Source organism: Haliotis asinina, chromosome 11 (assembly GCF_037392515.1).
Source record: "Haliotis asinina isolate JCU_RB_2024 chromosome 11, JCU_Hal_asi_v2, whole genome shotgun sequence".
Classification (NCBI taxonomy): domain Eukaryota; kingdom Metazoa; phylum Mollusca; class Gastropoda; order Lepetellida; family Haliotidae; genus Haliotis; species Haliotis asinina.
The window spans coordinates 26,709,025-26,853,203 of record NC_090290.1 but is presented as its reverse complement, the minus strand read 5'-3'; the positions used below and the strand labels follow the sequence as shown (position 1 = coordinate 26,853,203).

Genomic DNA, 144,179 nt, shown 5'->3' with positions numbered 1-144,179 from the left:
TGTTTAACATGTCACTAAGCACACAGAGTCGTTTCTTTATCGCCTTTGCCAAGGCTGAGGGCAAGGCATGCTTTGTCCCTAGAACGCGTAGACACGCTAACAAAGGCAGGGGGTCATGTCAGTGTGTTTCTTTCTCGCCATAACATCTCCCTAAACACTGAAGGTGGTAAACCTACAGGACATCATTTACATTAGATATAACCAAGCAAGCTACAGAAGCCCATACATCGGAAGAGTGCTCGTAGCTACAACACAAGGTGGCATTTAATTAAGTTCATAACATTTTACATTGTATCATATTAAAGCATACCATCCACACCACGTACAAAGTATCTGGAGACAGCACGCTGTGTACAGCTGGCTGTGTAAATATACAAATGATGAGAAAAATAAATACACTAAAATCTTTGAGACTGCCACCCCGCTTCGTTGCGGGTGACTGACTATTCATTCTTCTCGCGTGGAGGGAGAATGGTCGATATTTTTCATAGGGGTCGCTGCAGGCGATCGCCATTTAATGACAAGTCTAGAAGCAGAAGTCAGGGGTTATTTCATACTCCATGAATGTGGCTTTAATACAGCAACGTAACACTCTCAACCCGCAAGGGTCATTGTGGGTCAAATTCAAGGTGCTAGATGCCGGATATCCAGCAACTGGCCACATGTACCTGTGTGTGTCACACCACCAGCACGTGTAACGTATTGTATAATTCACCGTGCCATAGCGTCAAGCACGGCCGTCTGCAGTACCAGCTATACTGACGAGAAACATTGCCTTCACGTGGCACAGGTCAAAGTAGCTGCCGTCCAGTCATCATCAAGAAAGCTTTCATGGTTGAAATTCAAATCCTGAATAATCTTCAAAAGACAATAGTTTGAGTTCCTTTTTGATGAGAATTCAATAAAATTTGCCTGTTTGACTGCTTGAGATAATCATGACTTGCAAATGTATATTAATATGGATTAAACAGACCCCGTCAGTGAAAAGGACATACAGAATATACATAGTGTATAAAACATACAGAGGCTGTTTCTATGAATAATGAACAGGGCATACAGTGTATATGGCATACAGAAGGTGTGAATGTCTGTATACAAAGTGAATAGAACAAACATGGTACATAAAACATACAGAGGATGTCTGTATAAAGAGTAAACAGTACAAACATGATATATATAACACGGGGACTGAAAGTATGAAGTATAAGAACATGATATATATAACACAAGGACTGAAAGTGGGAAGTATACGAACATTTAAATTTGTGTATAAAACACACAGGGGCTGCCAATATGACGTATACGAACATGATATGTAAACGTGCAGGGGCTGCCAGTATGAAGTATACGAACATGGTGTATAAAAGCTGAAGGGCTGGCAATATGAAGTATACGAACATGATATACACACGTAGTCTATCTGGAAAAAACGAGTGTTCAGAAGGTACATTATTTGAGAGTAACTTGTCCTCTCATCGGTAAGGAGAAGTTAACCATAATTTGTGTTCATACCATAATTTGAGACCAGTAGAACGTACAAGCCATGCTTTTCTGACATGGCTAAGGTTATAAATCGTATACATGTTATATATGATACAGCGTGTGGCAATATGAATCGCGTGCGCGGTACATATGATAGACAATGTGGCAGTATTAAGCATGGAGAATGGTGAACGAGCTGTCCAATGCATCGGGTGAGTGATCCAGCGAGCTAAAGGTGCCAGGTTCGAGTCCGCCAGTGATCGGGGTATAAAAGCCTGAGAGTCAGCTTGTGTGCTCTTTCGGTGTTGTCACAATCCTTAGTTTACAGTACACAGCGATGTTCACGAATCCCTTGGTATATGACTACATGGTGGCCACATGAAAGTGTGCAAACACCTAGGTGCAAGTACGGCAACGTGCAGTACACTTGGGCAAAGTACTGTCCACCCAACTGTTTATGTACCTCGTAATAGTTGTCATTTCCTCAGGTTAAAATTGAAAATACGATGCGATTTTGAGACTGACAACCAAAACATTTTGAGCCACTGAGCTGCCTATTAGCGGGACACAAATATTAGTAGTAGATGCTTACACCTCATATATGCTGCACATGGTGCCAGGGTAAAGCACACACATGGTTTATATGATAGGGAATATGCCTGTACGTGGCATTCATACGCACGTACATGGTTTATACATTCAGCATACAGTGCATATGCGTACATTGTACATATGGTCTAATGCGCGTGTATAATGCACGTGCGTGAAATGTATGGAAGGGAATGTGGAAGTATGCGTACTACTACCATGTACGAGTAAACAGTCAACACAGCGGTATAACATACTGCCATATACCTCGTGTACAAGGTATATACATAGTCTAATACATTACCTCCCCGATTCATATGATGTGACTGCTGAAGGGAATAAATAAGCGTAAATATTCCGTGACAGTAATTAATTAATATAGACAATTAACCCGATATACCACTGCGTGCAGCGGTTCATCCAATGAGGATTATCATGATGCGTTGGGTAAACCTTTTCACGTGGCTTTGATAATCGGGAAATCTTGACGGAAGCTACAAAGTATCCCCGCTTTATATGTACACGCCTCGCACGTGCAGACATGCAGTTTGGGGGAAGTAACTCCGTTTTGTGGCAATCATTTGTCAACAAACTACCCACTAATCCGTCACCAGGAAATCAAAAATGCGTGTCATCTTTCAAGAGATTTGTGCCGAACGTCGCTTTCATTAATTCAAAATTCAAAGGCCTTTTTGCCTTGAAAACCAATATAGCGTCAAGTCCCCTGGAAGATGTTTGTCGTGAGCCTGCCAAAGGGTCCATGTCAATTTATTATGCATATATTGTTAACAAACTTAAAATGAACAATCCACGGATTGGCCTATGTTCATTTCGTGAAAATCAACATCAGCTTACAACTTCTGATCCACTCAACTCACTTTACACTTCTGTCCTCCTCACACTATGTTCTGACAATTAACAATGTACCAGTCATATAAATTATTGTAATATGTGGACGGAAAGTTTACGAGATCGCCCCCATGCACATGGTCCCCGGAGAAGAAATTGAAGAAATTCTGTCACTAGGAAGCTAGGGCGGCCAAGCTTGTCACTTTGTTTCCGAAATCACCGTCAACAGGACGGTATGGGTTCTCTAGAAGTAGCAGTGTGCGGGGTGGTGTGTACCATGTTCTGTTTAACATTTAGCTACTAGGATCTTTTTGCTGTCAAATGGCTGCATCAACTGGAAGCATCTCAATCAATACCAAGTCCATCGCTCTCCGGACACTCTGCTGGCAAAAGGAACTGCCCAAGTGAACATGCATGCAGGCAATCTTGCTATACATTGCTCTAGTGTCCAGATCCGTGTCTCCGAGTGAGGTGTACGAACTGAGTCTGAAAACAGACTACACGACGCAATGATTAAACTTCGATAAGTAGAGCGATTTCAAACTAGAAAGGACCACCTATGTCTCGAAGTAATTTGTTTTTTGTTATTACGAAATGCAATTTCTGTTCATATACGTAGGGACCGGAATGCCAGATGACTGATATGAACATCGTGCCACGAATTTTGTCATATGCATTGCAAACCCATATTTTATTTCATCGAGCCTGACCGCTCGTAACTTGCATCTTACGATTCTGGCCGTTTTGAACTTAAAATTCTACCTTGGAATCCTCGAGAATGAAAACAACTGACTACGCGTGCAAGATTGAAAGAGGAGTGTTAGGGTATTTTCCACTAAGTGTACGATTGAATCATTATCAGCTTAGGATATGCAGTTGTTTTATATCCAGGTTTATGGCCATGGAAGGAAAGTGCCTTTAGTGCATGGTTCAAGTGACAATAATAATAAATAAACTTTGTGTCATATATTTATCATTTATTGATAGAGAAACCGACTGTTGTTTTTCAATATCAAAAGTGACTGATGTTTAATCCCATGTAGGAAAAACGTATTAGTTCTGAATTAAATGTTTACAGCAACTAGTGCGGATGCAGCCGCAACTATACTCCTCATAGCCTTAACTTTGCGTTAGTACGTTAGAAACACAATATCGAGCAAATCGTTTGGACAACAATGTCTCGGGAGAGACTGTTGAAGCAACGTGAAGCAGGGACCACGACGGTACAACAATTTCTATCAAAACGTAGCACTCGCGGAAGAGAACACGTTGTTATCCATAAAGTTTGGTTGGTATTGTACTTCTAAAATGCCACTCAAACAAATTATTCGAAACGGTTTTTGTTTTTTGCTTTGTTTTTTTTTTCAAATACTTTTTATTCATTTCACTTCAGAAGGTGTTCAGAAAATTCAATTTTTACATAATAGCATTCAGTGTACAGCATTTAAAAATGAAGAGCTCATAGAATGGACATGAAAGTGTATGTATACGTTATAACACGTTGTTCAGCTGTTTCCAGTTCGAATGAAATTTAGGCATGACATTGTTTTTAGATGGAATAATTATTTCTACCCTGTACACCACCTTGACGATATCAACAAGATAATCAATGGACAATTCATTCTGTTTCATACTTGAAATATGTATATAGTTTTTGGCCAGGAGGATGATGTGTGTTATCAGTAGACTAACTGCATTGTTGCAAAAGAGAATGTCTGATCAGAAATGGGAACATCACATTGTTTATGATTAATAAAGTTTTCAACCTTTCTTCAAGATTCCTGTACAAGATAACATTTTATGAATACATGTTGGAGGCTTTCTGGGTCTGATTGACAAAAAAAAAAAAAAAAGCAAATATTTATAATATCAATTCTCTTCATTTACACACACGCTTCTCTAGTATCAATTACTCTTTCTATAAATCTATACTGAAAGTCTAAAACCTTTACATCCTTAGTACACGTTTTTTAAACACTATGTTTCATGAAATGTCTGTTTTTATTTCATTCTGCCATTTCCAACACCTTGTAGGTAGAGTATCATTTGCTATAAGTGTGTCATAGAAAATTCTACATCCTTAAACTTGAGTGAGTTGGTCTAAAAATGTTGAGTTTAGTGCGAGGTTTTGAGTACCTACATGATGAGAAAGAAGAATATTTTCCCAAGATTTTGGAATGTTTAAAATGACTTTTCAGCAGTAAATATTTTTATATCATTAAAAGACAGAAAACCATTTTCACCCCATATATCTATTACTGTATGGCTACCTCTGTTAAACCAACCTTCCATCAAGACAGTACTATTAATCAATTGGTGATACAACCACAAAGATTCAGCCAAGATCTCAAGATATTGACAAATATTTATCTTATGATGCTATTTATAGTACATAAAACATCGCAACAAAAAGGGGTTATCAATGCTTACATGCCTGTGAATATATACACCAAGAAGAAATATTATGTTGAATGGAAATAAACTGGGATTGCGAGTTGATGTTCTATTTACATACCTTAAGAGGCAGGATAACGTAAGGGCATTTATAAAGGATTTAATATCTGTCATTCTTAACCGACACTTTCTACATATAGTATCCTTCTTGCCATCCGACATGAAATTATATACAACAGTGTTCAGTTGATTGAGGAATTCCTTTGGGGGTGATGGTAGCACAGAAAACATATGTACTAAAGTTGATATTGCTAAAGTTTTCAAGACTGTGATTTTCTTGTGTAAGGTTAGTTTTCTCTTTTTCCAACTAGCAAGAAATCTGTAAATTGATTCGAGTCTTTTTCTTGTATTGATTGCCTATAGATCTTCCAAATTGGGGTTAGGATATATACCAACGATGTTAAAATTACCATCATACCAGACATCGAACCTATCCAGACAGCTTTTCTTTTCATAATGTCAATCTTAAGCTCTGATATTTTATAGAATATATGTAACGTTTCTAAACCTGATTTAAGGCCATATTCAGATCCATCGAAATATAATTGAGTATAATCGGTATATTGTCCTAACTTATATTCTTCCTTATTGAGGTTAATACCTTTGATATATTTATTGTCTTTTATCATAGTTCCTAGAATTTCTGCAACATAATATAAAGCTATGGTAATGCTGGACCCCCCTGCCTGCAACCCCGATCGTTAGGAAAAAAGAGGAGAGATATCCATTTTGAGTAACACATGAAGACACGTTGTGTATTACTATATTTATTCGTTTAATCATGTTGGACCCAAACTCAAATTTAACTTCAATTTAATTTTTGAAATAAATGTTTTTGAGACAGTATCGAAAGCTTTCTAAAAATCGATCAGCATCAGGAGGCCTGGTTTATTATTCCTTTTCAGTTCATACATGATATCATACATTAGTCTGACATTATCACTTATACATCTGCCCGGTATAAAACCTGTCTGATCAGAATGTATCAGTACATCTAATGTCTTTTTCAGTCGATTTGGCCTATTTGCAATGCAGGAGCTTATAATTTTGTACAAAGTATTTAAGAGAGAAATAGGTCGCCAGTTTTTTCATGTATCTTCTGTCTTTGTCTTCTTCGGGAATACAAGTTATGACACCTCTGTTGATAGTAAAAGATAGTTGATTTTTATCAACAACATGAACATATATGTAGATCCAATACTTAAGGTCCGTCCAAAACCATTTAAAAACTTCCACAGCAAAGCCATCTAGGCCTGGACTCCTGTTGTTTTTCATAGCTTTAACTGTTTCAGATACTTCCGTTATTTCAATTGGTTTGTCAAGATCATCTACAAAAGAGGTCTCAAGTGAAGGAAGTGGAGTGTTGATGGTATCTAAACCTTACTGTTATTCATAATCAATGTCCGATCCAGCATATAGTTTGTGATAGAATGTTTTTTGTTCATTGAGCGTATCCCTTTCATCAGTCAAAAGTTCTCTCTCTACATTAAAGAGAGAATTGATAGTTTTACTTGTGTCATTTCTGTTTTCTAAATGACAAAAGTAATTTTTGGTTTTCCCCTACTCATGCCATTGAATTCTGCTTCTTATTTGTCTGCCTTTTTCTTCATCTTCCTTTATTATTTCAAGTTCTCTCATGTTTTTGGTTAATTTTGCAATCTTTTCCTCGTATACGCCTTGAATGTTTTCTCTAATTTCATCTTCTAACATTTGGAATTCCTTCTCTAAATCATTTAATTTGACCGTTTTTTGTTTTCTTTATATATGATAAATATGAGATTGATTTTCCTCTTACTTTCATTAGAGAGGTTTCAAGAAAACGTTCAGCGGAGATGCTTAACTTGAGATCGAGATCATCATCGATTCGTGTATTAATATTACCCAAAGAATAGTCTTCTTAGTTTCTCCCAACATTTCTTTCACTAGTTTGTTGTAATCTGTATCATAAAGCAGAGAAGTATGTAACTTCCACTGTCCTTTACCATTTACCTTACAGTGAATATTGGAAAAGGAAAGTGAAATAGCTGAGTGATTTGACTATCCTGCCAGTATTGCTGTTACTGCTGTTAGATCTGAAATATCTTTACACACTAGAAAAAAAATCTAATCTGGCTTGTTGTCTTGGGACGTTTTAGAAATGTTACTACATTACTACATTCGTTTTTGAGATGCGCATTGATAGGTGGGATGAAGGGCCTTACTGACGTGAATATGTTCTTTGTGTAGTTGTAGCGAGCTCTAAGATCTGTTTCAATTTGACTGAATGAATATATACTCCTCTCTGGATTGCATACAACCATTTAACACAATGCTTCATCATCAAGCCAACATACCACAGAGAGCACTGTTCTAACGACTTAACATGGCAATTAGAAAAAATGTCAGTATTCCACATACGGTTGATCTCAGGCAGGAAGAACGGGGCAGGCATAATGGGCGGAAGGATGTATAATCGAGAAACCACAATCACGGTGATGGGGAAGTCTTTTCAGAAGTAGCCGACTGCTTTTTCTTATATGTCCATTTTCCGCTTGGAATATTTGCACGATAAATCGTCCCAGTAGTTTACTGAGTCCGGGCTGTGACAACACAGTAAACATGGGTCCTGCTCACAAGGAGAGTCAATCCGATCCTTCTAACTTAGACATGCTGCTTCAGAAAATTTATGTTGCTTTGATTGCAGGTAAACAAATGTTCAGGCTATTTAGGATTAACCATTGCCTCTACGTGAATATGCTCTATGGCTATAATTCGCCAGGTCTGTATTTACACTCATCAAAAATATGCAAGAAGAAAGCAGTTGATTTATTTGAAAAAAAAAAACCATCTTTCCTCATCATTTGTCAGATTTGTATTAGAAAACGACGAAAACCCTGATGTGACGCTTCCTGTGAAAGATACCATTTATTTTGCAAGCATTTCCTTGCATTCGCAGTTTTTGCATTCTTGCTGTCTACAACTAATTTAAAATACGCAGGTAAAAGCCACGTGAGAACAGGCCACGCATATATTAAATTCTTCACGAAACAACTTGGTGAAATTTTAATTTCTTTGCAAACTGTATTTAAAGATTCAACAACAAGGGGATCTCAACGCGTCATCACCCATTCACAGATTCAGCAAGAAACGGGATCCAACACAGGATCATTACCCGATATACAAATCTGAAGTGTAGTTTAAATTTGTCATGACCCGATATAAACAGGACCCTGCTAGTTGATGAATCGACATATCGGCTTTTGAGGACGTAGCTCATGATGTATACTAACTGTGATGATGTGATTGTTGAGTATGTTTGGTGGTTGTTGAGTATGTTTGGTGGTTATGATGTAGTGGTTCATCATCAAATCAACATCACCCTGTATACAGATTTAGCAAAAGCAGCACAACCATGTTACCATCCCATATACAAATAAGAAAAGATATGTTCCAACCATATGTCATAGAATCCCTACAAAATATAATCAACAGGAGACAGGGTCCTAACTGATTCAGTTATATCGGATTCAACAACAGGGTTCCACCACATCACCACCACCCGATATACACAGTCAGCAACAGCAGGGTTCCACCACATCAACACCACCCGATATACACAGTCAGCAAAAGCAGGGTTCCACCACATCAACACCACCCGATATACACAGTCAGTAAAAGCAGGGTTCCACCACATCACTACCACCCGATATACACAGTCAGCAACAGCAGGGTTCCACCACATCAACACCACCCGATATACACAGTCAGTAACAGCAGGGTTCCACCACATCAACACCACCCGATATACACAGTCAGCAAAAGCAGGGTTCCACCACATCAACACCACCCGATATACACAGTCAGTTACAGCAGAGTTCCACCACATCACCACCACCCGATATACACAATCAGCAACAGCAGGGTTCCACCACCCGATATACACAGTCAGCAACAGCAGGGTTCCACCACATCACCACCACCCGATATACACAATTAGCAACAGCAGGGTTCCACCACATCAACACCACCCGATATACACAGTCAGCAACAGCAGGGTTCCACCACATCAACACCACCCGATATACACAGTCAGCAACAGCAGGGTTCCACCACATCAACACCACCCGATATACACAGTCAGCAACAGCAGGGTTCCACCACATCAACACCACCCGATATACACAGTCAGCAACAGCAGGGTTCCAGCACATCAACACCACCCGATATACACAGTCAGCAACAGCAGGGTTCCACCACATCAACACCACCCGATATACACAGTCAGCAACAGCAGGGTTCCACCACATCACCACCACCCGATATACAAATCTGGATGCTTTGTTCTTGAGTAGAATGCTCATAATGTTGATGCAGAATAACCGAGCAAATTTGGAACCACTTGGTATCTACAAAACATTACCGTTTCTTGTAGAAACTATGCAGGAGATGCGACGAATGGGCCAATCTTTGTTACTCTGACCTCTACTCTTAAGTCACGCTTAATTAGACCTTAGTATCACAGATTGAAATAGTTTGAATAAGGAAACGTTAAACTTTTCCCACCTCATGTGGCGGCTTAGCACAAGAGGAGAGTGTCGTTTTGTTTCCATGACCACGAAGCAAAGAACATCACCGGAAATATAAAGAATGTGGACGATTTCCTGACAACGCCCAGCATTGTGTCGCTACGAAACAGAGGGAAAGCCACATGATATGTCGTTCAGATATTAGTTGGACGAAGAAAGAACATGTCTGCAGATCACTCTCAAGGTAACAGTTCATTAGCCCGGGGGTGGACAGACAAAGCAGCGCGTAGGGTCATATCAGGCTATATAGCATATCAGCGGCAAATCAGGCCAATTTACGGTGGCAAACACCATTGAGCGCGATTTTCGTGCACTTGAGACATTTGCACGTGACGTGTATTCCCTTGTCAGTCTGTTAAAAGGTAATGTATATAATATTCCCTTAAAAGATTACTTTACATCATCTATGTGGAAGGCACAAGTAGTCAGCGTGAAATAACGTCAGAGGATGGAAAGGGAGTAACACAGAGAAAGTGTAATGTTATCAGTGAACACATGTAGGTAGGGAGTAACACAGTATGTAATGTTATCAGTGAACACATGTAGGTAGGGAGTAACACAGAATGTAATGTTATCAGTGGACACGTGTAAGTAGGGAGTAACACAGAATGTAATGTTATCAGTGAACACATGTAGGTAGGGAGTAACACAGAATGTAATGTTTTCAGTGAACACATGTAGGTAGGGAGTAACACAGAATGTAATGTTATCAGTGAACACATGTAGGTAGGGAGTAACACAGAATGTAATGTTATCAGTGAACACATGTAGGTAGGGAGTAACACAGAATGTAATGTTTTCAGTGAACACATGTAGGTAGGGAGTAACACAGTATGTAATGTTATCAGTGAACACATGTAGGTAGGGAGTAACACAGAATGTAATGTTATCAGTGAACACATGTAGGTAGGGAGTAACACAGTATGTAATGTTATCAGTGAACACATGTAGGTAGGGAGTAACACAGAATGTAATGTTATCAGTGAACACATGTAGGTAGGGAGTAACACAGAATGAAATGTTATCAGTGAACGCATGTAGGTAGGGAGTAACACTGTGGAAGTGTAATGTTATCAGTGGACACGTGTAGGTAGGGAGTAACACAGAATGAAATGTTATCAGTGAACGCATGTAGGTAGGGAGTAACACAGTGAAAGTGTAATGTTATCAGTGAACACATGTAGGTAGGGAGTAACACAGAATGTAATGTTATCAGTGAACACATGTAGGTAGGGAGTAACACAGTGTGTAATGTTATCAGTGGACACATGTAGGTAGGGAGTAACACAGTATGTAATGTTATCAGTGGACACGTGTAGGTAGGAAGTAACACAGTATGTAATGTTATCAGAGGACACATGTAGGTAGGGAGTAACACACCATGTATTGTTATCAGAGGATACATGTAGGTAGGGAGTAACACAGTATGTAATGTTACCAGTGGACACGTGCAGATTATGAGTAGCACAGTGAAAGTGTAATGTTATCAGTGGACACGTCTACGTATGGAGTAACATAGTGAAAGCGTAATGTTACTAGCTGACACATGTGGGTAAGGAGAAACACAGTCAGTTGTAATGTTATCGGTGGACACGTGTAAGTAGGGAGCAACCCAGTCAGTGTTTAATTTTACCAATGTTCACATGCAGATAGGATGTAGGACAACCAATACCGACACAAAGATGTACAGAACAAGAGGTAGGTGTCAGCGGGTCAATGTACACAGGTAGGTATTGACAGATGGTTTCCATTGCACCTGGCCTGTCTCAAGAGTGTGGATGTCTTTCAGGATAAAGTCAATATACTCTATTATTTCACAGATAGACAACATATAAAAGCGATTGATTTTATCATGAGATGTAATTAGATTGTTTTGGGTTTTTTTGATTTATAGAAAGTTGATGACTGCTTCATATTTGTTTTCAGGAGAATGGGATGTTTGTACAGACAGCAAGAAACCACCTGTAACTCCTTGGGAAAAGTACATATGTGGCACGATGTGCTTATGATGTTGACAAAGATGCTCAGTTTGGGAAAACGTCTGTCAGCGTGTCAGTACATTATGTATGGGAGATGGACGTTCAGAACTGGAAAGAAAAGACGACGCATTAAAACAAACGTTCAGGTAACACGCACATGCATCGTGAAACAGGTAAAATGAAAGTAAACCAGAGCAAATGAACAAATGAACAAATGAACATACAATGTAGCACAAATGTAATACATATAACACAAACAGGCATACTGACACTCAACATACACACAACACACTCAGTCAGACACACAACATACATACGACACACAGGCAGACAGACACAAAAATACATACTTTTAAAACACTCAGGCACAAAGACACACAACATACATACAACACAATCAGACAGACAATATTCATACAACACAATCAGGCAGATAGACACACAACATACATACAACACACTCAGACAGACAGACACAAAACACACAAACAAAACACTAAGGCAGAAAGACACACAACATACACACAGCACACTCAGGCAGACAGACACACGACATACATACAAGGCACACACATACATAACATACATAAAACACACTCAGACAGAGAGACAACATACATTCAACACAGAGGCAGACAGACAACATACATACAACACACACAACATACAGCACGTCTAACGAACACACAAGTATCTCACACCATACAACACACACCCCATGCAATATGTATACCATGCATGTAACATAAACAACATACAGCACGTCTAACGAACACACAGGTATCTCACACCATACAACACACACCCCATGCAATATGTATACCATACATGTAACATAAACAACATACAGCACGTCTAACGAACACACAGGTATCTCACACCATACAACACGTATTTCGTACAAACAGCATAAAACACGCACAACCAGACACACCATACACAATGTATAACATATACTCTTAAAAAAGTAAGGGATTTTCAGTTTTTTATTTACAATGAAAAATATTTATAGGTGATTTATCGGAGTCAGTCAGTGTTGATATAATTTATTGAATGTTTTGAGAGTGCATCACCATTTTCACTTCCTTACAACCATAGTTATTTGGAATGTAGTCGCTTTTGAAAGATGATTGGTGTGTGGCATGTAATTTGCATGTATACAATTTTCATTTTAGAAACAAACAAGAGATGTGTGATGCAAGATGAGTGTCAAAATTAATGTTCTAAGTGATTTCTCGATCTTCTTGAAAAAACGTCACGTTGTGCACGTGGATATCATGCGCTGTGTTGAGGGGTGGTAATAGATGGAAATGGTGGTGCGTTCATAAGATGTCTGTCCTTGAAATGTTTGTTAACGTTTACACTTCCTATCCAAATTGAAAGTTCATTAACCCCTACTTTTTTAAGAGTATATATGTAACTTACTCAACATACAACACGAATAACATACACAACACACACACACACACACACACACACACACAAACTCCTCTCTCTCTCTCTCTCTCTCTCTCTCTCACACACACACACACACACACATACACAAACACCATACAACACGTATAATACATATGTAATTGACACAACATACAACACGTATACCAAATATACAGCTGCAACATACACACAACACATACCAATCATACACCATACACAAATACAACATACGCATAACACGTACAGCATACATACAACACATATAACATACATAAAACACACAACACATTTAACGTGCACACAACATAAACAGCATACACGCAACATACATACAATATACAACACATATAACATGCATACAACACACACTACAAACAACTAGTGTAACACATAACACATACAACACATATGACATGCATTCAACACATATGGCATAAATGTTGATTTTCTTACATACCAAGGATTTAAAAGAGCAATCACTGAATGCATATAAAGATGAATTTCACTTTTGAACGAATGAAAAACATAATTACCTATCCATATCTTACCTTATACTATCTCCAAAGTAGCTAGTAGTAAAGCTCTATAAAACGCTCCATCAGTTTTGCTTCAATGGCCAACTAAAATGGGAAGAAATATTGGACAGAGACTTCTAACAAAAAGAATGAGAAAACATTAATTTGATGACTAACCGATGTACTCAAAGCGTTAATCTAAAATGGTTTCAATACAAGATAAATCAGACTATTTTGATAACTACTACTCACTTGCATGAGATTGGTTAAATTGAGTCACCTATGTATTCATATTATAAAAATTTAAAAGCACCCAAACAGAAATATTATGTTACTACCAAGCATGCAAATCTATTGCCTTCGTAAACAGTCCTACTTGTTCAAGCTTTGGTCCTCTTTTCACATACTTTTTTAGACTTGTAGTTCAATATTTAATTGCAAACTTTAAAGAGTATACTTGAATGTAAAAATTATTAATGCCTTGCGGGTGATTAGAAACAGTCAAACTTGCAGCTGAAGTGTTCTGTAATATGTTGTGTGTTGTCTGCAAGTCATGTCTTCTTCATGTATGTTGCGTCTTGTTTACAAGTGTTGTCTTCTGTCTGCATGTTGCGAGTTGTTTGCACTTGTTGTCCCCTGTATGTATGCAGCGTGTCGATCAAGGCAGTTTATTGTACATAAGGCATCCGGCCCGTTGACATAGTATTTTAATGACAGACGAAGTATGAGGACTGCAAATAGTGACACGCATCCCAGCATCGGGAAATTAGTTCACAGGAGAATCGGAATCTTCCATAAAGACAGCGAATGTGTTAAGACAGTACAGATTTTACAAATTTATCATAACCGCTTCGTCTTCTGATGACAAAATTCGTATAAATGTTTCACATGCAGGGTGATCCTGATATTTCTGTGGAATATACTCCTTTCGTAAATTGATATAAGCATCACATATAAACTTTTTTTATCCGTCAAACAGATAGGGCAAAATCTTCAATGTGTGACCAATAACTGTTTACGGTCATCACTTTGTCAAAGCAAGTCTAAATCTATTAACTGTACTTCTTGTACTTCTTGCTTGTAAGGTTTAATCATTTGTTTCTTAGGGTCTATAGACATAACAATCTAGAACTTAAACTCAGGGTATTCATCCGAATATGACGAAACATATCAACAGCTCTTTGACGAAATCAGTTAATGAAAACAACACTCGTTACCAAGACCTTGGAAAGCGACACATTTCCAAATCCATCCGAAAATAACAGATATCCCAAAGCGAGCTGAATTCGGTTTTCTGTTGATTTCGACGGCAGAATTGCTCGCGCTCTACCTGGGGTGTACGGGCGCGATCGGCATGCACAAACAGTATCTTCGGTAGGGCGGATGCCCAGTCGTTGTCATGAGAAGTTTTAATGACAATAGAAATCCGTAAGTTAAGCTATGTAAATGTAAACAAACACCCATATTATTTACCCGAGATTGTTAATACCACTTCAGAGGCAAAATCAGCAGCCTTAATAACCAAAACCAGCAAGCACAAATTCGGTAAGATCACTTGTCTGCCGGTGGCAAGCAATATATAAGCCACGTGTTCACAACACTCCTTCGCGGTGCACAGCGAAAAGTATGAACCATCGCTGAAAACCGACACAAAGTCCCGGATGTGGAGAGCGGCAACAGTTTCGCAGGTACGATGTAACCAACGCTATGTTTTTAAGGAACACGTGATGTTTTTGTGTGAAATAGATGAATTATTATGTCTGATGCCCATGTTACATAACAAACATTGCCAAAATAATGCAGCAAATTTGTAAATATGCTTGGTGCATGCTGTTCATTCATTCTCAGTATTTTCAAACAATATTTTATGCAACTAAGGTGAGAGTTTATATAGGATGGACATCTTGCACATTCTCCATTCACCATATAGTATGGTATGGTAATGTTAAGATTAAGGAACTTGGCGTGCCAATAAGTGCAGTTTTCCAAACGGTCCAAAGTCTGAAACCCCCAAATGTCTGTTCCATACAAAAGCATGGCTGAGTCAGTGCAATACATACACTGAAGAGAGGGTCTCGTACAGATTCATCTTTTAGATTAAAAACACTCATTTTATTGATTGTACCTTATCCTTCTACATATTGGCGAACCGTATGTAAACTAAATAAATAATATCTGTTGTAAGTTGTCAGTATATCATGTACATTTCGTTTCTTGAATAATTCTTTGCTTAACTACTCCATCAACACAGTCAGACATGGTCGAGAAAATCAGCTGTCATGATGATCGCACTGTAGATTTGACTGATGTGGCACAACTATATATATCTGATTATCTCTCCTCGGTGTTTGATGTTGGGAATATGTGGTCGAAAGCTGAACTGAATTCAGAAGGGGAAGCTACACTGCACCTCCCATTACCCACTTGACTTCGTTCAGTACAGCAAAGCTTGGTGTCTGACGTCTAAACATTGTAAGGGAGGTAACGCGTTTCGTTCTAGCCGCTCTCGAAACCAACTGCTTAAGGAAGCGCTAATAATATGTCTCAACAAGAAACAACAGACTGAAGAACTGTCAAAGACATTTAATCTGACGAGAGGACATCATGCACTTATATTCGAAAGCAGCAGGTGTGAAATGAATCTTTAAACCTGCAGGAAATGTAACATTAAAAACAGAATGGTAGTGTCTAAAAAACACAGGAAGTGGACAAATGACTTGCAACTAAACATTTTTGGTTTTATATGATAATACATCGATATATGTTAAAAAGTGTGCACAAATTTTGAAAGTCCAAAAACATGTCACCATGACAAAATCCTTGGGCATATTTTCATGCTATCGCAAGTTTCGTCCGTTTAGCCTTACTGTATAGTGTGTTTTCTGAAGAGGTCAAATTAAATTTTAAATCATTTACACACTTCTAAAATTATGTTTATTCATTTATCCGTTGTTCCAAACAGGTTTCGGATCATCCTTTACATCTATACGTTATAACAGGTTAATCTCTTACCTCGAGATGCTTGCAAAAGTGGAATATCAGTTTAATCACCTCACATTCTGAGAGGAATTCATAGTGTTATAAAGGCTGCATTAAAAAATTAAATGTTTCTCGGGGACATTTTTTTTCAAAAGTGACGAGGACCGTAGGGCTATATTTATATATATATTTTTATAGACAAAAAATGACGCTGGAGGAACACATGTTTTATCACTCAGAAACACAGCTTGGGAAGTTTAGCACTTTATAATGAATAGTAGATTCAGTCACACTCGTTCTTACAGAAACTCATTCTTATATTGGACAAATGGATGGTCTGAACGCGGCCTTTTATCCTTTTTGGCAATGAAAAAAGTAATGGCAATGAAAAAAAATGTTACGTGCACAAATAGAAGTGACGCGCCAATGTCCTCGAACATTTCACATTTTTATTTGGCCTAACACCGTTTTCAGCAGTTCAACAGCTATATGACAGAGGTTTGTAAACAAATAAATCTGCTCACTCGTGTTACATATAACATTTTGTGAGTTCTAAGATACATTTACATGTGTTACATCCTAAACTCATGACATTACTAGTGTCGCTCATGTCAGTAATAAGGCTGATCCATGAGTAAGGGAGGATTCAGTAACCCGTGTATTATTGTTCCGATTCAAAGCAACAACGACAGGCACATGTAACACTCATCATACTCAAGTAGGATTACACGAGTCTCTGTACTGAGTACTGTACTCTGGCCATGAATATGCACATGGACTAACATCCAATCAGGGCATGAATTCACAGATAATCTTCATTTGTCCATTCGTGCACGTATTTCAATATATATGTCAGGTACATGGACGAGGCAGTTTCTTCACTCAGTGTCGGTAAATGTTAAGTGAAAGTGCAAGCACACACACGTGCAGCTAATTATGTCCATGTGTGTCGTCTCTAGTGTTGTCATACGTCATTACCAGAGAGCGATTGTTTAAAGTAGCACAGAGGCACGCTCAACAATATTGAAATTACGGAAAACACAAAAGTCCATGATTTTAATATTTCCGCATTATCCTAACAACGGTTCCTGAAGCGCTGTCGGGGAGCTCCAAGCTTCCGTAAATGTTTACTAGTCAAAGAAGTCTTATCAATCAGAAAATACCCGACCCAAGTGGAAACCGGGAGTGATAAAATCATATCGTTTTCATCCAAACCGTGCCCGTTTCTACAGTTTTGTTCGTAGCCACTGTGTCAATAAAGAACGCTGTCAATACGGGAGTAATCGCGTGCCGGTCAACTCTGCATTGGACAGCGACAAATGGCGTTGCTTGGTAAACATATGCACATGGTCGCTCACACGCCAGCTACGAATCACCGCCTCCCTTCAAATTTTAACTAAATTTTAATGCGTTATTGATCTATAGAACGCCATACCCTTAACTGTAAAAACGGGGAGAATCCTGAGGTAAATTGTTGAAAAAAATCAAGACACTTGAAATTGTAAGAGTAGAGGCTTCTGATTGAGCCTGTCGAAGGATGCACTCGGCCACGTGCGCTCCTCGTCCTGGAGGGGCGACCAATGTCTCACAAAACACAACAAGATCTCTATTGTGACGGAGACAGCGAGGATTCACTCGCCTCTGCTGATCGAACGGAACTTGACAGTGGTAATCACTCTCCATCGATTCATTTCAATTGCCTAAGTCCACAATGTCTGAGACGACTAACTTCAACATTGTCAACACAAGGTCTAGGGGTAGCCAGGGCTAATTGATTGTTTGTTAATGGGAGAAAATTGCCCATTATGATTCTTACACATCCTGCACAAGAGCACACAATGACTGCTCCCCTAATGCAGGGTGAGAACATTAACGGGATAGGGAGTGGCTGTGTGGTCTTTACTCATGTACTTTTATAACGGCACACAAGGGCTTTTTATGAGCACCTCTCAGAAAATTGGTCGTAATTGCCAAGATTACAGACTGGATGTGTCATATGTATCATAATCATATTAGATACGAGTGGTTTGTTATTAGTACCTCTAATCATCGTGCAGCTCACTTTGGCAACAGGAAGCCTGGCGGTTTAAGAACGTGTGTACATCTCCAGTATTAATAACGACAAATTGTTGCAGTCGGTGGTGGCCATGGAGAGACAGCATCTCACATGTTATAACCCGAGACCAGTACATGGGGTAATTGCTACCTTAGTATTGGGTAGATGACATGGGCTCCTACCTTGGTGTGCCTTGTTTTTGTTAGTTGCGTTTGCTCTTGTGAAGAGGTAGCCAAACGCTAGTCATATAACGCAGTAAAAGAGTGTGGGTATCATTGTCATGACATCGTTATATACATTTATATATTTATCGACATATGCCATTGACATGTGCGAACGAATTGAAGCTTATCTTACTTTGTGCATTCACAGTTCAGATTGTTGACGTTTTCGGTAAATCTTAAAGTTGGTGTCTGTTTTCCATTATGCACTGAAGTCTCTGATTAGCACTAATGAATTTATTTACAAAATCAGTCACATTCGTGAACATTTATGTATTCATTCATAATGTTAATTTATAACACACAACAAACATGCCCTACAGTTCATTTCAACCAGGACCAACCACTTTAACACGCGTGATCGGGTCACATTAGACAGTAAACCAGTACGTTTCCGTTTGTCACGTCTTAAACTTGTGACCGTATTCTTCTCGGACCGGGGGATATTCTCTGAACAGCCCGCAGATCCATATAGTGTTCCTTCACGCGAGTAACCAGTATAAAAGAAGCCTTCAACTACTAGTATTGGTTTGATATCTGTAATGTAAGTTCTAAATTGTAATATCAAAACTGATTTCGTTTAGTTTGAAACAATGTTAGCTCTAATGTGTCCTAGACACTTTGAGCACGGACCACTTGAAAAACCATGTAGCATGACATCTGGCTCAAATTCTAGTGATATCACTTAAAAGAGTCTCACAAATAATTTCGCTTGGCCGAATAAGATGAATATAGTCCTAGCTTCACCTTACTCCGCCCCTCGAGATTGCCACACTACGTCTCGCCAGACTATTATCTCTACACAATAGGGGGTGGATTGTGCGGATATTTTGACTTACATTTCGGGGACATTAATTTATCAGCCTTAAATTTCATAAGGTTTAAATATTACCTTCAAAGGCACCAACTAGATTCACCGTCTGTGTCACATAAAAGGGACTTAACCTCACTGAAACCTTTAATGAACTGCTAGTGTTATGTGATGGAGGGAGGCCATGCAGTGGCGTGAGTTTGGGCTGACGAGGGAACCAAGATACCAGGAATGGAGACAGTCGGGACAGACAAAGGTTTACCTGAAAAACATGATGTGTTATGTCATGTTAGTCTCCCATAATCATGACCATATACCCTACAAACACCATCAATCACGCATCAACGTCATGTCCATGTGTACCAGTGTCCCCAACAATCACACGTCAAAGTCATGTACATGTATATCAGTGACCCCCAACAATCATACATCATGGTCATGTCTGTGTGTACTGGCGAACCCAACACACATCAAGGTCATGTCTATGCGTACTAGTGACCCCAGCACACATTAAGGTCATGTCTATGTGTGCTAGTGACCCCAACAATCACATACAGAGGTCATGTCTATGTGTACTAGTGACCCCAACAATCACACATCAAGGCAATATCTATGTGTACTAGTGATCCCAACAATCACACATCAAGACCATGTCAATGTGTACTAGTGATCCCAACAATCACACATCAAGGCCATGTCAATGTGTACTAGTGACCCCAACAATCACACATCAAGGCCATGTCTATGTGTACTAGTGACCCCAACAATCACACATCAAGGTCATGTGTATGTGTACCACTGACCCCAACAATCACACATCAAGACCATGTCTATGTGTACTAGTGACCCCAACAATCACACATCAAGGTCATGTGTATGTGTACCACTGACCCCAGCAATCACACATCAAGGCCATGTCTATGTGTACTAGTGACCCCAACAATCACACATCAAGACCATATCTATGTGTACTAGTGACCCGAACAATCACACATCAAGACCATGTCAATGTGTACTAATGACCCCAACAATCACACATCAAGGCCATATCTATGTGTACTAGTGACCCCAACAATCACACATCAAGACCATGTCTATGTGTACTAGTGACCCCAACAATCACACATCAAGGTCATGTGTATGTGTACCACTGACCCCAACAATCACACATCAAGACCATGTCTATGTGTACTAGTGACCCCAACAATCACACATCAAGGCCATGTCTATGTGTACTAGTGACCCCAACAATCACACATCAAGACCATATCTATGTGTACTAGTGACCCCAACAATCACACATCAAGGCCATGTCAATGTGTACTAGTGACCCCAACAATCACACATCAAGGCCATGTCTATGTGTACTAGTGACCCCAACAATCACACATCAAGACCATATCTATGTGTACTAGTGACCCGAACAATCACACATCAAGACCATGTCAATGTGTACTAGTGATCCCAACAATCACACATCAAGGCCATGTCAATGTGTACTAGTGACCCCAGCAATCACACATCAAGGCCATGTCTATGTGTACTAGTGACCCCAACAATCACACATCAAGGTCATGTGTATGTGTACCACTGACCCCAACAATCACACATCAAGACCATGTCTATGTGTACTAGTGACCCCAACAATCACACATCAAGGTCATGTGTATGTGTACCACTGACCCCAGCAATCACACATCAAGGCCATGTCTATGTGTACTAGTGACCCCAACAATCACACATCAAGACCATATCTATGTGTACTAGTGACCCGAACAATCACACATCAAGACCATGTCAATGTGTACTAATGACCCCAACAATCACACATCAAGGCCATATCTATGTGTACTAGTGACCCCAACAATCACACATCAAGACCATGTCTATGTGTACTAGTGACCCCAACAATCACACATCAAGGTCATGTGTATGTGTACCACTGACCCCAACAATCACACATCAAGACCATGTCTATGTGTACTAGTGACCCCAACAATCACACATCAAGGCCATGTCTATGTGTACTAGTGACCCCAACAATCACACATCAAGACCATATCTATGTGTACTAGTGACCCCAACAATCACACATCAAGGCCATGTCAATGTGTACTAGTGACCCCAACAATCACACATCAAGGCCATGTCTATGTGTACTAGTGACCCCAACAATCACACATCAAGACCATATCTATGTGTACTAGTGACCCGAACAATCACACATCAAGACCATGTCAATGTGTACTAGTGATCCCAACAATCACACATCAAGGCCATGTCAATGTGTACTAGTGACCCCAACAATCACACATCAAGGCCATGTCTATGTGTACTAGTGACCCCAACAATCACACATCAAGACCATATCTATGTGTACTAGTGACCCCAACAATCACACATCAAGACCATGTCTATGTGTACTAGTGACCCCAACAATCACACATCAAGGCCATGTCTGTGTGTACTAGTGACCCCAACAATCACACATCAAGACCATATCTATGTGTACTAGTGACCCCAACAATCACACATCAAGGCCATATCTATGTGTACTAGTGACCCCAACAATCACACATCAAGACCATGTCAATGTGTACTAGTGACCCCAACAATCACACATCAAGGCCATGTCTATGTGTACTAGTGACCCCAACAATCACACATCAAGACCATATCTATGTGTACTAGTGACCCGAACAATCACACATCAAGACCATGTCAATGTGTACTAGTGATCCCAACAATCACACATCAAGACCATGTCAATGTGTACTAGTGATCCCAACAATCACACATCAAGGCCATGTCTATGTGTACTAGTGACCCCAACAATCACACATCAAGACCATATCTATGTGTACTAGTGACCCGAACAATCACACATCAAGACCATGTCAATGTGTACTAGTGATCCCAACAATCACACATCAAGGCCATGTCAATGTGTACTAGTGACCCCAACAATCACACATCAAGGCCATGTCTATGTGTACTAGTGACCCCAACAATCACACATCAAGGTCATGTGTATGTGTACCACTGACCCCAACAATCACACATCAAGACCATGTCTATGTGTACTAGTGACCCCAACAATCACACATCAAGACCATGTCTATGTGTACTAGTGACCCCAACAATCACACATCAAGGCCATATCTATGTGTACTAGTGACCCCAACAATCACACATCAAGGCCATGTCAATGTGTACTAGTGACCCGAACAATCACACATCAAGGCCATGTCTATGTGTACTAGTGACCCCAACAATCACACATCAAGACCATATCTATGTGTACTAGTGACCCGAACAATCACACATCAAGACTATGTCAATGTGTACTAGTGATCCCAACAATCACACATCAAGGCCATGTCAATGTGTACTAGTGACCCCAGCAATCACACATCAAGGCCATGTCTATGTGTACTAGTGACCCCAACAATCACACATCAAGGTCATGTGTATGTGTACCACTGACCCCAACAATCACACATCAAGACCATGTCTATGTGTACTAGTGACCCCAACAATCACACATCAAGGTCATGTGTATGTGTACCACTGACCCCAGCAATCACACATCAAGGCCATGTCTATGTGTACTAGTGACCCCAACAATCACACATCAAGACCATATCTATGTGTACTAGTGACCCGAACAATCACACATCAAGACCATGTCAATGTGTACTAGTGATCCCAACAATCACACATCAAGGCCATGTCTATGAGTACTAGTGACCCCAACAATCACACATCAAGACCATATCTATGTGTACTAATGACCCCAACAATCACACATCAAGGCCATATCTATGTGTACTAGTGACCCCAACAATCACACATCAAGACCATGTCTATGTGTACTAGTGACCCCAACAATCACACATCAAGGTCATGTGTATGTGTACCACTGACCCCAACAATCACACATTAAGACCATGTCTATGTGTACTAGTGACCCCAACAATCACACATCAAGGCCATGTCTATGAGTACTAGTGACCCCAACAATCACACATCAAGACCATATCTATGTGTACTAATGACCCCAACAATCACACATCAAGACCGTATCTATGTGTACTAGTGACCCCAACAATCACACATAAAGACCATGTCTATGTGTACTAGTGACCCCAACAATCACACATCAAGGTCATGTGTATGTGTACCACTGACCCCAACAATCACACATCAAGACCATGTCTATGTGTACTAGTGACCCCAACAATCACACGTCAAGGTCATGTGTATGTGTACCACTGACCCCAACAATCACACATCAAGGCCATATCTATGTGTACTAGTGACCCCAACACACATCAAGGCCATGTGTATGTGTACTAGTGACCCCAACAATCACACATCAAGGTCATGTGTATGTGTACCACTGACCCCAACAATCACACATCAAGGCCATGTCTATGTGTACTAGTGACCCCAACAACCACACATCAAGGTCATGTGTATGTGTACCACTGACCCCAGCAATCACACATCAAGGCCATGTGTATGTGTACTTATGACTCCAACAATCACACACCAAGGTCATGTTCCCATGTAAGAGTGACCCCAACAATCACACATCAATGTCATGTGTATGTATACTAATGAACCCAACAATGACACATCAAGGTCATGTCCATGTATACCAGTGAAACCATCCTTTACACATCTACCTCAAACAACAGTGTTTGTGTTTGCCTCCAGTTGACGTCATATCGTAATATGTAACTTTCACCTCTCCCCGAAGACAAAGCTGAGCCTTGTAGGGTAACATTTCGTGTCGTATGGGAAATAAATGAAGTTATATGAGTTTCTGTACAAAAGGGAAAACGCGTAATAGATATGTACAGGAGGGAACGGGACATGCGGGTAGGAACAAATGGTGCCATCAACATTGTTTTCAACAGTTTGGTATCGTCCCACCAAGTTAACACATTTCGAATATTTTGATTTAAGCCGAGTTCTCCCGGTTGTGAGATAAAGCGGGTAGGACGGAAGCCCAAGTCACATCAATCAGTCGATTCAGCACGATCAATAACCTATCCATTGTGGTTTACTCTAGGCTACACAACAGGGAACATCGAACACACCAGCTTTGCGTATTCTTTAAAAAAGCTATATTCTTGCATGCTTTACTTAAGACTAGCAATTACGAGGACATGGTCCTGTGGCATAACGTGCTTCGAACACATTTTGGCTGACATTTACCGCTTGGTTAGAACTCTATCGTCTGCTAGTCGATAAGTTATTGACTGTATCCCTGCATCCCCGCAACGCACAATTTCACTGCAATGACAAGTCCCTGTTGTGACTGGGCGTAGAAGTAAGTCGTTTCAAGGAATATCTTGTGTCCAATGTATTGACATGATTACTCCCAACACCCTTTGTCTTTTAACTTCATCGCAAAATGAAACAAAGGTTAAAATTAACTGGTTTTAGAATTGCGGTTTGGGTTCAACTTGCACGTGTTAAACAAAAGACTTCAATTCTAAGGTCAGAAAAATACATTATGTCTCCTTATGAAACATCACGTGTTCAGAAATCAATTTCCCATAAAAGGAGCTGTAACTGCTGAAAAGAAAACAGATCGTTCCAACCATTTTATAATTCTCCGTGATGCTGTTTTGTTCCTGAAATTAATGGCCATTACTTTCAGTTTGGTTAGGATGTATATGGATGAGAGAAAACATCACTTACTGATTAATCTGATTGTATCTGTTTACAGGTGGGAGACAATGATTCTCACACAGTTACTGAGTGTGTATCCCAGATGATAAGTCACGAATACTTTTGGGAGCATTAACGTTTGTCTTCAAAGATTTTCGTAATATATATTGAATGACTGTTTCATGTTTTGGTTGAGGCGTTTACCATGGAAGTCTCATCAAGGTTAGCCTTGCACGACCTGGTGAGGTGTTGAACATGAACGTCTTCTTCAAATCTTTCTTCACAGCTAGCAAGCAATAAAGTATGCAAACATGTGCCAGGTAGAGGGTATGAATGAGTAAGCTGTAATCCTAATTGTTCAAATGATTTCCCAAACCCAGCAGGTGAAAAACTCAGTCATTTTCGTACGCCCCGATAAAAGTGTTTCTTTAGTCTAAATCAACAAAATTGTATTTTCATTATAGATATTCAAGTGGCCCTTTGGGGTTTCAAATTCTTGGATTTTGTACACAATAAGTCCTGCCGTTAGCAATTAACCTCGACGAGAAGTCAAGCTGTCCAACACTGGGCCAGATAACATGATGTTGGCGAGAGGGCCAGGCCACCCTGCAGTGCCACGTCTCAAATATAACTTATACAATCGACGGTAACATAATCTTATATTGGGCGAGCCTGAGTGTTCTAATCCACCTGCATGAGATGCGATCTCTCATAAAAAATTATATCTTCTCGGAAAGGCGCCCTCAGGTGAAAATTACGGCCTCGTGGACGGGTTGTCCGCCCCTAACTGAGACAATGACAGACGTTCGGTCAGCGTACAAAGCCCGAGGGGGTTTGACCGTTCAGCAAGCGAGCGACTGGTTGGAAATTTCTTTTAGTCCTCTTGCTCTGGATGTTAAATCACCAGCTAAGCATTTTTAAATGTAGATAATCCAGAGAGATATTAAACTGGTGTTTGCTTATCATTGTATGATGTAGCTGATGAAAGTTTCTGGGATTTTCTCTTCTTTAATGAAGTGATTGCTTTCGTAGATCCTCCTTACAAATTACTTGTAAGTACCCATCATGGATTTCATTGATTTGTATTGCCTAACCTGTAGATATACCGCGATTAATGTGTCGATGATTAAAGCTTACTGAATTCAATTACGAAGAACGTGTGACATCCAGAGAACCTGCAGACCAGGCGTTCAGAGACTTGAAACAACAAAGATTACACTTTTCCACTTCAGCTATTAAATTTAGACCGAACAACAATCTGCTGAAGATGAGATAGACATTTAGCAGCAACTGCCGGACATTTCCATTTCGATATTCTTCGAGTAAACAGAAAGTGTTGCCATATTGCCACTTGTGTCGTTATTGTACACATCATGTATTTTCACATGAGGTTTAGAGACACGCCCACCTCGCAGTCTGTGGGATTTAGTCTTTTTTAATAGTACCATTTTGCAAATAAGCTAAAATTACTGTTGAAACTAAATTGTTTCTTTTGAAGAGCATTATCTGTTGTGAAAACGCTAGAATATTGTGATAGATGGGCAGATACTGGAGACAAAATGAATTTACACTAATCTGATTATTTCTGTCTATACTTGTAGATTAGAAGTCCGGGGGTACCTATTGTAATGCACCTTGTATAAAGTACGAAAGCCGGGGAATATTTTATGAATTTTATGAAAAGGAATATATATACCCATTCCACCATTTCCTACTTCCACATTGTAATGCTTGCCATTTCCACGGTGAGAGGAGAGGAAGAAGCCGGATTAGCGACAGCTTCCATCACCATGTAGCATGGGCCCGCAACACACGTGGTTTTCATCAGAACATGTGTTGAAATTGTTTAGTGCTATAGGAAACTTTACGAAATGTGTAGCTATAAGTTTATTTGCATGAGAATTGGGTTTTATAAAAGTGTAATTTCGAAGAGGTCGAAGAGTACTCGCGGTGACGAATACCAGATAATGAAGACAAACACATACTTCCTTGCTTATCCGCAGGTTTGGTCGTACTAGAAGTACTAGAAGACTATAGCGTTCAGAGAGATAACTGAATTTAATTTTTATCGGCATCATGGTGTTGTAGAGCCTTTATTACGGACCAGTTTATAGACCGACTTACTCTCCACAGGTCATCTGCATTATCACATTGTAATAAAGAGATGGTTGTAAACCACAAGATAACAACATACGGTCAGTCAACATGCGGTGTGTGTACAGGAGAAGAGCTATTCCAAACAAAAGTCCATTGATATTAGGTTACATTACAGCGAGAGCATAACGATTACGTTTGCTGGGCATTGAGACATCGACAACGATGTAACTTCTCCTTGTTTGGAACGGGACGCCAAATAAAATAATAAATAATACGTATACCATTTTAAACACTGTGAGTATGGTTTAAAACATTTCATCTGCTTGTACACCGTAAACAATAATGATAATATTTGCAGATGTTCTTCAACATATACAGTCTTAACATTTTAGATGGAGAACGCACATACCATATAATACTCATTAACTTGGTTTGTTAAGTATTTCGTAAAGTCTATATATTATTGAACTCGACGGTATGACATGTGTTACGTTTTGTATTCAATCCTTATTGAGTAAAGACGGGTTGATAATGTCCAAAGACGATTTATTGCCTCAATGAATGCTTCTGGTTTGTGGCTTTGTTGTATGCCAGCATGCACATCTTGCACTGATGATAACTGATCAATACACCTGTCAAACGTCAGCATACTATGACACTTTGCAAACAATTTGGTTAAACTTTGTTTATATAATCAAGCCAATCATACTCTAGGTAACCATTATACAGCACTTTCATACATTCAAGTTGAAATATTTTATAGAATGATAATATTCTATCAGCAAGTGTAAAACATAATAACTGTAGGCGACTAAAATATATATTGCTTATATTGCGGTCAGTGGGGTGACGCATGCACCGCCTTGTACTGCATGTGATGGGCTTGGACGGTGAGTGTCCGGCAGCTGGTGGACATGTTTATTGTGATGAGTCGATGAGACCATGTTGTTGCTCACAACATTGTGTAATACTGTCCACCTGCCTCCTACTACAGTGAGGGGCACTGTAGCTACTGTGTTTTGGAGTGAAGTGATTTATCTTGCGTCAAGTAAGGCTCGCTATGATATATCTGCGCGCTATCGCGATACTTAACACGGGCTTGACTTGGATGCTCCTCAGAACAAAATTAGATAAAGAAAAATTGAGATGTCACAAACTGAAATTTAAGATAGCCTTTGACACAAGAGTCCCATCAAGAGCGACACAGAGTCTTGTGTGATATCTTGCATCATTATGTGAAGTGTGCGGCACTTTATATCACGTCTTTGATTGCCTACACCACAAAGCTGCTCCTGCTACTGGTGATACCTTCGGTCCCAGCCAGCACGATCATGTGTGTCATGGTCAAATATGACCTAAATATTGATATTGGTTTAGCGTTGTGTAGTTACTTCTGTATGACGTGTACTCATATGGAAATTGCATCGATTTTGTGGTATACGTGTTATATACAATACTATAAATTCACGTTTTTCTATAAAGGGACATATTCTTCGGGTCTGTTATTAGCTTGTTACTTAATGATGGTGAGATGTTTTACAGAGCAAAGTTACAGTAGAATTAACCACACAGCTTCTTTGGAACCGAATGGGTAGCATATGCTCTACCGCAGAAACAAAAGGTTGATCACCATAAAATTAAACGCAAACTCATCAAACTTTGGCACGACCCTGAATGAAGCATAAAGACTCGAGTGAAATATTTGAGGGTGTTGGTTTTGCTCAATGAATGATACACAAATACTGACCCTTTAACAAAATCTTATTGTGTTGAGGCTCAAACACCTTTTTCCAAAAGCATTGAATGCATTTTGATCTCTTATACAGCTAAGCATGGAAAGTGCACAGGACAGCAGCACTGGCGTCAGTGTTGGTACCGTCAAGTAAGGAATGCTCACTGTGTGACCTGGGTCTCCTTTTACGAAACGCCCTTTACTAAGATCAATCTTAACTGCCATTCTTTAACATTGCAGTAATGCTACCTTAGTGACTAATGATCACCTTAATGCTTTGTGAAAGGAGGACCTGGTCAATATAACCTCACTGTACTCTATATATGAACGCCAGAGCTGAGCTCCTTTTTCTATTGCCGAAACATTTAAACACCAAACTCTCACAGACATTTCTTTTTCGTGTTTTCTGCTTGAAATATATTGTCATTCATGCTTCGAATGTTTCAGAAGACACAAACGTGTATTTTGTAGGTTACAGGTGCTCATATCATTGTTGAAACAATGCCTATCAGAATCGAGTAATTTCAGTTTAAACATAATGTACCCGTTCTATTTTTAAAAAGACGGTATGTGTCAAATCAGCGGTGAATGTATCTTGAGTTGAATGTTAGTGATGTTGTCCTGCAACACGGTCTGACATCAAATGAAGTAACAGCTGCTACGGAGTGTATTCTCAAGCAGTGTGTCTTAGTTTTCCAACACACTCATCACTTTGGATCCATTTTTCTGTATTGATGTACCTATGCGTGTAAAATTTATGTACATTTTAGAATTTCAGGATCGATCATCGAATATTAATTGACATTCTTTGGTAATTTGGTCGAAACTATTGATCATATGTGCTAAAGTGTGCTAAAGCTGTGTGATTGAAGTTATATTCATGAATATTTAAGTTAATCTAAAAGCGAGGCGCCTAAACACCCGTTCTGACACATATAGGGTTAACCAGATGCTATTCCACAATGTAGCGATAAGATAATGGTGACAGTTTGGGGAGATCGTTTACACTTATTGTCTCGCAACGGAGGTACTGACACATACACAATGTCCAGTATAGGCAGAAAGAGTTTCGTCATAATCTGAACTGCCTGGGATTAATTGTGTAATGTGGAATGACATAACACAGAAATAAAGTCTTCTTCTTCTTCTTTGTATTCTAGAGGCTGCAAATGACCTGGTTTGACCTGGTTGCTAGTCATCATTAACCTGTTAGTAGGTAACAATCGTTCCAAACAGTATTACCTGATTCACCTGGTTTCACTTATAAACCTGGGCCAAGATTTGCGAAGCTTTCTTAGTGTAAGTTAGTGTTAATGTATGGCACTTGCCACTATCGTATCGTAAAAATCTAGGCCCTTGTCACTATGCACCGCCTAGTTTCACTTATAAACCACTGTGTACCGCCTGGTTTCACTTACCTACCTGGTCACTATGCACCGCCTAGTTTCACTTATAAACCACTGTGTACCGCCTGGTTTCACTTATAAACCAGGGACCTGTTTCACAAAACCCTCGTAAGCCTAAGATCTCGTAACTTTTCTCGTAGCTCTTGTACCTGGCATACTGTAACATAGAAGGTGCAAATGCTACGAGAAACGTTACGAGATCTTAGGCTTACGAGAGTTTTGTGAAACGGGGCACTGGTCACTATGCACCGCCTAGTTTCACTTATGAACCTGGCCACTATGTACCGCCTGGTTTCACTTATGAACCTGGCCACTGTGTACCGCCTAGTTTCACTTATGAACCTGGCCACTGTGTACCGCCTGGTTTCACTTATAAACCTGGTCACTGTGTACCGCCTAGTTGCACTTATGAACCTGGCCACTGTGTACCGCCTAGTTGCACTTAGAAACACAGTTTCTCGCTCATGATCACAGTCTGAATGCCGAATTACATTTTACTCAAACTTCATGCGTCACAGCAGAAATTCTGCGAAAAGATAATGAACGTGTTTGTGAAACGCGTTAGTCGACGCGACATGTTGATCTTTGTGTGATGTGGGCACTAACTTGGCCTTTCTTGGTGTGATGAGTGTCTGTGTCAGCCTCTCTCTTTCTCTCTCTCCCTCCCTCCCTCTCTCTCTGTCTCTCTCTCTCTCTCTCTCTCTATATATATATATATATATATATGAGTATGCCTGTGTGTCTGCTTGTGTGTATGTATGTATAGCGTGGTGTATGTGCTGTAATCTTATCACAAGCGGATCAGGTGATATTGTGTACAGTCTAACCAACACCCGCCAGATTACACACACGGGCTAGAGGCTGGGAAACAAACACATTGCAACAGACCTGTATGCGCGTGAAAATGCAGACGACATCACAGGTGGTTGGGCGTTCAAAATCCTCCCTTTAGATTCTGTCATTATTCCACCTGTGCTGTGACCTGGAATTAAGCTTTTCCTATAGGAAGAAATTATGACGACAAAGCTTCATGACTCTCGTTGATAACTCAATTGCTGTTTCATGGGTTTCCCTTGATAAAATTAGCATACGAGCGTTGTCACAACTCCTTCTAACTGCGCGAGCACCAATAGAGAGGCCACGGGCTGGACTTGATGTCGGTTTTGAACACCTTGTAGCCATAAATTGACAATAAGAACGTCTTATGATAGCGAGTTTATTACAATAACAACATCTTATTTTCTCATAAAACTGACCTCTGGAGACCCCTCTCTGATTGCCGGTTACAGTTTACTGGCCATTGTTTGCGTGGTAAAGTGACAGGTTTCGCTCCTACCTATACCCCAAATCCCATCATACCCCGCACTCGGACATGTATGTCTTTACTGCTTCCCTCAGACCCGATGACAGCAAAATCCCTGGTCTTTATTTGTGGGAAAACACACATGTATCCACCCCCAATAATAGGTGTGCACCAATAATCGGCGTGCTTATACTCTCATCACCCCTAGTTAAAGGTGAGATGTACCACTACTATTCCTTATACTCTCATCACCCCTAGTTAAAAGTGATATGCACCACCACTATTCCTTATTCTCTCATCACCCCCAGTTAAAGGTGAGATGCACCACCACTAATCCTTATTCTCTCATCACCCCCAGTTAAAGGTGAGATGCACCACCACTATTCCTTGTATTTCCACGAGCCCCAATTATAGGTGTGATGCACCACAGCTAGCTCTTCCTCCTTGCTACTTGGATGTGTAATGCACCACCACTTTTCCTTATATACCCACAGTCCCCAATTATAGGCGCAATGCAACAGCAGTATTTCACCCATCAACTATATGGGCGGGCAAATCACTACCACTATTCCTCACATACACAACCCCAATAATAGGCGTAAAACCCGTCATCGGGCTTACGAAAATGCCCAAGCACCCGTGAAGTACATATCGCTTGAAGAAAATTGTTCACTATCGCCAAGAGACATCCAAAACTGCCTCGCGATAGAAGCTTAACGTTGACCTTTTGCGTGAAACCCGCTCGTGCGGCCTCGATTTGTGTATCGAATAATAAAACGTGTTGAGGTTACTGACGCGCGAACAGGAGCGTGGCTAGGTGCGAGGGCTGTTAGTGTGTAGCCATCTGGAGAGGAGGCGTACGTCTCCTGGCTATACAGTGGAGAGGATGCATGTATGAGATTTATAGGAATGGAAACGCGATAGATATGGTGCACAAAGGTGATTCGTGGGTGCGAATCCATGGACGGTAAAGCTGGTTGTAGTCCTTAAGGAGAGGATGGATATGCGTTATGGAAGGTGCAAATATGCCTTATCGAGAGTGCAGATGTGCCTAAGAAGGGTGCACCCCTTATGGAGGGCGCAGATATGTGTTATGGAGGGTGTAGATATGCCTCATTGAGGATGCAGATATGCCTTGTCAAGGGTGCAGATATGCCTAATATATAGTATGGGAAGTTGCTGTGTATGTTATAACTTTATGGTGAAATAGAGGTTACAGAGAGTACAGATATGCGTTTTGGGGGTGTCTACAGGGCACAGACAGGTAGGAAAAGGTAGATGCCTGACGACATGTCCGTTATCACGTCGACATACGGACCAACTAATTGTGTGTTGACGTTGTGATTGTGTTTTAAAAACACAATTACGTTTAAATTGATAACCCGGTGCATTTGATTGACCCGCAGTTCCCAACTAGGGTGTAACATACATATGCATAAACGTATAACTGATACTTACGAGGATCAAGCCTAAACAATCACATAAGAAGAAAAGATTTCTCGTCTCAAGTGTCATTTCAGGCCTGGATGCTGCAAAGTGCCACTGTCTGGCCTCTCCTTTGTTCCTGATAATTGTACTTTCTTCTGCACCTGGCCCTGACCTTCGCAAAGATAGAGAGAAAAGTAAACTCGAATGTGATACGGCCCCCTTGAATTCATCAAGCTACAATTGTTTGTCTGCTGAACTGTGGTCTTCATATACCCAAACCTCTGGCCAGTAGGACTGTGAGGACAGGGAACGCTTCATGGTCACGCCCCCTCTTAATCACACGCTTCGCGATCAGAGCCTTTCTTACTGATATTCTATAAGCCCACACCGCAACTTGGATAATATTAGGCGTTTTATTGCTGCAGGCTATTAACAATGTCCACGGACCCTCATTGTGTAGTACAAATATCGGCAACATGACAGAATACGCCTGTAGAACCAGGGTACACTGACCAGACTCTTTTGGACCACGTGAATGTCGTATGCGTGGCAGCAAGTTACATTCATATGTAGTGAGTAGCCTCGCATAGTGAGAAATAGCAATTTATCATTTCAACATTTTATGAGTTAAATGAAATGCATCTAAATGATCTTTGAAATGTGCTTAATCGCACGTTAATGTTTAAATGTGAATGGTGTGAATGAGTGGACTGGAACAGAGTTAACGTTCAAGAGGCGGTCCTTTTCATGGCAATTATAGCTTTATATTATTACATACGTACACACACACACACACACACACACACACACACACACACACACACACACACACACATACATACATACATACATACATTTAGGGGCTGCATCACTTATCAGGTTGTTGGGACACCCACTTGTGTTGATGGTAATATTAACACAAACAAGTATATTAAGATTCTAGATTAAAATTTGTGACCTGTTATTACTAGACATTTCAGAAACAGACCATGGATATTTCAAGAGGACAACGCCCCATGCCATCTTTTGTTACAAATCAGTGGAAAAGTGACAATGGAATTTGTACTTTGCCATGGCCAGCTCAAAGTCCTGATTTGAATGTAATCGAAAATGTGCAAAACTCGAGACGAGATCACGAGATCAGAAGCAGAGATAACCTAGTTCGGATCGTCCGGGAAATATGGAGAGGTCTCTCACTCGCGTACACGAGTTCCATACTGTACGACAGTATTCCCGCTAGAATTTGACAGGTACTTAGAAGTCGAGGTCATATCTCAAAGTACTGAAAATTTCATATAAGTACCATTTCAGTATACAAAGTTATTGAGCTTTGAGATACAACATCGCGAAAATCCGCTGCGAACTGCTGCGAAATACCTGTATAGCGCCAAAATCCGTAAACTGCTCAAAGGCGCTTTGGCTCTAGGGTGGTATTGATATCACATTGGGTCAGTTAAATCTGGTTGTGTTCTGAGGTGCGATTGTTCCAGAGATGAGGGCCAGTCGTCTCGAGTGACCTCTCACCATATGTTTTTGTCCTAGTCACAGGAACTGTCAAAAGACAACTTGCCATTTGATCGGAGGGTGCGTACAGCAGTGCAACGGTGGAACCTATCACGTTGGTACTGAGGAGTTAGACCATGTACACTTTTGTAAACAAGAAGTAGAATTTTATATTTTATGCTGTACGGTGGTGAATGAGAAGCCAATGAAGTAAGTGAAGAATGGGAGTAATGTGGTCTGATGTCTTTGACTGAGAGATCACTCTGGCTGCAGCATTCTGCACCTTCTGAGGTTTGTGTATAAGATAACTGGGAGACCCACAAGAAGCGCATTACAGTAGTCAAGACGAGATGTTAAATATGCCTGAATCAGAGATTCTGCAGTCTTGACGTCCAGGTATCGTCGAATTATGCCGATGTTGCGAATATGGTAGTATGCCCTTCTACAGATGCTATTGATGTGTGGCTCCGTTGACAGTGATGAATCAAATACAACTCCCAAGTTGCGCACCTCATGCTTTGGCTGAATCTCACACTGACCAGTGCTGAAATAAGGAAGAGAGATACTTGGTTGGAGACGCTTAGGGTGGAAAACTATGAGTTCAGTTTTATCATCATTCAGTTTGAGGTAGTGCGATGACATCCAGTTTTTGATGCATTTGACACATCCTTCAATGGAGAGAAATGAAAACACAGCTGATGGGAAGTAAGGGTTTGAACGATATGTAAATCTGAGTATCGTCAACATATAAATGCAGTCCAAGGTTGAAGGATCTGACGATATCGTCTAGAGGAGAGGTATAAATGGTGAAAAGTAGCGGTCCAAGAACCGATCCCTGGGGAACACCGTAAGCAAGATCCTTAGGACTGGAGATGTGACCATCAATGATCACCGACTGATGCGTACCTGATATGTAGGACTCAAATCACTGAAGAGCAGTTCCCCTAATGCCCATCCTGGTTATTATAGGTTATTTATGTAGCGCACATATTCATGCAGCTATTGCTTGCTCAAGGCGCTTGTATTTGTTTCCCTCGATCACTGGTTGTCAATCACATCGTATTATCAATCTCAACTTTCTGGGGATCATACAACTCTTGCTGCCACTAGGCACACCGAGTTTATTGTGTCCAAGTTTACTGCATGTTGCCGAACATGACCTTGAAACGCAGATTTCTGACGTAGTCGAATGAATTGTGGATATATTAGGTACACTCCATAATTGATTTATTGGACGATCAGTCAGAGGTGATTATGACGCATAAGTGCTTGTTCATGGATTCCCCAGTCACACACAGCCGACCAGTACGTTACCCTTAATGCAGAGCGCCAAGCAGGGTAACATCCCGATTTTAAATTTAGTAACGTGTGCCCCTCGAACAGACGCTCTATGGACATGCTATCCCGAAAGGATGGTTAAGAGTATGTTCAATCACTGACATACAATGAAATTATTGATGACTTTACTCATGACTTGTGCACTTGTAACGTTGTTCATTCATTTATGCATTTGTTCAAGATAATTCTGCTGATGTCATTTCTGGTATAGATTTATAGCAATGTCTCTCTCATATCCATTCTTAAAATATATTATGGAAACCTGAACTTTCAGTTTGGATAGGAAATACATGCATTACGTTTTCAAAGACGCGCATCATATGAACGCAAACAGTTCTCTTTATCACCACCTGTAACACAACACATGGGATGCAAGTGCACAACTTAGTAGCCCCACACACGTGCAAGGGGTGTCATTTAAAGATTTTAATGAGAGGTGGATAATTATAAATCACTGTTGGCCGTTATTTTTTGCAATCATCTTGCATCACACAGCTGCTAGTACTTTTGTTTTGTTTTGTTTTGTTTTTTGTTTGTTTGTTTGGGTTGTCTTTTTTTAAAAAAAATGAAAACCATTGACATGGAAATTTCACGACATACAGCAATGATATTTGAAGGGTCATTACCGAACAAAAATTCGTTCATTCATTATTATCACATTAACACTGATTGACTCCAATATATGTTTCAAGATTTTAAATCGTAAATCTAAAATTGAAGCTCCCCTACTTTTCCTTAAGAGCATATATATAGTTAAATAAGATGCTTTGAATTATGATTTGGTATGTTAGCATAAATAATCTGAGGAGACATCAACAAACTGTCTGCATTTTATGACAGAGTGGTTTACGTACAATGTTACTAGCAGTCCAGTATTTCATTGTCTAGACCCTCGCCCTAGCGGGGTTAGTCCTGTGTAACACTATATCCCTGTAGGAAGCCTAGCCACATCAAGATTAAATGGATTAAAAATGCAAAATCCTACTTTTCTAAGGCTTGTGTGAAGATGAAGAGGTTAACCACTGGTTAACAATCTACCATCAGCGTACACTGGACAACACCACAGCGGCGTGAGGACTCATTTAGGCCCGCCATACTGCCCCAAGTAGGTATTGTTGTCCGTTCCACTGACTGACCGCTGGATTGTGCAGATACTTAAGGTCGTAGAGATCTCCATAGCTGAAACATGGACACGTTAATTGAATTTTCCAAAGATGACTCTGATTTAAATGCGTCTGGACGGGCTTAGCCTTTTAAACTATGTTGTTGGGTGTTACTGTTGTTCACAACTGTAATAAGGGACAGTTATAACGGATCTGTCGACCAGGGAGGCAAAAGGTGTGACAAGCTGGATTGCCTCATAAACCAAATGCTTATAAGAACATATTACATATATTTCACCCAAATGGAAGGATGGATGGAAATAATCTCTCTCTCTCTCTCTCTCTCTCTGGGCGTAGCGGTCACACAGGTCAACACGCCAGACAACATGCCGCCAATTTACCAATGTCATGATCAACCTCAAAATAATATTGACAAATACCGAGCATCCATCAAATTCATAACTGCAATAATGCATGTCAGAATAAATGCATTACTAATCTCTGAAGGAAGTCGACAATTATAATTTGAGGAGGTGAATATCGTCGGGGGATCAGAGAGCATGGGTGGGCGTACCCAAGACTGACACATCTAGTGTCGGGATAAGTGAAACAGGCGTATCGGATTACTGGCTTTGGATTAGGGATTAGCCAGAAAGAAACAATAATGTTGGTCCGCCACCGGATCACAGATCGTCTTCAAGACAGATCACCCTACAGGAGGCCATGTGTGTCCATCTATCTATCTATATGTGTGTCCATCTATCTATCTGGGTGTCTGTCTGCAGAGGTATTCATCACAATAACAATAACAATATCTGACCTTGCACACATTAGAATGCATGTAACAGTTTATAAAGCTTCATGTTTAGTCACAGTGAAACACATATCATCCACGATAGTAATAATCCATATTTCACAACATTCATGCAACAAGTGTCGAGGTTAACCGGGAAGGAAAGAGGATACAAGAAGATAGCTGTTAAGAGTACTTTTTAAGATCTGCATAGAGACTGACTCTTGGGCATCTTGTCCACAATACACGAGGCACTTGACGACTGAATGTGAGAGAGAGTGGACTGTTTTAGACAACGTTAACCACACTGACTCTCTTCATTTTCGGTCAATACTAGTAAGTGTTTGATTTGTTGAACTAGTCATAGACTAACTTAACAATCCAAAATTACTTGAAAAATGGACCCAATGTTAAACTGTGTTATTGTGGATATTGGGCGTTCACGACGGAATTTTGCCGATAAAAGCTTTTCATACAGTGCGGATCCAAATAGATGGATGTAAATACAATCTTGCACTGCACACGACTGTGTCGGTAACGCACATATCTGCTTTTGTTAGGGTGTACGCAGAATCAGGCAATGTATGCGACATACAAATGGCGTTAACAATCTCTGGGTTGTGCAGTACGGGGCACCAGGCCCTTACATGCTTGCAGGCCCATCCGACTTAGTGTTTTAGATCTGACAAGGTAGGAATAATAATACCATAATTGACAATGCTCCCATACAAATTGTTTTCGTGTTATTTGTGGGCGACGAGAAATAATGAGAGGTTTATCTTTTCTTGTCATCTCTTGTTTTCCGGCTCATTACCCACTGGCAGTCTGATTTGTCCCCAAGATAACCACTACTCTGTGCTTGACAAGCAACAACAGTATTCAACAACAGTATTCAACATGAGACTCTTAACGAGGAGCCGCAGCACAGTGTATCAGACAGGCGCCACGCCACACCACTACTCTATACGAGGGTTTGGCTGAAAAGTTCTAAGCCTCACTGTGAAAAAAAGTTACAAAGTCCACGTTTGTAATTTACTTTTCTACATAGTCCCCTTTCAAGTTCACACACTTTTGCCAGCGATGCTGCAGGGCCCGAATCCCGGTCAGGAAGAAATTTTCTTCAGCTACCCTAAAAAAATCAGTCACAGCGGAAATGACGTCATCATTACTTGCAAAATGGCGACCGGCGAGTTCCTTTTTAATTTTGGGGAACAGGTGGAAGTCAGAAGGAGCCAAATCAGGTGAATAAGGAGGATGGTCAATGAGTTCAAAGCCACAATCGCGGATTGTTGACATGGCCACCACCGATTTGTGAACAGGCGCATTGTCTTGGTGGAAGAGGACACCTTTAGCGATCATCCCTCGTCGTTTGGCTTTGATTGCTTCTCGCAACTGGTTCAGTAGATCAGCATAGTATCTGCCGTTGATAGTTTGACCTTTTTCAAGTTAATCAATGAGCAGAATACCCCTGGAATCCCAAAAGACTGATGCCATCACCTTTCCAGCTGAAGGAACAGACTTGGCTTTCTTCGGAGCTGGTGAATCAGGATGCTTCCACTGTTTTGACTGTAGTTTTGTTTCTGGTTGAAAGTGATGTATCCAGGTCTCATCCATGGTTACAAATCGTGTCTCAAAATCATCGGGATCTGCTTCAAAACGACGCAAATTGTCAAGGGACGTCTGGAACCTGACACGTTTCTGTTCTGCTGTAAAGAGCTTTGGCACCCACAGAGCTTTTGCAGAAACTTTCGTCATTCCTAATTCGTTGGTGATAATATGCTCAACCCTCTCATGAGAGATGGCCACTACACTAGCAATATGTCGAGTATCGTCGATCATCCATCAACATATCGAGCACTCGCGTGATGTTTTCTGGAGTGGGTCATCATCAAGGCTTTGTCTGCCACGCTTAAATTCTGCAGCCCACTTCTTTACTGTGGAAAATGAAGGAGCATCATCCCCTAGAGTGAAGACCATGTCAGCATGTATCTGTGTTGGGGACATCCCTTTCTTTTGCAAGTACTTGATGACTGCCCTGTATTCAGTTTTGCCCATTTCTGATGATTTCAGAGGGTAGGTTTACCAAAAGAGCTGTAGTTGAGATAAAACTATTAGTACGTTTGTAGTTCTTGTGTCTATGATTCACTAAATGATAGTCCTCTTTGGTGGCAAACACCTGTCTCTACCTGGTGGGGAAAAACCACTCAGGCTGAGAACTTTTCAGCCAACCCTCGTACTATACAGACACCCGGTGCACCACTACACGATATTAGACAGGCTCCTCGGCGTACCTCTACTATATACTACACAGGCTCCTCGATGTACTACTACTCTATACTACACAGGCTCCTCGGTGGACCACAACTCCATACTACACAGGCTCCTCGGTGAAACACTACACGATATTAGACAGGCTCCAGGTGCACCACTACACGATACTAGACAGGCTCCTCGGCGCACCACTACTCTATACTACACAGGCTCCTCGGCGTACCACTACTCTATACTACACAGGCTCCTCGGCGCACCACTACTCTATACCACACAGGCTCCTCGGCGTACCACTACTCTATACTACACAGGCTCCTCGGTGCACCACTACTCTATACCACACAGGCTCCTCGGCGTACCACTACTCTATACAACACAGGCTCCTCGGTGCACCACTACACGATACTAGACAGGCTCCTCGGCGTACCACTACTCTATACTACACAGGCTCCTCGGCGTACCACTACTCTATACTAGACAGGCTCCTCGGCGCACCACTACTCTATACCACACAGGCTCCTCGGCGTACCACTACTCTATACTACACAGGCTCCTCGGTGCACCACTACTCTATACCACACAGGCTCCTCGGTGAAACACTACACGATACTAGACAGGCTCCTCGGCGTACCACTACACGATACTAGACAGGCTCCTCGGTGCACCACTACTCTATACTACACAGGCTCCTCGGTGCACCACTACACGATACTAGACAGGCTCCTCGGTGCACCACTACTCTATACTACACAGGCTCCTCGGTGCACCACTACTCTATACTACACAGGCTCCTCGGTGCACCACTACACGATACTAGACAGGCTCCTCGGTGCACCACTACACGATACTAGACAGGCTCCTCGATGCACCACTACTCTATACTACACAGGCTCCTCGGTGCACCACTACACGATACTAGACAGGCTCCTCGGTGCACCACTACTCTATACTACACAGGCTCCTCGATGCACCACTACACGATACTAGACAGGCTCCTCGGCGTACCACTACACGATACTAGACAGGCTCCTCGGTGCACCACTACTCTACACTACACAGACTCCTCGGTGCACCACTACACGATACTAGACAGGCTCCTCGGCGTACCACTACACGATACTAGACAGGCTCCTCGGTGCACCACTACTCTATACTACACAGGCTCCTCGGTGCATCACTACTCTATACCACACAGGCTCCTCGGCGTACCACTACTCTATACTACACAGGCTCCTCGGTGCACCACTACACGATACTAGACAGGCTCCTCGGCGTACCACTACTCTATACCACACAGGCTCCTCGGTGGTATAGACTATACACGAGAGAAGCAGCACTGTTACTCATGGCAACTCTACACGTTAAAGCAGCGCTGGCAGTCATGGGACCTCCAGCCGAGAAAAGCAGCATTGTCCCCACATATTCTGCACAGAGTATCTAAACAGCAGTTGTACCCACAGAGTCTGCACACACTACAGGAGCAGCAGTTGCACACACGGACTCTACATGGACAGCAGTTGTACACACGGGTGATACACGCTACATTAGCAGCAGTTGTCCACACGGACGATACACGCTATATTAGCAGCAGTTGTACATACGGACGATACACGCTACATTAGCAGCAGTTGTCCACACGGACTCTCCACAGTAGAAGAGCAGCAGTTGTACACACGGACGATACACACTACATTAGCAGCAGTTGTACACACGGACGATACACGCTATATTAGCAGCAGTTGTACATACGGGCGATACACGCTATATTAGCAGCAGTTGTACACACGGACGATACACGCTATATTAGCAACAGTTGTACACACGGACGATACACACTACATTAGCAGCAGTTGTACACACGGACGATACACGCTATATTAGCAGCAGTTGTACACACGGACGATACACACTACATTAGCAGCAGTTGTACACACGGACGATACACACTATATTAGCAGCAGTTGTACATACGGGCGATACACGCTACATTAGCAGCAGTTGTACACACAGACGATACACGCTATATTAGCAGCAGTTGTACACACGGACGATACACACTACATTAGCAGCAGTTGTACACACGGACGATACACGCTATATTAGCAGCAGTTGTACAAACGGGCGATACACGCTACATTAGCAGCAGTTGTACACACGGACGATACACGCTATATTAGCAGCAGTTGTACACACGGACGATACACACTACATTAGCAGCAGTTGTACACACGGACGATACACGCTATATTAGCAGCAGTTGTACACACGGACGATACACGCTACATTAGCAGCAGTTGTACACACGGACGATTCACACTACATTAGCAGCAGTTGTACACACGGACGATACACACTATATTAGCAGCAGTTGTACACACGGACGGTACACACTATATTAGCAGCAGTTGTACATACGGGCGATACACGCTACATTAGCAACAGTTGTACACACGGACGATACAGACTACATTAGCAGCAGTTGTACACACGGGCGATGCACGCTACATTAGCAGCAGTTTTACACACAGACGATACACACTACATTAGCAGCAGTTGTACACACGGACGATACACGCTACATTGGCAGCAGTTGTACACACGGACGATACACACTACATTAGCAGCAGTTGTACATACGGGCGATACACGCTACATTAGCAGCAGTTGTACACACGGACGATACACACTATATTAGCAGCAGTTGTACACACGGACGATACACACTACATTAGCAGCAGTTGTACATACGGGCGATACACACTATATTAGCAGCAGTTGTCCACACGGACGATACACACTATATTAGCAACAGTTGTACACACGGACGATACACGCTACATTAGCAACAGTTGTACATACGGGCGATACACACTATATTAGCAGCAGTTGTACACACGGACGATACACGCTACATTAGCAGCAGCTGTCCACACGGACTCTCCACAGTAGAAGAGCAGCAGTTGTACACACGGACGATACACGTTACATTAGCAGCAGTTGTACACGGTCGTGCAAGTCAAGCATTTAATCTTGTCGTGATTAAGTAAATATAGAGGCATGTCACTTGGTTTATCCCAGAGCTCGTTAAAGTTTAATTTCTGATTGAAACAGAGATACGGCGTGTGTGTCTGGTGACACCTGGTGTTTTCTACGTTGCCCTGGATGTTGTACAAAAATTCTTATCGGCAACACGTCAGTGAACCGTGTAGCTCGTACACGAATGAGTCAGGTAAACGGACTGATTCTTATACTGTAATTTTGTTGGATATTTCACTGCTCATTACATTGAACTGTGGGTAATATTTCTATAATTAAACTAAAAATGCAGTGTAATTTGATTTCTATCTTGACAAGTGAAATGAAGATATTGCCAGTATTACCTTTAAGGCTCTAAGATGGAAACAAGCACTGAGGCTGAACGGGGCCTTGTTACAACGGGTACCGCCTTTGAGCATCCTAATCCTTAAAAATAAAAGTGTAAGTAAACATGATGAAAACATGCACATCATAACTGCATTTAAAGGCATACTTTTTATTATTTTAGGATTTTTTTCTCCACTATTGCGAAAACACCGACACATCTCATGAAGAAATGTGCTTGCAGTTGTGCAGACACTACCAAGTATGTCTTCCTTTAATGTCACAGTACGTCCAGTCTCACGTACATCCAGTAAGCCTAGGGCACATCATATGATCCTTACTCAAAGGTTATTTGATCAGGGTTCAGTCTGAAGGTTTATTATTGATGGAATTATGATTATAGCTGGACTAGTGCAGTAAAGAAATCTTATGATTATAGACATGGTGTGTCATTTTACCAGCTGGGCCTCCCTTACTTTTCACTTACTGGATATACCCAAAAGGTATTTACTGTGGTCTCCATGATCACTTTTGCTATCCAACACTCTGTGGCAATCCTCGTCGCAGATGAGTGGGACAGTGGTCTGTGTATTGAATATACTTTTACTGAACCCATTAAAGTGGCCGGGTATTAAAACCAGGGAGCCGATTCACAAAGCGACCGTAGCGCTACGACTGTCGTAAGTCTATGTTAAAGTACGGGGATTTACGATCACCTTAGCGCTGCGATCTCTCTTTGAGATGGGACCCTGGGCCTACAAGTGCCATACATTAACTTACGACCATCTTAGCGCTAAGAGAGCTTCGAAAATCTAAGCACTGGTCCTTTCAGTGATAACTATCAATTCGTAGTCAACATATATAAACAAGTTGCGCCTGTACATATCCATTGTGTATGCACCAGATGTTGTAGATACAAGGTCTTGTCCACCCTTGGATTTATATACATGTAATACTTGCGTTACGAATAAATAAATAAATAAATAAATAAATAAATAAATAAATAAATAAATAAATAAATAAATAAATAAATAAATAAATAAATAAATAAATAAATAAATAAATAAATAAATAAATAAATAAATAAATAAATAAATAAATAAATAAAACAAGGAAAATGACTGTGTGGCTAAATGACTGAATGAATGGACGGGTGGATGGATGGATGACTAACTAAACAAACAAACAAATAAATAAATAAACCTAGTTCGTAGTGTTAGATGTAGAATGAGGTTTTATATTCATAATTTGATTTCCCATGTGTAATATATTTTCTTCAGACCAATAAACAAGAATACTAATTATATTTCCTTCTTCAATACAAACACGAAAGATCGAAAAGTGAAGTATATCTGTAATGATTTGTTATGTCTTTCCCCTATCACTCCCGTATATCGATCACTCACCCACATGTCAGACTACAGACATTTGTTATGTTTAGCTAGCTATGTTTAAATATATGTAAAGGTTTTTGTGGAGGTGTTGTAGATGTATCAAGTGGTGGTTCTTATCTCGGATTTTTTGTAAGAGTAGCGGCCATGTTCTTCACTGTTCCCAGTTCCCAGTTGCCCCGAGCAGTAAAATCCCGCCTATATCGTAACGGGTCATTTTGGACATGTTAATTTGAGACCTTCATTGTTTGGAAACAGAAGACTGGTCACAGACTATGTGCCGTACACAATGTTGGAGAATAAAGCCCCTCACTTACATGGCATGGAGATTGGTTGGTGACCACTCGTTTGGTCAGATCGAATCTCACACCAGAAGTAATTTGTGGGTCTTTTATGGACCTGTCGCCAATCCACGCAAAATACAAGGCTTGGGGTTCTATGAGACCATGATCAGCCCTACCCCACACGTGAGGAAGAAACTATCCACTGCTCATACTTTTAATTAGGGGTCCCATCAACCAATCAACTCCTGCCCCAGGGGTAATAACTGAACTTGCAGATGTCACGTTTTCCAACTTCAACTGTTGTATATGACCGTTGCTTACATGTAAATATTTTGTTTGAATTTCATTGCACCTGTGATGAATAATCTATTTCGGTTATTTTCAAGAAATCCATGCTCACAGCGTATTCCATGTTCCGAAGCATTAAGAAGACGGGGCCATTTTAATTAAGTCATCTTATTATTCATTGATCCGTGAGTTAAATGTTGATACATTGTCAAATATTCTCGTGCAAATGTCTTACGGTTTCAGAATTCTACTTGCAGATACCAAACAGTTGGATTGACCAATTCACAATTAATACACCCGTACTTTTAGAATATATACGCTTAGAGGCAATAGCAAGGTCTATGAACATCATATGTGCTTCAATTTGTGTGAACGTGGACGAAGCTAAGTATATAAACAACTCATCTACCTAGGATCAGTGAAATGAGGTTTTAAATACTGCTGTGACCATGCCATTATTTTCACCACTGTTTTATCCTTTACTCAAAAAGGAATGCGCTTTTCGCTAATTGACACAATTCATGTTTTATTTTATAAATATTATATCTAAAATGAAACAGACACGAATTTCAGATCAGAATAAATACATTATTTTTTATACATATCTTAGCGCGCACCATATAACATACAATGATGTATGTCATAACAGTCGCATTTGCATATGTACATGTAAATAATTATAATTATTTAAATATGTCTGATATAACTATAGTAATTTTAATAGGTTATCGCTTGTGTGATTTTATGACATTTGTATATTATGCTTGTTCTAAAAAGTTTATTTACAAAGTTGATTTAACTTCAAGGACCTGCTTATCTAAGTTACATCTTATGTTATCCAGACGTGTAAAGTAAGTACATATTACTAGATGTTATGAAATCGTGCTGATCTACACTCAAATTATTACTCTAGGTTATCGACAAAACCAGCTCAAGTGTGAGCCTTATCGTTCTGGCTTACCTCAATCTTATCACAGATCCATCTGCTGGGTTCACAGTTGTCTTAGTCTAGGACTAGGGCTTGGATGTCAACACTTATCTTTGTCTCATTATACTTTAAGAACTATTGTAACTTCATGTAGGAGCATTTACAAATGTGTCCCATGTTTTATGTTTCGCTGGTATATGTGTCAGCATGTTGTGTGTCCTGCCATATGCACAACACATGAAATATGCAACATAGCTTTAAGATCGCGGAAATAATTACATGTTATTGTGTAGGTAAGTTATTTTACGTTAATAACAGGACTGAAGGACACATTATGAGAAAGTGCAATTCCAACCGATGTTAAGTCACGCAGTGCGATATACTCAACTGCCATTTTTCGCCTGATACTACAAACACCAGTCCCACTCTTGTATGATGTGAGGTGTCACCAACATGGCTTCAGTGACAGGTGTGAGACTTACTTTTACAGCTCACATGTAGGCGGAATGTCATGTGTGCCTGTCAGAAGGCATGTGTATATATAAATGAACAAAGTATAATGAAATAAGCAATATTTATTTCAAACAAGTAACGATGTTTTAGTAACAGCTTTGAAAAATATAACGTTGTGTAAGTAAATATTATCAAAGATATCAACGTCTTTCACTCGATCACGTTATCTACTGTTCCCAACACTGCAGCAATCTGAAAACGTCTCAGAATAATATGGAATATCAGACCTTACACTAAATCTACATGCAAAGTTTACCATATATTTTCTACATGCTTTTAACTGTTATGTGTTTTGTTAATCCCCGTTGGCCAGCAACACAGATAATAAAATAATATTTCAGCGTGAATGTTCTATTCCCGAAACAGCACTATATAACGCCTGCAAGCATAACTCGCAGCTTAAAATATGAACCCCGACCCTCTCCAAGTAATATACGCAGTAGGGATACTATAGTATAGATACAATACGTCAACTGCCTGCAGTCGATCTCGGTCTTTCTTGGACCTGGACAATTACACACACGCACACACAAAGGCACAAATACACACACGATGGTCCCAGCAGCCAACAACAATATCTAAATACTGTCTCCGGTACACAACAATGGCCGTAAACGTTTATACATGATAAAAGTCTTACACTTGACAGTACGTGAGTGGACTCATGTAAATGCTTTGGTGAAAGATCCTTTTCCTGAGTCTTGGTAGCTTGAGACTCGTGGATAATCTGTTTAGCACCAGGATGTAAACTGCTCCAATATTGGTATTGCAAGGTTGTATTTAGATCAGAACTTCAGATCAGCGCGTCATCAGGACGCATAGTCTGACGCATAGTTGGCAAGGTTAATGATGTCAGACTCCGTAGGATTTTCTGGCATCCATATTTTTGCTGTCAGTTTGTTTTCTGTCGGTTTTGGTGTATTGTCATTTGACCAGGACAAGGAGTGGCCAATCAGTGTAGGACCGTCTTGGGTGTCATCATCTGTAAAAATAACCATAACAATGATGTTAAAAGAAAGGTTTTTAACACAACTAATTCTGTGAATCCTCAAACATTTTATGAAGGCGGCTGACACTTATTCTTTACTGTACATGTGCATGTTAACGGTGCAGAATGTAATATTTGAGGTGGTGACACCTAAACACCAAAGTTATACCTTTTCGATGAACTCAGTTAAGGAACAGATCAGTGAGTTAGTACAAACCTTCATCCCTCCATAGTTATTGCATAATGTAACGATGGAGCCTGTGTCGACCCCTGTGAGTGGCATGCGCTTTTCACGCAGTTTCCCAAATTGTCTCCTGGGAGATATACATGCTGACATATATGTAACCTACCTGAGAACTGGCACCGAAGAATAACCTTTTCCTGGCTTTTGTGATTCCTGGAATACTGAGAGTCCAAGCCGTAGTCATCGTAGGTTGTGACAAGATCCCCCAGGTAGCCGATATATCTGATGGCCAGTCGGAGCGTGTCGACCTTAGATAGGCGCCTGTCAGCGTTCACTGTTGCAGGGATGCAAGTTCTCAGATGGTCGAAAGCATCGTTTATGGATTTCATTCGACGACGTTCACGAAGATTTGCAGCCTTTCGTTGCTGTACTTTCTTCACTGGAGCCTTTAGAAGTCGCCTGTCTGACTGCAAAAAGTTATGGTTTTCTTGATCTGATTCATTTGAGCATGGCGAGCTGAGATCTTCACAATAGTCCATTGGCTCACAGAAATCCAGGAAATCATCCTCAAGGCTATAGAGGAAATTCTCCATCATCTTGACTAGAGTTGTCTGGTAAGTTGCCTCTCTCTCATATAACTTCCAAGTTGCCTGCTAATAATCATAACCAGACATCCACGCGCTACCTTGTTTTACAAGCCCGCCAATCATCTCTTCGCCACGTGGCTTGACTCCTCCCCAAACCCAGTGACCAATCAGACTTCGGCATTTCTACTCGCACGTGGGCAAGTAAGCGTGATAAGCCTTGTTTACCAACGACAAATAAATAATCCATAAAGAGTTAGGGCTGTATGTTGGCCTGGCGCGATGCCGCCATCTATCCCGAGTACACTCGGGTACTTTACTCAACGACCACTCCGATACTAGGCCCCTTTAACACGTGAGGATATTGTCTGAATAGAAACCGGGGCAGTGACAGCGTTATACATTATTCATTACATGTACAACATCTGCTTTTTATAAACATCATTCGGTATCAACTTGTTTTGTTTTGTAACGAATTACAATATCAGTTGGACATGAATAGAAATTGTGTACTTTTTGTATATCTTCCCGCTTTGTGCGTGACTTCATGTTGTGCACGCGTGGAACGTGCCGTGCACGCGACTGAGCCTCGTGGCTTCTCTGCCACGACAAGAAGCTATCCGTCTGGATATGTGTATATAACACACATATATAGCATAAACAGAATATAAATATGTTTAACCTGAAAGTGTGACACGAATAAATGGGATAGCCTTTTTAACTTGTTTCGTTTAGTATTTAATGCTGATATACAAGACCAAACGTGTCGGTGCAGGCAGGGGTAGATGGCTGGCAGAGGTTAACAGAAACGTGCACGGGTCCTTACAATCAAAACAAACTCTATCTAATAGACAGACAGGTAAATTTATCAGGTAAATTTAACCTACAGCATACTGAAAATTTGTGGCGTATACTTAGGGAACAGAATACAATATATCAAGTTCACGTCGAGAGTGGAAGACAATATGGCTGATGAACCTATATGGTGTACACGTAGAAGACAGTATGTTTAATGTACGGCAGGTATAGAACTCAACATACACAGTGCTGCTGGGACGTAGAATACAATACAATAATAATTAGTGCACATAGGGTGTAGAAATAAAAAATATCTACCATACATCTTCCGAAGAATATTCGGTAAGTCACGTGAATAATATTCAGTAAATAATGTAAATTTGGTGAAGAATCAACATATCTAATGTAGACTGGCGAAGAATCACTGCTGTAAGTTGAGTGTAGAACCCAAGCTATCTAATGTACATCTCAAGTAAGAAAACCAATATGCGTAATGTACGTCAGATGTAGAAAACAATGCGTCAAAATGTTTGTCTGGTGTACAACACAATATAGCTAATGTACTAATGTATGTTTGTTGTAGGTGCCAAAACGTCTTATGTACGTCTGTTGTAGATGCCAATAGTCTAATGTACGTCTGATGTAGATAAGACAATATGTCTAATGTACGTCTGATGTAAAAAGAGCAATGTGTCTTATGTACCTCTGGTGTGGAAACTCAATATGTGTACATCTGGTGTAGAAAATAATTTACGTCTGGTGTACAACGCTATATGTCTAAAGCATGTCTGGTGTAGAAAACAATATATCTCATGCACGTCTGGTGTAGAAAATAATGTGTCTAATGTACGTCTGTTGTACAACATAATATGTCTAATGTACATCTTGTGCACAAAACAGTATGTCTAATGCACGTCTGGTGTAGAAAACAATATGTCCCATGCACGTCTTGCGTAGTAAATAATGTGTCTAATATACGTCTGCTGTACTACACAATATGTCTAATGTACGCGTGGAGTAGAAAACGATGTGTCTAATGTACCTCTGGTGTAGAAAACAATATTTCTAATGTACCTCTGGTCTAGAAAGTCAATATGTGTAATGTAGGTCTGGTGTAGAAAATAATTTATCTAATGTACGTCTGCTGTACGACACAATGTGTCTAGTGTATGTGTGGAGTAGAAAACAATATGCCTAATGTACCTCTGTTGTAGAAAACAATATGTCTGATGTACTTCTGTTGTAGAAAATCAATATGTGTAATGTACATCTGGTGTAGAAAATACTTTGTCTAATGTACGTCTTGTGTAGAACACAACATGTCGAATGTACATCTGGTGTAGAGCACAATGTGTCGGATGTACGTCTCATGTTGAAAAACAATATGTCTAATGTAGATATGTTGTGGAAAACTGTATATCTAATGTACGTCTGGTGTACAACACAATCTGTCTAATGTGCGTGTGGTGTCATAAGACCTCGAATACACTTACTCTCTAGTGATGTAGGTTGTTATATTATAAAAAAATAGGAATGCAATGACCTTGAATGCAACGTGTTTGGCGTCCATCTGGTATGGAATGCAATATCCCCAGTTCACATTGGATGTATTAAAGAAAATATATCCCTAGCAATAGCGATAGAACAGGTGTGCGAAACTGTAGCAACTCGGTTTGGTAAAAGTGATGAGTTAGTGGTGTAGTGATGTTAACTGTGGTGATGTTAACATAAGTGAGTATGTCCAAGTGAGCTGTTCATGCCAGCACAAGTGATGTGCACGTAATTTGTGTGGGACCGTAGTGGCGTAACACACTTTTAACAATCTAACAGGCGTAGCATGCATGGTATGCCATGTATGTGACATTGTCATGTACATGTATAGGACATGTAGCCCTCATCTGGTAATTCTGTAACAAATATCACATTCCAAGGGGGAAATTGACTACCTAAATTGGCAAACCTCATTCTGTTCTCCCACCAATGTGAACAGCCTTATTGTATAGTTTCTGTGGACACGTTTTAACAGACACTACAGATATGTAATGTAAATGTGTCGAGTGTGCGGAAAATGTCATTTATCTCACCCTGACGTGCTACGAGGGAATGTAAGAGGGGCTCCGTTGTCCCTTCTGCGATTCAGAGACGAAATACATCTTACTACATGACCCCATGTTCCTTGTAGCGGTCATTGTTACATATATGAATCTGTGCAACAGTGTCACAACCTGGTGTCAAGATCTCATTCACCAAGCACAGAACAGGTTAAAAATCAGTAAGGATATGGTACATGTGTGGCGTAACTAAGAAGTTTAGTGAGACAGATTTCCGTTATGCGGCGTTAATGTTAAAACATTTGACTACTTAAAGACAGACTTGAAAACACAACGCACCATGCCTGTCATAAAACTGAAACCAAGCACCTTCATACCAGAACGATTTTGAGGCACTTTCCCGTCATCAACAAAAAATCCTAATTGTTCGTTTCGGGATCGAGTGTTGTATATTTACCCTGAACCCTATGAGCGTGACAAAAGGTTGGTCTGGCTTGTCGAACAAGGTGCGCAGGACAAGGAGTTTAGATACCTTTAAAAGGCGAAGGAACCCATTTCAAATTGATCAGGAAATGCTATTTCCTATTTACATTTCCATCTCTGCACTGTTTGCACCAATAATCGGATAAATGCCCATATTAGTCTTGTCCCAGAGTCCCTATTGATTTCCGCCAAGTGTGATATGTAGTTCAAAGCTTCTCTGTGGAGGGCGCCACAAGAAACAGTGATTGTTGCCCTTTGTTCAGTGAGCAAATGCCAAACGAATCGATTATTTTCGCAGTTAATTCATTTGTAAAATTCGTGTAAATATGTTTCAGTGGCGTATTCTGTCCACGTTTATTGTAGTCTCGGGCCGATGGACAACAAAGTAATGTCCCTCGAACGTTTCTCTATTCCGCCCTACCCTGTCCTCACTACCTTACACATAGACTGTACTTGTAATTGAGTGATTTCTGATAAATTATTGTGTACCTGTGACCTTCTCGTGACATGTGTGGTAATGCACTAACGTAAACAAAACTGGCGACGACAAGGTTAGCGGTGGCACGGGTCGTGTGTATAAGTTGACGAGTATGCACAACCTCTTTGATTCGACGAAGCATATTTTACTGTTATACGTTTATGATTAAAACAGCGGGAAGGCACTACTCACTTTAGAATGTAGTGCCCAATTTTACCAATGTAATGAATTACATATTCCGTTCTTCATCCAGTCACTGTATAGAAACACTTTACATTTGTACGCATTTTTCACCCCAGATAATCGACACATTTTACCTATTAGGTTTTTCCTCTTTGCAGATTATAGAGACACATTTACCCATTGTGCTTGCACCTTATTCTAATGACTGCAGAACACCTTTTCCTGACAACTAGATTGTTGTATGCCAAACTTGAGCCGTTCTGGAAGCAGAAATGTGGTGGCTTTTAAGGTTGATGCTTGCGAGATCTAAGTGTGTTAGGAAGGTTTTCGGAATATTTTTGCAATAGTCCTCCAGTTCAAACTAACGATACCTCTACAATGAGTGACAAATATTTACCGTTGTATGTCTAAAAGCAAAGGAAACAGCAGACACATGGAGGAGCATGGTTACAAATAAAGAAATCAGCGAAAAACAGGTATATGTACATCACCCCGTTGTACGTTGTATTTCAGAACGTACTCATCTCTCGACTGATTACTTAGAATTTGAGGCTGATATATCAACTGTTTTCTTTAGACTCCCATCATAGCACCAGCACGTGCAGCGAACCTATGCAGCCTGATAAATTAGGCTAGTTTTCTTATATAATTTCTTTTCGAAGCAAGAAAGAAGACAGAGAAGTATATATCACATTCTCTGTGAAAACCTGGTCCATCAGGATGGAACTCTCTAGTGATCGATTTTCACTTCTTAGTGGATATAGAATACTGTTAGGTGAAAAGGGGTTAAATATGTGTTCTTAAGTCATTGCGCAAATAATGCGCAATCAAAGAAATTTTCTTCACAAAAAACTTCTGACATGATTCCTTTTAACTGTATTGTTCCAAAATTATTTACGATGATCGCTATTCATAATGATTCCATTCTTGTCTATTATCTTCAAATCTCTCATATATTAGTATACTGGTGTGTAGACCGGTATAGAAGTTCTTCGTGCAAACAGAACAAATAAATACAAAGCGAGAACTTCAGTTTACCTTATATATATTATACTTACATATTAACTGTGTAATTATTTGAGACAAAGCCTCTAAAATATTCAGATTTCTATCGGTTCTTATTCCACCAGCGAGTTACAACATTTTATTTACTTGGCAAGTGTGGACATTTGATACGACGCACGTGTTAAACAAGGGTCTGAATAATAAACGAGCTCTTAAGGTCCCTTACAATCTCCTTAGTGCAATGTCAACACAACACATAATCAGCACTTCCTTAGCGTTAACATTCGACTCTCCCGATCACAGTCATGCACGTGCTGTACGTGGAGACATACAGCGTGTATGCTACAGAATGACATCGTCCAACTACTACTTGTGGCGCTCTATTTGAAGGTGACAGCTCTCTTAGTGGAAGGCGCGTCGACTAGTCAGCGTTAACTACTCCTGCTGTGTCGATTTGGCCAAGTTGTGTCGTTTGGTCAACGGTGTATGGACTTCTGCAGGATGTCTACTAGTCCATGTTGAGACACATCTACCAGCCATATACCTGAAACGACTTTAAGCCAACTACACGTTTCGAATGATGTTTCAGGTTATTACGGCTACATTACTCAGTGGCTCCATTTAAATGATGTGGAGTGTGAGCCTGAAGAGCTAGCAGAGATAGCCACATAATAAGATCATCCATGGAACAGATGGACATTTGTCTTAAACAAGTGTCCTTCGTCAGCTTTACTGCTATCTCATTGCCATCATAACAATGCATACTTGAAGCCCACTTCTTAGTGCTTTCAGTCATAGAGTTTAATTTCCAAATGTGTTTTGGCGTTTGTGAGTGATCGTGATATGTCCACGTGTTTGTGTTGCCGGTAGAGGGGATGTTTGAAATAGTCTCCGATTACTTCACTCGAGTCGGTACAAGTATTAGGGTCTAATCCTCTACAAATACTCCGTATTAGAGCTAAACTGAGCACCATCTAGGACGAACAAAGCATTACAAAGCTTTAGATCCATTTACCCCTCATAATATCAAACGAACATGTTTAAGCAGTGTATTGATGTAAAATGATTATTCAGAAATGAGTTGAAAGAAAGTCAAAGTTCTCACTTACATATGAGAGAGCAGCTTTAAACTATCCTTTTTCTGTTTCAGGGATAATCTATTCTCGGTTTCCATCAGATTATACAAGCGCTGCAGCGAGTTACCCCCGTCTTCACACGATACCAAAGCTCGTTATATTTTCTAAAGGTGGTATTCATCAATAGGTAGAGCCTAAATGTGTATTAGTAAATTAACTGCATATCTTCATATCTATTTTCAGGTTTTTGATTTCACAAATTCACTAATTAATAGCATTAATTAATGTTGAATTGTATGATTCAACTGAAAACCTTGATATTTATGAGAACACTATAATGAAGCATTAATATGACAAATCGTTTAAATTCATTGAAAGAAAACCCAGGTCATTCATTCGCGGAATAAAACAAATAATAAATAGAGAGTCGTGTGCAGTTGCCACACTGCACCACGCCATGCCAAGCCAAGCAACAGATTGCATTTGTCACCCCACGTGACGCCACACCACGCTACGCCACGCCACGCCAAACTATCCTGCAATGTCCGCGCCATGCCTCGCAGTTTCCACACAACATTGCGCTTCCCTACCTCTCCTTTACTGTCTATGGCACATCAAGCCAGACGCAACCACGCCACGCCACGCCACGCCACGCCACGCCACGCCACGCCACGCCACGCCACGCCACGCCACGCCACGCCACGCCACGCCACGCGATGTGGGATAGGGTGGTATGGTCAGTTTCAGACGTTAAGTGTTGTGAACTTTTCGTCGCCATGTTCCACTAGATAAAGTTCAGATTATGCGAGGTTGAAGTGTTGTCCACATATAACGAAGAAAAGAATTTTTCAGTCTCCAAACCTTGGAGGCGATTACAATGACAACGCTGTTCACCCTAATCACCCCTTGTATCTTAGTTAAGGGGCGATTATCGGACACTGACACAGAGCTATTGAAGGTGGACAGTGTCAGCCAGATCTGTGGTGAGTTAAACATTTGACCGCCTCTTCATATCCGAACATCTCATCCGATTATCTGTGCACGCAGCATATCAAAGGCAGGCGACAATGTCCTCTCGTCAACTGGAGTGCTCACTGTGACTACAATGCTACTCGAAACTTTCCGGATAAGCGTCCCTTGGCCCCAACTGACCTGAATGGCCAGTGTGCCGGGTAGATGACCACACTTGCCACGCGCGCAGGTGGCCGCCGAGATATCGCCTGTTGACGACTTGGGGGCAGCGAGAGAACCCGATGGAGAAGACTGGATCGGCACGTATGTTAGTCATTGGAGTTGGCTTCCTTATTGCAGATACATCCACCTGAACGAGACCGTACAACATTTAATAAGGTCTCATAGCGACTTCAAACAGAAGAGAAGCATCGCAAGCCTGTTTAGAAAAAAATACCTTAAAGTTTTGGTATAAACGTCGACATGTTTGCAAAATAATCACGAGGAACGGTTTTTTTCGCTAATTATTCTCAAGATAGAGAAAATGGGGCTTGCGAGTTCAACTACATCAAAAAGCCCCTTGAGTCCGGTGTAAACGTATACGACAATATTTTTCCGGAGTTTGTTTTCCCTGTCGGTGGGAAAAGCGATTGTTTTCTTTCAAAGCATCGCACGATATCGGTCTTCAAAATCTGCAGCTAGATATGTTTATACACGATTTTGAAAAGTTTCACATTGTGATAGAACTATGTGGGTGTGTTCTAAACAAAAACATTTACAATACACGATATTTGGGAAAGAAAATGGTGCTTTCCTCGTGTATAGTTACATTAAGTATCATATTTCCCATGCCCAGCAGTGAGGCTATCTGGTATATGCGCTAAGATTGCATTTGTCACCACCACGTCACGCACCTCCGAGTACGCATTTCGGTGCGTTCACAGTATATGTATCATCATTTACAACCAGCCTTTTGGAGTGGGCAGTAAAACAATGTTCATGTTAAGTATGGTACATAGTGAAGGTCAAGGCCATGACAGTGTTATATACAGTAATATTCGTTTATAACGAACTCAAAGGGACTGTTGTTTTCAGTTCGATGTAAGCGAAGTTCGTTCTAAGCGATTCGGGAATGTTCGTGAATATTCGGAAATTACTAAGAATCGTCACCACGCCACTGGTTTCAGACAAGATCATGTTTACACAGAAAATAAAATAAGACAAAACCAACGACCATGTAATTGTCATGGATCATTCACTTCATCATCGATCATGTATTTTATTATGCATCTTTAACGAAATCGGTAATTTTGTGCTTCTGTGACGTCAGCCAATCATCAACTGACTTGCTGTCAACAGACGAGCTTTCTCCGTGTGTCATGGCTGAACATATCCCTCGTTGCTTCTTAAATCTCTCTAACCACGACTGATTGGCCTTGAAATCTGTATGTCCAAGTCTGCTGCAATGTCAGTCTTGGATTTACCGCCTGCATCTACAGCTTGGATGACTTGGTACTTTGTGTCGAGATCTAGAGCTTTACGTTTCCCAGATCGCTATTTATGCCTTGACAATGTCAACAAGATTAACAAGATTAAATGAATGATAAAAGTTCACAGGTAAGTTTATTTTATTATCCCGTTGATCCCATGTGAGGAAGCCTGTTACATCAATCTTGTCTAGGCCTGTACCTCGGTCTCGTGGATAAGACCCGAGGAGCTCACAGCCTCTAGCCAAGTTTGGAGATGGCACACGATATCGGAGTGTTTGTGGTTTAGTATCGAGTTCAGTGGTTTATAAAAGGGATCAAAGTGAAGATGTGGGATGTCATCATAGTAGCTTTTGGCAGGTGATTTTCTCTGATGTTGCACCAGAGTTCTTTAAATAGTTGTTAAGATTTCTCGGGTGCAGTCGACGATTAATGGTTCGCGATCATGGTCGTACAAACTGGTCCACTCATCGGCACTTGCTTATTGACTTGCAAGATATTCTTTTCAATACCATTATGGTACCAAAGTCTTGAGATGTTGCTATGGGACGCAACCAACCGTCCTTCAATCAACTGTCCTTGACGTGGTTGCTTTGTGCAGTGGTTGAACAGCTGCGTCAGATAAAGTGTGTCTGATGAAGGCTTTCATTAAGTCATTATCACGCATGCCTTCGTGTTCTTGAGGAGAATATACAAGTAGGAAACAAGTAGGAATATACAAGTAGTGAAGCCTTTACACATGCAGTACATCTGAGTGAAGCCTTTATACAGGCAGTATATGCGAGTGAAGCCTTTGCACATGCAGTACATCCGATTGGAGCCTTTACACATGCAGTACATCTGATTGGAGCCTTTACACATGCAGTATATCCGAGTGGAGCCTTTACACATGCAGTATATCCGAGTGGAGTCTTTACACATGCAGTATATCTGAGTGAAGCCTTTGCACATGCAGTACATCCGAGTGAAGCCTTTGCACATGCAATATATCTGAATGGAGCCTTTACACATGCAGTATATCTGATTGGAGCCTTAACACATGCAGTATATCCTAGTGAAGCCGTTATACAGGCAGTATATCCGAGTGAGGCCTTTGCACATGCAGTACATCCGATTGGAGCCTTTACACATGCAGTACATCTGATTGGAGCCTTTACACATGCAGTATATCTGAGTGGAGCCTTTACACATGCAGTATATCTGATTGGAGCCTTTACACATGCAGTATATCTGATTGGAGTCTTAACACATACAGTATATCTGAGTGGAGCCTTTGCACATGCAGTATATCTGAGTGGAGTCTTTACACATGCAGTATATCCGAGTGAAGCCTTTACACATGCAGTACATCTGAGTGCAGCCTCTACCCATACAGTGTACCTGAGTGCAACATTTAACCATACAGTTTATCTGTGTGGAGCCTGTATCCTTACATTATATGTGTGTGTAACATCATGAACACATATAGTATATCTTTGTGGAACGTCATGAACACATTAACATTATGAATACATTCAGAATATCTGGTGGAACGTCATGAACACATACAGTATATCTGGGTGGAATGTTATAAACACATTGCGTATATGTGGGTTGAACATCATGAATATGTTGAGTATATCAGGGTGGAACATTGTAAACACATTGCGTATATCTGGGTGGAACATTATAGACATATTTAGAATATCTGAGTGGAAAATCATGAACACTTACAGAGTGTCGGGGTTGGAACATTAGGAAGACGTACAGTATATCTGAGTGAATAAATAGCACAATTGCATTTCAAAGATAAACTGAACTGACAATTTTATTGTCTCTTTCATCGTGTCAGAGAAATGTGTTTGCGTGGACTCAAGTTTTATGACGAACAAGCAAATCTGACACACGTCGGGCTAGTATTCGTTGGTTATCTCTGTCAAGTATGTAATTAAAATCTCACATTTGGAAGTTTTGATTTTCCTGTCCCCTTAGACATGTTAGTGATTATTTGCTACCCACTCTGATCTGTCATGGTGGGTACATGCTTCCGGCCGATCTTCACTGTCTGTGTGACACTACACGAGCTGTCACGACTTGCTAGCCTAGCTGCCTAGTACAGAAATGAATAGCTAGAACCGGACTCGACAGAGTTTATGTGGGAGAATCATGGAATAACAACAGTGGTTATCACGACCACCCATCCTTAACCCCCACAACACACATCCTCCCCGCAGTTTGCAACACTCCCTCACTCCCACCCGTATCACAAATGGTAAGTCCGTCTGCACACCTACATGCACAGGTGTCTCTCGCATGCACCGCCGTTACAAAGGAGCGTGTATTTTAAACACCAGACGCGTTCACTTAAACACAACGTTTTAACAAAAGCAAAGAGTATCTTGAGGAGCGTGATTATTGTGATCAATCCGGGTCAGTGTGTTATGTTGTATGGTGCCTAGGGAATTTAGAGAAGTGTGAGGTGGTGGTCTTTAGACACACTCTTATAGAGTCAAGTGTTGTGGGCAATAATGGGTCTGTATAACTGTGGCTATAGTACTCATCCGGATGGGGATGACTGTTGTCATTTGAACCGAATATCTGCATCCGTACAAGGACAGTGCGCTGAAAACGGGACGATAGTCTGCTTTGGGTATGTTGAAGATTGTTAAGGTTGAAATCTCTATGGGCTTGTTTACGGTTGTGATCTCTATATGGTTTGTTGGGTATTGTGAAGGCTGTTTTCTCTTTATGATTTATCCAGGATTGTGAAGGATGTGATCTCTTAATGGGGTTTGTTGAGGATTGTGAAGGTTTTAATATATATATGGCTGTTGAGGACGGTGAAGGATGTGCTCTCTTTACAACTTGGTTGAGAATTGTGAAGGCTGTAATCTCTTTGTGGGGTTTGTTGGGTATTGTGAAAGTTTAAATATCTATGAGGTATTTTAAGTGAGTGAGTGAGTTTAGTTTTACGTCGCACTTAGCAATATTCCAGCTATATGGCGACGGTCTGTAAATAATCGAGTCTGAACCAGACAATCCAGTGATCAACAACATGAGCATCGATCTGCGCAATGGGGAACCGAAGACATGTGTCAACCAAGTCAGCTAGTCTGACCACCCGATCCCGTTAGTCGCCTCTTACGACAAGCCTAGTCACCTTTTATGGCAAGCATGGGTTGCTGAAGGCCTATTCTACCCCGGGACCTTCACGGGTCTATGAGGTATTTTAAGGATTGTAGAGGTAGTGGTCACTTTTCGGTTTGTTGAGGAAAGTTTTCATCTCGAGTGAGTGTAAAACTTGAGACCATTTTATGATTTAATTGGGATTGTGAAGATTGTGATTTCTTTATGGGGTTTGTTGATGATTGTGGAGGGCTTCGTCTCTGTATGGGGTTGTAAAGGATCGTGAACGTGGTGATCTTTGTGGGGCTAGTTGAGGATTGTGAGGGTTGTGTTCTCTTTTTTACTTATTTATGATTTGTAGGCTGTGATCTCCTTATGATTTATTTAGGATTGAGAAGACTGTGATCTCATTATAGACTGCTGAGGATTGTGCAGGCTCTGATTTCTTTATGAATTGTTGAGTACTTTTTAGGCTGTGGTCTCTTTATGGGTTGTTGAGGATTGTGAAAGTTGTGATCTCTTTGTGGGGTTTGTTCGCCATTTTGATGGTTATGATGTAAGGGTTCTTGAGGATTGTGAAGTTGGTTATAAATTTATGGATTGTCGGGTTTTGCGAAAGTGGTGACATATTTATGTAGAGGATTGTGCAGGTTGTGATCTCTTTGTGGTTTGTTGTGGACGAATGCAGTGTCTTGTGGTAGGTATTTTAGATGAATATGTGGACAGTAACGTTAAGTGCCATTAATGTGAACAGTAGTTTGTATGAAGACGGGGTGAACAGTAGGCTGTATGTTGACGACTGTGAACAGCAAGAGGTAACATAACATTATGTAGAATGTTGTTCATAAGAGGTATGTAGATCGTGAACAATAGGTTGTATGTAGGGGGTTGTGAATAATAGGTTGTATGTAGGGGGTTGTGAACAATAGGTTGTATGTAGGGGGTTGTGAACAATAGGTTGTATGTAGGGGGTTGTGAACAATAGGTTGTATGTAGGGGGTTGTGAACAATAGGTGGTGTGTAGGGGGTTGTGAACAATAGGTTGTATGTAGGGGTTGTGAACAATAGGTTGTATGTAGGGGGTTGTGAATAATAGGTTGTATGTAGGGGGTTGTGAACAATAGGTTGTATGTAGGGGGTTGTGAATAATAGGTTGTATGTAGGGGGTTGTGAACAATAGGTTGTATGTAGGGGGTTGTGAACAATAGGTTGTATGCAGGGGATTGTGAATAATAGGTTGTATGTAGGGGGTTGTGAACAATAGGTTGTATGTAGGGGGTTGTGAATAATAGGTTGTATGTAGGGGGTTGTGAATAATAGGTTGTATGTAGGGGGTTGTGAACAATAGGTTGTATGTAGGGGATTGTGAATAATAGGTTGTATGTAGGGGGTTGTGAACAATAGGTTGTATGTAGGGGTTGTGAATAATAGGTTGTATGTAGGGGTTGTGAATAATAGGTTGTATGTAGGGGGTTGTGAACAATAGGTTGTATGTAGGGGGTTGTGAATAATAGGTTGTATGTAGGGGGTTGTGAATAATAGGTTGTATGTAGGTTGTTGTGAATAATAGGTTGCATGTAGGGGGTTGTGAATAATAGGTTGTGTGTAGTGGGTTGTGAACAGCAGGTTGTATGTAGAGGGTTGTGAACATTAAAAAGTATCTAGAGGTTGTTAAGAGTAGGTTTTATGTAGAGGGTTGTAAACACAAGGGGGTATGTACAGGGCTATTGAAGGTAGGTTGTATGTAGAGGGTTGTGAACAGCAGGCTGTATGTAGATGGTTGAAAACACTAGGGGGTATGTACAGGGCTATTTTCAGTATGTTGTATATAGAGGGTTGTGAACACTAGGAAGTATGTAGAGGGTTGTAAACAGCAGGGAGTATGTACAGGGGTATTAACAGTAGGTTGTATATAGAGGGAAATAGCTCTAATGTATTTTGTAGTACGACAAGACATAATATATCCTGCAGCGTGCAGGGCCATGTCTGAGTCAGATCATGTCTGAGTATTCTGTAGTATGCAGAGACATGATAGATTGTACCATATGAAGGGAAATGGTGTTTTCAGTATTATACGTGGTCTTAGAATGCAAGGACATAATATTTCTGTAGTATGCATTGACCACACCATGTCTGTGTGTTCTGTAGTGTGCGGGGTGTGATATATTGTGTAGTATAAAGTGATGTAGTGTATTGAGCACTATGAAGAGAAATAGTCTCTATGATGCAAGGTCATGACACATTCTGCTAAATGCAGGAACATAATAAATCTTGAAAAGTAGAAGAAACGCTTAGGTGATTTTGAGAACGTTGGATTCATGTAGCTGCGGCAAAAACAATACAGATATACTATTTCTTTCCAAAACTTCATCTTTGAGTGATTGTAAACAGCTTCAGCGCCAAAACGCGTCATGCGACACGCGACAAGCGACACCTTTTAACTTTTTCACAAAACGTCACAGAAAACTGAATCATCGCCATAGACTGCCTCGAAGCTGGGGAGTTGCTATCAGTTGCCCAACATTTCAAAGTTTATGAGAGAACAATATCTCGCCTTTTTCAATCGTTTCTTGCAGGCCGATTCCGCCTAAGATCGCCCGAAAAGTCGCCGTCAAAGAGTTATCATCCAAGTCCAGGACCGCTACCTACGGGCTGCTCACTTGCGTCATCGCCTTTCCACATCCGTTGGGACTGCATAGCGTATCCTTGATTTGAGACGAATTTCCAACCAAATTTGTCAGGAATCGATTGCGTGAAGTGGAAATTCGACGATGAAGGTAATTTGTTGCCCCTGTTTTGAGAGACTCAATCAGCGCAATCCCTTTCTGTGGTGTCCTGGAGCCCGGACCTGGAACTGGGGCAAGTCTGGTTCAGTGATAAATCATTACTTCTTCATCATCGGCGAGATGGGAGGACAACGTGTTTACCGTCGGAAAAATAAACGTTTTGCCCCTAAGTGCATTCGACAGGCCTAGAGATTCGGTGAGGACAGTGACATTGTGCAGGGTTCCATATTCAGCAAACAAGGATCTGATTTAGTGGTTTGATGACGTCACAGTGACGTATCGGTTCCTCAAGTGACATGGTGTGGGGTGCCATATTCAGCAAACAAGGATCTGATTTAGTGGTTTGATGACGTCACAGTGACGTATCGGTTCCTCAAGTGAGACTGCCGTAAATACCGATCCTCTTTTCGGGTAATGACCCTCAGTATACCACTCTTTGGCCTGTCTGCAGTAGTGTCACAAGTCTTCCGACGATGGATTTGCAGCATCCCATGGTCCTAGCCACATGTTCTTGTGTCTGTTCCATCTGTAACATACTGACTGCTCTCTCCCTCTGCTCTAGTGTTAACCGAGGCATGTTCCTGGTTGTCAGTCGATTGAAGTGATGTGAGAAAGTAAACCCGGTTAACTTTTATACACTAATTTGATACGGGTAGCTTTATGCACAGCTTCCGTTTTATTCGTGTAAATTCGGGTTTTTTTTCGACGAAATACGAACTGCATGTGCAAGTGTTCTCTGGAAATAGACAAGTTGTGTTAGAGTGATGACTGGGTTTCTTTTGGTCTCTAGTTTATGTCAACACTTCCACAACTGACCATCGCATTGCACGAAGAGTGGGGAAGAATTCTGCAAGAGTGGTATCCAGTCTGTGCCGATACGGTGCCGAGTTGGAATTGCTATTAATGCTGGCCATACAAAGCACTCACTTTGACGCCATTTTGTGGACGTAAGTAAACACATACACATCAGTGAAGGCTAATTTGTTGTTAACTCAACAGCTGACGTGCGCATTTTCCCCTTTGTTCTATTGAATTGCATGAAATAATTGTTCTTAAAATAACGCAATGAATTATTCCAAAAAAATATTCAGCCACATAGTATATTCTGTGGTATGTATAGTATATGAAAGGTCACATTATGTTCTGCGGTATGCAGGGGCATAGTATACCCTGTACTGTGAAGGGGCATGGTATATTCTGCACTATGAAGGGTCATATTATGTTCTGCAGTATGCAGGGGGATAAAACTTTCCGTAGTATGCATGGGCATATTATATATTGTGGTATGCAGGGGCATATTATATTCTGTAGTATGCAGGGACACATTATCTTCTGTAGGATGCATGATCATAGTGTATTATGTAGGGTGCAGGAGCGTGGTATATTCTGTACTATGAAGGGTCATATTACGTTCTGTGGTGTGCAGGGGCATATTATATTCTGTAGTATGCATGGTCATAGTGTATTATGTAGTATGCAGGGGCGTGGTATATTCTGTACTATGAAGGGTCATATTATGTTCTGTGGTGTGCAGGGACATATCATAGTCTGTGGTATGCAGGGACATATTTTATTCTGTAGTATGCATGGTCATATTATATTCTGTGGTACGCAGGGGCATATTTTATTCTGTAGTATGCATGGTCATATTATATTCGGTGGTATGTAGGGGCATGTTATGTTCTGTGGTATGCAAAAGCATGTTATGTTCTGTGGTATGCAGTTACATATTATATTCTGTAGTATGAATGGTCATATTAAAGTCTGTGGTATGCAGGGGCATATGATATTCTGTGGTATGCAAAGGCTATATTCGGTGGTATGTAGGGGCATGTTATGTTCTGTGGTATGCAGAAGCATATTATGTTCTGTGGTATGCAGTTACATATTATATTCTGTAGTATGAATGGTCATATCAAAGTCTGTGGTATGCAGGGGCATATGATATTCTGTGGTATGCAAAGGCACATTATATTCTGTGGTATGCAGGGACATATTATAGTATGTAGTATGCATGGTCATATTATATTCTGTGGTATGAAGGAGCATATTATATTCTGTGGTATGCAGGGGCATGTTATATTCTGTGGTATGCAGGGGCATGTTATATTCTGTAGTATGCAGGGGCATAATGTATTCTGTGGTATTTAGGGAAATAATAACTAGGGTATTGTAGGGCGACCAGATCATACCGGTGTATTCTGTAGTATTCTGAGTATTCTGTGGTGCTGTGACATGGTGTATCGTGAAGTGTGAAGTGATATTGTGTTTTCTGTCATGTGCATGGACATGATTTAACTTGTGTTTTATATTGTGTACTACGTATTTCAACTGATTAAAGTGATGACATTCAGATGGATCTTTAACGGCATATTCTTTCGTTCATACTGTATCGCATACATCTTACAGAGATCTTTTATTGCCATAGCGAAATCATAAGAGCCGCCCCGCACGTGAGGAGCATCATCAAACCCACGTGGCCTCCCAACAATAAATGGCGTCTACAGCAAAACCGAAATATTTGCTAAAATCAAATTAAGCAAACATTTTCGCTTTTGACAAACAAATTACCAGATTGTGCACTTGTGCGATGTGAAGCGTTTGACAAAGGGGGTTCACGCCAGGGATTAATTCTAGCTGAAACTCCTGAGGCACTATTTCATAGAGAAATAGTTCCGCTTTATGTCAAGTGGTGTTCTAAGGCCGTGTTCAGACCCTGGACGAAGACCTTGAATGGACAATTGGGCCTGTGCCCGAAGGACGTGTTGATTGCCTTGTCTACTACGGAAGCTGACAAAACAACGAAGGAACATTTTGATATTCTAGGACTGTTGATTTTTAACGAACAACGATAACACAAGCTGAAAATAAGATATACTCTCGAAAAAAGTATCATGACAATTGAAAACTTATCCACATAACGGAAGGAAGAGGATAGACTCTCGATGTAACAAATGACATAAAGACAATACATATTCGCTCAAAGAACATGTCTCCAACAGGTATTGTTCGCACAAAGGTCTGTGTAATAGTAGATATGTTGAAACAGTTATGTTTCCACTCATAACGCTCACACGGGTCCATCGTGACGTAAGTTTACATACAAGCCCACCATGACTTGCTTGAGAGGCATATTTTAGAAGTAAATAGAATAAGTGTATATGGATGACAACTTCTTTAAAACTGGAACACGACGTTTCGATACAGTTTTTTTTATCGTTTTCAAAGTGTGAATGATACAGGGAGAGAACAGGCGATATATATATACATAAACTAATTAACAAGTGATGATAAAGACAAAGGGTTAACAATGGATCCAAGGATAACATGGAAGCCAGTAGTGCACAGAGCCTAGTATGAATACAAGTTAACAATGTGATGATAACTAAGTAAGCCAGTGAGGTACACAGAGTGGGATGTTTGTACAGTAGGCTAGAGTGGTTTGATGAGCTCATCGTAAGCCGTGGGGATGGAGTAACCTTGGTCTCTGTTAATCAGGGGTCGGTATCGTTTGATGTTGATAGCTTCAGCTATTTTCCTTTTGGTAAAGTCTGATTGGTTCTTTGAGAGGATGGTGTAGTCAGTCCAGTTGATTTGGTGATCGGGATGGGCCGCTATTTGATCTGAAACTGCTGATTACTGGTCCGATTTGATGGTTGATTTCTGATGTTCCTTGATTCTGGAACAGGCCTGGATGTTTCTCCTATGTATGAGGGCCCACAATGGCAGTCAGTTTTGTAGATTACATCCTTGGGGTTGGGTTTCATGGCTTGCTGGTGTTTTCTTCCATTGGCCTGTATGAGGTTGTTGATGGTGACAGGTTGTAAAGGTGGTGTCTATTCCTGCTTGTTGCTTAAGAAGCCTGCTGATCTGCTGTGTGTGTGTGTGTGTGTGGGGGGGGGGGGGGGGGGGGAGGTTTGCCGATGTATGGGATGGAAATCTTTATTGGAACCGAGTCAGGTCGAGAGGGTTTGTTAGCAGGTGGCGATAAAGTTGCTGCAATTGTGCCCACCATGGAAAGCTAAAATAGAACATCGCAGTTCACACATAGGCTCATAGTGGCGTTAGTTCACATAGAGAGTCATGGTGGTGTCGGTTCACATAGAGGGGCACGGTTGCGTCAGTTCACATAGTGGGGCACGATGGTTTCAGTTCACACGAAGGTTCACGGTGGAGTAGGGGGAGCATAGCGGACGGCGAGGAGCAGAGTGCCATTAGTTCCCACAAAGAACTACTGTGGCGTCAGTTCACGAAGAGGGCCACGATGGCGTCAGTTGACATAGCGGACGGCGAGGAGGAGCACACTGGTATCAGTTCACACGGAGAACCACTGTGGCGTCATTTCACGAAGAGGACCACGATGGCATCAGTTCACACGGAGGCTCACGGTGGCGTCAGTACACATAGAGGACCATGGTAGCGTCAGTTCACATGGAGGACCATGGTGGCGTCAGTTCACATAGAGGCTCACGGTGGTGTTAGTACACGTAGAGGACCATGGTGGCGTCAGTTCACATAAAAGGCCACGATGGCGTCAGTTCACATCGAGGACTTACGGTGGCGTCAGTTCAAATAGCGGACGGCGAGGAAGAGCATTGTGGCGTAAAGAACCACTGTGGCGTCAGTTCACAAAGAGGAACACTGTGGCATCGGCTGACATAGCGGAACACGACGAGCTCAGTGGCATCAGTTTACTCGGAGAACCACTATGGCGTCAGTTCACATAGAAGCTCACGCTGGCGTCAGTTCACATAGAGGCATACGGTGGTGTCACTTCACATAGAGGCTCACGGTGGCGTCAGTTCGCACAGAGGACCATGGTGGCCTCAGTTCAAACGGGAGAAGTGGGGTGGGGTGGGGGAGGGGCATGGTGGCGTCAGTTCACATAGAGGTTCACAGTGGTGTTAGTTGACATAGAGGACCATGGTGGCGTCAGTTCACACAGAGGACCAGTTAGTTCACATAGAGGACCACTGTGGCGTCAGTTCACATAAAAGGCCACGATGGCGTCAGTTCACATCGAGGACTTACGGTGGCGTCAGTTCAAATAGCGGACGGCGAGGAAGAGCATTGTGGCGTAAAGAACCACTGTGGCGTCAGTTCACAAAGAGGAACACTGTGGCATCGGCTGACATAGCGGAACACGACGAGCTCAGTGGCATCAGTTTACTCGGAGAACCACTATGGCGTCAGTTCACATAGAAGCTCACGCTGGCGTCAGTTCACATAGAGGCATACGGTGGTGTCACTTCACATAGAGGCTCACGGTGGCGTCAGTTCGCACAGAGGACCATGGTGGCCTCAGTTCAAACGGGAGAAGTGGGGTGGGGTGGGGAGGGGCATGGTGGCGTCAGTTCACATAGAGGTTCACAGTGGTGTTAGTTGACATAGAGGACCATGGTGGCGTCAGTTCACACAGAGGACCAGTTAGTTCACATAGAGGACCACTGTGGCGTCAGTTCACATAGAGGACCATGGTGATGTTAGTTCACATAGAGGACCATGGTGGCGTTAGTTCACATAGCGGACCGCGAGGAGGAGCATAGTGGCTTCGAGAACCACTGTGGCGTCAGTTCACAAAGAGGACCACTGTGGCATCAGCTGACATAGCGGAACACGAGGAGGATCATAGTGGCATCAGTTTACTCGGAGAACCACTATGGCGTCGGTTCACATAGAAGCTCACAATGACAGTTCACATAGAGGCATACGGTTTTTGTCAGTTCACATAGAGGCATACGGTTTTTGTCAGTTCACATAGAGGCTCACGGTGGCGTAGGTTCACGTAGATGTTCGCGGTGGTGTGAGTTCATATAGAGGTTCGTGGTGGCCTTAGTTGACACAGAGAATCATGGTGGCGTTAGTTGAAACTGAGGCTCCCGATCATGTGAGTTCACACAGAAGACTATTGTTCCATCAGTGCACACAGAGGACCATGGTGGGGTCACTTTACTTTGAGGCTCATGGCACGCTGATACAATGGAAAATGAAAATGTGTCACTTCCTTGACACGATTCAGGGAGTGTAAGAAAATGTATCACTAAATAAAGTTTGATCATTGTGAAGATGTAGTTCTAAACAGTTAACATATCTAAACGTATCTGTCTGTCTCAGCAGGAAACGGAGAGGGGGTATACATTCGGATCGTCATGGACAAATCTGTTGATGTGGAGACAGCACTGAAGGACGTGTGTGGAGAGTCCGCATTTGTTCCTGTGTCATGCCGGCCCAGTTCCCTCCTTTACAGTGAGAGAAAGTACCAGAAGTAAATATTATCTGAATCGAGCGCAAATACACACATTTCTATACGATCGCTCAACTGCTCTTCTCTCAGTTACCAAAATATTGGTTCCATATGGTTTCACTAACAACCATTGTTGGATCTGGTAAAAGCACGAATACTGAGTCGGCTTCTCGGTGCATTGCTCTTGAGAATTGTCTCACTCCCATATATTTTACAAAACGTTTCAATCAGCATTAATTCACATAATGACCGTCCGTATGCTGACTGTTTCCACAATTATTGAATGATCCCGTAGGTTTCACCATCTTCAGAACGAATACCGTTTCTAGTGAATCTCACAAGTCGCTGTGGTAATTAGGAAGGTGGGGGTTCGCTAATTGGTCGTTTGTTTAGCTTGAATTCCACCCGTGTCTGGCGAGAGCATTGTTTTATACACGAAATTGTATTTGACCGTGGCGGGTTCGACCTAAAGGACTGGTGGGGCATGCGACAGACAAAGGAAGGAGATTTAAACACAAGCTTTAAACGGCAGCGAATTCAATCGTTGTTATCGATCCATTGTTATCAATATACAGTTATTAATAATTATTTGGGAAATAGAAAGAACCTGGCTGCCACAATGATTGCGCATGCTTGGAGACGAAACCGAGGTTGAAAGTCAAGAAGCTGATCAACATCCCTGCACGTGTCAGATCTCCGCGGCATCAACCGAGGCGTGCCTTTCCCGCCAACAAATTTCTTTGAATGCTAACGAAACAAGTTCATTGTATCACCACGTAGGTATATTTCCAGGTCCCTTTATAGTCCACAACCAAGTGTGAACAAGGAGTTTGTGTTTGTCAGACAGACCCTTCAATGACTGTGCTTTCTAAATATTTACTGTATAAATAGGCAACGCACGTGTGCCCAAGTTTGCACATGAGATTGGATATCGTATAACAAAACAGCTCCGACACACACACACACTGTTCGTTCGACCTCTTTGCATCAGATAGTATAGAGTGGATGAGAACATTGATCATTGTCCCTCTCTCCAGTATGAGCTTTGGGTTGAAACAATAAAGAGATCATATATGTACACATCCATCATGATTTCTCTGCGAATTAAAAACTCGTAAGCGTAAAAACTATACAAAAATATCACATTCTCTCTTATTTCATTATAAACCTGAATTTGAAAACGAAACACAGATTATATACACACAGATCACAGCACTTACTTGCAGCATTAGCATTGGATTAACAGGATGGTTGTAATTATACTTGAATCATCCGCATTGGCACACATCACTGGGCGTATACTCGGAGGCAGGCTTCATCGGTTCTCTTTTGTTAGTGTTTTAAAACTGAGACCAGGGCGTCTTAAAATGGTCAAGGAAACGTAACCAAGCAGTTGTTCGAATTGCATGAAACGTGTAAGAAGCACGACATATCACATGTAATAGCGTTACATTACACTCGTTATGTTTGGTATTTTGCGTGTGACAATAACTGTGAGTATCATTCCATTAATTACATAGGGTACAAACAAAACAGGAATGATATCTACACAGGAGAAGAGATTACCCACATCACTCCACACCCTAGCATCCTCATTTGCTCGGACAACCAACCACAGCGATGCAATAGCATAACATAGAAATAGTGTAGAAACAATATATTGCTCATCTACACATTACACATCACAGGACAAGATGTGAGTGTGGGGTAATTACGGACAAAGTATACACACTTACATGGAGCGAGAATTATTCGTACATATGACCAGATGAGCACGTATACTGTTCTTAATGTCGTTCTCGTGTTCCTTATTATATATTGAATCAAAATTAACTGTAAATATATTTTGACATTGATTTAAACATATATTATTCATTAAGAAAAGGATTGGGCACAAGTCGTCCAACTTGGAAAAAAACTCTCCCGAATATTTTGACAGGTGGAGCAATGATGGAAAACATCAAATAACTACTTCCGAGATTTTGAACATTTCTTTCACGGAACAAAGCGGAAAGTTTAGACTTACATCGTCACCAGAGAAAGTGTTCCTTACATTCCCCTTTGTTTTCATTTCCGCCTATTAACAGAGGCAACGCAAGGTGGTTCGATCCTATATTTTCCAATAAATGCTGGGTCTTTTCAGTGAGTTCTCTAGTAATTGTTGTTAGATTTTGTTAATAATTTTAGCATATATTTCTTTATAAATATTAGTTGGAATGGGGTAACGGAAGGAACCTCCTCACCCACTACAGTTTCTCCTTTTGGATGCGCTTAATTGCTTTCAAAGAGAGGGTCAGGTGAAGCTTGGGTCAGGTAATACTGCGTGTGGACGTGCATGCGTGCGTGCGTGCGTGCGAGCTTATGCTTGTGCGCAGTTTGTTTTGAAACTCTACTCATTGGAAGAGATCTCATTAGGATTACATTAAAGTAAACGGATTTCATTATTTTTTAAATGGAGAATTAGAACGAAAGTATAGAATATATCACGGTGACGGAGGGAACTCTTTCCGGTGACAATACTGGTGGGTGAAGGTTCAAGAACTCGAGTGTCCCTGTCGGCACTCATATCCAAGGGTCTTCGCTGGACGAAGTGTGAATGCATCTGAGTGAGTTGATCTATGCTCTCAACTAGTCCGGAAACATGATAAACTGACAAGATGACATATACACGCTGCCAGTTCATTCTTTCAGTTGGCATCGTGTCAGCACGACACCCGGGTGGCTGGTCACCTGGTGAAGAAAAGCTTTAAAGTCGTGGTCTTGTTGGTACTGTCAGTTGCAACCTTGGTAATAGAAGCATGAGCTTGAACATGAAAGGAAAGAACCACGAATGGAGGATCAACTGGTTATGATGTTCAGCATGGCAGTCTGGCGAAGCAATAAAAGACTGGTAAATCAATCGATTGACTGAGGCTGCTGTAAAGGCACAAGACGTCAGTTTTTGATCCACAGTGGAGGTTCAGTTCAGGCGGGTCTGTTCAACTGAAAGTCCTTGCAAAAAGCTGGGTTCACTGCTAGTCACTGATATCAGTTGGAGAGACAAAGCTCTGACGCGGTTCTACTTTAACGTCTTGCCTCTTCAAAGATTTATAAAATACAATAAACACAAACACAATCACATCCAGTCGTGCCATCTCAACGCATAGCCCAAAGTGTCATTAAAAAACTTGTCTATGGACCAACAACAGTCCAGGTGAAAAGGGTGTGTAATCTTCCATCCAGTCCAGTTGTCTGAACAAGAATAGTTTCGTCATACCCTCTGGACTACGACTGGAAACAGCTCTTCAGTTTTTATGAGCACCTGGGACCTCTTCTACAAAGCGACCGTAGCGACCGGCCAATTTATCAAACTCCCATACTTTAACAGACGTTCGACTGCCATAGTGCGTACATCGCTTTGAGGAATGGGGTCCTGCGTGCTAAGACACCAGTATGTGCTGTATAAATTATTAAAACGGCGTGTGACTATCATGCTCCCAGCAAATGCACAACATGGACATCGTGTGCTGTACATAATATGAATAATCAGGGTGTGATTCACGACCGAAGAGGAAAGATGTCTTCGTGAACGTGCACTGAAAGATGCTTTATATAACAGAATACATTCATAGTGATGAGCTGAAAGTTCCTCTTTCCTGGTGGCCGTGTTGGTTGAGGAGGAGGATAAAAGACATATTGTGAAAGATCAGCAGAAACAGGGATGAAAGAGCAAATGTATTGTCTTCCCGAACCGAAATGGGAACACAAAGCCGAATGGCCTACATACTGATGCCAAGAAACATGACTTGAAATCAAACATGACCATGATTCTTGCAAGTCAACCAAAAAAGACAAAACCGTATAATCCCAGTTTAAGAGAATAAGACTGGTGTTCAGCACTTGTCAAAAGATGTTTGGTTGGGGATTGGTAGGACCGAACGTGTATGTTTGGTGATTTCTTTATTGGAATTGTTCACTCAGTGTGAGATCCTGTTCTGTTTAGTAGCAAGAGATTCAGTTCAGTTAAAAGTGTAAAAGGCATCTGAAGCCAGAATCTGGGAAATCAGAGAAACCTTTTGCTGCTGTGCATTCATCACCTCTGACGGGAATTAATATTGAACTGTATATATTTGCTGACAAAAACCTTAATACATCGCTCCTAACCAATGCTGGCAAATTCATCTCCTTGCATTATTAGCCAAGTGCTAAGAAACTACAAAACATGAATAACCATTGTCCATCATAACCTGTTGAAACAATACACACACAGACTATCGTCTCTCTCCCCATAAGCCAACAAACAATACACACTGGCAACCACCTCTCTCCTTACTATAGGCCAATTAACAACATAAACAGGCTACTATCTCTCCACAATATAAAGGCAATAAACAATACACACTGGCTACCATATATCTGCGTTATAAGCCAATAAACAGAACACACAGGCTATCATCTCTCTACATATTACACACTGGTTTCAGTTTCTCCACAATATGAAGACAATAAAAAGTACACACTGGCTACAATCTCTCCTTGCATCATAAGCCAATTGACAATACACACAGGCCATCATCTCTCCCTGCATTAGAAGCCAAGAACAATACACGCAGGCTGCAATATCTCCCTGCGTTACAAAACAGTAAACAGTACACAATGGCTACCATCTGTCCATGCATTAAAAACCAATAAACAGTACATACTGGCTGCCATCCCTCCCTGCATGATAAGCCAATAAACTAAACACACAGACTGCCATCTCTCCCTGCGTCACAAACAAGTAAACAGTACACACTGGCTGCGATCTCTCCCTGCATTACAAGCCAATAAACAGTACACACTAGCTACAATCTCTCTCCCTACATCATAAGCCAATATACAATACACATAGGCCGCCATCTCTCCGTGTTATAAGCCAATATACACTACATGCAGACTGCCATTTCTCCCTGCCTTATAAGCCAATATACACTACATGCAGACTGCCATTCTCCCTGCCTTATAAGCCAATATACAATACATGCAGACTGCCATTTCTCCCTGCCTTATAAGCCAATATACGATACACGCAGACTGCCATCTCTCACTACTCTCTCACTGCCATCGCTCCCTACATAATAAGCCAAAAACATGACACAATGGCTATTATCTCTCTCCATATTATATGTTTAGAAACAGTACAGACTGCCTACCATCTCTCCCTACATTATAAGCCAATAAACAGTACAGACTGGCTGCTATCTCACACTGCTTAAGAAGCCAGAAAACAACACACACTGACATCCATCTCTCTCCCTGCATCATAAGCCAATAAACAATACATACAGGCAGCATCTCTTCCTGCATTAAATGCCAATACACAGTACATGCATGCTGCCATCTCTTTTTATGCATTATGCGCAAATAAACAATACACACAGACTGCTTTCTCACTCCCTCCATTATACGACAATAAAGAATACACACTGGCTATCTTTCCCTGCATTATAAGCCAATAAACAAAATACAACTCTCACATACAAATGATTGGTTGACAGGTTAAACAAAAGGTTATAAATGCACTCTTTCATTATTAATGACGAACAGATCAGCACAGATTTAGATGTAACAGAATATTTACTGCTGTAAAATATTTGTACAAAGTTTGAAGACATAGATGCGCTTACTGTAAGAGTAAACAATCAAAACAGAATTACAAAATAATGAGTATCATGAAGTTATTCTTGCTACAGACGCAGTCTGTCCGTGAAGCTCTTCGTTCATTAGTGTATTTGAAACACTGTAACAAAGAAATGTTCTTCTACATCGTGTTCATTTCATCTTTAAGGGCCTACCATTTCTATCCTTCAAGAAGAGTGAGTGAGTTTAGTTTTACCCCATACTCAGCAATATTCAAGTTATATGGCTGCGGTCTGTAGATAATTGAGTCTGGACCAGATAATCCAGTCACCAACAACATGAGCATAGATCAGCACAACTGGGAACCGATGATCTGTGTCCATCAAATCAGCGAGCCTGACCACCTGATCCCGTTAGTCGCCTCTTACGAAAAGGATAGTCGCCTTTTATGGCAAGCATGGGTTGCTGAAGGCCTATTCTACCCCGGGATCTTCGCAGGTCCCTTCAAGAAGAGAGTAGTGGAATTAAAGCATGAAATGTTATAAGTGTCTTAACTTGAAAATATGACACCCAACATACAGACAAAATGATCGATTGCCTAACAATCTCTATATTCAATCCTAAATCACATAAATGAGGTGCAATATCAAACAGACATTACAACCTCTCACAGAAATTAGAAGATCAAACAAATATGAACAGGTTTATGATTCTTCGAAGAGCGTCCACGATGGGGTACTGAAGCAATTTATGACCATCAAGAATTCCTACGACAATTGTAACTATATTTTGAATAAAATATTTACAAAACAAAAATCTGTGTTTTTGCCTTATTGGTATATCCCTACCAAGTCCAGAATGTACCCCACCGCCAATTACCTTTAACTCAAAGCGCTCTCCTCATACTTCTTTCCATGCTGAACATGATCAGACAGAATGTGGGGAGGTAAGTGGCCCTACTCCAAGGAAGGCTCTCTTCAAAGAATCATCAACTTCTACAAGTTTGTTCAATTCTTTTTCATAAGAGATCCTCCTTGAGGTACTTAAAAGCATAAGCTACGTTCCTACATGAGTGTGGGAGTGGCATTTTGTCAAGTGACCATAAACCTGTGAAATTAGTGGAAATCCCCGATCTGACATGATATGCTGGATGGGCAAGGACACGACTAGGCACAAGGACAAACAAAAATTATGCTCATAAGTACTACGTAATGAATTTAGCAAAAAAATACCTGCACCCCTCCCAGTTTGGAAGATGACAAATATTGCCATAGGACAGGATTCCAATGGAAGGAGTGTATGCGCCCACATATGCCATAGCGAAATGAAAAGCACAGTAAAAAGGCACCACCAAACTACCCATTATCAACAAGGGGACTAGTGGGGGACATTGGAAGAGCCCCACCAAACAAGAGATGACGAAGGAGGGAAACTCGAAAGCTCAATTGGTTAGAGAAAGAAGACTCTGCTCAGTACTAGGAACTGACTGACCAAACCGAACACGTTCCCGAGAGTGTCAGTCCAGTTGATAATAGCAAATGAATGTGATGGGATGGCTCCAAATAGCCCTAAAGCAGATCAGGATCGGGAAATCTCCCCCACCTCCTCCAGTTTTTCAGTGTCTACCAAAACCTCAGGAGGCATGTTTTCTCCTTTACATCTATCCTCATACTGAACATTTGTCGAATCCCTCTGAGAAGCCAGAATTGTGTTTGCACCTGGTAAAGGAATTCTGCTTGCTTGGAGCCAATTTCAGACAGTGGCCAGGCGCCTCCCATTGAATCCTGGGATTCAGTACGGTGTTCCATTCTGGGAAGTAAGTCCAGGTGAAAGGGTAATACAATAGGCAGTTGAGCCAGAAACCTCATGACTATCAGAAACCAGTTTTGAGCTGACCAAAGGGGTGCAAGGAGCACAAGTAGTCAAGCTGGCTGGGTGGCTAGCTGCAACAGGACCTTGGGAATTAACGATATCGGTGGAAATGCCCACAGAAACTGCCCAACCCAGCAGAGTTGGAAGGAGTTGTTGGTTACCACCCTGGGATCCTGGATCTGAAAGCAAAACACTGGAATCTGGTTTGTCATGCCAGAGGCAAACAGATTCACCTGGAACGACCCCTACAACTCGAACATAATCTCAAAAATCCCCAATCCAATAGAATACACCGAGAGAGTGCATCTGCTCGAGCATTGTCTATGCCTGAGAGATAGATTGGTATCACCTGAATGTTGTACTGGTCGCACCATAGCACAAACTGCAATGCTTCCTACAGGTGGCACGGAAACACCACACCTGCCTTGCTTGAAGATATAGGTCACTGGTTTTACATCTCCACTTGACCATGAACCATACACCAATCGGACTACTCTCAATTCTAACATGTTTATGTGTGGACTAGGCTTGGTCTCTGACCACAGGCCTGAGACTGACTGGTCTTAGAACATCACTCAAACCCCTGAGGGACTCCAGCGGGATCTCTCTGGATAAGTTCCTGATGACTGTCCACCACCATAAGTGCAGAAACAACCACACTGGCACCACGAAAATTGTCTTGTAGCTTTCTGAGTGGAGCCACAGCTGAGCCAGGGCCTGCTGTATGGGTTGCATCCTCAATTGTGCAAACCAAACCATGTCCACCATTGCTGCCATGTTGCCTAGTGGCCAGAGTCACCTCTGAGCTGAGGCCCTGGTGGACTCAAGAAAGGGTAAGACAGTCCTCTGGACTTTGACGATACAGTCTTGTGACAGGGAAACAATACCCGTGGCGGTATTGAGAACAGCCAGATCCAGATCGGAACAAGGTCTGGCGTATTGAGACTGATGATCTAGCCTAGATTAGAGGGATATCCATCACCGTGTGAGTGGTATCCCGAATTATCTGCTGGCCTAACGCTCTGAAAAGCCATTCATCAGGGTACAGATGACAAAACGAAGCCTGCAACCTGGCTAAGTGAGCTAGAATCAACATGTGTTTGGTGAACACCCTTGGTGCCGTGGAGATGCCATCCTGTGTGTAGAGAGGACCCAGGGAATTGAAGTGGCTTTCTCACGTTCACCAAGGGAGAGCCAGCCGCCTACAGGACCATTTAGTAAAAGGCAATGCTGAGACTGAGACTGTAATGGCGTTCACCATTTGGCAGACTCCTTTGCTGGCACTGAAGGATAGACAGAGGACAGGATCGAGGGAGCCTGATGAGACACAGATGATAAAGCCTCAGCGGCCTCCCGGACTAATCTAATCGCAAACGGGAAAAGGGAAGAACCCATCGAAAACGGGAGTGACAGCACTTGTTGTGTGGCTGGAAGACATCATCTGAGTAGCACAGGCTGCACAAGCTGTCCCTAAGCCAAGTGTGAAGGAACGTCAGTTAGCTGCCTAGCTAAGGAGGGGAAAGACAAATCATCCACGTTCCAGTCTTGATCCACCAATTTTCCCTGTAAAGTAGAAAGATAGGCCATGGATCACCACTCTCAGCTGTTGAGCTGCATTCTAGTATGGCTCCTTGAAGGAGTGATATGTGGATCTCAGTGCCTGAGTGTTCACCTGGAACGCTGCCTCCCAAAGTGACTGAGGCATAGACACACTCGTCAACAACAGGAGGCTCGAGCAGAGACTCTTCTCCTTAAGGATATCGCCCAAGATCCAGCCAGCCTCATGAAGCAAGAAAGGTAGAATGCAGAGCCGAACCTCCGCTAACTTAGTAGGAGCAAAAGCCTCATCGGGCAAACAAAATTCTGTCGGATTAGGCCATCTGGTCTGAAGATCTGCTGCAATGTGTTCATGTACTTCCCTCAGTGATGATTCAAAAAAGGATTTCACCTAACCATCCACCTATCTTCTTCATTTTGAGGCTCAGGAGTCGTGTTCGAGAGCAGACTTGGAGCAAAAACACGAGGTAGAGTACTGAGGGCTCAGAGGACCCAACAGTGACAAGTGTTCAGGATCATCGTAACGATGGCTCAAGGTCGAACCACGGGCACCTAGACGAGACATAGTCATCCACTGAAATGTATGTACCTGTTACAGGCAAACCAAAAGACACATGAACTGGCTTGCGGGGTAACTGCTTGGCTGAGACACCAGTAGACAACAGGCCATAACCCGTGTCCCCGCACTGGGAAGTATGTCCTGTACTGGAGCCGAGACTTGGGCCTGATCTATTCTCAAAGGTATGGCCAGTCCCCAAGGCAAGGCTTGGGCTGGGACCAACCCTTCAGAGGCACTGGCAGTGTTGTGAGACCATATTTGGGAAAGAGTTATTTCATCAAATGTTAGTAAAGATGGAAAAACTGCAGAAGTGGTAGGTGTAGGGGGGAGGTACAGAAACAGTAGTGGGAGCAGACTCATTAGAAAGCTTTGCGTTCTTCCCAGGGGCTAGTACTGAACTGGATGAAATGCAGTTTTAAATTACAAAAGGTGAACGGATATCAAATGATAAAGTGGTAGGCACTAAAACATGAATAACTACACGCATGGGCAATAAAAACTAACTGCTCATACATAGTCGTAAACATGCCGTCATATGACAAACTTGGAAACAAACATAAATTCACCTGAGCTCAAAGAATGGCATGCATACAAAGCAATATACAAACATGTGTAATGTACATGCGTAACACATATAATGCAATATGGCAAACACATTATACAAATAGTAATGGGAAGCATCCTTGACAAATAAGGAACAATCCCACAACACACAGGTAAAAAACCTATATGTACAATGATAGCAGCCGCTATGTTGCCTGCAATATGGTCAAAACATGCAGGCATGCAAGTTACAACAGAGATGAATGAAACTTAACTCAAACTAACTAAATTTACCAGCCCATTAAATAAAAAAGACAGTAATCATACATACAGTATTGGAGTCTGAAGCACTCATCTTTAGCAGTTCACTCATAAAACAAACAATGGCACACACACATCTTCACAAAGGAACAGTAGCATGGAAAGTGAGACACAAGGAGAGCACCAAGAGTTCTTGGGTTTATTCTGGACTCAGTAGTGGGTGGTCCAATAAGGCAAAACATGGTTTTTGTTTTGTAAATATTTTATTCAAAATATTTCTACAAATGTCATAGGCAGTTTTGATCCACATAAAAAAGCTTATAAGTACCCCAAGAAGGATTTCTTATGAAAAAGATTAGTCAACAACAAAATGTCAGTAACCAATGATATTGTTTTGAGCTGTCCATCAAGTGCAGTACAAACAATACAATAGTTGATTTCATTATCTTGAAAATGTGCCACATATTTATAAAATACATTCCAACATATATAAGATATTCATATTGAAAAGAAAATGTTGCCCTCTATTGATCATTATAGTGAGAAACTGGCCTGGAGTGTATTTCAATCACAAGTGAAGACAAAATCTCTTACTTTCTCAGATCATATGACACTGTGCTAGGTTTGATTCGTAATCAAAAAACGTTGAAACAAAAATACAGTCAATAGAATAACAACAGAATAACTTACGTATTATGATATACTGAGTATGCTGCTCCAGACCATGGCATGCAATAAGGCATGCACTGTATCTCACAAACAAGATGGAAATCTATGTTTCTCATTACACTAAGTATTGCAGGCAGGATACTTATTACATTTCAGTATGACACATGCTATTTGACTACAACAAAATGCTGACATGAACTGCTGTAGTAAAACTGTCCAAATTTATAGGACAATTCATTAGTTATAACATTGTTTGCACTGTTTCAAATTCACAAACAGGCTGTGATGTAATACCACTCATAAACAGTAATCGAAGATATGTTCTCATCCCTGATATTCAGTCTTTAGGGGTGAGGATTGTTGACTTTAGTGAAACAGTTATGTGTACAGGAATTCTGTTACAGGAACTGTCTCCTTGTCTTCTTTGTACTGTGAGTGTTATTCTGAGGAAGCCAGTGAGGGAGAGAGTTAACCATTACTCTCATTCTCTGTTGGGTACATGCTACTGGCAAGTTGCAATGGCAGATCATCAGCTACACAACATGGCTTCAGATCTCAATGAAACCCCGATGTTGAGAAACAACTTAACATCCACCTGGTTTCTGATCAGTTCAGGGAGGGGGTGTTACCAGACTTCCATATCAGTTCTATTGTTGGCCATTTTGTCTGCAAACAGCACTTGATTGGCGAGGTATCCGTTACTATCTGTACTTCTAACTCATCTTCAAGTCTCACTGATGCCTCTTGATAAACAACCTGGCAAGTGGAAAAGTGCATGTAAAACAAAATAGTATTTGTTGTAAAGGCAGATTGTTGATAAACATTATAGAGGATGAGTAACTAGTCAATATGTTACCAAAACAAGCAACTAATAGCATATGCAATTATGTATCATTCATGGGTTATGTTGGCTGAGCGGTCTCAAGTGATGCACTAGATAGGGATAGGTGCCTGGATCAATCCCTACATGTGACTGAGTGTTATCTCATTAAGACTAAGAGAAGCATATATGGGGCAAATTACCCACCTCTTCACAGCGCGTGACGTGTTTATGGGGCAGGTAATTGGCAGCAAGAGCCACATATACCGAAAGCCATTAAAAACGTATTTGTTATTCCTGGAACTTACAAAACGTCTATTGAAGATTATTTTCCTGCGATACAGAGGATGTAGGGATAAAAGGCTGACATTCTTCTATGCTTAATACTGAACCCCAGACATTTCTCGTAAACACAACCACATTCATGAAACACGTTGTGCACTGCCTTCACATAGGGCCTATAAAAACACAAGGAACTGTGAAACTGAATCATGTTGAGAAAAAGTCACGCTTGACACAAGATGACAAGAATCAGATTCTTGCCATGGTTCTTCAGATGTGATGATTGTTAGGCACTGTGATGTGCATCCATCCACTGTTGGTCAACTCAGAAAACGTTTTCGGGCCACCAGAAGTGACGCATTTGCCGGTGACCTAGTGCATCACTTTTGACGACAGTTTGACAGGACCGCAATAACAGAGTTGGCTTGGCCGAAACTGTGAAGGTGCAGGTTCAAATCCTGCAACCCCAAAAAGTACTAGAATTTGTACTTTACTATGAAAGTGAAATCTCAAATATGAGATATACGTTGCATTTGACCACTTAGAATCTAAATGGCATTGTGTATTCACAGCTTTTGCTCGTGGGAGAAGTGCCAATGTACATTTATCACAGGGGTACACAGTTGTCCAACTTCCATTTTTTTTGAGGTCGCGGTGGCTGAGCGGGCTAGGCTGCTGACTTTGTGTGCTGGTGATTAGCCAATCCATTAGGTGCCTGACTCTGAGGGTGTGGGTTCGAATCCCGGATGGGACTCAACCCAAAAAAGTACTAGAATTTATGCTTTACTAAGAAAGTGAAATCCATAATATGACATCTGTTTTTGAACATGGTCGTTTTGGAAGGGGTGGTGCCATGACCAAGGACCAGTGCTGAATTGACACCAGCCCTTCAACATCACTGGCAGCCCATCCCACAGCTGTTTCTGAGAAATCTGTCTTCCAATGCCCCTGGAGACTGGAGTCATACAGTGCACGGTGGACACACACGATATTGATGGCCTAATTCCTTTGATGTTGTTGTTGCGTCACTTACATTATTGTTGACTGACCATTTTCCGATAAAGTTATCCACAGATGTCTAGTTAAAACATATCTGCCAGTCACATCTATATATGTGGACATTTGTGAGAGTAAAGCAAGTATGAATGTCAAATTACGTTTTTAAAGGCTTTCAGTATTTATTCATCAAGAGAAAGCACTGCTTATTCAGCGAGAGATGCATAAGTGTGTTTCACTTTTTAAAATCACCTTGTACCTCTTACTTCAACCAAATTAGTAGAGCAAATATTAGCTTTTCTTACAAGAGATGCTACCTTTTGTGTCAGTCAGAAGAAGTATTTAACGTGTTTTAATAGCAATTGCTAACCATTTTTGTAGGCCTATACAGCGTTTGACATATGTCCTCTAAAAAGGGCTTTATGATGTTTTTACAGATACGAACAATATACGAAGTTTCAAGGACATACAATGTATACACACAAGGACATACAATAGAATAATTTGAATTTATTAAATATTACAATGCTATGTTTCACATAATGAAACATAATGTATAAACAACAAATAATTATATATCCAAGTCTGAATAGATTAGACATGAATTTACTTACTAATTTAAAGCTTACTGAATTGTAACTAGTTATTTTCCATAATCAAAAGTTGATAATGTTACCAATCAAATATAACATGATAAGTTGTGCCTTTGCATCAATTATGTAAATATCCATGTCAGTGTTATTACAACAATGAAATCTATTACTTCAAATGTTACAAAACACAGTAAATTGGTAATACAAAAACTTCTTTTCCAATTGTCAGTTTTCTATGCAATTTGCATGAGCATTGTGTAACACATTTGTATTTGATCTCTGTAATTATCAAGTCCAGTGCAATTACTCAGTCTGTACTGATCCATCATAAAAAAAACCTGGATAGTATATCAGTCACAGTATCAATACACATGCGTATAATCATTTAATCAGATTACAGTAATGAGATAACTGAACACCTCTTTCAACCTTAAAATAGCAGCCTTCGGTGGAATGCATAGGTAGTTACGTCCTTGTTAAAATGTTTGTCCCGTGACATGTGTAAAATAAACAGATGTGCTGTTATATCATTGGACAAATAGCTTTATGGAGTCATGCCCCATTACCAGTGCTTTCCTCTGTAACAGGTATCTCATGATACGATTGGTCATAGATAACAAGCGACCAGCCACTACATTGAACAGTAGAGACACCAAACCTTCTTTTTCGGAACTTTGATGACGTATTATCACGTGTCTCTTTGTTTTATGTCTGTGCAAGGAATACGTAGAATACATTTTGCATATGTATGTTTGTATGGACACAAATATTTTCTGCATGAAATCTATATGAAACAAGGTACCAAGCTGTGAATCTGCTGTATGTTAATCACAGACAAGTGTAATAGTATTCTCCTTAAAATAATCCGTACACTAGGAATGTATCAGAAAAAAACACCAATTTCATAGGTTATAACATATGAAAGTAAATTCTTCTTTACAATACATCAATGTCATAGATGTTTTGAAAAATCAAACCCCATGCACTGATATGAGAGAGTATTGGTTAACATATGTCTGATCTCTTACATACCAAGAACACATGCATATATTGACAAAACATAAATGTACAAGTCGCCAAAAGTCTCTAGGAAAAACTTGCAATAAAATTACATAAACACGGCAATACATGGTATATATTCACACCTGTTTTCTTTCAGCATACATCTTTATGAAACAATTAAACAATCAGGACATGTAAAACGACACCGTCAATTGCACAGCAAATTGTTGGATCAACAAGGATGTAAGACTAAATAAATGAGACTAAATTATGTTTATTCTATTTGTTACTAAAGAGAGCATAGGATAAAACTGACTGTCCGATAAATGCAGGTTGGATTAATGAGACTTGACTGTACTAGCATGGATATGTGCAATATATAAATATCCTATCATAACAAATATAATCCTGATCTTCTGGAGTAGGTGTCATGTTTTGTTTATTAGAACAAATCTCTGTAACTTACAACTACTTGAAGAGTACAAGTATTTCAAACTGGGAAGATTGGAAGGCAATAAAGTGACTAACTGTTTAACAGATATAGGGATGATTTTCATTTTTTCATAATTCTAATTATTGTTTGAGTATAAATAATTATCACTTTGTATTTCCCAAATATTACTTTTTCAGTTATTAGTGATTGCAGAGGTGTATAATAAAAATATATCCTTTGATATGGTCTGACAAAATAGCTGTCATGATAAGCTAAGTTGCATTTCATCACTGATTTAATGTTATACAAGACTGAATGCCTGATTTACTGGTGTAGAAACACCTAGCACACAATGTATGTATTTTTCTTGGCATTTTCGTCCTTAACTTCTACTACATTGTTTTATGTTTAAAGGCAAACTACTGTAAATCATGAAATTAATGTGAGCATTTTATTAATGCGAAAAATGCGTCTGTACATGTGTCGCATTATTTAAATGACGAATTTCAGTCTGGGAGTGTACTTTTGAATAAACGTCAGAAAACGGAAATCTCTTCTTGTCTTTATTGTCTTCAATACAATCAAGACAGAATAAAACAACAATTTAGACATCTTGTATAACATTAATTGACAACTGAGCACTCCTTTCATTGACACTACTTAATACCCATTGAAATAATTCATCAGCAAATTTTGTCACTAAGCAGAAGTGTTGACACTACACACTACACCAGTCAATACAGGTCACTTCCTCATTACCGGTATTGCTAGTCAGTTATTACTGGTTACAATAATCACTGTCAGTTGTTCAAAGCACAGCAACGCAGGATCGTTTCACGATCTATGCTCACCTTTGCAATCGCGGCCTCCATCCATTTGGTAGGTAGAGGCTTTATCACACTTATTCGTAAATCCACAAATGTGTCCTTTTTGGAACCTGTCAAATTGTCTGACACTTTGTTGGCATACCAATTAATAAATTGGTTCTTCATGGCCACCTTGAATTCACCATTAATTGTTGTCAAAAGAAAAGTAGTAGCAAGCAATCATGTGATCAAACATGGCAGCATAATCAAAACATCGTCAGCTCCATTCCATTCAATACTTAACAAGTTCAATTCAGGTCACTAGTGTGTGGTAATAAGAAATGAAAAGAAAATGAACATCAAAGAATCAGGGTGTCGCATTTTCTGATCAACACAGCTTCCTGAGCTCATATTAATTTCATGACGCATTTTAGACAAGACCTTTGCACTCGCATTAAATTCATGACGCATTAATTTCATGATTTACAGTAATTAAACGTTACTTCTCAAATCTAGCAGTCAGTACAAAACATGTCCAATGAAATGTGGCTGGCTGAGCTGAATTATGACAACTTGCATTGCTGGACAGCCTTGAAATATAGAGAAAATAGCATGTTTTCATACAGACATGTGACTTCAGCTCAAAGGCATATTTTTAAAATGGAAAGTTTGTATTTAATGACTTTGCTGTTTACATTTTAGCTCTGTCCGCGATCCGTTACGATTACGTCAGTAAAAATATTCAGACTTTGTTAGACATAGTTGAAATAGCTAGTGATAGTGCAGTAGATAAGTTAGGTGATATATTTTATTTCATAGGGTCACATTTCCAGACCAAATTATTAGTCTCCAGAGCGAAAGTTTGAACCCAACCTGTCTGGTTTGACAATGAGTGTCAGGCGAAACAAATTAAGTATCAGCTTCTTAATCAACTAAGGAAATGTCGCACAACGTATAACATTAACAAGTATCTCAACTCCAGGAGATACTATCGTGAAATTTGTATCTCCAAACAAAAATTACATAAGAATAAAGTCATAGAAAACATGGAAAATGCCATAAATGACAAGGACTGAAAAGCATTTTGGAATTGTATCAAAAGAATGTTAGGTAATGGAAAACCCACTTCAAATATCTCAATGGAATCGTGGTATGAATATTTTACAAACTTGTTGAATCCTGATGTAACAACTACCGATGATGAGTTTAATTCTGTTGTAAGGGATTTTATTATGAATCACTCAATAATTGACTGCGCTTTGTGTAATATTACTGATCCACTATCTGATAACATCACAGAATACAGAAAGTTTTAATTTCTCTTAAGAATACTAAGGCTCCGGGCCCTGATGGACTACCTGCAGAATGTTTCAAGAATGCAGCATTTATCATACCTTACTTAGAAATCCTGTTTAAGGTAATATTAGATAATGGTATTTTTCCAAGTAAATGGAATGTGGGCATGAAAATTCTTTTATATAAGAAAGGACCAGCAGATGACCAGAAAGCGGTATCTCTTTACTTAATATAATGGGGAAAATATTCACATCAATTCTTGAAGAAAGACTTAAGCTTTGGTTGGAGGTAAATGAGGTAACATGTGAGGCACAGTCAGGCTTCAGAGAGGATCATTCAACATTTGATAATATTTTTGTGTTGCAATCCCTATGACAGAAATATTTGAGGAAGCCTAAGCACCGATTTTACGCAGCCTTTATAGATTTTTGTAAGGCCTTCGACCTGGTACACAGGCATAAACTATTGTATTTATTGCATAAACAAGGTGTTCGTGGTAAGTTCTTCTATATTTTGAATAGTATGTATAACCAGGTGAAAGCCTGTATTAGATCCGGTAATCGTAGATCAGTTGTGTTTGACACATCCTCTGGTGTACGGCAAGGATGCATGCTTAGTCCTGTACTGTTCATCTTCTTTATTAATGAACTTTTTAACAAATCTAGACAGCTAGGATTAAGGGGTACACATGTGACCGGAAGTATTGAAGAAATTATTATGTTAATGTTTGCTGATGACATCTCTTTGATTGATTCAACTGCTATTGGTTTACAGAGAAAACTTGATGCCCTTGCTAATTATTACTGAAAGTGGGGACTTGAGGTTAATTTAGAAAAGTCAAATATTATTGTTTCTAGGAATGAAGGTTACCTGAAATCAGTCGAGAAATGGTATTATAGGGGATCTGAAATGCAGATTGTAACTTACTATAAATATCTTGGAATTGTATTTTCGTCTAGACTATGTTGGTCCAAAGCCTGTGAAACCTTAGCTCTACAAGTCACTAAAGCGCTTTTTCCAATACAGAAAATTTGGCGAAAATACCGAACTATTTCCTTTAATAGTGTTCTAAAGATTTTTGACTCCAAAATCCTTCCCATTTTATTGTATGGGTCAGAGATTTGGAGCTTCACAAAGAGAGATGTAATTGAAAGAGTACAAGGAAATTTCTTTAAGAGATTTATAGGTATCAGTAAAACTGTTTCCACAAATGCCATTCTTGGTGAGACAGGCAGACACCCGCTTTGTGTTAAATATTATACCCGCTGTATCAAGTACTGATGTTGACTATTATACATGGAACATACAAGATATCCAAAAGCCTGTTATGAGATGCTCAAGACATACAACAAAAATGGGAAAATAAATTGGGTGTTACAAGTTAGATTATTACTTTGGTACACTGGTTTCTCATATGTATGGGTCGCCCAGGATTGTGGTCATGCTGACATATTTATTATGCAGTTTCAACAACATTGTGAAGATATCCAGTTTAAAGATTGGCATTCTAAGATTAGTAATTGTAACTTTTTGGGGGCATATTCTGAACTGAAATCACTATTAACTCCTGAGAAATACATATCCGCACTTGAGAGCTGACAGACACGATTTGAGAAGAATCCTATGTAAGTTTCATTGTCCTTCACATAAGTTGAATATTCAACAGTATAGGTTTGATAAAACTGTTGAGAAAAGAATGTTATTATGCACTAAGTGCCAGTTGCAGCAAATCGAGGATGAGTACCATTTTTTGCTTATTTGTCCTTAATTATTCTGGAAGCCACAAGAAAATTATTCCATCATATTATCATGCTAATCCATCACTGGCTAAATATTATCAGTTACTGACATCAACTCACTATGAACACATACTAGCTGTAAGTATCTATTTGAAATGAAACTTGCCAATTTGAGTATATTGGCAGTACACAACCCTCAACTCTTTGTACACCACTGTGCACTGTTTCTTTTGTATATTTAATGTACTTCAGGCCATATGGCCTTCATACTGAAATAAATTGTCATTGTCATTGTTTGTATTTAATGCATACAGACTGTTTAGGTATATAACTTATCCTTTGCAGTTATTCAATCATCCCTCTTTTCAGATGGCTCAGTCCAAGCTGGTCTATCACTGACACAAAAAGAGCATCAGTTATGCTTTATAGGCTGCAACAAACATTTGTCTTGTTTTTTCATCAATGTATTGTCATAAACATCACAATAAGTAGAACACATTTCAAACAATTTTCAGGAACTGAGTATTGATCACATTAGTATACTTATCCTCACACAAAATTTCCTTCTTTGGCAAAACATGCCTATTCTACATCCAGACCAGCGCATACGACTAATGAGCCTTACTACAGGATATACCACATCCACACACTAACAAGTAAAGTGATACTGAGTGAGCTTTTCATAACTGATGCCCATGGGATCACCTCTTTACATTGTAGCAAAAAAAGCCTCCAAATCTCTCAAAATATTAATTGTAACATAAGAGACAGTAGGGAATTTTTCCAAAAACCTGTCAGTAGTAGCTTGTGGGGTCAATCTCATTGCTGAATGTTAGCCTCTGTTGAGTAATGATGATTTCAGACTCAAACAGTAACATTTAAGGATCGGAATCAATGGTATATTCATGAAATACAAACAGTCCCTTGGTATTTAGAGTGGCATGGTGGCAGTGTTAACAAGAGCTTTATCTATTATCTATCCATCATCATTGAAGGACATGAAGTCAAAGTCTGGTACTGATGTTGTTTCATGACACACTGAATTGTCTCAAGTCTCAAACAGTGATAAACAGAACCATGATATACAACTGAAAGAAATATTCCTGCCACAAGAGCTGTTAATTACAGTTAATACTAGTTCCCTTCGATGTCCTGGATAGTTATGTATTTGGTGAGTTGGTACAACTCAGTCTGAAACAGGTACAATGATAGAAAAGGATTATTTAGGACAGTGTTTATACAACTGAAGTGAAGTAGTTAAGATATAATTTTATAATTTTTTGATAATATTTTTCTTAACTTTTTGTTGTCCCTAAACTATCCTTTATCATTTCAGACTTAAAGCAAAATTCCTAGTTCTGAGTTAAAACTAATTACTACATTATCAGGGACATGTTCTGACCTAGTCATGTTCTTTCTATTCACTACAATACCACCATGTTCATGCCATGAGGCTGTCACTCTGTCAACCCTTCGCCATGCCATGAGGCTGAGTTTAATTAGTCTGGGCTTACCTTTCCATGGAGGCATGACCTTGCAAGACCATTGTAGTGAAACAGGGTGAAATTCGTTGGAACATCCTGTATAACTTGTCCTGGAAAGAATTCCTGCATGAAACTGTGTTGAGTTATGATGCCAAGGTTTTCTGCATCTAATTTTGTCTTCATTATATCCACACTGCAACAAAATACAAAAATAAAAACATCTTTTGTCTCATTATAGTTAACACAAACATTTTAGATTAGGAATGAAGAACAAGCATATAGCATCCTTTTCATAATGACTCAAACCACCATCAAATCAAAAGACAGACTTTTTAAAAAATTTTTATTTATTCCAGTACATCTGGTTACAAGGAGAGTATACACAAACAGTGGATACACAAGAGTAGTGATTGAACAGTTCTGAGTTCACAAACTCAAGGAAAAGCGAAAAGATGAGATTGGCAAACAAACTGTTGTCAGTGTGTGTGAATAGTAACACACGGGCAAGAGAGTGGCCAGGTCTCAGTTCAAATAATTAGGAGACAAACATACTGTGTTGGGAAATTAGATGTATGTTATACAGAATTGATATAGTCTCTAAATTTCATTTAGAACCGAAAGCGTAGAGTTGGTCTTACTTTCACTTACTTGCCTCCACCCTGGCATGCGACAGTATAGTGACAGCGCTGCGCTGTCAAAATGTGCGCATGTGCGAATAACTCCGTATTTCTTGTTTTCATCATTTGAAGCCAAACTTTTTTCGAAGTGTGCACAAACACAACAGTGACTGCCTTGGCGGGAAGATGGCAGAGCAGAACTCTGGAGGTTCAGTTTTTTACACATATTATAGTGAAGGATGCACAACAGGATATGATGGAGTATGAGTAGCATAAATTGGGTCTTTCACCAGACTCATCTTGCAAATTTCCCATTCTAACGGAAACAAATATACCATTTTCCAGGTAGGTAAATGTCTACTGACGTTTTGCTGCACAATTTTGAATAGATAGGGGTGTATTTATGCAAGGCATTCTGAATTATATGTCAGATATTGTTTATGTTAGGAGTTGTGTATTGTAATTGAATATTTTTATATTAGAGGGTAATATGACAGTGAAATTCCCAGTTAATTGTGGAGGAAAAATCATATAATTGTACTTTTGAAGTTTTAATAAACGTTTTATCAGCATTTCCATCACATCTGTTGTGTTGATATCAGTCATATTGGTCAAGCTGCGTTAGTGTGACAGTGTTGTATATACAAGAGTAGTGAAGGAATCAACCGTGGCATCAGATGCATTTTCAATCCCAAAATTTCGAATTGTATATGTGGAAAATTCCAAAGTCCGCGTCAAAATCCATGGAGATCAAGTCTTTGAAGGGCATTTAGAAGTGAAATGCATAAGGATGAAGATTTTATGGATATCAATTTCTTTATATGAGAACACAACGTTTCGGAGTTAATGCTTACTCCTTCATCATCCTGATGAAGGAGTAAGCATTAACTCCGAATCCTGATGAAGGAGTAAGCATTAACTCCGAAACGTTGTGTTCTCATATAAAGAAATTGATATCCATAAAATCTTCATTCCATGGAGATGTTAAAATGTTATGATCCACCACCATTGAGGTCAAACAGAAGTACTTCTCACAATAAGACTTGTTAGTGTGCGGTGAAACGGCCTAAAGTCAGATCAACCAATCAGAATCATGTAATTTTCTGAATAAAATTTATATTTTATACTTATCCTGACTCATGTTTATAGCTTATCTCCTCTTCCCTGGCAAAGGTAGTGGAACACCTGAAATCCCTTGAAATTCCCTTCTAAAAGAAGTGGACGTAAAATACACTCATCCATATATAGCCTTCCCTTTCCCGCGCAACCGGTCATGTGACCTGCCATGCTCTTGACTCTCTCCATGTACATCGATCCAGTACATCGACCGACATGAGAATTAACTAATTCAGCGTGCCTGTGCCGGACAGCTGAGAGGGCTTTTGTCATGAGTCAGGATAAGTATAAAATATCAATTTTATTAAGAAAATTACATATTTTTCCTTATCCTGACTCATGCTTAGTGCTTATAGAATCCGACGGAAACGGTGGTGTGTCAGGCCACGCTGGATTCTGCTGGCTGTGAAAATTATGTCAAATAATTTCCCCCCCAACAGGAACTTGTAACGGAGATAATTCAGTCTTATTCTGCTCATATCAGTTGTAGATTTTGGGGTAAATCACATCCAGCTGAAAAAAGGCTTTGTTGACTGGTAGCTGATGACACTAATATAGCTAGTATCTTGTTAGTTTCTGATGAAACTAAATATCACGATATAACAATCAAAGCTAGTTCTTCATGTTTAATTATCTTCATAATGAATACAAGGTCATAATCACTTATGCTAGTCTGTTCAAGACGTGCACATAGACTTTCCACCAATATACTCCACAGGGCGTCTGGTTTCCACAAGTCATGTGATAAATCGGTTAAGTCAGCGTCGTCGGGAAACTGTTAGTTGCTGAGCAAGGACATGTGGTCCAAACTGATGAATGTCAGTGACGTCCTCCGTGGCTATGTCTCGCAGGTAATGGTTGGCGAATACCGTATTTGACTTCCAAAAACAGCCTTCCATAATGGTAGATAGCGAGCACTTACTGTAGAGGCTAGAGCTCTGACTTCACGTGGGTTAGAAGCTCGTGGAGGGTCTAATCCTGCTGCTTTATATGCTCTAAGTATAACAGCTCTGATCCACACTGAGATAGTGTTGCGGGATACTTCCTTGGGTGTCTCAGTAGATCTACGGATGAATAGGTGCTTGAACCATTGTCTTCTAGACTTGGTACATGCAATAAATATTTTCAATGCTCTCACTGGACATAATGACAAATCTTGTGTATTGTGTGGTCCTAAGATTGTAGACAAAGCCGGTATACGGAACTGTCTGTCCAGTTGACCTTGCCTTGAAATCCCATCTTAGACCTAAATGAGCTGTTTCTTGGTGACCTGTATCAAAGCTCATTCGATTAAAGTCTAGAGCATGAATTTCTGACATTCTTGCCACTGTAGCCAGGGCAAGTAAAAATAGTGTCTTTTGAGTCAACATTTCAAATCAAGTGGTTCATATGCATCACTTGTGAGATGTTGAAGTACAATATTTAGATAACAAGCTGGAGCTCTAAATCTGTGGTGTTGATCTTCCAACTTGAACAAACATAGTAAAGTAATGGGCTCTGGTACTTTAGTCAGTTTGGTCCCTGTTTCCATGGTGGTGACTGAGCTGAGAGCAGCTAAGTATGTAGATAATGTAGAACCCATTTCCAACTGGTTGATGTGAAGAGCCTGTTCCTCTTTGTTCCAGATTCCTGATGCTACCTCGTTTCTCAGATGAGCTCCCCATCCTTGTAGAAATGCGTCTATGTAAAGGTGGTTGTTGAATACCGTCTCTAACATATAGGCTCCTGCGCAGACATTCGATCGGTGAGTTCACAACATCAGAAAAGGCTTCAGGCTGTCTGGGAGTGGAATCTGTCCTCTGTTGTTGAGAAGAAGATTCAAGAATCGTTGTAAGAGATGCAACTGCAGCCTTCCTCTTCTTGTCATATCTTACGCTGACGTGAGGAGGCCTAGTAGACACTGCCATTGTTGAAGTGGTAATGCTGGCCATGGAAAAATAAACGCAGATATTTCCTGGATTCTCGATATATCGGGCTATGCAGGTATGCATCTTGTAGATCTGTGCTGGCTAGATAGTCTGCTGGTCTGATGAGGAGTCTTAGTTGAGGAAGACGTACCATCTTGAAATGTTCTGGCTTCTGTAGAAACTTTTGGTTGAATTCCTTCATGTTGTAAATGAGACGGAGTTTCTCTCTGGAATTCTTCTTCGGTACTCAGGAAATTGGGGAGTAAAATCCAGGCGTTAGACTCTGTGGCTGTATTACTTCTACTGCTCCCTTCTGCCACAGTGTTGATATAGCATCGGTCAACTAGCCTGGTTGATTGTTTGTGTAGATGATAGGAGTTGGTAGTCTTGTGAGTGGTGGTGTATCCTCCAGTGGAATCTTGTAGCCGTCTCGTAGAATATTCGTGACACAGTTGTCATTGAGGATTTCCCAATTTTCCCAGTAGCGTTGTAGACGTCCACCCACTTGAGACGATTGTATGGGAGCGGCTGGGGATGGAAGACTCCAGTCATTCCGAACCTGATCTTCAGTGTTTATTTCCTCCACCACCCCTAGACGATCTTCCTGACATCTGAGAATGTTTACTTCCTCCATAGGGGTGACGAAACATCTTCTATGAATAGGGGAGACTGAAGGAGACCTGCTCCGCTGAAAGGTCCATTCACGTGTTCTGAGGCGTTGAAGATGCCATCATTGTCGATCTAGTTGCCGATGTCCGGTGAGTGGTATCTTCACTCTGTATGAATAATGGAGGCGCGTCAAAATATACACGTTCTTCTAAGGTGACTATCTCCTCCCCGAATGACTTCATTACCAATGAAGGATGATTCTGCGATGATCTTACGGATGACAACTTTGACTTCTTAATTTTCTTAGTCTGAGACGGTCCTGTCTCAACAGATGGTCTCTTCTGAGTCTTAGGAGGGGACTTGCCCAACCCTGGACACAACCTTGGCAACACAGCTGGCATCTCGCTGCAATGAATCTCAGCATCAATAATTAAATGGTTACCCAACTTCATTTCACTAGATTCAGACATGGCTAATGTGAGCTGACGTTGCTTATCTCTAGCACGTCTGTGAACAGACCGCAAGTATAATAAAAATTCGGCTTCAGACAATTTAATACAAAATACACGAATATGAGCAGAACATAAAAGTTTACACGCCAGGCAAAGTACGTGCGGGTCAACCGCCGACAGCCGTAATCTGCACTGAAAACACAAATTCATCAACTGAGACTAAGTCTCAGTTGTCGAAATATGTGTTAGAAATAGATACAATAATCACAACATTGTATAATAATAACAACTATATACAAGCCAAAAAAAACAAACAGCACGACTTTAGTTAGAAAAAAACCCCAAAAGAATGAAAGACTTATTGCCGTGTATGGGACCCCAGGTGCCACCAGCCGCCCTCATCAGGAGATAGGGAGAGAGAGAAAAGCATGGCAGGTCACATGACCGGTTGCGCGGGAAAGGGAAGGCTATATATGGATGAGTGTATTTTACGTCCACTTCTTTTAGAAGGGAATTTCAAGGGATGTCAGGTGTTCCACTACATTCACCAGGGAAGAGGAGATAAGCAATAAGCATGAGTCAGGATAAGGAAAACTTTTCTTGAATCATGGTAGAATCAAGGATGTTTTTTTTTTGACTGTTGTATTTTTAAGACTACTTAAGAAAACATGTCTAGTACATAACAAAAAAAGTTAATCAACTTAAATTTGGCTGAGAAACCAAAAAGAATGGCACTAGTGTCCACTTTTATATCTTCACTGAAAAAATAGTTCACGCATAATTCCACATTTAACCTGAATTCTTTGACAAACTCACATTCCAGAAAAACGTGTAATAAACTTTCACTAATAGTTTTACAGAAGGAGCAAATATCCTCACTCACTGGTTTCAACTGTTTCAGTTCCTTTTTGGTGTAGGTTATGTGATGTAAGAATTTAAATAGGAATTCTATTAGTTGGTGCAATACCTATAATGGAAAAGGAGGAAAGTCGTCACAAGCAATAATGTTGTCATAGAAAATTATTGGAATTATTAATACATGTTTGGTCATTACTGCAATCTTTTCAGCTTGGAGGAATGCAGTACAGTAATTTAGGAATGAAGAACTAGTGTACAGTATCCTTTTCATAATGACTCAAACCACCATCAAAACAAAAGTCAGACTTAGTTTTCACTACTGCAAAACAAAGATCAGAGGGCATATTATTTCAGATCACATGTAAATGAAATTTCATCTCAACAGTCAGAAGTTTGCTCTCCAGACCAATAAAGTGAGAGTTTGAATGTGTTTTCTTTCTAATCGTGCTGTCTTGAAATGGTTAACAAAAGGTATTATGAAAGACATTTGTGGACTCTATGAATAAATCCTTCAGAATCAATGTCTTGACTGGGATAAACATTAGAATAGAGGAGACTTTACACAACCAGTGATAAGTACTGCCACACAAACCAGATACCTCCTATTAAATAGTCTGCAATGTTAGTTTGTTTTTTTTAAAATCAAAGTGTCTTTGAAGAAGTTGCCAGTTTAAAGGGGCACTGATGCGGAGCGAATAATGTTTCTCGCCAACGGTCTAATTACGAAACCAAACCGCAATTTGGTCAGCGCCCGCTCCTTCGACCGTGACGGACAAAGGAACTGGGCTCCTGTCCATATTAGCAGAATTTTTACACCTAAACAGTCAGGAGGCCGGATGCCCATTATATGCCATTTGTTTCAAAATATCCATGGTATTCCTTGTCCGATCGTAACCAAATATCCCAGCAGTGTAGTACTTTTAGGATGCTTGGATGGTATAGTTACTGATTCAATTTGATCCTATTTCTGCGTTTTTAACCTCGATATTTAATCATGTTACATCAAAATATGATGTCTAAGGGCACGTAGCAAGCCATTTGTTTCAGTACGGAAGATTGCAAAGCTTTATATTTAGGTAGTTTTGAGTGTTGGTTGAGCTGTGATAGCAAATATCATACGTAAATTTTGGTAGCTATGGTAGCTACAATGGTTTCTTATTTATGATAATAAAAACACACAGTTGATTTATTTGAATTCGTAAACAAAAAACGATGGCTTTGCCTTTGGTAGAGAAATCTGAAAATTTTCTTACGTAAAAAAACCCTTATTTCACCTATTTACCAAAGTACACAGCAAATGCCAGCGTGTATTCCTTATGTAACGAAATTCCGTTGGTATCCTCAAAACAGTTTCGGCCCATAAGTGTTTTCAGGCTGCATGCGACACAGAGATTACACCTTCCTTGCTGTAACTCGCGCTTGATGGTGTAAATACACGTGTTATTTGTCATCATTCCCTGGATGGTCAATTAATGATTTTTGATCAGGTATAATTAGTAGTAACACCACTTCGGTTACACAACAAAGGTTCCCATTTGGCATTTCTCTTATCTGGAGTAAATACTCAACATTATAAATTAAGGTCTGTTATGGCAAATGTATTGTATGTTATGTAATGTGGGCATGTAAGTGATGCAAGAGGTTTTATCAGCTGAGTTACAAAAGCAAACATCGATCAAAGGATTAACCGATAACACACTGATTGATTAATTACTTTTATCTTCTAGCGGATTTGTCAAAAGGCAGAGTGTGTAGATGACTACACCCTGTCGTAAAGTGTGAGTGCAAAAACAACATCCTCCCTTCAAAGAATTAACCATTAGAATAGTGGACATCATACAATTAGTTGCCAGGTGTGCTATCTTGGGAGACCAATGAGAGGTTTATCTGGTTTTCACCAACGAAAGACGTGAAACGATGTGTTACTTTTTCGCAAATGAGACAGTTGTAAGACACGCGACACAGAGCAGGATGATTTACCAGCTGCAGATGAATGGAATACGATTTCTTTTACGAGGATATTGATGGATACACCCCTGAATAAGGTAGTAGCCTGACATTGTTGCTATAAAATTAGTCTGTTTTACATTCATTATTTGCATTTTGTTTTAATTTATTTATTGTACCATTCAGCAGAATCTATATGACAGAAAACACACACTAGATCGCGTATGTGTGTGAAATAGGATCCACATTGGCAATCTATACAATGTATAAATGTTGCTGTTATGTTAGATATTTACTATGAGTATAAGCAGATCGTGTGTTCTTTTGTTAATTTTCAGAATCATACAAATATGACAATAAACTAATTAGGGTTATGAGGCAAAATATAGAGACGTACATTGGCTTCGTTATTTTTCCGTCCTAATAGTTTTTCACCATTTCTACCACTGGCAGATGATTAACCTTCAAAGTGTTTCATTTGTTTTCATAATACATTTGTAATAAAGTAAAAAATGACTTCACCTCAGTTGATCTGTCTATAATTAAACTATCAGTTGCGCCTACGGACTGCGCAGCAGAGGTCACGAACCAGTCACGAATTCTGGGATATCATCCGGGTACTCGCGGGAGAAAAACAATAACAAAAGTTTACACCAGTCCACGGAAATTGCTCTGCATTAGTGCCCCTTTAAAACTAGAGGTGCATAGCTTGAGAAATCAGTTTTCTGGATGGTCCCAGTACCATTTGTAAGGTCACTGGCTGGTCAGACTTGGTCAAAGGTCATTCTAAAGTGACCTGTAATGTGATGTCCTCCAACTTTTGTTTGGATATAGTGAGAACGAAAATCTGAATTTAATGAGACCACTTTTCGCACGCACAAATGTCTTCTTTTAAATTTCTTGTCTTGCTAAACAGCTTTACAAACACACACACCATAAAACAGTTTCAAATGCTCCTAACGATGTTGTCTTTTAGCAGCATTTAGAAGTTGTATGTATGACAAAGATCTTTTATGGATAAATCTGCTTTTTAATTCTTTGAAACCCAACGTTTTGGGGTCATTTGAGACCCCTTCACCAGGTGAACTGACAGTTCATGCTATGATGTCGACCCTTTGATGTCATAACTGTGCCCTGACGTCACAATTCATGTGACATGAGGATCATAGGTAAGGGTATAGCATAAGTGTAGTTAAAACACTTGACCTGTTACTTACATAATGATGATGAATTTATGCTACAGCTGAAAGTTAACACATAGTGATTGCTAACTGCACAATGATTGTTAATTGCTTCTGAGAATGAATAGATAAGTGACTTCACATGTATCAAACGTCCATCATGAGTTAATTAATAGACCCTTGGTCATGATTTATGGCTGGTTCGTGTTCTTTGTGATTTCTACCGTCGCTAGTAGTTGTTGTTAGATGAAAGTACTCTAATACTGTTCCACAAGATTACATGCTCTGGGTTATTTGTCATGTGCTCAGATACAGCCGACCAATGTTTCAAATATTTATCCAGAAACCTATTCAAGGTAGGCTTTACAATAAAGCAAAACATGTATTTCATCTTCAGTTGAAAAAATATTAATTTTGAAGCAAAGAGGTCAGAATCTTGAATCATTAGGGACACTGTCATATCTACTGGTCACAGAACTAAGTTTAAACTTACTGCAACAAAACAAATATGGGGCAATACCTAAACTGAGATAAATTTCAGCATTCAGGAGAAACTTGATAAGTATATCATTAGAACGCTTGGTTGTACTGTGTAGGGATGGGCACCAGTTTCGTGAAAGATCATCAGACAATCTTTGCTTGAAGACAGAAATGAAACCATCAATATATCCTATATTCTGGGAAATCCAACCAAAGCCAAACCTAAATCTAAATAAAATATTCTTGATATGAAAAACCCATGTTGACCGTCCAGATTCATCCAAAGACTTTAGCATTAAACAAACTGATGAGGTAATCTACAACTTGGAATATTACCCCAATACCCTAATATTTAATTGCCCTTGACATATAAAAAAGGTGAAGAGGGAAACTGCCACATTCATCAAAATCCATATTGTAGCATGTATTTTCACAGACTTTTAAGAAATATTTACATGTCTTTATCTGGATTGGGGCGGTGGAGTAGCCTAGTGGTTAAAGCGTTCGCTCGTCACGGCGAAGACCCGGGTTCGATTCCCCACATGGGTACAATGTGTGAAACCCATTTTCTGGTGTCCCCTGCCGTGATATAGCTGGAATATTGCTAAAAGCGGCGTAAAACCAAACTCACTCACTCACTCACTTTATCTGGATTTGACTCGCAATCGGTAACACCCCAAATTTCTGAACCATAACCAACAGTAGCATCAAATATCTTAAAAAGATCTGCATGTGACAGATAACCTACTCTTTATGGGTATCAATAGATATACCCTGCCAACTGATCAATTATAGCAGCCCTTGTCTTGTGTCAATGCATGTGGTACTCTTGTGCATCACTTCATACATCAGCCAAAGGGGGTTCTGAAGGCAAAGTTTCTGGATATCTGGGGTCTCACTGTAATTAGAGGCAGTCTCTCAGCAAGTATATTATTCAGCAGTATGATCTGCAGTACTCACTATTCCTTCTCAGACACAAGATCTAGAGCACTGAGGACCTCATCCAGCATAGATGTTGAAATAAAGCCATTGCCTGCAACAACAAAGTGCAACATCTAATAGGTCAGAAGCTCACATTCAGTATGTGCACACCATCATGTTTTGAAAACATTTTGCTAAATGAATAGTTTGGAAATATGCCTTGCAAATGCACTACTGGTCATCGCCTGTACCTAAGCCAAAGGGATCCTTGTCAGCACAAGTACTACAGATGTGTCTCTCAGCCAAAATCAGAAAACAGATTTACCAATAAGATCTCTGAAAATCCTTTAACACAAAATCAACAAACTTGTTTCATCTTTAAAATGAGAATTCCAACACCAAACATCACTAAACCAAAGACACAATGCATCTTGCAAATTCTCAAATATCATTATACTAACTGTGTACTCTAAATTAACATCACCATGTTAATTTGGTAACATACAAAATACCCTAGCCAAAATCAATCTGGATAACTTGATATTTTGTCAGCCCAGCCTAGTGCTGTTTCTGCAGTGAGTGTTAATGCAGGTTTGGCCTCACACCAATGATGTTTCAATGCCAATGTTTACCTGCACATTTGTTACTGATTTGAATGTTTTCCCACTGTTGTCAAACCTTTTTCATGACATCATTGATGACTGACAAACCTTTGGATGAAATGTCATCACACCATGTTCAGTCAAACCCCTTGTCATATAATCATGAAAAACCCCAGCATTTTCAATAACCTGCAGTCACATGTATTGTGAATTACATTTCTGTGCTAAATCATATGTGTTACATGTTCCCTTGAACTTATGCAATCCCAAGTTTTTATTCATTTCTAAGAATCAAATTATTCTATACTGAAGTAATAACAAGGAAAATCTGTCAATACAAAAATTACTCTAAAATGTACTACTGATCTGTACTTACTGAAAATCCCTATCTACAGTGGAATCTATCATGGCCCTGCCTGGGACTGACTCATTTGTCCAGACTGTAAAGAAGTCCGGAATAGACCCTTTTTGTGCATTAATGTAACACACAGTCGGCTAATCTATGGGGTTACAAATTCATCAATTTGGGAGGGGGGAGAGGTTGAAAGCACATTGTATCACTTCATACAAACAAATCATTGAAGACAACTTTCTCAGTAAAGACAGCAAAAATTGCAATTAAACATCATTAGGCTTGATTATTTACCTTTCCAGTTCTAACTGTTTGTTAGACCACACTTCCATTTAACATCCAAGACAGTAGTTATCAGTAGTCTTGTGGTCTGAGCTGGCCGTCATTGGGACCCAAATAGTAGTAACGGAGATATTTAATCAACACACTGTTATTTTAGTCAACTAAGTTCAGATTACAAAGCATTGTTCTCATAGCAAATCAACTGTTCGGACTGTTATTTTAGTCCATAATCTGTAACTGACAAAGTCTGGACCACAAAGGAAGCTTTACCAGTAAGAAACAAACAGACCAGCATCTTGCCAAATAACAAGATCACAAATTATATGCTTGTGCTGATGGCTGTGGAAGAAAATTGCTTTTCTCAAATAGCACAGCATTTTCTGACATACTTCCCTGAAATACAGTGACAAAGTGTTTCTTACCCTCTGGGTCGTATCTTGAAAATATATGCTTAGCATTTAACTCAGGACTCTCCTGTGTCACTAGGCTCTGCTCCTGGAAACGCATGGGAAAAATATGGGAGACAACTATCTTAACAAATGGAACAATTGCAGTTTTACTAATCTGGAGATCCAGCTGATTGGACATTTCTACCCATTTGTCGCAATATTTGGGTTTGTAAAAGTAACCTGACAGTTACTACAAAACACTACGATAAAAGCATTAGCTTGATCAAGCATAACCACTCCTTTTATCTTTCAAAAAGTCAGATAAGCATCTTTGCAACATCTTGGACTCAGTATTCTAAAGAAAATGCAAAGCTATTAAACATAGGGACAGGTAATAATTCTGATACTTTTTAATACTTATTTGCCTGTCACTGCTGCTTAGAGACAATGTCTCAACCTTGACGCCATGTTATAGTTACTACTTTCAGGATAATAAAGTGATCTATGTGGATACAATGAACATTGGAAAATATATCATAGATAACTGCATTCACATTTTTCTGCAAATTTATAATGGAGAACAGCACCCATTTTTTGTTGAGTTACTTCCAAAGTTAAAATGTTGGCCTAGAAATCACTGTGTACAAAACCAAAATAGGGAATCAGTGAACAACCAAAACAAATTGATAAAAAATTAACAAATCCTACTGAAACACAATCATAACAGGTAACACAGTGCCCCAGCAAATGCACACATGAATGTTCAGAAATTGACAAAGCTGACTGTCCACACCCTGTACGTAAATCATGAGAATAGTGTTGGATGCAGCCAAAATAGTATATGCTTACAGACAGGTACCCAATCCATACTGCTGAAGAACATTTCATACTGCCCTTGTCTCATTCCTATACAAGTAACCCATGAAAGTCTGGGGTAGAATAGGTTTTCAGCAACCCATGTTTGCCATAAAAGGCGACTATGCTTGTCATAAGAGGCGACTAACGGGATCGGGTGGTCAAGTTCACTGACTTGGTTGACACATGTCATTGGTTCCAAATTGTGCAGATTGATGCTCATGCTGTTGATCACTGGATTGTCTGGTCCAGACTTGATTATCTACAGACGGCTGTCATATAGCTGGAATATTGCTGTGTGCAGTGTAAAACTAAACTTACTCACAAGTAAAGCCAACCTTCTAAAGACTCTTCACACTGCCACTAACAATCATGTAAAATAACCCACAATAATCTCATGCAGCCACATAACACAGTCAGAGTGTATCTGTATATGTGAGGAATGTAAGCATTGCAAAGTGTAAAATCCATGTCTTTACTTACCTTTGTGAATAGGACTGTCAGATGTGTCTCACTTCCTAAAATCCAAATTGGGTATTTGGGGTTCTTCAGGAACCAGCCTACCTGAATAAAACCATTATAACATATTAGGAGGGAAACATACAGGGACACAAGGGAGCAGACTGAAGAACTAAGTGTTGTAATTACATGTTTACAAAGCATACTGAGAGGACTTCACAACTGAAGGTGTTTACCATCTACTTTCTAATGGTATACGTTCGTCTCTTAATTAGCTAGATAAAAATGCTGAAAGGAATTGAATCCAGAGTAAGATGAGGTGAGTGATCGCGTAATTTACCTCACAGTAGCGCAGGTGCTCCAACAATGTAAGGAAGCCCACAGGGGATTGTTTCTTGATGCCCTGCAATCCTGAACAAAACAAACATGTAATAAGGAAAACAGTAATTGGCAATGGATTAACACTGATGAACACAATAGCTGTAACATGTTTTTCATTCTTAAAGGGGAAGGGGAAGAAGGGGAAGGGGAAGAAGCGAACACAAAAAATCATGTTTTTGCTTATGTGAACCAAAACGGATTTCTGAAATTAGTGAATATCAATGTTTGAAAATATACACTAGGTTTTCTCACAATGAATACATAACCTGAACCATAAATAATAAAATGTTATGTCAATATGAAGGATGATTGCCAAGCTAAACAATGGGGCCATGCTTATCTTTTTCAACATTTTCTAAATTGCGGACATAGAAAATACCCATAGAGCGCCCACTGAAGATCAGTAGTACCCATTTATGACAAACACCATGGGCAAAACACCCAGATTGGAAAAAGCTTTTCTAGAGTTCTGTGTATGAGTTGAGTTTGGGGGCAAGGAAAGTTACTGTTGGTTGGAAAGACGACTGACAGAGACCGAATGTTATACAACTTGTTTATGTGGTAACACTTTTTGTACAATGTAACAGTATGGACCCGACAACATAGCCACCTGATGGCCAGGCAACAGCTTGATTAAAACAGTAGCTTGTGCACTGAGACAACCACGCCTCAACCTGCACCATCTGAAACGGGTCCAATAAGGTCCAACGACCACATTTGCTTATCTTTTGGGCACCAATGACATCATTTCCAAGGGACACAGCCATGGTGTGCTCATTGTGGACATAGAACCCTTGGTTAATGTAGAAACTTTGAATTGATACAATGCAAAAAATAAATGACTTACTTCTGATATCTGTATTGTTTTGGTTATAAAACTTATTCACAAACATTTCTTATGATGAAAAGGTCGGAGGACTGAAAAGGCTAGTTTTCGTGTCAACTTGCCCTTACAGAATCTATGTACAGACACTTAATTCAAATAATAAATATCTTTGTAAATTATTCAAACTATTCTGTTCGCATGATATCTTTTCCATATATTCTGCATCTTGGCAAATGAACACTATATAAAATTCAGATATGCAACAGAAGTACCTTTCACTGTCAACTATCTACAGGGGTTAAAATATCCCATTGCCCAATGCCTGGGACAAGTCAGTTTTCATTTTGGGCAATCAAATAATGGTATCTTACTTGTCTGTGGACTACTAGATTATTTCCACTTATGGTTTCAAACTGCAAATAAACTTGGATTTCTTTTCATATCTGCTCACAATGTAGCTATTACATTTTGCAACAGTAATAATTTACAGCTATCATCCTTTGAAATTTATCACTCTTGCATAAATAGACCAGTAACCATTAACATCAAACATTGTGTCATAAAATCAGAGCAAGTGGAAAACTAATCAGGACAACTTACTTTCTTGAAGTCACTTTAAGAAAAAAAAAATTTGAACCCCTGAGCCATAATTAGCAGTAAAACTTTCCTGCCAGTAAAAGCACCAGTACATTTGTAAGGTTTGAAAATCCCACTATCTGCCACTTGACCAACATTATGATGGAAGAGAGGTGGTATTGTTGAACTATGAACCCATGAATAACCAAACCTCCATAACATTGCCACCTCCACTGCCACAATAGAACTATTGTATCAGTGGTTTCAGACATCAAATTTATAGTTGGACAGGTAACACACAGTGAAAGAAAAGTTAAACTTCAAATCCCTGCTTCAAATTCAGTAACTGTTGACTATTTAATTCAGCATGGATAATTGTTTGGTTTTATAGAAAAACTTGAAATGGTTTCTTTGTGTACGATGTATAGAAAAAAAATATCAAAAAGGCTTGATATCTTCAAAATGCAAAGGGTATAAATGAACCCCTTGAAAATTTAGTAGCACCTAACTGCAAAGATGACATGACCTAACACAGCCAACAGAAACTGGCAAGAACACAGACAGACACAGCCAAGTGAGAGAGGAAGGAAAACACACAAGTGACTGAGAAGAGTGAACATGAGACAGATTGACACAGCTAATGAAGAGGGGAGAGAACACAGGCAGTCACAGCTGACAGAGTGGAGAGGACACACACAGACACAGTCGATGGAGATTGGAGAGAACAGAGACATAGCCGACAGAGCGTGGAGAAACCAAAAACAGTCAATGGAGTGTTGAGAGAACACAGACACATCCGACTGAGAGTGGACAGGAGACAGACAGACACAGCCAATGATAGACTCGTGATAACAGACACAGTCAATGGAGAGTGGAGAGAACACAGACACAGTTGATGGTGAGGGGTGATAACACACAGCCGATGGAGTGTGGAAAGAACACAGACACAGCCAATGGAGAGGGGTGAAAATGCATGCACAGCTGATGGAGAGTGGAGAGAACACACACTGACACAGTCGAAGAAGAGAACACACAGACATAGACGACAGAGAGTGGAGACTACACAGATACAGCTGACAGAGAGTGGAGAGATCACAAACAGACACAGCCGACGGAGAGTAGAGACAAAACAGACACAGCCAACAGTGAGTGGAGAGAACACAGACACAGCTGACGGATATTGGAGAGAAAACACAGCCAATGGAGAGTGGAGGAAACAGACAGAGCCAGCTGTGTTTATTATCTGCAAATGAAGGTTTCCTGGCAACCCTTATATTCCAAATTAAGAAACTCTTCACCACTGTCAGCTGAAAACTTCTTGGTGAATTTAGTTCACATCCTGAATTTTTTTCCATGTGACAGCAGATGAAATCTTGCAGCCATGTCTATGAGTGATTCTTCAAAGGCATTTAGAAGTTGGCGTAGCAATACAACTATGCATTACAATACATGTACAATACATGTCTATGAGCTTGAGGAAGTAAACAAAAACTTTGAAATCCACTGCCATGATTCACAACGACTGAAGCAGAATTGTCTACTCTCAACTAGCAAAACCTTCCTTGTCATAGACTGGTTCTTCACTACAGACACAAGCGATCTAACTCCAACCAATGAGGGTGTGACCAAAGCTAAGAGAAAGAAACATCCTCATCTTTTCAAGGAAAGAGCTCATAGGGATTCTAATAGGATTTAAATACAACTGAAAGGTTTCAAAAGTAGTCAACATGAAAGGTTTCCATTAAGGAATGTATGATGAAGGTTAAAGACATCTAATACAAAAGATTTCATGAGTCAGTTGAGAACATAATGATGCATCGTCTCTGCTGTCATCGTATCAGAAAGTGATGTTTGGGCAGGATTGAATACTGGCGGAACTTATTCCATCTGTTGGACATGGCAGATGAAGGAGGTCTCTATGAGTATGAACAAGATATCACGGCAGACAATACAGAAGCATGAGTCTTTTGCATACTTTCCCATGGCTGTGGTATATGTCCTGTGGCTACTAGAACTGATGATTGGTGAAAAGGATGTTTCCACATGTTGAGATTATGTAGACTGCGAACATTTCACACTGATGTCCCAAAGAAATTTGGACAGATCCCATACTTTCTGTGTTATACGCCCTTTATATTTACTCCCCTACGTGAGGCAGATGATGCATAGCTGCTTGAAAAACCAGAGAAATGCCCATCACTGAATAAGACAATCCATCATCATTTAGTGAACATTGATGTCTAACATTGTCAACAATACAGAGTACATACAAAAACTGTAGAGACAACATCAACCAGTGGAGTGCACGACTGGGTGGATCCATCACCTCCTCCATCATCTGCACCACCTTCAGCAATCACATTTCTGGAAGACAAAACCAACGGGTTCAGTCTCGGGTATGAGTTGATGGCCATGTAAATGCTGGGCATGCTCCTTTGGGGAACCACTATCCATAGTGTCCACTCCTCAAAAGGCAAAAATAATGTTTGATGCGAAAGTGAAACTTCTGTAATACTTGAACCCAAATCCATAAGCAAAGCAAGGTTGACAGGGTTTGGTTCTGTGTCTTGAAAAGCCTAACAGACAATAACACTGATTCCCACTTCCTGCTGATGTCCTATTTATATAATGACCACAACAAACATCACTATACTTGGTTGTAAGTGTATGCGGACTTGAGCATTGAACACTTGTGTTCCCATCTGAATGAGCTGGCCAAGTGATGGAACCATTCCGTCATATGCTGTAAAAACTTCTGCAAAATCCTTTGTAAGCATGCCACTTATGATTGAAAATGTTCTTCCCAGTCAAATACCACTTGCAAACATAGATGAAGTTTTGTGTGCATTGAAATGAATAAAAGTTTGCATCAGTCCAAACTTGTGGTCTGGACACAATTGTCCAGCAGAATTGCAGGGTAAAAATCCTCCAATAAAGGAATAACCTGACATAAATCAGTTCAGATGGCCATGATAAGTGGCATTTGTCTTCTGTATTTCCGAAAATCTGATGGACGATCATGGGTTCTGGATAGAACAAACAAGGTTAGGAGAGCATACCAGAACTTACACCAAAAGTCCCCATTAACCCACCAAGTAGGTCTGACAAGGATCAAAAGGGTAGTGAACAAATGTCAGGGCTCGATTTAGTGCTTTGTTACTTGCACTGATGCAACCCAATATTACAAAATGCAACCTAGTCTGACTTGCACGTGGTGTAACTCAATTTTCAATAAATATATCAACAATAAATCTAACATTATAAGCATGAATAGACACGTGAGCCCATTTTCTTCTAAACTTTGAACAACTACGGTACCGAACATTGCTATTCAAAGACACGCCTCGGTAATAACACTCATGTAAACAACGATCCGCAGTGTCTCTGTGTTGCTATGGTTTCATGAGTACTACATCTGAAATGTGTTTATGTGCACAAAATCCTCTGATGTAATACACTACACTGAGATTGGAATTTGGCTGGTGCAGCTAAGTCTTTATCTTAGGTTGCACCTGATGCAAGTAGGTTAATATCTGTTAAATCAAGCCCTGCATGTTATCAATTCAACCAGTAGTGTCCCAGTTAGGGCTGATCTGGTTGGGGCACATGTGAGAGCCAAGGGCTGAGGAATGGTAGACACACACTGACCTGCAGAACATGTGCAGGCAGAAGGACATGGATGACTGGTATCTGCAAGCATGAGGGATGGATCCGACACAACATGTGCAGTCAGAAAGACACGGATGACTGGTATCTGCGAGCATGAGGGACAGATCCAAAGATGCGTCATTGTCACTGGTGTGCACAATTAACTGGGACCATTATCCTGGCTTGCCAGGCACTTTTAACTACCCAGGCAAGCATAACTACCATACCTTTGCAGAATAGTCAACATCCAAAAAAACTTCTGACGTCCAGGTTGGCACAGATTGCATATTCACATACATGTTACAATGTTACAAGCTCTGGGTTTACATTCAAATACCAAGCACCGACAATGTACAAGATACCAACAGGATATAGGATATATCAAGGATGAAATGGCAAAACAAGCAACATAAACTTAGAAAGGAATATAAGTGTCTGACAAAACTACCTAGTATATACTAAAGTGAACTACATAATGGAACTGTGTAGACTGTACAATCAAAAGAAACACAACAAGGTGACCTGCATCACATTCAGTAATCAGCCAATAGTGGGTGAGTTGAGTTTTACGCTGCTTTTAGCAATATTCCAGCAATATTGCACATAGTACCCATGTGGGGAATCACATCCATGCATTTGGGTGTGATGAGCGAATGCTTTAACCACTAGGCTACACCACTGCCTCTAATCAGCTGATCATATTCAGAAGCAAAATCCATAACATACAGAAAATTGCTTATGTGAAAATCTGGTGTGTCACATTTACCCTTTAACAGTCATTCAAGAGGAATAACCTGATGTAACTCATTAACACAGCTACTACACACATCTAGTAAGATCACTACAAACAATATGGGCAAATGCAATTATTTTACAGTGGGATTGAAACTTTACAGTAAAGTGTCATTTGGGGTTTAAGTGCAGTTTCCTTTGTTTTGTGTCAGAAAGGGTCAAAGGGAAGCAACTCTTCAAATCTTGAATTTGGTTACTTTAATATTTATTGACAGTCATTAACATAATTTTAGAAATGATGCACTTGCATGTACTAGTTGCTGATAAATAAACTCAAACCACTATTGAAAATCAAATGTCTGCAACACAACCTTTGAGTGAAATTTGTGAAGAGGGAGAACTTCAGGAATTCCAAGATGGCAGTTGATGGTATCTAGAGACTACAAAAAGAGATATTTTTGAATGTTTTAATCTATTCACAAGCAAAATTATTCCAAAAGGATTTTTTTCAACATTTCCATTTCTTCATTATCTATTTTCAGCCTCTTATAGGTACTGATTTTAACATAAATACCTGGAATATTAATAATTCCTATATCCAGTCATGGGGCTTGCAAAACAGAATAAGATATAAAATCCATAGTCTTGAAATACCTCCTGAAAAGTGCCATCTCAACATGTCTACAAATAATTCAGAGCAACAGTATTTCCAATAAGCTAAATTTTGACTGCCTTATTGTAAGTGTTACAATGGCCAAATCTTTGTTATAGCACTCATTCCTATCACTACACACTCACTGTACACAGAGACTGTACGTGCCACCAGTATACACCAGATACAGGCAAACATTATAATTGAAGTATAGTTATAAAGAATTAAAAGTAGTTGTATAGCCATCAAAGTGTCATGAACTTGTGTTCTTTCAACTTCTAAAAGGGCTATCAAAAACTTTACATCAGTGCAGACGAGCCAGTTGAAGGTCAATGCTAGATATGATGCCCTCATGACTTACGCAAACCGGACACATCCTTATCATTGTCCCACACATTGGAGATTGCTTTGCCCGTTAGGAGGAGATTGATCAAACTCTGGCTGCAACAAATGTGGAACAATTTTATTAAAATCTAAATATTTTAGATATTTAAATACTTACCTTACCATAAGGCTTATGCATATTACCTCATGCATTCCTAAAAGAGATCCGACAGTCGCTGATACACCATTCTACTGAATGGCTACCTCATGTATCAACAAGTGTATAGGAACAGAACTGACGCGATCTCCCTATCCGTGCATGCGAGAACAATCCAAAAACTTCACTTTGACTGAAACGAAATAAGTCTAAAGAGGTCCAGAGTGGGGAGGAAAAAACATCATGCGTTGGGTGGGCGTAACCTCCCTGTGGTAAGGTTAGTATTTAAATATCTAAAATATTTAGATTTAATAAATTTTAAACTTACCTTACCACAAGGCTTATGCATGTGAATTCGACAGACAGGATGGTGGTGTCGGGCATTGGAGGACCAGGCAAAGAGGAATCAAACGTGTCTGAGTAAAATCAGGACCAAGGAAACTAGCTGATAACTGGAACAAGAGACAGTTAGTAATCCTCAGTAAAGGCAAACTCCGAAAGAAATCAGCAAATAAACAAAATTCACCAAAATCATTAGCTTCCTTAAAATCCCCAGGTAATAAGCCATAATTACCTAGTGGGTGAAAGGTTGGGTGAGTTGCTGGGCCACCACCAATAGGCAGAAGGACTGGAAACCCTCCACAACTGCAACATCCCGAAGGTAGTGGCTTGCAAACGCTGTGGAGGACCGCCAAAAACACCCTTCCATAATCAATGGTACAGAGCAGTTTCCGTGCAGAGCCATGGTGGATGCTAAAGCTCTAATCTCATGTGGATTGCTGGCTGATGGGTGCGGTAAGTGTTTCACATCGTAGGCTGCCAAAATAGTCGCCCGTAACCATAATGCCACATTATTTCTGGACACCTCTGCTTTCACCGATGAAGAAAACGGGATGAAAAGCCTTTTATGAGATTGTCTCCTTGATGCTGACTTGGAGATGTACAATTTCAATGCCCACACTGGACAAAGAAGCAGCTCGTCAGTGTCCTGAGGGCCTAGAATGGATGACAATGGAGGAATAGAGAATGAACTGTCCGGTTGTCCAGAGAGCTGGTTCTTGGCGACAAAATCCCATTGTAGACCTAAATAAACCTGGCCATGATGAGTTTGTTCAAACTTTACACGGGTTACATCCTGAGCGTGAATCTCACCGAACCTTGCCACAGTGGCCAACGCCAAAAGGAAGACTGTCTTCTTCAAAAGATTCTCAAATGAAGCTTTCTCAAAAGGTTCATAAGGAGGCCCACGGAGATGGTCTAAAACAACGTTCAAATCTCAAACAGTCGGACGAAACTTCACCTTTTGATCCTCCAACTTGAATGCCTTCAACATGGCGAGGAGTCCGGCACCTTAGACACCTGCCGGTCGCACTTGACTGCTAAGACAGAATTAAGAGTCGATAAGTACATTGCAATGGTACTGCCTCGAAGATGTTTGGACCTTCTCAAGAAGAGGAAAAATTCTGCAAGAAACTGAGGAGATACTGTTAAAGGATTCCGTTTCCTGAGTGTACAAATCTTCTCAAATGATGTCCACTTGTTATCATAAAGAGATCTAGTTGATGCTTGGTGCGCAAGAACAATAACCTTTGCAACCTGAGTAGGGTAAGCTTTAGCTCTCAAGGCTTTCTGCAGATGGTCCAAACGTGTAGAAGAAACCTTGGCGGATCGGGATGCGGATGACGTAGTAGCTGTGTCCAATCAGGTAGCGGTAGCGGGTCCCCGTCAGCGAGTTGGCGGAAGTTGGGGAACCACATTCTGGCCAGCCAGCGCGACCAAAAGCAGATGAATCTGCCGGGTCTGCTTGATCTTGGCCACCACCACTGGTAGATGAACTGGTGGAGGGAATGCATAAGCGTCCAGCCCCTCCCACGACATGAACATGGCATAGATCGCCCAGGCCTGTGGATCCGGTACGGGAGACACGTACAAGGGAAGCTGACTGTTGAGACATGTCACGAACAGGTCGATGAGCGGCTGGCCGTGTTGTTGACACAGCAGGCGAAAAGCCTCTGAGTGCAGCATCCACTCTGTTGGCGATGATCTACTGGGTATGTTCCTGCATCCTGTGATGCGATGAATCTAAACTCAAATATTGCCATCGTCGAGAATGTTGGCCAGCTGAAACATCTGATCCAACAGCTACTGGGATCTTGTGGTGCCCAGATTCCGAATCACCCAGACGACCGTGGAGTTGTCGGACACTATGAGAAGGCACCATTTTCGCAAAATCGCCATCCAATGCTGAACAGCGAGAATCACCGCTTGAAACTCCAGACTGTTGATGTGCCACCCGCTTTCAGCATTGGACCACAGCTCCGAGGCTGTCTGACCATTGAGGTGAGCGCCCCAACCTTGAAGGGAGGCATAGACAAAAGGTTTGTGGTCGAGTTTCAAGTCTGTCAAGTAGATGCCAACGCAAACGGTCGACTCTTGAGTCCACCATTGAAGATACTGGTGAAGATGGTCCAGTAGGGGAAGCCTGACACGGAAATTGTTGGTTTGTATGTGAGGGAGCGCTGCAACGGACAAAGCCTCAGGCGATCTCTTAGTGTCAGGTCCTGAGCAGATGTGAGAAGACCTAGCAGGGACTGCCACTCCCTGAGGGTCACTGGCTGAGAAAGTCTGCGCTCAGCGAAAGCCACTATGTTTCCCCATCCAGCCGGTGGGATTCATGACAAGGTTGGAGTGTGTCAGGAACAGGCCTCCGGTGAAAGTCAATTCCTGGAATGGTTCCAGATGGGACTTCTCGCTGTTGACAGTCCACCCCAGTTGCTTGAGGAGACGCGTGGCAAATGCCAACTGTTTGCATAGCCACTGAGGATTGAGATGATTGAGGAGACAGTCTTCCACATTCCAGAGTTGGAGAAACCAGGTGATGGGCTTTGTGAATAGCCACGGGGCCGAAGAAATGCCAAACAGTAGTACCTTCCATTGGTAGTGACGGTTGTTGAATACAAAGCGTAGGAACTTCCTGTGTGGCCGGTGAATTGGGACATGTAGGTAGGCGTCCTGTAGGTCTAAACTGGCTAGCCAAGACCTGGGGCTGAGCTTGGCACGAAGTTGTCCCAATGAGACCATGCGGAAAAGCGGCACGTGCTGAAGGTACAGCCTGTTGAATGTTGCCCTATTGTGAATCATTCGCATTTTCCCAGAATCCTTCTTCGGCACAAGGAAGATGGGTGAGTAGAGCCCCAGGGACTGCTGTCCCTGCTGTCTCTAGAGCATTCTTGTCTAATAAGGTCTGAATGCTGTCGGCTAAGAGCACACTTTGGGTTGAAGAGAATACACGTGACTGGGACGTCATTGTCGGAGGCGGTGACACGGTAATGGGGAGCTTGTAACCAGTCCGAAGTATGTTGATGACAAATGGATCTCCTATAAATGTCCAGTTCCTCCAGAAGATTCCTAGTCTCCCGCCTACAGGAGTGGGTTGGATCGGGATGACTGGGGGCGGGAAGTCCCAGTTGCACAGGACTGAGCAGAGTAGGGGCATTTGCCTCTGCCCCTACTGGGCATGGCAGGAGGCTCCTGGGTGCGGTCATGGGCGCACGGCACAGTCCACCATTGTCGGCCCTACCATGGCCGCGTCCTCTGTTGAACACTAAAAAAGGTACGAGTTGTGTCTGGGATATAACAGCGCTTCCCTCTTCCTCTGGATGCTGAACGGTCACAAAAAGCAGATCCTAGAGCTAAAGGTTAAAAGCGACATCTCCGTGTTAGTCAACTCCGTGTGCTGTTTGTAGACCTCCGGGATCATATCGTCGAAGAGATAACGTGACGAAAAGGGCACCCTAAATAGCTTGCGTTTAGATTTTTCCTGCCAAGAACAGGATTCAGGGAAACCGGAATACTTAACTGCTGTAGTCATAGCCAGTGTCGCTTTCAAATGTGCCAACAAGTCGTACAATACTTTCCCTTGCCACTGAAACGTCGAGAGATGATCCACCCTAGAGGCGTCTTCAGTGAGGTCCCAGGCGGCTGCCGATTTAGCTGAAGCTAAAGCTGAAATGGGTTTAAGCATACGCTTTAACTCTGAATCAATAGCCAACATCCTGGAGTCCTGGACTCAGTATGAATTCTGTGGAGGACTAGCCAAACGTCTAAGCAATTCGTCATGAACTGCCCCGTTATCGGCGTAATCCAAACTGTGGATCTTGTAGTCACCCTTCTCAGATTTCGGTGCCTTGATTGTAGAAGAGAGGGAAAGCTTGGCAAAATCAAGAGAAGCAATCGCATCCGCCACCATCAGATGCGGGGGAATCAGTAATTCTGGTGAAAAGCGAATAGCTTTCTGATCATCCATGCCAGGAGACGGAGAGGGAAAATCAGGGAGCATGTCGGCAATCCAGTCATACACTTCAGACGGAGGTAGGTAGGTACCCCCATCATTCGAGTCAGGTACATCCTTATTGTAGTCAGGTAAGAAAAAACTTTCCTCCATGTCGTCCCATGAGACTGAATGATTCTGATGTTGATGGCCAGCTGCAGACGTCGACATCCAAGGCTCCACACCAGAACAAAGCCGAACGTTAGGGTAATGCGATCTGAGACGCTGCACCAAACAGCAAGATGGTGGTGTCCGGGAGCGAGAACAGCGTATGCGTTTAGAGTATGCCGGCAATCTGGAACGCCTATCCTCATCTGACGATCGACGAGGGGAGAACAATCTGGATCGTGAACGATGACAACAACAGCGACGATGACTCCTGGAATGTCGACGGGACTTGGGAGTAGTGGAGCGAGACTGCCGGGAGCGTTCCGCTTCTAAACGCCTAGCACGCTCTTCTATAAGTTGTTGATGTAACATCTCTTCACTGGAGAGTGTAGCAGTAGGCGTACGCTTGGGAATTCTGTAAGACCCCACAGGTGTAGGCACTGACAATGGAACAGTGGATGGAGGTGACGAAGGCGTAGACATCAGAATAGGCGTAGGCATTGCTGCTGTAGACAACATAGCATCCAAGGGCGCAGCCACAGGTGTTGGCGTTGGCGTCGGCGTCGGCGTCGGAAGAGCAGATGCCAGAGTAGAAAGCAACATCGGCGATGATGCTGGATCAGACAGATAGGCCTTGAATTCCTGAATGTGGAGAGGCGAGCAATGATGGTATCGATCATCAAAAGTACAATTAACAACTGCACAGTCCGGACACCAGGGATGGGGATCCTTTGCAGACTTCTGCACATTACAGCATGTGCATAACTGCCAAGTCATAACAAAGCTGCAACACACAGAGAAACAAACAAATAACTTAAATGATAAAACACCATAAGGGAATTGGTTTAAACAAAAAAAACCTACAGCAGAAATGGAGTAACACCCCTGCAGAAAAAAGAGCACGCTCTAGCGACGAAACAGACCCAACCCAACCAAAATGGCTGTCCCCACTGAATCACGCAGAGCGTACAAAATTAGTGACAAAATGGATATTTAAGCAGAGTTATGTGCACAACAACACAAACTGGTAAAGAAGATGGACTAGAGTCCAACATTTACCAACATGTGCAAGGGAAAATGGACAAACAACATGGAAACTAGGAAAGAACGCCACGAGTCGAAAAACATGAGGTAGCCAGGTGAGTGAAGATAAAATACTGTAAACTTCACCACCAAAAAGGGAAAAAGGCAGAAAGACCATACCTACCAGTGCAAACAACAAATTTGATACAAAACAAGTAGCAAACAGTGTAATCAAACAAAAATCACGTCTGACAGGTAAGACCCTTGAAGTAAAAGTGAAGTTTTTGGATTGCTCCCGCATGAGCGGACAGGGAGATTGCGTCACTTCCGTTCCTATACACTTGTCGATACGTGAGGTAGCCATTCAGTAGACTGTCTGATCTCTTTTAGCAATGCTTGAGGTAATATGCATAAACCCTACACTAAGGTAAGTTAAAAATTATAATGTTATCAAATGTGGCCTTTTAATCACAGTTCTGTTCTTGCACAGAATATTGCTCCTTGGATTCTGTTGGGAAACATATTTCTCTCATATTATATCCATCAGTTAATTATCAATTATGAAACAAGCATGGTTGCAAAGGCTGGTCATGAGATGCCTATTATATTACATATACTAAACACTGAAGTGCAACAAATACATCACTGAATTCCGCATACATTTTCAAAATCAAGTAACAAATGGTCTTTGTCATCAAAACCAAATCAAGCAAATACAAAGCTGTGTTTGTAAGACTGCTCGTTGGAAATGTGAACAAAAATTTCGAACAATTTCATTTGTGTGAATGTTGAAAAAAAAGATTCTGTCCAAACAGCAAAGATTTTGATAAACCAAACCAGAATTGTCTGATCCAGTTTCCATTTTTTACCGACTTACACTGTATAGCTGGAATAATACCGTGTTAAACAACAAACTTGGTTATGACCAAGCACCAAAACTATATACTTGAGCAAAATCTTTAGAAATACACATTACCCTGACAGGTAGTTTATTGATTGGACGGTCATTGGTAGCTCAAAGGTTACCTGACGCGACCTTCTACTAGGGTTTGTTAGACTCAGTGGTGGAGTGTAACGAATAACACTGAGACCAAGTTTACTTGGACAGATTATCTCTGTTAAACTAGGCTGAGATCATGTCAAGACAAGACAATTTATCAATGAGAACTAGGATCCTAATTTTTTTACAACAAAATATATTCTGTGCCACAGTGTCATTTTTGTTGCAGACAATTTCCATTTTCTTTGATATTTTGATCTTTCCATTGATCTTGCAACCTAGCTGTATTACCCTGATATTGACCCCACTGCCCAAGCTGTATCAGCCTGATATTGACCCCTTACCGCCCTAGCTGTACCAGTCTGATCTTGGCCCCTACTACCCTAGATGTATCAGCCTGATATTGACCCCTTACCAACCTAGTTGTATTAGCCTGATCTTGCCTACCCTAGATGTATCAGCCTGATATTGACCCCTTACCGCCCTAGCTGTATCAGCCTGATCTTGAAAGCTACCGCTCTTGCTGTTTTAGCCTGACCTTGTCCCCTACCTCTCTAGTTGTATCAGCCTCATCTTGCCTCCCTACCACCCTAGCTGTATCAGCCTCATCTTGGCCCCTACTGCCCTAGCTGTATCAGCCTGATATTGACCCCTTACCGCCCTAGCTGTATCAGCCTGATCTTGCCTCCCTACAACCCTAGCTGTATCAGCATGATCTTGCCTTCCTACAACCCTAGCTGTATCAGCATGATCTTGCCTCCCTACAACCCTAGCTGTATCAGCATGATCTTGGCCCCTACTGCCCTAGCTGTATCAGCCTGATCTTGGCCCCTACTGCCCTAACTGTATTAGCCTGATCTTGGCCCCCACTACCCTAGCTGTATTAGCCTGATCCTGGCCCCTACTGCCCTAACTGTATTAGCCTGATCTTGGCCCCTACTGCCCTAACTGTATTAGTGTGATCCTGGCCCCCACTGCCCTAGCTGTATTAGCCTGATCTTGGCCCCTACTGCCCTAACTGTATTAGCCTGATCTTGGCCCCTACTGCCCTAGCTGTATTAGCCTGATCTTGGAGCCTACTGCCCTAGCTGAATCAGCATGATCTTGCCTCCGTACAACCCTAGCTGTATCAGCCTGATCTTGAAAGCTACCGCTCTAGCTGTTTTAGCCTGACCTTGTCCCCTACCTCTCTAGTTGTATCAGCCTCATCTTGCCTCCCTACCACCCTAGCTGTATCAGCCTCATCTTGGCCCCTACTGCCCTAGCTGTATCAGCCTGATCTTGCCTCCCTACAACCCTAGCTGTATCAGCCTGATCTTGCCTTCCTACAACCCTAGCTGTATCAGCATGATCTTGCCTCCCTACAACCCTAGCTGTATCAGCATGATCTTGGCCCCTACTGCCCTAGCTGTATCAGCATGATCTTGGCCCCTACTGCCCTAACTGTATTAGCCTGATCTTGGCCCCCACTACCCTAGCTGTATTAGCCTGATCCTGGCCCCTACTGCCCTAACTGTATTAGCCTGATCTTGGCCCCTACTGCCCTAACTGTATTAGCCTGATCCTGGCCCCCACTGCCCTAACTGTATTAGCCTGATCTTGGCCCCTACTGCCCTAACTGTATTAGCCTGATCCTGGCCCCTACTGCCCTAACTGTATTAGCCTGATCCTGGCCCCGACTGCCCTAGCTGTATTAGCCTGATCTTGGCCCCTACTGCCCTAACTGTATTAGCCTGATCTTGGCCCCTACTGCCCTAGCTGTATTAGCCTGATCTTGGCCCCTACTGCCCTAGCTGAATCAGCATGATCTTGCCTCCGTACAACCCTAGCTGTATCAGCATGATCTTGGCCCCTACTGCCCTAGCTGTATTAGCCTGATCTTGGCCCCCACTGCCCTAGCTGTATCAGCCTGATCTTGGCTTCTACTGCCCTAGCTGTATCAGCCTGATCTTGGCCCCTACTGCCCTAGCTGTATCAGCATGATCTTGTCCCTACTGCCCTAGCTGTATCAGCATGATCTTGCCTCCCTACAACCCTAGCTGTATCAGTCTGATCTTGGCCCCTACTGCCCTAGCTGTATCAGCATGATCTTGCCTCCCTACAACCCAGCTGTATCAGCATGATCTTGCCTTCCTACAACCCTAGCTGTATCAGCATGATCTTGGCCCCTGCTGCCCTAGATGTATCAGCCTGATCTTGGTCCCTACTGCCCTAGCTGTATCAGCCTGATCTTGGCCCCTACTGCCCTAGCTGTATCAGCATGATCTTGCCTCCGTACAACCCTAGCTGTATCAGCATGATCTTGCCTCCGTACAACCCTAGCTGTATCAGCCTGATCTTGGCCCCTAGTGCCCTAGCTGTATCAGCATGATCTTGGCCCCTACAACCCTAGCTGTATCAGCATGATCTTGAACCCTACTGCCCTAGCTGTATTAGCCTGATCTTGCCTCCCTACAACCCTAGCTGTATCAGCCTGATCTTGGCCCCTACCGCTCTGACTATATTAACCTAATCTGGCCTCTCTTCCGCCCCATCTGTATTAGTATGACCTTGTCCAGTACCACCCTAGCTGTATCAGCCTGATCTTGCTCCCTACTGCCCTAGCTGTATTACCCTGATCTTGGCCCTTACCACCCTAGCTGTATTAATTGATCTTGCCCTTCCAGCAACCTGTTTTATTCGTTGAATGACAGTACCTACCTTCCATGGCCGTATGTGCCATCTATGAGAGCTTCAGAGGGGTCCTCCACCTCATTCTTTACCTGTTGTATTCCCTACAAACATGACAAAAAACAAATGACGTTAAATAAGCTTCAATAAATTCTTCAAAGGCATTTAGAAGTTGGCGTAGTAAAACAGTACAAATTTTTATGGATAGCTATCCATAAAAATTTGTCCTGTGTTAAATAAGCTGTTTACAATGACAACAATAAATACAATGCTTGCATACATATTTACCTATTCAAGGATGGAAACAACTTTTCTATAGTTTTCAAAGTACAGCTATAATGTGAACTTGCATATCATGGCACACTTGCACAAATTGATCTTAGTGCTACAACTCCCAACCTTGTTTTCTTTGTTTATTACAAGAACAGCCTGACTTTGTACCAACGTAAGACAACTTAATGATTAAGACATGCTGATAATTTCCAATTTTTACATAATGCAGCCCATCTTGTTATACTATAGTACCATTAAACACTGTAATCCAAAAACATATAAACATATAGTTTTAGAAAACATATAATACAACAAACCTGGGTCTTATGTTTGTCATTCATTTCATGTTCGTTCAGTAATAACAGTTCAGTTTAACACTGTTGAAAATGCCATTGCTTATTTCCTCTCATTCTAGATTACCCTGGTAATGAAGGTTCACTTTTCACCAACACTGACAATGACACTAACATCACATTAATCAGCAATCTGATTACCGCTTTGTCATCCATGGACTTAAAGTCTAATATCAGACCATTTTCAGCTGTATCAATGCTATTGGTAGACTGGAGCAAAACGTGTGTACACAGCTGATTATTATTTCCGGCTTAGTTGAAAATACAAATGCACATGGTAACCTTTATCTCTACATGTCCCAGCATTACAGGAACTACAACTGAATATGTGAATTATCACGCTTTAGTAATACCAGAAATGCCTGGAAAATGCTTTTTCGCTTCAATATCAATGTGATGAATTTGACAGTAGTAATAATTAAAATAATTACGTAAAAACGTGTTAATTCAAATCTTGTTCACCCATAGATGCTTCACTTCATGTATGAGCATTGAACTGGCAACATGCAACTTGATATGTCTGCAAATTTATACCAGTATTTCATACTGGAGAAACAAACAGAGAAACCTCTCATCAGGGATGATAGCCATAAAATGTGTAAAGCCCCAAATCTGACATATAGTAAAGTCTAAAAAGTTGTAAACAAATCAGTTATCTCACACATCATGTCAAAATCAAAACCAAGTATGAAACACAAAAAGGATAGATTTGAGAAAGGTGTCATATGTGAAATCCCACCGACATGTGCTAAAATACAAGATGAGATCAATAATACAATAAATGTCCCAAAAGCAACACTTACTGTAGCTCTGGAAAAAATGGGGTTCAGGTACACTAAAAGGGGAAATGACAGAGCGGTCTTTAGATTAGCTTATCTCAGAACAGTTGAAAAATACCACAATTTGGGGTCTCAAATTATATACCTTGATGAAACCTAACATAATGAAAATCACTCCATAGATTGGATGTGGCTTCATTCAGATTGTTCTAGGGCATCAGTGTTATCATCAGGCAAAGCTAAACGCCTGATAACCTTGCATGCTGGTACCCGCAGCAAAGGAGGTGATTGGGGTTGTGACTGTTTTAAGGCCAAAACATCTGGTAGCAATTACCAAAGTGAAATGAATGGGCAGGTATTTTTGGACTGGTTTGAACATCAGCTTTTAGTGCACCTGGACGAATGAAGCGCTATCATTTTGGATAACGCCAATGTCCCTGGTACCATCACACCCACCATGAACAATCTCAAAGCTCAGTTGCAGGATTTTCTCACTTTCTGTCACATGCTTTACTTGGAATCAGAAAAAAAGCTCCAGCTCATGGAAAAAATCCAGCAGCACAAAAATCCAATCCAGTACATCACTAACAAACTAGCTGCAAACAAGGCTACACAGTTCTGCGTACACCAGTGCCGCACTGTGAGCTCAATCCCATCAGACTGTAAGAATTTTCTTACTCACAAAAAGACCCCATTTAAGCCTTCAGACATTAACGAACTTGTGTATGCTTCTTTTGCAAAAATTATCACAGAAGTGTGGCATGGAAATGATTGTGGACCTAGTCTTAATAAAAATCAAGCTGCACTATAAGTAACTGTTAAATTGTTTGTTCTTTCAAATATGTGGGGCATGGGGTAGATATGTCAACTTCTGGTGACACTTCTTTCTCTGAGCCCTGCACAGTGACTGATAGGACATGTTTTGTATGTTTATACAAGTATTTTATTGAATTGTTGGCAGGTGAGGAGGCTTCAGAGTTTCTTTTTGAGGCTTTGTTGGAGATGGTGTCTCAGGTGGCTCAACACAACTACACCCTGGTGTGTATGGATGACTGTGACTTGAGCGCTATGGTGAGGGATGTATCAACCATCAAATCATAAGCACTCTGTTTGAAAGAATGTAATTACTTACTTCCTCCAACAGCCTACAATGAACCTCAAACATTTTGTGATGGTAGTACTGTAGTAATAACTTCAAATAGTTTTCCCCAATCCAGATACCTATAACTGGGTCAGGCAGCCTAAAACACACATTTTGTATAACTGATCCTTGCGGAGGAGCAGGATTTACTAGTCTTCCTTTGGTGCAGGCTAGTGGTTGTGCCAGTCTTACCTTGGTTAATAGGATGGAATACAGATACAACAGTACACCGTAGTCTCCCTGGTACTGATGGAAGAGTTTCTTCATGGAGATCCTCAAATCATTTTCTTCAGTACATTTTATACATCTGCAAATGATATTGATTTCATAGTTAAAACAGCATTTGAAATACCTGCCTGCCCTACCACCTGTAATAGGTTATTTCCAGTGCTGACTACCAGACTACCTGGAGAGTAAGGTTACATTTTGACAAGTATATGAAGTTACTCATCAGTTTTCAATTAATTATACTAAGTAAATTAGTATTTTAAGAGGGCAGGTAAGTTATGGTCATGGCAAGTTTTACATGTAACCAGCTCTGGAGTCTTTTTGAGTTTCATACCCTGGTTAAATGCAATCATTTTCACAAGTTCAAAGCACCAAAATTGTGTACACCTCCTTATTCCAGTAACTTACCACTTCAAAGCTTGGAACAAATCTATTTATTCAGTTAATAATGGAACCAATAGTTTACAGCCTAAATTAAATTCACAATAAAAAACACTGGCAACATGTCCAGTCACTGAATGCCACAGAAATGTTCATGAAAGGAAACAACTCACTTGAGCTTAGCATGGAATGTCTCCTGGTCCAGCTTTCTTCTCTTGGGACTACGCTGGCCTGTTTCCTGGGAATCAGCTGTTGATGTGTGGGCCTCAAGGTCACAGTCATCCATACACACCAGGGTGTAGTTGTGTTGAGCCACCTGAGACACCATCTCCAACAAAGCCTCAAAAAGAAACTCTGAAGCCTCCTCACCTGCCAACAATTCAATAAAATACTTGTATAAACATACAAAACATGTCCTATCAGTCACTGTGCAGGGCTCAGAGAAAGAAGTGTCACCAGAAGTTGACATATCTACCCCATGCCCCACATATTTGAAAGAACAAACAATTTAACAGTTACTTATAGTGCAGCTTGATTTTTATTAAGACTAGGTCCACAATCATTTCTATGGAAACAGAAAAAATACAAAAATGTCCAAAAATCTGCAAATAGCAAAAGTCATCACTCTGGAGTCTGCATAACATATCTGCCAAGTTTTGCTAGAAGATATTAAGAAGCTGAACCATTCCTTTTGTGACTATGTCCTAATCGTTTCCACGGAAATGGAGAAAAATAAAAATGACAAAAATCTGTAAATAGCAAAAGGCACCACTTTAAGTTCTTGTTGATATATCTAACAAGTTTACAGAAAAATATTGAACATTTTCTGAGTTATGTTCCAGTAACAAAGCCCACTTCTTGCTTTAAGGCTAAGTTCAAAACGTTTTCATGGAATCTGGGAAAAAATAAAATGGACAAAAATCTGTAAATAGCAAAAGCCACCACTTAGGGTTCTGAATCACTTTGTGATTCTGCACAATTTGGTCCCTCGTTCTGCTGTTTTGTACACTCTGCGACCGTTTTCGGGCGCAGTTGTGGCTTATACCCAAGTTTTGTTGCCATTTCAAACGATAAGTTTTCCATTACAGAGTGTTTGTTTCAGTTTTAGAGGATATGGTTGCAGTTTGGGAAGTTTATTTTCAGATTTTGGAGATTTTTGTTCTGTTTTGTTGTATATGAGTTCAGTTTTGATGATTTGTTCACGATTTGTATTGTAGGCCTGAGTTTCTTCCCCTGATTCATACGGCAGACGTTCTCTCAACACCTCCAAAACGAAAACTTCAGGGTCTTATTTATTCTTTTCTGCAAGATTTTCAAGAGGGCAGAAACTGCTATCATTGGGCACATGTAATTTAGTTGAATGCATTAAGTCATTTTAAGAACTAGTGAGGAAAGTTTACTGATGCTGAAAGAAAAATTGTCACTGCATTCTCATGAAAACTACTGCAAACAATACTGTAGCACACAGAAGGTAAGAACATACTCAATAGTCTACATGAAACTTATGAAATCCTGTTACCTGTTACATCTGTGATGCTGGCCTTGGCATTGGGTGAAAATAGAATTCTCTTAAGCAGGTATGCTTGCACTGGTGCAATGACAGCACAGGGTCCTCCTTCATACTGTATCAGGGCTGTGGCTTCATCATCACTGAATACAAACCCTGCAACAGGAACACACATGTATCAACATACTGTATTGAAAAGTGCAAGTTTCGGTTTATGCACTCCAGCTTTGAGAGCAGTGTTCTCGAACTCAATACTTCAGTTTGCCAGTTGACCATCTGAGCCTGCTGCCACCTGCAGGTTTTATAATCTACAGGCCCAGAATGAAATCTGCTGGCCCATTTCGTTAAAGTCAAACCAATATGAACAAAATAGATTATATTGTACACAGTTTTACACTGTTTCTAGTTCTACAAAATCCGTTAGCGACGCCTATGATGCATACAGACAGTTTTATTAGTGAAAAGGCTAGTGTTGACATTCCTATGTGCAAAGCACTGAAATACTAGGCAGTGAAACTGTAAGCTATCGTAACAGGATGAATGATGGATCATTCCGGAACGTTAATACTGAAAAATGGGGAAAGATCCAGTTGATTCAAAAGACTGAAAATGAACTGAAGGCAACAAGGGCCTGCAGATATTTGAAACACTGCTGGCCTATTACAAAAACAACCGGCGATGGGCCAGAGTATGAGGCTGTGAGCAGTTGTCTCATCTTGGTTGAGTGCACAAACAAGTAAATAATCTACTCATTGAAAATAGAAGTTCTGTTATCGGTTTCACATCCATTACATGCATGGGTGCCGTCTGTACTGGAAATGAGATTCAACCTAATATTAATAATTTAAAGCGACTGCTAAAAATTGCTGTCTTTAACAGTTAAGCTCATGCAGATATCTAGCATCAAACACAAGACTCTTATTTAGCCACATTTTTATCCACAGATAACTGTCAAACACCAATAAGTAAACTATGATATGACATAGCAATTTTATCATGATTCATAAGATAATATCTAATATTGGATTCTATGATAATTCATGGGTTAGGATACATTATTATTACATAACATACAACTATCTACAGCATGTCCCTTTCATCTGTAATTTGTTTGGAAATATATTTTTTAAATGTTCAAGATGTTCCAACTTGCCCATCATTTGGAACTAGGATACTGTTACTATGATGGCTCAAAAAAGATGAGTTGTATCCTTTCTTTTCTTTTTCATTATTACCTACGTAAACCCACTGAAGTACAATTGCAGGGTAAGAATTCTATGCGAAAAGTTCTTCTTGAGGGGACCATGTGTTAACGCTGTGCATGCATGAGCCTAAACAGGACACAAGAAAAGATAACTCCAGTTGTCACTAGCACAATGGAACAGTAAAATAGAAACATTTATAAAATATCAATAACTGTAGCAGAGCTGGTATAATCGCTTGAGAAGCATGACATTTACAGTCAAAATGCATGAAATATCATGGTAACACACATGCTATGATTATTCATTGGAAACTGGTAAAACAGGTCTTACTCTATCGATTTGGTTTCATATTTGACCAGTCAATACAGTAAAATTCTAAAAAACATGACTATGAATGATTTTCAAAAAGGATATATATCACTATAATTTCACATAATTCAATGTTTGTTCCTTAGTTTGAACGGGGAGCCTATATAGAGAGGGGAGGGGAAACTCCTCAAAAAACCGCTGAACGTATGTCTCGCTTTGTCACGTGACCAGTGGAGACAATATGGCGGCAGCTTAGTATTTAAGATTGAGCTCGGTTCATTTTCAACAGCTGATTACATTTGCTGAGTGTTGTGACAACTCGGAACCTACACGTAGAACATAAGTCACCTGTTCTGTTACTTCAGTTCTAGTCACATATTTGTAATTAGTGTCAGTATAAGAAAATATGTTTGTAGTAAAGTTTCAAGTCGGCATCTTATAACTCTCTGGCTTCAATTATCGGTACACAGCGAAGATAGACTGAGTTTCGTCAATAGAAGCTTCTTTCACACATTCCTTTATGTTTTAGCAGGAAATTATACCTTTAGTTGAAAGGTATCTGCAAGCAATAGTGATAGTTTTGTGACTTAAAAACATGTTGGGGTTTAATTGGGGTGTGTGAAAAATGTGGCAGATCGCCGATCTGATCTGATGCGCCATTGAAATACTACACGCCGTTGTTTGAAGTGTGTCTAGATATTGCTCAACACCGTCTTTCACATACACCTTTAATTTTTATGAGGGAAATTTACCATCAGGCGAAAGGTGTTTGCAGGTAATAGTGATAGTTTCATAATCTAAAATAAATTGTTAGGACGTACTTGAGGTGTGTGAAATATGTGCCATCTCGCCGACCTGATCCGATCCGCCATTGAAATATTGCACGGCGTTGTTTGAGTGCTTTTGTTTCAGCTTCAAAAACTTCATTCACATACACCTTTAATTTCCATTAGGGGAACATACCACCTAGTGAAAGGTGTTTGGAAGTAATAGTGCTAATTCTATAATTTTAAAAAAATCGGTAGGGTGTTTTTGAGGTGTTGAAAAATGTGCCATCTCGCGGATCTGTTCTGATCCGCCATTGAAATAGTATAACTTTGAGTGTTTCTAGTTATTGCTCCAAAACCTCTTTCACATGCACCTTAAATATTTATGAGGGGAATATACTATGACCCGAAAGGTGTTTGCAGGTAATATTTATAATTTGATAATCTAAACATATTGTTAGGATGTATTTGAGGTGTGTGAAAAACGTGTCATCTCGCTGATCTGTTCTGATCCGCCATTGAAATACTACACAGCATTTTTTGAGTGTTTCTAGTTATTGCTCAAAAAACTTCTTTCACACACACCTTTAATTTCTGTTAGGGAAAAAAGTTCCATCTGGTGAGAGGTGTTTGGAAGTAATAGTGACGATTTTATGAATTAAAAAAATAATTGGTAGGGTGTATACATTCACAAGTATTTCATGTGTGTGAAAAATATGACATATCGTTGATCTGATCTGATCACTCATTACTACAAGCCAATGTTTGAATGTGTTTAGTCGTCCTAAAATTCATTTCTTTCAAATACACCTCTAAGTATTGAGGGGAATATTCTATCTGGTGAAAGTGTGAGGTATGACATATCTGATCTGTTCTAATCTGCCATGGATGCCTTTGATGCTTGAATGTTTCAGTTCTGAAACTATTGTTGATATTTGACAAAACTGCAAAGGACTTTTTAACGCTTTGTGATGGTTTTAAACTTTCTGTTTTTTAGGGGGGAGTGACTGTGTCAGTTGACATTCTGTCAGTATCCATGCAATTGCGCACATGCAGGAAGACATCTGGTCATCTTCATTAACTGCCCTCTTAAAAAAAATAATTTCGACTTTGCCACGACCGTCCATTTGTCCATTATAGACTGAGTGTCTGTAAGAATGAAAGTGACTGAATCTGCAACTCATTAACATTTGCTCAACTTCCCAAACTGTATTCCTGAAGGAAAAAGAAATAAAAATGTGTTCCTCCCTCGTCACATTTTTTCTATCAAAAATTAAAAATCAAAGTCTTACTCGTCACTTTTGAAAAGAATGTGCCTGAGAAACATATTTTTATGCAGCCTAAGCATTCCACACAAACAGAAAACCACTGAAACATAATGAGACATTTTAATTGTGTAACAGATCATTTCAAATACGTATAATAACATAATAACCTTTAGTTTGCCATTTGGCCATCAGGGCTTGCTGCCACTTGCAGTCTTTAAAGTCTGCATACCCATTTTGTTGAAATCAAACCAATAAAAACAAAATAGTCTTCATTGTAGAGAGTTTCACAGTCCCTACAAAATCCATTAGTGAAGTGTATGGAGCACAGAGAAGTTTACATTAGTTATAGACTGCTGACATTCCTATGCGGCACTGAATATATAATACTATGAAGTGAAACTGGAAGTTATCCTAACATGAAGGATCAGGGATGATTCCTGAACATTAATACAAATTATGGGCAAGATGCTAGTTGAAAAGAAATGAGATCTAATTGACAGAAGACCACAAGGGCCTGCAGATAACTGAAACTGTTGGCCTGATACATTAACAACCGACGCTGGGCCTCTGGGCTGGCGGTCGTTTCGAACGCTGTATCAAAATTGTCACAGAGTCTTTGAACAAGGCAATGTGTAAACACATTCTCAAGTCCTCTCATTAATCCACACATGCATCATTCGGCGACAGGAAGTGTAACCAGCTTGTTGTGACAACATTCAGGGGAGCCTACTCCAATTTACCGAGTATTACTCCGGGAGATGCCGATAGTTTCCGACAGTAAACTGGTTGAAATACTGTTAAGCGCAGCCGATTTGCGCTGAGAACAAACCAAGTCGATGTGTGCAGTGGAGCATGACGAGGCACACGTTAATTAGTACAAATGGTAAGGAAAGCAAGCGAGTGACCAATCCCTGTTATAGAGTATCCCTGGTTTGAAGCTGAAACCAGTGATATAAATCAAACTGGTGAAAATAATCAATACAAATTGATTAATTGAGAAATGCCATATTAGCAATAACAAAGTACACTGACTAACTGTTTAGGTCCAATTCAATGTTGGTTTAGCAAGAACCTTTACACTCAACATCACCTATCTGAAAAGGTGAGCGTGATATTGCTAATTGCTATGGGTACGAGATAGTTTTCGTCTACAATAAAAAAAACTCATCTTTTCGACAGTAAAGAGAAATGCCTTTATACCCCTCAATCTGATTGTTAGTACGAATGCAATTATATACATTTTCATCATCATAAATGAAGATGAAAGTTAATGGTCAGCGAAATATTATGCATTGTTTACCCTGTGTCCACCTGGAGAAAACCTCGTCCTTTAGTCCAACTCCCCATAACAAGACTTGCAAATCGCTAACTGACTGGCAGTCGACATTTATATACTCTTTCGAAGCCATATCTGTCCAGCCGTGGCGACAATTATGTCAACATGTGCATAAAACACAAATGACAACCTCAACAACTCTTACACATTGGCGCCATGTTGTTTAAAGACGACAGTGTCTCGGACACATGAGATCGATCTTGAAACATTCGCATATACCTATTAAGGCATAAATCTGTGTAACATGAGACAGTTAAATGTGTATCATATACCTCAGATATTTATTTATTCGTGTACGAAAATAATTTTAAAATATTAACGCGGAAACACGTGAACAATTTCCGTGAACTTCCGTAATGAGTTATTTCCCTTCCTCTGTCCTACTGGGCCATAGAAAACAGAGAGAAGGGTTAAGTAGATCTACAACGTGTTCCTTGATGTTTCTGTTGTACTGTATGGGATGTTCTCTTCCATGCCAAAAATAAAGTTCGGAATGACTTCCGCCTCTATTTCCCCTTAAATTTCCTTCTCGTCAAATCATTTCACCTAAATATATTCCCCATATAAGAGATGAGATCTATTATATGGTCTCAGGTGTAACCTGACTCACTGCAAAGACTTCTAAAAATGCCATTCGAAGAAATATTTCCTCATTGTTAAAATCTGGGAGGGGGAAGGGTGGGGGAAACGGGCAGAAGTCATACATTATATTCGCAGGAAAATTAGTGACAAATGTCAGTTTTTCAAACTTATACACGTTGAGCTTGTGCTGGGTTATGTTTTGCCGATAGCCACGATTGGATCTGTCAGTCACAACACGCCCTGTGTCTTCCCATTATGGCTACGCTCCAGTTTGATTATTCCTCCAGTACACAACTGAATGAATGAGTGTATTCTGATTAGAATCTACTAGCTGTAAACCCTTCCCTGTAAAACCTGCATCAGCCATAAAAGCTAGGAGGTCTTGCCATTATGACTGAGGTAGTTTTGATTACGTATTAAACATAAAGCGAAAATGAACGTATATTTTCTTATGTTTATTTATTATCTTCTTCCAAGAACAAAATGTATTTAAAAAAGCAACTGTAGAATATCAGGATACATTCACACAAAAAAGTTGCAGTAGTGCTATAGCACTGGAATATATAAATATCTGTATATTTAATATCTGCTATAAATTGTGTGCTCATTTCTTTTATTTCTGATTTGTGATATTGCAATATCACATGTACACTACAGCATATGATTCGCACACCTTTGTTCAATACTTCAGTTTGCCAGTTGACCATCTGAGCCTGCTGCCACCTGCAGGTTTTATAATCTACAGGCCCAGAATGAAATCTGCTGGCCCATTTTGTTAAAGTCAAACCAATACGAACAAAATAGATTATATTGTACACAATATAATTCAATGTCATGTTTTTAAGCCTTCAATCACACAGAAATATTCAGTCCAACTTCCTCCTGGGGCGTTGGCGTAGTTCAGTGCTTAATTAAACCGTTCACTCGTTACACTGAAAACCTATGGTCTAGAAGCCAGACCCCAAAATGGTGAAAATGTGGTACAGTTCAGGAGACTGAATGAGATGTGATTTTTCACTATCAGGAATGACTAAGCTTTGATTCTTAGTCGGTTGTCATCAACTACAATGCGTGACTACTCAGCAGGGGCCCTTTTAAGGTGCAACATTTCCATTTAATTACGGTGATATTTTAACCGATACTGGATCGTTTAATTCAGTAACTTTGGGTTGGATTGACCGATTTTTTCCAAATAAGTAGTTTGGGAATGCTTAGATCATGACTTATAATTATGGACAATAATAATTATATTTATGTGGCTACAAAAATATTTTGATATGGTCACATGTACATGTTGCAGAAAATGCAATTGATGGGAATAATGAGTTAAACTGGACAAATTAATGACAATTTTACCAAAAGTATGGTTTCTAGATTCATTATATATTATTTGAAGATCCTATACAATTTTGGTTGGCAGAGTAACCATGAAAAAACATTACAAGGAAATAAAAGTTGGTACTTGCGAAGTTGCAAAATAACAGATAATGTCTGTCCTACTGTAACAGCTCCATGCTTTACAATGTATTAACAATACCAAATATGGCGAAGGTACTGTTTAACTATTATCAAAATCACACAGCATAACAGAAAGATCTTAGGGTATAATTCTGAAGACAGAAAAAAGAACCAAGCCAAAGCATATATTGAGTGTGATAAAAAAAAGAAGAATTTAAGTTTGTCCATGTAGTTCCAGATACCTTTCATGTTCACCAAAGAAAGATGAGTTAGTCATGTCTTCATAATGCAAGCAGCATTTCCTTCATATCATTTATTATCTCTTGGTCATGTTTGTCATAGAGCATTCCCAGTTGACGTGTTAGTCAATGTCACAAAGGTCAAGACGGGAACATGTTTCAGGTCCACATCCACAAACAAAAGTACACAAACGGTTTAGCCTTTTATAACTACACCTTCCTGTAAATTGACTCTTAGGAACAGATATGAAGTTGAAGAAGCCCTTCAGATGCTAGAGGTCCATCAGTAAAGACAGGCTGGCATACTTTGTTCCACCTGTGCTCATCCGGATCTGGTGCAGTTGGATTTGCACGAAGAGACCACTCTCAAATACCAGTTTAATAGTTTGCTCTCCTAATATGGAGCTTCAGTGTCGACTGGCATGGTGGCATATTCATACTAATCTTCTGATTCTTTAGGAACTGGATTTATGTTCACAGTTCTGTATTACCTCATTAGAAACTTCAAATGATCATCAGGCTCCCAGACTTGTCAAGAGATGTGGATTTCGCTTTAAAGCCACCAATACCAAAGAAACTTGAAGTTGTATCGCAACCTATTATTGCATGCATTCCTGCCATGAACCTGTCATGCACCTCTGGTGCTTTTGTAGACAATTCATCCATGCAAGCAAGATGGAAAGTTTCATATCTCGAATAGTTCTGACTGTCATATGCAAAGAAGCATGCAAGCATACCTGTAAATGAAGATTTAGGAAAATCCCCATTGCCGGATCTTTCAGCACTTATGAACTGCAACAATACTTCAACTATGCAAAAGTATTCATTCCAGAAACGGAACATGCTCGATTTCAGACATTCAGTTTCTCTGAGCAATTCCACTGTGTTTGACATATGGTGGCAACCACTCAACTGTTGCCTGCACAGACATTTCCTTGTGTGTGGAGGTCTAAGACAGACCTGAAATTTGACAGTAGTTGAATAGAAGGTTTCTGTTTCTGTGTATAGCATGATTTTATTGATCTGCCTGAAATATCCTGCAGACTTCTTTCACGCCGAGATGTTTTGGACACATCATATCCAAAGCTGCTTGGACTTTGTGGTTGTCCCTCTCGTTGGATCACAATCATGTTTGTACAATGAATTGTGTTGTTTCTATCAAGTCTTTTTCTGCGAGGTCATTGTTGACAGAAGCAATTTGTGTGAATGTGTTCTTTCTTACACATAATGGTACAACAACATCATTTGTGTCAGGTTCCTGAGCATTACCAACAACAGTTAAATTTTCTCCAAACGAAGTCGTATGAGATGCAGTGTCCAAACCGATTGCGCATCCTGATTATTCCTAGTGAAATGGTGAACAGTCACAGCAAGTCCAACGTGTTTTGGAATCGACTTCCTACCATTTGAGACAGAGAACACAATTTGTTGCGCGACCGACATAATGTGACGAGTCGTCTCCCCAGTGTCCTGATATTGTGGTCCATAAAGCAGTTGGCCCAAAAAATCCTTAACATCTTGATCAATTTCAAACTGTTCGTCCGATATATTCTCTATAGGTGGAGTCCATGCGACAATGTCTTGTATATTTAACAACAAAGACAGGCAGTTTTTGTGAGGATAATGTCATCTGACATTCCACCTTGAATTCTCTGGCCCTTCTCTCCAGAATCTATCACGCAAGGTTTTGTAATTAAGCCTGATGCTGACTCAACAAGTTCATTCTTTGTTGGATCCTTTCGTGTGTGAAAAGATATATTGTTCCCATGGTGATGTAGTAGGCCCTGTTTTAATCAACGGGATTGGTAGCCTCATGTCTTGAAGGATAAATCTAAAAATCAGCAAGTTGTACAATCTTATTGTGTAACAAAAGTTTTCATTGTCTATGGCACTGTCAACATCTTCCTTTTTGTCCAAAACGAGCAATGTGCTCAGCAGATGTATATGTTTTTCGACATGATTTATGAAATGTTAATGCATATTTCATAATTTGACATTCTTGCAAATACCTTAATACATGGTCATCATTTCGAAGTGAAACTTGTAGTGATGAACTTTCTTCCATTTTGTAAACAGCAGAGGAGCATATAATACGTTTTCTTGGTTTTGATGAAGAATGAATAGACCGTTCCATTGGAATAAAAGAACCACACGATTCTTCAGATGTTGATTTTGGTGTGTCCTCTGAGATTGTGCTAACTGGTGAAAGAGGATGGTACTTATGTGGTTATAACTCAGTCATGTATGTCCACCACCCTGATACTCTTGCATTGCATGATTTGTGCCATTTAGGATTGAACTGAATCAAGTTTACAGTGTTGTTGCTGATTCGTGTGCTAATGTCATCCCATAGGTCAAGTTGCATCACACCAGCAATTTTAGATATACCAGTGAAGTGAAAGTGGAGTGCGAAGTGACTCAAGTATAAACAATCTTGACACTTATCAAAATATATCCGCCTCTGAAATCTGTATTCAGGTGAAATGTTATTTCTGCAAGACTGTCAATAAATGGAGTATTTCCTATCTTCTATATATTTGATACTGTTGATTCTTAGTAGAGTTGTTACTATAGAACAGACATTAATGTTTTGCTGTATAGAAAGTACCAACTTCTTGTAATGGTTTTTCATGCTTACTCTGCCAACCAAAAGTGTGTAGGATCTTCAAATGATATATAATGAATCTAGAAAACTATATTTGGGGTAAAATTGCCATTAATATGTCAAGTTTAACTCATTATTCTCATCAAATGCATTTTCTGCAAAATTGATCTTTGATTTTTGTCAAAATATTTTTGCAGCCACATAAATATAATTATCATCGTCCACAACAATCATAAATCATGATTTGAGCATTCCCAAACTACTTATTTGGTAAAAATCGGTCAATCCAAATCAAAGTTATGAATTAAACGATCCAAGTATTGGTTAAAATATCACCGCAATTAAATGGAAATGTTGCACCTTAAAAGGGTCCTTACGCGGTGGTCTTGCTTGGTAGTTGATGACAACTGACCTTAAAGCTTAAATATTACTGATTGTGAAAAATCACATCTCTTTCGGCCTTCAGAACTGCACCACATTTTCACCATTTTGAGGGTCTCGCTTCTAGACCACTAGGTTCGATTCCCTACATGGGTACAACAGCATCTGTAACCCTGGTGGATGACTTGCTGGGCTCCTCCATGAGAAAACACACACTCTGCTCTCTGAGGCCATAGTTGTGTGAGGAAATTCCCATGTTACTGTTTGTAGAGTGAGTGAGTTTAGTTCTGCGCCACATTCAGCAATATTCCAGCCATATAGCGGCGTACTGTAAATAATCAAGTCTAGACTAGACAATCCAGTGATCAACAACATGAGCATCGATCTGCATAATTGGGAACCGATGATATGTGTCAACCAAGTCAGCGAGTCTGACCACCTGATCCCGTTAGTCGCCTCTTACGACAAGTATAGTGGCCTTTTACGGCAAGCATGGGTTGCTGAAGGCCTATTCGACCCCGGGACCTTAACGGGTACTGTGTGTAGAGATTCGTTTTATAAATGAAAGTATGTCCACACAATATTAAGGTAATTAGATCATCACCCACACATCTTTTCTGCCATAAGCAGATTATCGTAATTCTAGTTATAGACATACGGTTACTCTATGTAACCCGTTAAACCAAACAGTCACTAGTTAGGCGATGAGGTATAGGAAACATAACTGTAAACTTGCGGTATTCAAGGCGGAAGAGGTTACCAGGCTCATTCAATCGAATTTCAAACTGAATCAGCTCAGTAAAGCGGGTGATACAGTACGCGATCATGGATCACTATATACTCCTCATATAAAATTAAGCAACACACATTTTTAGTCGTATTACGTTTTCATTTATTGAAATTGCAGATCATGGAATGATGCAAAAGAAAGGTGAAACATATGTACATACGTTTACTGAAATGAAATGAAATCGTATTGAGCAATAACAGACTTACAAATCACCAAAAGCATGTACCTGTGAAACACTCCTGCAAAATGTGCTGCACTGACAGAGCAAAGTCTTTTCTGTGAGGCTCAAGTCAGTTTTGGACAGTGAAGCAGTGCTCAGTAACGCACATGACCATCATGAGCACGAATGCAAACTTCTACGAATCTCTACATTGTCCAAATGAACCTTTAAAGTTGCTTTGTGGAATATTAAGTTGGTCTCCCTGTTACGCCTGTTCAAGGTTATCCAGAGTCTTCCAGTAATGCCTCAAGCATGTTGCAGGCCAGTCAATATGTGTGATGTTGTTGATCTAAACAACATCATAGACAACTCTTTCTAGGGCATTATCATCCGTGGACAGGGATTGTAATTCATAGAAATGACCCGCTTGTTGTACTAGAGGAATGATTACAATTAGGTTAATACCGCATTCATACCATACACATTGCACGTTGCTTAAAAATATTTATTTGTTTCAACACGTGTGATATATTCGTCGTTCAAAATACTTTTTCTACTACTTCTAAGAAATTTAACTAACATCATTTGTGTTTACCAGTAAACGATATAATTCATCATGCTGTTGATGAAAAAGTTACTGTTTAGATAAGTTACGTGACATCATTTTGTCAAACGAAGTTCAGTGATTCCGAAGTTTCCATCAAAAGTTCCCATTGAAGGCAAAGATCAGTGTGCGTAGATGTTGGGGAGATTTACAAATGAGCATAGAGTTTGTAACCTGAAGCCTTTATATAACGTGTTTTGATAATGGTAGACCAACGACTTTTTGCACTAGCCAAACATGTTGAACGGAGACGGTTTGATGTGTTGGGTGAAGGCATGTACACTATCATGCTTGGAGCATCCCAATAAATGTTTTGTTCGCCAACAATTCGCCAAATTTCACCGAGTTTCATCATTTATTGAACTTATAACAGTGTACTTTTTCCGGATTTGTTCAGCTGCAATACACGACTTCACATGTAAACAGTACATTCAAACAGTAAGGAATATTGTGCAAAATCCAGTTTGGAACAGTTGACTGACGTAAGTAGCTACATCTACACTAGTGAGTCGGAACTTTTGATGGGTATAATAGCTCACATGTTGCAACAAATGAATATTTTTTATAGTCGGGAACCATTCTGGGTGATACTCTTGGATTTTGTTTTGGAAAATAGTCCCAAAATATCGGGCACAACCCAAAAATATGTTTTATCGTGATGTTCCCCAGCACTGTGCAAGGCTTTCTGCTTTAATCATCGAGGGTAAGTCACAGAGTGTTAGAATTGTAAATCTTTAATTTTTAGCCGCCATCTTGGACGCCATCTTGTAATTGATCTTTTCTAAACCACTGCACTTTAGGGACTGTAGCGATTTTGTAGCAGAAATGAAGAATCACCGCTTCATTACATACAGTTGAAATGGTACAGTGTATTAATTTTGAGCTGGATGAAAATGAACCAACAGACAGCCTACAGAAGTAACGTTCACTTGTCGACCTCACATGTATTATGTTTGGTCGTTTTTGCCCCGGGTGTTATATGTGATATTGTTCCCACTTAGCCCTCACACTGCTTTTGGAAATATATCTGACACCATAGGTCTTTCTTGTTGTGGATGGTTTCTCCAATAATCATGATCATGATTAATTTTCTTAGAGTCCGCTTGGTGATATAGTGGGAGATAAGCTCACTAACGTAGGGTGGAGCAAGATCGTGCAGGAACTTGAACACAAAGACAATGATCTTGAACATTATTTCCTATCGAATCGGTAACCAGTGAAGATCGCGTAGAAGTGAGGTTATGTGGCCCTGAAGTTTGGTTCCTGTGATAATCTAGCTGTACTGTTTGGTATTATCTGGAGTCTGTTAAGTAACTGTTCTGATGCTCCATACAGTAGGATATTAAACTACTCAATGTGGGAAGAGACAAAGGCATTAAGTATTTTTAGCGATGATAGTACAAAATGCTTCTTGATCAAGTTGGTGTTTCTGAGGTGAAAATATGTCACTCCATAGTCAGGGATGAATCGAAAATGACCCTCGGATTTCTTGATTGGATTTCTGCCCTGTCAGCATTAAGTTAAAGAATGTTGTATCTCATTTACTCAATTCAGACTAGTCTTTTGAGCAATGGCAAAAGAGGAAGGCACAAATGGTCTAAAATCCAGGCATGTTTGGGTATCGTCTGCTTGCATATGAAAGACAAGCTTGTACTTCCGAAAACGACCTCAATCAGGTAGTGGGCATTGTGTAAACAATATGGGGCCTAAAACTGATCCGTGAGGAACGTCCTAAGCGCGTTCCTGCTTCTGTGGCACCTCACCATGACAACGGGTGCTTAGGTACGATTCGAACCACCCCAAAGCACCTCCAGTTATGCCGACACACGATTCGAGTGTGGACAAGAGAATTGATTGATCTACGGTGTCGGAATGCTGCAGACATGTCTAGCAGCATATGAGCAGCAGCTCCTGCAGAGTCAGCGAACATGAGCAAATCATTCTAAACTTTTATCAGGGTAGATTTAATACTTGGTTATTGTAGGGCGTTGGGTATAGTGGTTAAAGCTTTGGCCCATCACGCCGATGGTCCGGATTCAGTACCTCACATGGGTACAATGTGTGATGCCTATTTCTGGTATCCCCGCCGTGATATTGCTGGAATATTGCTACAGGTGGCGTAAGACCATACTCGCTCACGCATTCTGCATTAGAAAGGCACATATAAGTGTGTGGGTGAGTCGAAGTTCTTGGTAGGTATGGTGAAGACTTTTCGCCCAGCACAGTAAAAATGTGTTTTGAGTCGAAACATTCAATGTATGTTAAAGAGAGTATTTAAAGACTATAATACACTGTTGTTGTGTTCTGTCAAGACACGTTTCATGCCTCATCACTTGAATTATCACCTTACTATCTAGAGAGCACTTGGAGGCAACATCCACATGATCTGGTCGTGTTTAGAATTTGACCACACTTGGAGAAAGATACGATAGCATCATGCTTTATCCAGTTATGTTCTTTGAAATTAAGTTTACGTTGGTACAATTAAAACGTTATTGTACACAAACAAGTACCGAAGTTGTTGAATGACTTGAATTAAGACATTGTCACGTACATTTCTCCCACCTCATCACGGATCCATCCCCAAAGCGTTTCCTCTCCATGACATGCTTGAGCAGATCGCTCCCCCAAAACTTCTGAAGACATGTTGATTACTGTCTCTACGTGAAATGTTACGACGTGTTTGTATCCCATAATGAAGTCAGAGGAACGATCTGAGCAACGGTCGAAGGCTAAGCACATAAGCATAGGTGGACCGACAGTTGATGCTATCTATCACCCGATGAAGGGATCTGAAATGGCCCCGAAACGTTGCCTGTCAACAAATTTAGGTTCAAACGAGATGATTTATCGTCAAACTTGCAGTTTGCAGACCCGTGTGTGTGTATGTATGTCTCTCTGTGTGTGTGTGTAGTTTACACAGATACACACTACACGCATGGCAAGGGATAACACATCACACATCGGCGTACTAATTCGAAAGTAACAATCCAATGACACAAACTATTCGGTTTCAGTTCTCATCATGAGCTAAGCATCAGTCTATTAACAGTCTCTCAACATCAAGTCGAACAAATTAATTGCTTAAAATGGAAGTTGATAGCATGAGAAAAACTACACTATGGACATTAGTTAGCTAGTTGGGTTCCTCAAATTCATTTGGCACCATGCTCATGATCCGGCTGGTCAGAGAGCTGAAATCCTTCTGAGGGGAACCTCAGTTTTCTTTGAGCTGATAATTTCAGTCTTTTCCATAAACCTTTCAGTTGATCTGTGTTATGCAGGACGCTATATCGAGCACGGTAACTAAGTCTAACCCCATGCCTCTTGCTTTGACTTAAAAGAGATGGCATAACACCGCTTCCCATCAATAGCACGGACATTTTCCGCTAGGCTAGGGAGAAGCGCGCTTGCTCACTTGTCCAGTTATTCGCTCTGTTTTGATCACCTATTTCACCTTTACATCCGATCTTATCTGCTTATTAAAATGTTAACATATACATGCACGTGTGTAAGACTTGGCGTCAAGCATGTCATTTCAAACCTGTGGTGTATCGTCTCACGTTCAAGTAATCGAATTGTGATATTTATATCAAATTAACCGTAGGCTTATTTAGTTAATGCAGTCTAAGGTATCCCTCTGTCTCGGCAGTATGCATAAAAGCCGACAACCAGACATACACTCTTGGACGTCTGATGCTCTATAATTACACAACACTTCAACTGTACTTACTTAAAGCGATTGTTTCATAAATCACCCTTCACATATGTTAACTGTATGAAGTTTCTAATCATAAAAAATATTATCTCTCAAAGGTTTACTATAGTAACACAAGGTTTACACCCAGTGTTGTATTTTTCATTGAAAAATTGAATTTATCTGTACCAGAAGTGTCTAAGGCCAACATCATACATCATTTCTATCTTATAATACCGTACTTACTGTTACTGTTGGCCTCAACACAAATGGACAATAGAGTGTTATCGCATACCAACTGAATCTGATCTTCCGAAGATAACAATGATGATGGCTTGGAGCCAGATAATTATTATCTTGAAAGCTGATATCGCGGCTTGAAACAGCTTCTAGTTATCACGGTTTTGAGGAACTTGAGAAACAGTACTTTTCTTACATTATGAGCAGCAGAATTGTTATGAAGCAGTGTTATACGTTCTGGATCATCGTACCTGTAGAGTCAGCGAGGTTTTGTGTAGTGCTATATTCAGACTTGCGTCATAGTTAGACAGAGGACTGGAATGCTGGAATCTTTATCTACAATACTCAAATCAGACACACACACACAGAGCATATCGCATTACTGACACTTTTCCCACTATAGTAGAAAGTACAAGCCATGCTACTAGCCTACTGTCCGTGTAGTGTCATCTCTGAATGCCCTGACGAAGAAAGTCTCGGGGCTCCTTTCCCTTGTGATGTATTATAATAATTTAGAAACCGTTTATTCTGTAAATATGTTCATTGTAGAGACCAGATATCTGTCATCATTATACTGCTAATTCTTTTCCGCGGCCCCAACATTTAGTCTCTGTCTTCATATTTTCCATGAATTTATGAGATATCCCTGATGGCACGACGCAGGTAAAAAGTAGATGAGTGCCTGTTTCATGGGAGATTTCCGATCTGGTTTCCAGAAATCACGATTCAGAATCATCTTCAGAGTTTAGTGTTTCTGTGACTTCAGTTCCACGGGATAAATGTGACTCTTTTCAAATTATTTCAAAAGGTGGCACAAAAGTCTCGTCCACTCGAGTTGCCTGACCTAAACATTACACAGTATGTGTAAAACATTCTCTGAGAACCTTATCTCTTTCCATCAGAAGGCATGGCTCTGACTAAGTACTCTCAAATTCAACATATCTCATATTTGGGATTTCACTTTCTTAGTAAAGTACAAATTCTAGTACTTTTTTCGGTTGAGTCCCATCCGGGATTCGAACCCGCACCCTCAGAGTCAGGCACCTAATCGCCAGCACACAAAGTCAGCCGCCTAGCCCGCTCAGCCACCGCGACTTCCAGGCATCGTGTAATCATACTCTCAAATTGTTCTCCGGTTCGATGAGACATGAATCAAACTGGATGATTTTGTGCAGATAGAACCATCCCATTTTGGACAAATAATAGTAACTTCGGTGTTTTCAATGGAGTCATTACTCTCTGTTACTCTCCTTTATTCCCCGGAGTCACTACTCTCTGATACTCTGATAGCTTCATAGGGCCATCAGTCTCTTTTACTCAGATATGCTCTTCTTCATTCCCTAGAGTCACCACTCTCTGTTACTCAGATATCCCCTCCTTCGTTCCTGATTACTCTCAGTCACCCTCCTTGATTTCCTTGAGTCACCAATCTCTGTTCCTCAGATATCCTCTCCTCTCTTTCCCTAGTCTTACCGCCCATTGTTACTCGCATATCAGACCTCTTCTCCTTTCTTTCCCTGTGCATTATTAACTGTCGACGTTACACCATGGTAAGAAATGGAGGCTGATCGCTTCCTCAATATTTCCTTTGAAGTCACCATCGAAGCTGAGCACCGGCCACTCAAAATCCCCTCCACTGGCTACACCCACCCAATCAAACATCGACGTTCAGAATCAAGTTCATCGATCAGTCTCTGCGTGGAATACTTTTAGTCTGAGGTACAGAAGAATTGCGGCATCGTTCGTTCAGGGTGAAGTTATTTGCTATCAGCTGGATTTTGCCATACCTAGTTTACACTGTCAACGATCTGTAGGAAACATCTGTCAGAGTTTCTATGCTGTTTCACCCCATGGCAATTTAATACATGTGTAAGGCTTTACAGTGCACAAAGACATACAAGCTGTGCCTGTATACATACATACATACATGCATGCATGCATGCACGCACGCACGCACGCACGCATGCATGCATACATACATACACATACATACGATAAATAAAAATAATACGAAAAATCAGAAAAATACATTGAGAGAACTGAGATTGCTCTCTATCTAAAGTGTCGGGCACAAGAAGGTAAGCACTTGAAGAGTTAAGTATCACCATAAAATCGAAAACACTATGTTAATATATTCACGCTTTTGCTAAAGTGTATCTTCCGTATCCCATCCATTACTGTAACAAAAACTCAGTTTATAACATCTCACTATGTACACAATCGGTGTAACCTAGATGTACACCCCATCTACATCTATATAACCAAAACTACGGGCTATAACTCACACAGACACAGACACACACACACACAGACACACAGACACAGACACACACACACACACACACACACACACACACACACACACACACACACACATATATATATATATATATATATACATATACAGATATACAGTGTTCCCAGAAATTATTGAGAAAATCTTTGTTTTTCTAATGATGCTAAGATTGGAAAAAGGGCTTTCACTATGCAGTAAGCATACTAAATAAGGGAGACAACTCTTGAAGGCTTAGAAGGAAGCTCATTACGTCAAGAGTTATCTCCCTTGTCTGAGCAGACGGCTTCCTGTGTTGACATGGCAGAATTTACAGCAAGAGAGAAAAGAAAGCTCATTCTAGATGATTTTGAAAGGGGTGAGGCTGATGCTAAAGTGTTCGCTTGTAGACATGGTATTCCTCTGTCTACAGTATACAGAACTTTGAAGAATATTCAAACAGGAACCGGGATAGAGCACAAAGCAGGGGCAGGTCGGCCTAGGAAATTCAGTGTTGTGGATCGCCGAAGACGTGGGCAGATTGTGAGTAGGGGCAACTTGAAAAGTGTTGAGAACATCAGAAATGAAATGATTAGCAGAGGAAGTCCTCAGGTATGCAGTGAAACAGTTAGGCAGGAATTACAGAGACTTAATTGGGTGAAAAAACGTGGAATTCCCTCGCCGTTGATGAAAGATGCACAAAAGGAAAAACGTTTAAACTGGTGTCGGGCTCATGAAAATCAAGATTGGGATAATGTTTTCTTTTCGGATGAAAGTTCTGTTTGGCTTTTCCCTAATTGTATGCAAATTTGGACCAAAGATACTGTCAAACCTATCTACCAGCGACCAAAACATAGCCCGAAGTTTCACATGTGGGGTGGCATATCGGCTCGCGGAGTGACGCCATTGTGTGTTTTCACGGGAAACTTGACAAAAGAAAGATACGTTGACATTCTAAATGGTCACCTTCTTCCGACAGCACAAACATTGTATGAAGATGATTGGATTTTCCAGCATGATAATGACCCAAAACACACTGCGCGCTACACAAAACAGTGGTTGTCGGGCGAAAATGTTCAAGTTTTAGACTGGCCCAGTTACAGCCCAGACCTAAACCCAATTGAGAATGTGTGGGGAGTCATGAAGGACAGAATAAACCAAAAGGGACTGAGAAATATTGAAGATATGAAGGCCGAGGTGGTCCAATATTGGGATACCCTGTCACACGATTACCTACAAACTTTGATGGGTAAGTACAGTGTACCTAGGCGTATTCAGGCATGCATTGCTGAGCGAGGAGGTCTAACAAAGTACTAAAACAAGACTGAGACTGTAAAAGGATGATGTTTTAACATGTTTATGTAAGTAAAACGCCAGAAATTAATAAACGTAATGAGTTACATGACGCAACATGATTCTCAATAATTTCTGGGAATACTATATATATATATATATATATATACACACACACACACACACACACACACACACACACACCACTTCCTCCATCTATATTACTGTTACAGTTTAGAAATTACCGAGACATGACTCCTGTGACCCCTTATACCACCAAAACAGAACACAGACTAGTCTATGACATGCAATAATATTTTGAATAAACAAAAAAAAAAGTTAGAATGAGTGTCAGTACAATTCCCAGTACAATACATTTGAGTCACAAATGGTATTAACTCACCAATGCCTTGATATTCCCAGTACACATATGTGCTGTTGACAATAGTTGCATGACCAGTGTAGACGAGGTATCTTGAAACGTCGATGTCAGGAGACAGATGAGCGTAAATCCAAACATGACCAGTAGTAGTCCCCTTAATACATCTCAACAGCCATCCCTTATATAACTAATATACAATTACC

The 144,179-nt window shown here is 40.5% G+C and overlaps 2 protein-coding genes across 2 annotated transcripts; both read right to left on the bottom strand.

Moving 5' to 3' along the window:
- Window positions 1-47,403: 47,403 nt before the first annotated feature.
- Window positions 47,404-49,214, bottom strand: LOC137256028 (pancreas transcription factor 1 subunit alpha-like). Its single transcript, XM_067793685.1, has 2 exons — window positions 48,698-49,214; window positions 47,404-48,341 (listed from the first exon to the last, which is right to left on the bottom strand). Exons 1-2 carry the CDS (start codon window positions 49,125-49,127, stop codon window positions 48,169-48,171), a joined length of 603 nt encoding a protein of 200 aa, XP_067649786.1. The 5' UTR covers window positions 49,128-49,214; the 3' UTR covers window positions 47,404-48,168.
- Window positions 49,215-80,396: 31,182 nt separating this feature from the next.
- LOC137256153 (ubiquitin carboxyl-terminal hydrolase MINDY-3-like) lies at window positions 80,397-129,450 on the bottom strand. Its single transcript, XM_067793858.1, has 12 exons — window positions 129,238-129,450; window positions 124,401-124,544; window positions 123,055-123,250; window positions 122,465-122,579; window positions 119,757-119,830; window positions 110,476-110,555; window positions 103,640-103,710; window positions 103,324-103,404; window positions 102,019-102,091; window positions 100,400-100,472; window positions 90,303-90,465; window positions 80,397-81,577 (listed from the first exon to the last, which is right to left on the bottom strand). The coding sequence occupies exons 1-12, from the start codon at window positions 129,344-129,346 to the stop codon at window positions 81,428-81,430; spliced, it is 1,329 nt and encodes a 442-aa protein (XP_067649959.1). The 5' UTR covers window positions 129,347-129,450; the 3' UTR covers window positions 80,397-81,427.
- Between the last annotated feature and the right edge of the window lie 14,729 nt (window positions 129,451-144,179).

Excerpts from the sequence above, each read along its gene's own strand:
- LOC137256153 (XM_067793858.1), bottom strand. The coding sequence starts at position 129,346 with ATGGCTTCGAAAGAGTATATAAATGTCGACTGCCAGTCAGTTAGCGAT. Across the intron at positions 124,545-129,237 it reads TTTCTCCAGGTGGACACAGG|GGTTTGTATTCAGTGATGAT; the intron begins GTAAACAATGCA and ends TTCCTGTTGCAG. Across the intron at positions 119,831-122,464 it reads ATTCCATCCTATTAACCAAG|GGAATACAACAGGTAAAGAA; the intron begins GTAAGACTGGCA and ends TCATGTTTGTAG.
- LOC137256028 (XM_067793685.1), bottom strand. The coding sequence starts at position 49,127 with ATGATGGAGAATTTCCTCTATAGCCTTGAGGATGATTTCCTGGATTTC. Across the intron at positions 48,342-48,697 it reads TCTTCGGTGCCAGTTCTCAG|ATGATGACACCCAAGACGGT; the intron begins GTAGGTTACATA and ends TTATTTTTACAG.